The following is a 142,083-nucleotide window of genomic DNA, read 5'->3' as shown; positions in this document are numbered from 1 at the left end:
AGTTGATGTTCCTGTTTTGACTTCACTCACTTTCTCTCTAATATTTAACTCACATTTAGTTGAATAACAGTGAATGAAAGAAAGAAAAAACATCTGTATGACTTACAGTTTTTCCAGCAGCGTTTTGGTGAATTTAGACTCAGGATCAAGACACCGTTCACTCCCATCCTTCAGTGTGACACTATAACATGTAAAGAAAGCTTTGATTTAAAACCACTTTATAAACAATCCTTATTAATGACTGAGCTCTTATTAATAATGTGCTCCTGTCACTGTGGGTACTTACATGACTTCTCTCCTGTTGCAGTGTGGACGAGGCTCATCCACCTTGAGTTGAGCGATGAGAGCGATCCATACTGACTTACTGGTCTTCAAACACCGGCACCTTGGAATAACTGTAAAAGGTAGAAAGTTATATTTAATGTTAAACTGCTGCAGTTTCATATTTTACTTAAACATAAATATATTTAGATTGATTTGTTGTCATAATTCAACTCTTTTCAAGACGCACAAATACACCAATTTGTTTAATGATCCAATAAAACACACTTACCTAGTGAAGTGCAAAAGGCCATGCAGGCCAGGAGAACGATGCACTGGATGGCAACACTCTTCTTCATCTTAAAGCTTTTCAGTTTTTGAGGATCTACTGAAGGCTCAGTCTTCAGTTGGTTTATTCTTCTCAAATATGAAGGATCTCTGCTGCTGTGCGTCTCCTTCTCTTCTTGAGCTGCCTGAGTGTGCAGGACTGAGGTTCATCATCTCTGAACCTCCTTATATACACTCACAGGCACGTGGACCCCGTCCAAGAATGTCTTCCTAAGAAGTGGCTGCAAAAAATCATTTTTTATGTCTGTCCTCCCACAAAACCTGCTGTTGCAATTTTTCATTTAAACTATCTACGCTCACTTACTCATTAGCATTTCCTGTGCGACTGGTTTATGTTGAGACATGCCTGCCTTCAGGTGTCGTTTGTATCTGTTGAAAGTGACGTCACATTTCACTCATTTTGAACTGACTGCAATCACTCATATGTGAGTTTTGCTGATAAAGGATCTTTTGTATTGCTGATCTACTTCCAGAGAAGTGAAATGCAATGAAGCCTTTATATGATCCGTCTAATATGAACAATTTAGACAGCACAAACTCAGATATGATATGATATGCCTAATATTTTTACACTCTGCTGAAAGTTTACTTACACTTCTCTTTATGATAAAAGTGTTTGACCACTTTCCAGTAAATAAAATGATAAAAAGATAGAAAATTGGAAGTTCCTTTAAACACAGCTGAAAAAGTCATTTTGTATTCAGTGTTTGCAGATGTGCACGTGTATCATTGCACTTAATAAATGCAGTAAATCTGTCAATGAGTAAATCTGTAAAGGTGTGGGAATGCAAGAAAAATGTCTCCATCACTTCTAAAAATACTGAAATTCTCAGATTAATAATGTCACCAATCACAGCAGAAACCAAGGCAGACTTAGTCATTAAGGATGTTTCACACTCGCTTCTCCACTCCTTCAATGTGCTTCCACTGGACAGGTGTATTCAGGTATTTTGAAAGATACCTTGCCTGACTGGTGACTTGGAGTCAGCAGTAGCTACTTTGGAACTGCTGTCAGATATTGTGGTTCCAGTGAGACTGAAAACTGTAAGCTAGAGGTTTCAACTGTAATTACCTTCCCTACTGATAGACACCTGCCGCATTCCTCTTTAGTCTCCCAAGCGAGCCATAGAGGTAGTTTGTTGGAGTCTGTGCTTTGCAGTGATAAATGATTTTCCATTCACTGCTCTGTGAAATGCAGGGGTGTCAGGAAAGCCCCTGTGATTGTTTCATTTTCATTTTCATATTTAAGTCAATGTCAGACTTTGAAGTTTTAAAAACAATGAATGACTTACACTGAGATGAAGGTACACCAGACTAAAAAAGCTGCAGGTCATGCCAATGTGAATGCGAGTTGCCCCAAAAAACACAATCTTAACTGCAACAGCTCATGTAGGTTGCTAATAGAGATAGCAGTGTGTCCAGGTGGACAGGCTGAAAGATATTTCACTTCCACAAACATTTGGTGGGTTATGCTTCTTACTTCTCTTGACATCACTCATATCTGTAGCTCTGCATGAAGATATGTAGCCTATTTGGACGCCTCTGAAAAAATATGCTCCATATGAGAAACGACTACTTTTTTATTAAGAAAACACCAGACAATGTTTTGTGAATGATATGGGAAGTCAGCCACAGTGCTAACTAGCCCCTTTTTCTTATGATGAAATCAATGTGAATCATGCTCAATTCCAGCACTTGCAGACATCAGCAGCTACACTGGAAATAAGTCCTTATGTGTTTTTCTTATCTGTCTGTTGTATTGTGACCAGTGTTGGGCAAGTTACTTTGAAAAATTAATTAATTATAGTTACCAGTTACTTCTTCAAAAAAGTAACTGAGTTAGTAACTGAGTTACAAGATTCTAAAAGTAATTAATTACTTGGAAAGTAACTATTCAGTTACATTAAAAAAACGTTTAACCCTCTGGGGTCCAGGGTATAATTGGCCATTTTAGACTACTTTTGATGTTTCCTCTACATTTCACCTTTAAAAACAGTTTATTTGCCTTGTTTGGTATCATCCTTTTCAGCACAACCTCACGTGTCTGAATTTAAAGTTATGTTTTCATTTTGACATACTGTATTAACACAATTGATCTAAAATCAGACAAAAAACATAAAATCTGAGTAGAAAAAGTTATATTTTTTACTGTAAAAACCACAAACATCTTTAATGAATCATATTTCACAACTTTAAATGCAAATATTAATTGTCAATTTTAAAATCATATGCACAAGTTTTGCAAACAGCAAAGTTATTTGCAGCCATTTACCTTTTACCCTTTTTAAAAATAACCATTTCAAACTATTTACAGAACAATCAGCTGTTCTTCAATAAGATGCCACACAAATTATTTGTGCCACTCCAAATAAATCATTTCTGTCCACTATAAAGGAGAACATCACAGCCTGATACCTGCAGGTCTGACAGCAGCAGGTGTATCACTGCTGTTTCTACCTGGAGACAGCAGTCACCTCATTGTTCTGACACACAACACAAAACTATCCACAACACTACACACTAACTACACAAGACAACACATTAACTACACACTCCAAACACGCTAAACGTCACAAATCTCTCACATCTCAAAACTCGCTCTCTCTCTTTTTCTGCTGTCTTTCTCTCCCCCTCTCTCTCTCTCGCTCTCTCTCTTGTGGTCACTCCTAAAACTTCCCCCTCTTCCTAAATAACCAAACGTCATGTTGCCATATCATTTTTGATTGGTCGACATGGTGCATTTTTCCACCAATATGAAAGGGCAGTTTTTTGGGGTTTTTTTGGTCATAAGCAGAGAGTGCTTGCTAGCGCTGTCCTTAGACAGTAAACGTGATGAAACTATTCAGGAAAAAACACCGCATCTATATTGTTTATCATGACTCTGGTTTTACGTGGCCTATCAACACAATTTATAAACTGGTATATATCACCTTGTTGCTTTGTCATCTTGAAGTGGTCATGTGATTGGCTTACCTCGACTACTTTATTCTTCCTCAGTCAAAAAGCAGCACTCATGCGATTGTTTTGCCCCCAGAGCTCCAGGTGTTGTGCTAGACAGTGATCGTGATTGCCGTCCGCGGGAGCGCGCGCAGCTGCTTAAAGCTGGAGCGTCCAGATTACTTACAGCTACTTCCGTGCAACTGATATAAGATGCGGTAAGCTGAACACAGCTTCAACCCTCTGTTTGTTGAAAAATAGTAACGCGATTACATTTTCTTGTTAGTAACGGTAACGGCGTTGTAACGATAGAAATAGTAGTTAGTTAGATTACTCGTTACTGAAAAAGGTAACGCCGTTAGTAACGCCGTTACTTGTAACGCCGTTATTCCCATCACTGGTTGTGACAGACACTAGCATTACTGTGAATATCAGTTTGGCACATTTGGATGTGATATATGTGTGTTGTGTCATTCTTTCTTGAAGTGAACATTAGATTGATAATTATGCGCACATCTGTGATCTCTGGATAATTACGGGCATATTTTCATTAGTATATTCAGTTGTTTTAATTGTTGGTGACTGCTTGTGACACCTGTGACACATTTTTGATGTTCACTGAAGTTTCTAAGCTACAGTGAGCAAGGTGGCGATGTCTTCAGCTGGAAAATGAAGCCAATAAGGCAGTGACCCTGAATCCTCCCTTGGTTACTAGAGGTGGGTTTCAGTAATTGATTTTCTGATTAAAATGGATTTTAGCTTGAATAAAGCGATATCCATCCATCCTCATCCGCTTTATCCGAGATCGGGTCGCGGGGGCAGCAGCCTAAGCAGAGAAGCCCAGACCTCCCTCTCCCCAGCCACCTCCTCCAGCTCATCCGGGGGAACACCAAGGCGTTCCCAGGCCAGCCGAGAGATATAATCTCTCCAGCGTGTCCTGGGTCTGCCCCGGGGCCTCCTCCCGGTGGGACATGCCCGGAACACCTCACCCAGGAGGCGCCCAGGGGGCATCCTTGTCAGATGCCCGAACCACCTCAACTGGCTCCTTTCGATGTGGAGGAGCAGCGGCTCTACTCTGAGCCCCTCCCGGATGGCCGAACCTCTCACCCTATCTCTAAGGGAGAGGCCAGCCACCCTTCGGAGGAAGCTCATTTCTGCCGCTTGTATCCGCGATCTCGTTCTTTCGGTCACTACCCACAGCTCGGACTGGAACGGTTCGCAGCCGAGTGTGAAGCAGCGGGAATGAGGATCAGCACCTCCAAATCTGAGGCCATGGTTCTCAGCCGGAAAAGGGTGGAGTGCCCACTCCGGGTCGGGGATGAGTTCCTGCCCCAAGTGGAGGAGTTTAAGTATCTCGGGGTCTTGTTCGCGAGTGATGGGAGAAGGGAGCCGGAGATCGACAGACGGATTGGTGCTGCGGCTGCAGTGATGCGGACGCTGCACCGGTCCGTCGTGGTGAAGAGGGAGCTGAGTGTAAAAGCGAAGCTCTCAATTTACCGGTCGATCTACGTCCCGACCCTCACCTATGGCCACGAGCTGTGGGTAGTGACCGAAAGAACGAGATCGCGGATACAAGCGGCAGAAATGAGCTAAAGCGATATCGATTCATTAAATCCTGAATCGATTTTTAAATATAAATGTAATTGGCCAGAAACTCTGCAATCTCAGGTTAAACCTCACAAACTATTTCAAAACCCACCAAACGGCTAAAACAGTAAATGAGAGCAGATAAACGGATTCCACATAAAGACGTAAACACAAAGCGCGGACCTGATGCATCAGGATCTGTGAGATGTTGGCCTCTTTCACCCGACGGCACGTACACAGACATGCCGTCTGTGCTGAAAGCCGACACCTCACATATTCTGAAGCTGCAGGTTTTGTCTCTCTCCGACCAAAATTCCCTGAACCAGCAACAAAAGAAAATCAAAACTAGCTTCACGTTTGATGTACATTGCCATTAATTCCCTCTTACTTTTGCTACTTTGCTTCCACCATTATAAAAGCCACACTTCCTGCACAACTCTCTCTCTCTCTCTCTCTCTCAGTGCACTTGAAGAACAGTTTCCCATCTCAAATCTCTGTTTTCTGCATTATTTGTTTGCTTATTACGCAACAGTCTACCATTGTTTACAGTGCTGTCTGCTGCTGTTTTTTTTTCTAAATGACTTCCTACAAGAAAGTCTAATTTCTGCTGTTCAATACCGAAGAAATGTAAACTTTTTAAAATGATGCCTAATTGCAAAACCCTTACCTGTGTCTCTAATAAAACCTCTGTAACTTTGCTCTGCTTCTCTTCAGCAGCATCAGGTAATGTTCATATATTGATTCATGGTTTTCTTCCGTATTTGATCGACTGCAGAATATTTTTAAGGTAATCTGCTATAAAAAGACAGGCCAGCAAAATCTTCATGTTTTTCTGTGTTTTATCCTCAGTTATTTTGATACAAAGGCATCTGCTGTGATGTTTACACCTCCAATGAAGTCTCACAACTGTCAGTACTGATAAATGAAGAATGACAGTATTTCTGTGTGAGTCAAAATTGAATCAGAATGGAATCGGTTCTAGAAATCCCAGCCCAGTTGGTTATGCTGCAATAGGTCTTGGCTGCTGGGGGCTTTCCATGATGCACTGAGTGCTCCTTCATCACTTTTTTGTGTTTATACACCTCTCTGCATTTAATCACAAGTTATTATGAATCTGTGGCTCTCTTCCACAGCGTGTCTTTGTCCTGTCTTCCTCCTCTGAGCCTGGTTCTGTCAGAGGTTTCTTTCTGTTAAAAGGGAGTTTTTCCTTCCCACTCTCACCAAATACTTGTTGATAGGTGATTATCTGTTGGAGTTTTCTCTGTATTCTTGTCTTTACCTTACAATATAAAGCACTTTGTTGCCAATGGTGTTGTGATTTGGTGCTGGTAAATAAAATTGAATTGAATCAATCTGTCACTTGGCACTAACTAGCCTAAATATGCATCCTTCATTGTAACTCTGCAGTTGAGAAATGCAGCTTTTTGCCTGAGTAGCCTATATCAAAATACTCACATGTGACCACTGAGGATGGTGCTTTAAAGTATCCAAGTGGAGTTTCCAGTTAAAGTTTAGCATCTGTGCAGTGCAACATTTTCAGAACCAAATATCCAGATGTCGACATTTACTTCAGGAGATTTTCACAACAAAGTGGTCGTTTTTAATGCTTTTGGTGATGTCTTTACTGCACATGCGACTAACTAGAGTGTGGACCACTGGCTTTCTAGATTTCTATTTTCTGTCTATTGCTATCTAAAATATGTTTTGGGTGAAACATAATCTTAAATAAAATGTATCAACACATAACTGATTTGAGAGTTTGTATTTTAGATTTAAACCTTGACCGAGGGGCCCCCTGCAAAGCTCTCATTTACTCCCGGCAGAAACTCACGACAGGCTCACCTCCCTGTTCCAAAACCTCAGATAACTTTTTCACATCTGGAGTTTGGAAATGTGTTATTATTATTCCCATGCTGAACTACTTACAGGAAGCAGTGACATAAACACAAAGTCAAAAAAGCTAAAAAAATGAAAGAGTGATGTTTTATCTAGAGATGGCAAGATACCACTTTTTTATGTCCGATACCGATACCGATATCATAAATTTGGATATCTGCCGATACCGATATGAATCCGATATAGTTTGTTTTTTAATCAATAAAACTGTTTTGTTAATATCTTGCTGCTTTTTGTATAAGTTCATACTCAAGTTTAAAAAAAAACAAAAAAAAAAACACTAAAGCTATTCTGTTATACCTGTATGCAAAAAATACACTGCACCCAAAATATTTCATAGTTCAGCAACACTGATCAATCTAATAAACTTAAATCTGCTCCATCCTCCCTATTCTGGTATTTTAAAGAGTAAGCAACCTAACTAATAGGGTTCTAAAACTCCCAGCAAAAAAAAAAAAAAAATAGGGAACCACCCTCCACCTCATGATGCTTAATCGACGTAATCAACTTTAATTTGATGCAGTGTGAAAAAAAATGCACAGAAATAAATTATTTTTCAAGAATAATTAAATAGATTCAACATCTTTCTTCAACAGAACTGCAGACTGCACAGATGGTACCTTCCCAAAGGAAAAAGTACTATAGCTTACTAGGGTATATTAGACTTAACAGTTACTATATACAGTAATGGACTTCTATACATTTTACATCAGATTAAAACTTTGGGTGTAAGATTCAGATAACTATTTATTAAAAGCTAGACATTTTAAATGAGAATAAGAAAGAAAAGTATGTCTTTGTGCCCCCTTTTCCCTGTTCATGCCCTATCGGCCCCCCTGGCTAAACTTTGCTATATCCTCCCCTGCACAGTTATCAGTCGTCAGCTGCATAGAAAAGGATCCTGGTGTAGAAAGTAATATTAAATAAATTCTAACAACAGCTTATCAAGCTTAAACGTGCTGCTGTTGTTCAGCCGTTGGTTTCCTCTTTCTGGTGCGAAGTGGGCGATAAACAAACAAGAGAGACGGACTCGCGACAGAAAAGTCGATCAGCTGATCATTAAGCAGTTTCATGATTGAAGTAGCAGCAGGAGAGGGAGGGAGAGAGGCAGTCGCTCCATTTATCGGTTGTTAAGCTTAAGGCGGGAATGCTTTATAAACATTCAGAGATGAACTTACACACTTGCTTTACTTCTCAATGGGATAACTTCCTCGGAGATGCTAGCGAGGCTCCAAATACACACAGCCGCTCTATCACGTGAGCACACTGCTCTGATGTGCTACGGTTATGAGCCGAGTTATGCCATGTCGCAAGTTTTGTGAGGTGCTTTTTTGATATTTAATGGATCGGATTACATTTTTTATTTCTCTCCGATATCCGATCCAGTAATTTACGTCAGTATCGGAGCGATACCGATACGTAATATCAGATCGGTCCATCTCTAGTTTTATCCCCTTACTTCTTACAAGATTAAATGTTATGTCTTCAGAACCCGACATACCTTTTGATGCAGGATTCAGATTCAGTGATCTCGAGTTCACACAATTTTGATGAAGCTGTTTGAGTCTCACATGTGTATCATGTTCTTGCATCATGTTTAAGCTAAATTTTTAAAGCACATTGCAAAGTTATGATGGTAAACAGTTCACAGTGTTGACACTTAAGAGGGCTGAACACCGACGATCAAGCCTCATTTTTAGAGAGCAAAATGTTCAGTGTTCTTAAAGTCTCAGATTTGGTTGTATTCGATATGAAAGAGGAGATTTTGTCATAATGTGCAAGGTTAAGGACCCCGATACTGGACTCAAAGGCAAGAAAATGAAGGAAACAAAAAACAACCTTTATTTCTTCACTGAGTCAAATATATTCAGGTCATAAAAATAATCCAGAACAGACACACCAACGATGAAATGAAACAAAACACAAAGGGTGCACTCTAGGGAAGGAAAGAGGGCTGTGTCGTGTAAGTGGATCTCTCATATAAGCTGGTTTGAAAAGTTTTGGTTTAAAATCAGCGGGAGGAGCCACTCTTCATGGTAAATGAAAAAAGAATAAAAAACCCAAAATACTTAAACATGTATCCAGTCCAACAGCTGAACAATGTTCACTGTTTACTGTTTCCATGTCCATCCCTTTATGACCACAGTGTACACATCTTCTGATGGCTACTTCCTGCAGTATAATGCACCATATCTCACAACTCAAGCTAGTGTCCTTAACATGACAGTGAGCTGACTGTACACAAATGACCTCCAGAGTCACCAGATTTCAGTCCCATCGACCACTGTGGGATGTGGTGGACAAATTTGCACCGGATCTCGGCTGCTCCTTCTTCTCACTAAGTGATGTCTTGTTTCTTTTGTGTAACAGTTATAAACAAGCAAAGTGCATCATAGTGAGTTTGACACTGTGGCTGGTGATGTGGTTGTTTGGGGGCTGACGGTCGTCTTACGCTGACTTTTCTTCTGCTTCCTGTGAAGACAACAAATCAGAGATGTGAGACCTTGAAGCTCCAGTGATAGTGAACAGATTCATAACTCATAACACTCAAGCAGTGATTTCTCTCTTGCCTTCTTTACTTTCTAAATTATGAGAATGACGATCTTGAATTTTACTAGCAAAAAATACAATAAAGACTTGGAAGAAAACACAAAGACATTCATTTATTGTAGCTTGTTAATTGTTCATCCATCAGATTTGTCCTGTGACCCAGAAGCAGTTTTCATCCTGAGCTTTGAACTATTACTCTATAACCATCAGTATTTTTAATTAATGATGTGCAGAGCCTCGCACAATGCTTCAAATTGACTGTTGATGCTCCTGTTTTAACTTCACTGACTTCCTCTCTAATATTTAACTAACATTTATTTGAATAACAGTGAATGAAAGAAAGAAAAAACATCTGCATGACTTACAGTTTTTCCAGCAGCATTTTGGTGAATTTAGACTCAGGATCGAGACAATGTTCACGCCCATTCTTCAGTGTGACACTATAACATGTAAAGAAAGCTTTGATTTAAAACCACTTTATAAACAATCCTTATTAATGACTGAGCTCTTATTAATAATGTGCTCCTGTCACTGTGGGTACGTACATGACTTCTCTCTTATTGCAGTGTGGACGAGGCTCATCCAACTTGAGTTGAGTGATGAGAGTGATCCATACAGACTTACTGGTCTTCACACAGCGGCACTTTGGAATAACTGCAAAACATAGAAAGTGATAATTAATGTTCAATGGCTGTAGTTTCATATTTTACTTAAACATGAATATATATAAATTGATTTGATGGCACAATTCAGCTCCTTTCAAGCTGCACAAATACATCTAAATTTTCCATAATGTGATAAAACACACTTACCTACTGAAGTGCAAAGGGCCATGCAGGCCAGGAGAACGATGCACTGGATGGCAACACTTGTCTTCATCTTAAAGCTTTTCAATTAGTGAGTGGAGGATCTACTGAAGGCTCAGTCTTCAACTGATTTGTTCTTCTCAAAATTAAAGGATCTCTGCTGCTGTGCGTCTCCTTCGCCTGAGTGTGCAGGACTGTGAGGTTAATCATCTCTGAACCTCCTTATATACACTCACCGCTGGGTGGATTGTGGCCAAGGATTTCTTCCTAAGAAGTGGCTGCAAACAATCTGTTTCCTGTTCTCTCACAGGACTTTCAATTCCTGTTAGCAGCTCCTTATGCGTCACATTTGAGTTTACAAATATCCAGTTCCAAGGAAAGTTGTTGAAACTTAACCTTCAGCAAGACCATACAGCTGTGTTGCAGGGGACACTGAAGGCCTGAGGGACACGTAATCAAGATCTTCCTTTACCTGGGCTCTGGGACTGAATACCATCTGTACTTCACATGCAGAATTGGTCTACAAAAAGACCAAAAAGTGCATATTTGTTATGAAGCCTCCTTATGAAAGACAGAATAATTAACTGGCTGTATCCCTGGGCTTCATAAAGAGCCAACACTGCATGTTGGTACAAGTGGAGAAATCGCGTCTCCTCTCCCTGGAGGCATCTTCATTGGACAGCTGCTTCAGAGCATCTCAGGCCAGTGCAACCAGTTTTAAAGTAATGCACATAAACTTGTTCTCCTTATTCACTTATCTTGTACATAAAGTTCAGTCTCTCAGGCTTTTAGATTTGTATTGTTGATTGTCATTTATGCTTAGAAATATCTACTCATATATGCTTAGAGTTTTATAATCAATGTCATGTTGGTAGAGGTTTGATCCTTAGTAGCCTGTGGAGACTCTGTGTGCCCCCCAGAGCACTCTGGCATGCACACACAACTTAAGGTCAGGAGAGAGGTTATATCTGCTCTTACTGATATATGGTATAGCAAACACACGTACATCTGTTTAAGTCTAAACGCCTTTTGTTTAGATGAACTGCTGGACTTCCAGACCAGCAGGTTTAGGAAGTCATTTATGGGGTCACATTCTGACCCCCCCCCACACACACACACACACATACTCATACACAACGCACAGGCAAGGTACTCTTTGTTTGTATGTAGACGTCATATGTTAATGAACCTATGCATATTCATGTAACCACAATAAAAGGAGTGCTATGGGGAACAGTAGCGGTTTTAGATACGGGCGACACGGGCGGTTGCCCGGGGCGGCATCGTGGTGGGGGGCGGCATCACGGGCATCGGCAAAAAAAAAAAAATTGCTCGTACTCATGCTGCCCCGACATCATGCCAGCGCATATTGGGAATGGCATAGGCACCGATCGGTTTTCTATCGCCCATTTGCTGGGAGTAAGGGCGCCCTCCGTTTGCGAGGTGCGCCTGCTGCTTGCAGCACAGGGAGGAGAGGGCGGGCGGCGGGGGATTCTCTGGGTGGCTGGAGCAGCATCTAATAACCAACTTGCAAAATAAAACAAAATAAAAACAAACCAACAACACGAAAACACCAGACATTATGATACAGACTTATAATTTGCACCGATGTTTTTTCGAAATTCTATAGGCGAAAAGTGAGCGCGAGAGCTCTCGGTGCGCCTGCTCGCTGCTGAAGTCAAAGTAAACTTTATTGTCATCTCCGCTACATACAGTCCAGTATATACAGAGACGTGACGACGAGGCTCCAGTTACAGCAGTGCAAGTAAACAAACAATAAATATAAGAAGAGAAAGAAAATAAATATACACTTTAGGACCAGGGGTAAAGGGATCAATAACAATTTAAAATGTATATTTTATATTTTGTTGATTTAAAGTCTCACACACAAAGTTTAAAAAAAAGAGAAAAGAAGAGGAGGAGTGTAGCGACTTCCACAGTCGCTAGAGGCCGGGGACTGAGCCTGCCTATTTGCCTGATGCGCTGTCAACTGTACGCAATAATGCGAGAGGTGGAATTGCTTGCTTGTTTATTAAAGTGCTTGAAAAGTTTACAGAGCAATGTGATCGGCTCACGATTCAAACTCTTAAAACATCACAGCTCTAATGCAACAAGGGGAAACTCGTTGTGCTGCGGTCAACAAAAACTACAGCTACCCAGCCCTGCTCTGTCAAAATCAAACCAGTGAAAGACAGACTGACAACGCCCTCTTAATGTCCCACGTGACTCTCGTTACACATCACCATAGCCAAACAAATGAAAACCCAGTGATCATTAAAATTCAATACATTTAATTATGGCTCCTACAAGGAGAAATGAGCAAAAGATACAGGTAAGCAGATGTGTCATTGGATAATGGCAGGTCATGTATCCTAAAACATGAAGAATCAGAATACTTTCTTAATCCCTAAGGAAATTATGTGGGTTACAGTTCCTCCAAGAAGAAATGGTAAAAATAGTAACAGTAAGAGACTAAACTCCAAACAATATATACAATAATATAATATTAATTAGTCAGTGTCAATTGTTGATTTGTCCTGTTTCCATTATATGACGAATTATGATGTCTGTTTGGTAGCCGTTTGCATACTATGCATACTCTCTCTCTCTTCATATATAGGGTCATATACAGTTAAGCCCATAATAATTCATACCCCTGGCAAATTTTGACTTAAAGTTACTTTTGTTCAACAAGCAAGTTATTTTTTGAGCAGAAATGACACAGGTGTCTCCCCAAAGATACAAGAGGCATCATTGTGGAAAAAAATATTTCTCAGGTTTTATTTATATTTTAGCAAAAAGTATCATGTCCAGAATTATTCATACCCTTCTCAATAATCAATAGAAAAAAGCCTTTATTGGCTATTACAGCAATCAAACGCTTCCTATAATTGCAGACCAGCTTTTTGCATGTCTCCACAGGCATTTTTGCCCATTCATCTTTAGCAATGAGCTCCAAATCTTTCAGGTTGGAGGGTCTTCTTGCCATCACCCTGATCTTTAGCTCCCTCCACAGATTCTCAATTGGATTCAAGTCAGGACTCTGGCTAGGCCACTGCAAAACGTTAATGTTGTTGTCTGCTAACCATTTCTTCACCACGTTTGCTGTATGTTTTGGGTCATTGTCGTGCTAAAATGTCCACTGGTTCCCAAGGCCAAGTTTTTCTGCAGACTACCTGATGTTGAGAATCTTCATGTATTGCTCTTTTTTCATGGTGCTGTTTACTGTGATTAGGTTCCCTGGTCCATTGGCTAAAAAAACACCCCCAAAGCATTAGGTTCCCACCACCATGTTTGACAGTGGGGATGGTGTTCTTTGGGTTGAAGGCTTCTCCATTTTTATGCCAAATGAAGGCAACATCATTGTGACCAAATAATTAAATTTTTGTTTCATCTGACCATAACACTGAAGACCAGAAACCTTCTTCTTTGTCCAGATGAGCATTTGCAAAGGCCAAATGAGCTTTGGCATGCCTTAGAAGTGCCTGGAGAAGTGGCGTTTTCCTTGGTCTGCATCCGTGGAACCCAACAGTGTCCGTTGGACTGTCTGTCTTGAGACATTGCCACCAGCAGAGCCCAGATTCACCAGAATGGCCTTGGTGGTGATCCTTGGATTCTTTTTCACCTCTCTCACTATTCTCCTGGCCAGCACAGGTTTCACTTTTGGCTTCCGACAACGTCCTCTGAGAGTTTCCACAGTGCGGAACATCTTGTATTTTTTAATAATACTTTGCACTGTAGCCACTGGAACTTGAAAACATTTGGATATGGCCTTGTAGCCCATTCCTCACTTGTGAGCAGCCACAATGCACAGCTGCAGGTCCTCACTGAGTTCCTTTGTCTTAGCCATGAATGTCCACAGACCACCTGCAGAGAGCTGCTGTTTTTCACCTGTTGAGTTGATCAAAACAGCTATTTCCAATTAATCAGGGTAATTAGGATGCTTTAGAACAGCTTTGACTATTTGGAATGGTATGGAACTTTGGATTTTCCCAGAGACTGTGACAGTTTGTAAAGGGTATGAATAATTCTGGACATGATACTTTTTGCTCAAATGTAAATAAAAGCTGAGAAATATTTTTTTCCACAATGATGCATGTTGTACATCATCTTATTATCTTTTGTGAGATGCCTGTGTCATTTCCAGTCAAAAAATAACTTGCTAGTTGAGTAAAAGTAACTTTAAGTCAAAATTTGCCAGGGGTATGAATAATTATGGGCTTAACTGTATGTGTGTGTGTGTGCGTGTGTGTGTGTGTGGGGGGGGGGGGGGGGGGGGGGGGGGCGCGGCAGCGCCAGAGGGCGTGTTCGCCCGGGGCGCCAAACAGGCTAGGACCGCCACTGATGGGGAACCTGGCTGAGAGTCTGACGGAGGTGAAGTGGGTGGAACGACATTTGGCTCCAGGCAGGTCTCCCTCATGCATGAGTAACACAAAGACCTTTGCCTACTTGTGTCTTGCTCTTTGCTGTGTAGTAAATTGTCCTTAACGTTCCAGCGAATAGGTTTATGCTACAAACCTATCACAGGCTGCAAGTTGTAATGACGCGTATGTGCGAGTTCACTAAGGAAGATCTGTAATCAGTGATCTGCCTGCTTTCGTAGGTCACAGCTCCAGTACAACAATCTTCTTGAAAAACTTCTTCCAGCCAATCAGCCCCCGTTCTGCGTACTTTATATCTCAGTGTCCTTGTGTTATTCTGCCTTTCTGACTCTCATTCACTCAGCCCACTTCCTTCCCACATCTCACTTCACGCTGGTCACTAAGAGCTCCATCCAAGCCTCCTCCTTCACCACCACCTGTGTCTAGACCAGTGGTTCCCAAACTTTTTTTGCCAGGCCCCCCTTCTTTACAAGAAAAATGTTCGTGCCCCCCCCCCACAAACACATCCTCCAAACACACACACCCATATTTTGTTTACAAACTCCATTGCGGTTTATTTCACACCTCAAACATTTAGTAAACAATTAAGCAAATACAAGTAAACGGCAATAAATTACAGGTAGTAATAAAATATACTACTAACTCTTTTACGCTGCGTCCACACCTACACGGGTATTTTTGAAAACGCAGCTGTTTCTGTGCATTTGGGCCTTTCGTCAACACGTAAACGGTGTTGCGATTCACCGAAAACGGAGATTATTTAAAACTCCTTTTTTGCGTTTACGTGTGGACGAGGAATACAGAGTTCGTCACGCAACGTCAAAGGTATGTGCCTCTTTTCACGTCACGCTGTGCGCCACGTTATTGTTTACATGAGATGAATTGCAGATAGAGACAAAATACTGTTACTGTTAATCTGCCTATCTGCAGGTTTTACACGCTTACATATACACACGCAGTTACTGTCCCTCCATTTAGAAAGGCAGAGGTGTCACGGTGTAATTATTTTACGTGTAGTTGTTGTTTTTCCTGTGTAATAATATTCAACATTGCTATCAATACATTTTTCAAAAACTGCCTCTCTGTGCAAAATGGGTTTAAACACAAACAGCTGTGGGATACTGTTTGTCCGTGATTTGAACAGGGGGAACAAATTACGGCAGGATCAGCCTGATATTATTTGTATCCCACTGTAACTTTACTGCATAAAGAGCTAACATGTCCAAAATGTCAGGAGTAGTTAGTTATTACAAGAAGTGTTTGTGAACTAAAAATCAAGAATGTGGGATACTGTTTGTCCGTGATTTGAACAGCCCAGCGCTGCTCCCGACGCAGGGAAACTAATTTTGCAGGGGAGACCTACCTTGGCACTTGTGCAGGTGAAGCCAAAGGGAAGATATGCTTCAGCATATTTTCCTGTCTTTGGCTTGGAAGGAAGTTGGTTTGGAAACATATTTGGCGATGCTTCATCTCCTGCTTTGTGTTTATGTGGGAGCCCCGTCAAAAACCTGTCCACAGTGTCCAAGCGCTCTTTTTTTTTTTTTTCTTTTCATACCGCGCCCCCCCTGCAATGGCTCTGTGCCCCCCCTACGGGGCGGGCCCCACACTTTGGAAACCTCTGGTCCAGACTAATTCTCGTCAGTGCTGAGGTTCTGTTCTTGTATGATGGGTTGATATTTGGGACCTGAATTACCTGCTGGTGGGGGACTGTGGGATTCAAATAAAAGCTCTGGATATTTTGACCAATTTCCTAACACTACTGCTGGCTTGGAGCCAACAGTATTACTCTGGAGTTCATGTGAGTAATGATGAGTAACACCGGCAATTGGCTCAAAACCAGGTATAGTGACGGCACTGGCCTCTCTGTTATCTCGCAAGCAGAGTGAGCCATTTCCCTGCTGCAGACAGCCAGCACATTCCTCTCTGCAGTCACCCGGCTAACCATGCAGGTAGAGTCTTTATACAGTCAGTGTTTGGCAGAGGTAAGTAAACATTATTTAAACGATATAACATTTTAAAAAAAATTTGGCCCTAATACTCCTTTCTAGATGATAAACACAAAGTATTCAGTTAGAAAGGGAAAAAAGTACATTTATCTTGTGTGCATTTTTGTAAAACTCCTTTTAACTTTGTTTTCTGTTGTAACATTTCCAGGCCGTCTTGTAACTCATTGTTTGATTTGCATATGATGAAACACTTTCATCCCATATCTGCAGAACCGCACATTCCTCACTAAAAGGAAGTACAAATTTAAAACTAAAGTCTTAAAGATGACGTCAGCGTTTTCTGCCAACAAGATGAATGTTTTTTTTTCTTTCTAACTGAATAGTTTGTGTTTATTATCTAGGAAGGAGTATAAATGCTCTACCTGCATGGTAGAGTCTTTATACGAATTTTTTATACTAATTATACTAATAGTAATATTTAAACGAATAAACAAGAAAGTCTGTGAAATGGTTCCATTACTTCCAACAGTCAAAATTTATATATTGCATATTTACTGTCTTTTTAGTTGCAGTCCAGTTATGATAAAGTGGGACTTTATAAACTCTCATTTAGAGATTTATGCTGACAAGAGAAACTGAGTGTGGTGCAAAACAAGAAACTGACTTTAATGGAAAGATGAAAGAAAAAGTTACTGCAGAAGTGAAAAGAAATATAATAATAATAAAGATTAGAATGAGGAAGGAAATATGATATGAAATAACTTTGAATGCGGGATGGTTCTTAGTCCCAGACACGCTGGTCTAAGAATTTTAAAACTGCTGATTTACTGAGATTTTCCCACACAACCACATCCAGGGTTTACACAGAATGGTCAGAAAAAGAAAAAATTTCCAGTGTGCAGTAGTTCTGATGCCAGAAAATGGCCAGAGTGCTTCAAGCTGTTATGAAGGAAACTATAACTTGAAACCAAGAGTTGATCCACTAGAGAGGTGTACATAATAAAGTGGCAAGCGAGTGTCCTAAATAATGCTGGATTGATCTGTAACTTGTAAAAATGTGAGGTGACAATGCTGTTTATAAAACACTGGAAATAAAGTTTTTCTTTTTGAAGTGTAGCTATGTTTTTGCACATGCCTACATCAAATCTGCTCTTGATCTAGTCTCAGCAATGCTGTAAGCCATTCCACCTGTGTTAGAGACTGTACGACTGTTCCTCCACTGTGATCGACCCTGCCATCTCTCCTGCCTACCTACCTGTGGCCCCACATCTCAGTGTCCAGCTTTCACGGCATCCATCCCCTTGTCTTTGAAGAGGTGGAGTGGATCACCGGAATCTTCGTCCTCTGGGTTGATCATCCCAGCCGGCTAGCAACCCTGTGTTAGCTAGATTGGCTGTGGTTAATGCTAGGTCGCTGGCAAATAAGACCTTTATTTTGAATGACTTCTTCACCACTTGTGGCTTGGATTTTCTCCTGGTGACAGAAACTTGGCCAAACTTGGGTGAGTTGAGCCCACTTTCTGAACTTGTCCCTCCAGACTGTAACTATCTCAACTTGCCTCGGACTACCGGCCGGGGTGGAGGGATAGCCACTGTTTCAACTGTCGGCAGCTAACAGCTGATGCTTATGCTAGCTTTGAACTGCAGTTGTTTGAAATGCAGCTGTCCACTCCGGTGCTGTGTGTGCTGGTGTACCGGCCCCTAAAATCCAATAAGAATTCTATCCAAGACTTCTCTGAATTCTTGGCAGGAATTCTGCCAAGGTATGACAGTGTTTTAATTGTAGGGGATTTTAATATCCACATTTGCTGCTTAAATACACCGCTGACTAATGACTTCTTAAATCGTATAGACTCTTTTAATCTTGTTCAGTCAGTTAAAGGCCCAACACACGAATGTGGACATACTTTGGATCTTGTACTGTCTAGTGGCCTGACTCTCTGTGACACTGAAATCTGCAGCATTAATTTCTCTGACCACATACCTGTAATATTTGTCTCCCCTCTTTCATGTCAGCCTGTCCGACCTGATGTACCCAAATACCGATCTCGCATTACCTAAGATACAGCTGATCGTTTTGTTTGTTCCTATAAAAACTCTAATCATGCCTTACTTTCTAATGGGTCCTCTCAATTAACCACTGACAGCCTACGGTCTCTGTTTAATTCAACCTGCTTGGAAATACTTGATTCCATTGCTCCACTCACAACCAGGTCTCTAAAACCTAAAATCCAGCCATACAATCATACCATACCATCCAGGTATTGTATGATGTACTTAGAGAATCACTGTTAAATTATCAGAAGGCCGTACAAAGTATTTCTCTAAGATTGTGTCTAATAACTGTCACAAACCTCATATTTTATTTAGCATTATTAATTCAGTTCTTAATCCGCCTACTGCTGCTCCCCATGTAGCATCGAAAGCAACATGTGAAAACTTAATGAAATTCTTCATTAATAGGATTACATATATCAGGTCTCATATTATCCCTCCTATTGACCCATCTGTTCATACACCAGCTTCGGCTGCTTTTGACCATTTTGAGCCCGTGTCTTTTCATTACTTAGTGAAGTAGTCAACAACTTGAAACCCACAAGATGTACTCTGGATATTGTTCCATCTCGTTTATTGAAAGATGTTTTTGACACTATGGGTATGAGTTTGCTTTCTATTGTCAATAGCAGTCTTCAGTCTGGGTGTGTCCCTGCCGACTTCAAACATGCTGTGGTGGAACCTATTCTCAAAAAGCAAAGCCTGGATCCAGCAGTTGTATCTAACTACAGACCAATTTCTAAATTGCCTTTTCTTTCTAAAGTCCTGGAGAAAGTTGTCCCTCTGCAGCTCCAGACCTTTCTAAACAAAAATGGCATTCAGTCTGGTTTTAAAGCGTACCAACGCACTGAAACTACTCTTTTAAAAGTTTTTAATGACCTTTTAACTTTTACTGACTTTGGAGATTCTGCCATTTTATTACTATTACACCTCAGTGCTGCCTTTGATACCGTAGATCATAGGAATCTTATCTCACGGCTTGAACATTGTGCTGGAATCAAAGGGACTGCATTGGAATGGTTTAACTCTTACCTGTCAAACCGAAGTGTTTTGTTAGATTGGGGGATGCATCATTCTCAATAACCTCACTTTCTTGTGGGCAGTGTTGGGTAAGTTACTTTAAAAAAGTAATTAATTACTAATTACTAATTACTTAGTCAATATTGTATTTAAAATACTTATCTAATTACTGTGTCAGAAAAGTAACTTAATTACCAAATAAGTAATTTAACTAAATACTTCTTAAAATCCCTATAAAGCTTGAGTAGAAAAACAATAGAAATTAAACTCTTTAAATAATAAATACATTTTTTTTTTAAGACGGAGACTCTACAGTACGCAGCGGTAGCATGTCTTCCACAATGTAGCCTGCAGTCATTTTTTAAGCTCACCTTCAGACGCTTTCTGTGCTGCTGAAGTAAAATCAAGGTTTGCCTGCTTAGCAGGAGTTGGTGCGGTGTTATCCATGGATGATGAACAAGGATCACTCAGAAGTGTTCGTCTATGCTCTCGTGTCAGGCGCTTCAGTAGATTACTCGTGCTATTAACAGTAGCCGATAGTTTTTTCTCCCCAGGACATAGCTTACATATTACTGTCTGCTTGTTTCAGAAAAGTGAAGAGACGGGAATATGTCCATTTCATAAAACAGCCACTCGCTTCAGCCGAGTCCGACATCTTCCACTTTAGAATACGACTATGCAGCAAACTGGCGCGAAATGACGTGCAGCTGCACTACAGCGATGTTAAAGTGGTAAAGTTTACTTCTACGTTTAGAAGATAAATTATTGAAATTAAATAATGATATTCAGCGAGTTTAATTATTTTACAATGTAACGCAAGTACATTGTAAGTAACTGTAATTAAAATACCTAAAAATGAACAGTAATTAGTTGCTCTACTTTTTCGGTGGAAAAGTAATTTAATTACAGTAACGCGTTACTTAGTAAAGCATTACACCCAACACTGCTTGTGGGGTCCCCCAGGGATCCATTCTTGGTCCAGTTCTCTTTTCAATTTATATGCTCCCTATGGGTTAAATTTTTTAAAAAACCTGGCAGCTCATTCCATTGTTATGCAGACGACTCACAGATTTACCTGCCACTGAAACGTAAATTTGCGAATCCTCTGAAGGGTTTGCTAGATTGTTTGGAGGATGTTAAGGCATGGATGGCTTTAAACTTTATTAACTTAAATGAACAGAAGACAGAGGTGATTGTGTTTGGTCCCTGTGACCACTGTGACTTTGGCTCCTTAGAAATTTCTAAAAAAAAACCCTTTGCGAGGAACCTAGGAGTGATTTTTGACTCTAATCTAATGTTTGATAAACAGATTAATGCTGTAACCAAGTCCAGTTTCTTTCATCTTCAGGTGAAGCCATTTGTCTGTTTTAAAGACTTTGAGAGACCTATCCATGCCTTCGTTTCATCTCATCTCAACTATTGTAATAGTCTTTACTCTGGTGTTAGTCTGTCATCAGTTAGCCGTCTGCAGCTGGTCTAAATCGCTTCAGCACGGTCACTAACTGGCACATGGAAGCCAGACCAGATATCTGCCATACTGCATCATTACACTGGCTGGCAGCTAATTTTCAAATTAATTTTAAGATTTTATGATTTGTTTTAAAGGCGTTGCATGGGTTAGCAGCCTCATACCTTTCTGATCTTTTAAATTGGTACACTCCTGCAAGATCACTGAGGTCTGTGGACCAAATGCCCCTGCTGTCCCGAGACCAGGCCTTTGCTGTGACTGCTCCTAAATTGTGGAACAAACTGCCCCTTCACATCAGGACCTCCCCAACACTGGACACTGTCAAAACCCATCTGAAAACCCACTTTTATTCTTTGGCTTTTAAATCAGAATGAGTTTGTACTACTTTTATTTATCTTATTTCTTACTCAACTCTTCTAATTTTAAGATTCTTTTTCTTAACTTTTATCATGTTTTCCTATGTTTTTGTTTCTTTGGATTATCTTAATTGTACATCACCTTGGTCAACAGTTGTTGTTTTAAATGTGCTATATAAAGAAATTTGACTTGACTTATTTATGAGTCTTTTTCTGTCCTCTGTGTAGTCTGTCTGGTCTTCTGTGTTTTAGTTTTAGTTATGTCAGTGCTTTCGTCTCCCTTATCGGTCTCTTGTGTCTCTCTTGGTGTTCTGTGTTTCCCCAGGCTGTCTTGTGTTTCATGTCTACATGTTCCTGTTTTATTTTCAAAGTCTCGTGTTGCCATGTTCAGTGTGTTTAGTTTTACTTCTTCTGTGGCGTTCAGGTTAATTTGTGTGAGCTGTGGTTCCCCATATGTTTCCTCTTCCCTAATTGCCCTTCTGTGTAAGTCCTTTTGCCTTTAAGTCCTTTGTCTTCACCTGTTCAGTGTCAGGTCGTCTGTTTGTCTTGTGTCAAGTTGCTTCAAGTCTCAGGATTGTTTCATGATTCTGTTCAGGTCCATGTCCATGTTTCTTGTCATAGAAGTCGCATGCACCTGTTCAGATTCACGTTCACATTCTATGTCATAGTTTATCATGTTAAGTTTCAGTTTACCACAGTTTAGGTTTTAGTTTATGTTGAAAGATTTTATTATGTTTATGTTTAGAAGTACATTTTGTTTAAGGTTTTCTAGATGTGTTTGCTCTTTTTTACTAGAGAAGTTACGTTGTGCAAGCTTTGTGTGCATTCCAGAGCTCTCTGACTTTCACACACACATCCTGGGAGCATGAGAGAGGTTGTACCTTCTCTTACTGATTTATGGTATAGGAGGACACCTACTCTGTATCTGTTTTAGTCTAAGAACCTTTTAGATGGACCGCTAGACTCCTGGCACCAGCTTTGGGGAGTCTTCACGGGGTCATATCTCGACCACACACACACACACACACACACACACACAAGGTATACGTCATATGTTAATGAACCTATGCATATTCATGTAACCACAATAAAAGAGCAGTGTTACGGGAGAGCGGACGAGAGCAACTGGGGTCAAGCGAAGGAACGGCGCCTGTCCAGTTCTCTCCCGTGCACGTTAATTTGTAAAACCTGTCTGAGTGTCATTTATTCCAATCTGAGTTGAATTACAGGAAAACTCCTTACAGTTTAGTTTTTCCCCAGATCGCCTTGCCTTGTTTTCTGTTTTTGTTATTGGTCTTAGTAAACGGCTTGCTTTTTTGGGGGGCCTTTTTCAGCTTTATTTGATAGAGGCAGTAAAGAAAGGACAGGAAAGGGGGGGCAGAGAGAGAAGGAGGAAGATATGTGGCAAAGGGCCGCAGGTCAGACTCAAACCTGCTCTCAGTCGTATGGCACTGAGCTCAACCGGTGCCCAATGCCTTGCTTTTTGTTGTACTTTGTTTTTCTCTCCCGTGTCTGCTTTTGGATCCACACCTCAAACAAGCTGGCTGCTCCACTGTAACAGAATCAATCTCTTTCAAAGGGACAGCTTTTAATTATCCAAGAAGGGAAGTACTGAAGAAGACAGAAGATCTGTCAAAATGAAATTTCTCAGCATTCCTGTTTTAGCCCCGTTTAAACTGAAATAATGGCTAATATATGTTTGAGTTACAGTTACATCAGAAATAAAAGCAAAGCAATTTAATGACTTGGAACATTTTTTTTGACTTGATGCTTATAGTTTGAAGTGAAATCAGGTTTGATGGCAAACTTGGGCAATTTTTTTGATTCACCCTCTTTTTTTCAATGCTGACTGTGTGTAAAGTGGTGGTAAATTGGTGAATTATCCATCCATCCATCTATTTTCTTCCACTTATCCGGGGCGGGGTTGCAGGGGCAGCAGCCCAAGCAGAGAAGCCCAGACCTCCCTCTCCCCAGCCACCTCCTCCAGCTTGTCCAGGGGAACACCCAGGTGTTCCCAGGCCAGGTGAGAGATATAACCTCTCCAACGTGTCCTGGGTCTGCCCCAGGGCCTCCTCCTGGTGGGACATGCCCGGAACACCTCACCCAGGAGGGATCCTTGTTAGATGACCGAACCACCTCCTTTTGGTGTGAAGGAGCAGCTCTACTCTGAGCCCCTCCCGAGTTGGTGAGTTATAATAAAGTGAAAAGATGTAACTTCGTTTTTTAACAAACTCCAGATTTATTATTTATTTTGAGGGATTTCCCAGCATTAAAAATAAACATGGTACTTAAACATGCTGTATCCATTGTTTACAAATCCTTTAAAGAATAGATAAATTACAGATTAACCTATAACCACTGCTCATATTTATCACAGTTTAATATCACAGACAATAGTGAACATGTAGTGACATTTGCATGTGCACTGAATAAGAGCAAAAAACCCCCCAAAAACATACATTTTATAAAATATATTCTTATTAATCAAAAATTCAATCTGAAGATAGGCTCAAGGATGAGCTTTGCAACGTCCCTGATTGTCTCCAGAAAAAACTCAGTTCTGATTGAGAATTTGGGTAATAAATATTTTACATCTGATATTAAATCCATTTACATCTTGCTGTCCATTGTAGCCGTCACTGTCTACTTTGCATTCATATTTTGCTATGAGAACCCAATCTGTGCTCCTCCTTCTTCTTGATCCACACATGTTGTACCAGCACTAAACACGTAAACTGGATCATGATGATTCTGGCACTGTGGTTGATGCTGTGGTTCTTTGGGGGTTGACGACTGTTTTTTTCATCTGATTCCTGTGAAAACAACATATTAGAGAGATGAGACTGTGGGTTGGAAAAAGAATCATGACTTTTGAAACATTAAATCCAACACACTGAAATAACTTTTTTTTTTGCCTTGAATAAAAAAACATGATCTTGCTTTGAAACCCCCCCCAAAGAAATTCACTCCCTGCAGTGTGTTAATTGTTCATCGCTTATAGTTATCCTGTGATACAGAAGCAGTATTCACCCTGAGCATGTAACCACCAGAGATGGGCAGTAACGCGTTACTGTAATCTGATTGTTTTTTTCAAGTAACGAGTAATGTAAGGGATTACTATTGCAAAAACAGTAATTAGATTACCGTTACTTTCACGTAGGAACACTGCGTTACTGCGTTACTAAAACCGTGATTTTTTGCAAGAATGTCTCATGACAGTGACGTAAGCGGGTGTGACGTTCGTGACAACAGCTGTCTGCAGATCAACGATGGATAATATATGGAGTGTGGGAGAGAGTATGAGCATGCAGCGTTTAAAGCGTGGAAGTACTGACCTTACTTTGAGTTTGATTCCATAAAAATTGACAAAAACATTAGTGTCCACTGTTCACTCCGTGGGAAGAAAACTTCTTTTTAAACCCCTAAACTTCCAAGCAAGCACCGAGTGCGCTACGACGTAATGTGAAATTCACAGAGAAACTCGCGGATATTTTGTATGATGGAGTATGCAGAAAAAGTAGAATTGGGCTGAAAGATCTATCGCTTTATCACCTATTCAGGTTGTAAATCGTGTTTTTAAAAAGTAACTAAGTAACTAAGTAATTAATTACTTTTGAAAATGAGTAATCAGTAAAGTAATGGGATTACTTTTGGGGGGGAAGTAATCAGTAATTAGTTACTGATTACTTTTTTTCAAGTAACTTGACCAACACTGGTAACCACTGCTGTAAAACCATCAGTATTTTTAATTACTGATGTGCAGAGTAGGGCTGGGCCATATTATACCGTTCACGGTAATACCGGTATAATGTTTGGCAACGATAGGAAAATGAAATATCGCGATAGAATATGGGTCAAATGCGCATGCGCAGTGCCTTTGTTTTCATACGCACATGGCCGATTGTTGAGTGAAACGGATGAACCAGAATTAGTTTGTAAAAATGGTGCCACTTCAGTGATGTGGAACTGGTTTGTTGTTTGTCCGTCAGATACACAACAAAGCACAGTTTTTTGTAGAACATGCAAGTGGCCGTCGTTATTGCCGTATTTGTCGGACTAAGGTGCTCGTAAACCTGGGAGTAATCTGGGTCCTAAACTCCCTCCTTTTCAGGTCCCAAAGTCAAACAAACACTGCAGCATCACTAAGAGTTAAAAACGGTCTAAATTCTTTCATCTTTCATAAAATGATCAGCGTTGCTGCTTTACCAGGTGTAACTATGAAGTTTAAGATCCAGGCACCCATGAAAACAGAATTTATTACATTTAACGGAGTTAGAAGTTAGCAGGAAGCTAGCGGAAGTTAGCTCGCTAGTTTCGCTAGTTACCTAAGCATGATATAGCATATTCTGACTGAGAGATTTCTGAAAAAATTCAAACGTACAGCTCTGCTATCACTTCCAACACAAACGAGGACAGAAAGCTACACAGCAGTGACGTTTGTAAGGTTACTGAAGTTGGGCTAGCTGGTTTATAATGATGTGCTACGTGATCGCTAGCGACACAGCTATGTTAGCATAACAAACAGTGAAGCTGGAGGATGAACGCTAACACTTTTCCACTCAATAAAAGTTAACGAGAAGTTTCCTGATGGTTAGAGACAAGTGCAATCGCATAGCAGGATGCTGTAAACGGACCAAACTTCAGTCAGGAGAACAACTGAGATAATCCATCCACAATACGAGGTTAGTCATTAATATACTGCAACAATATGGGAATAGAGCAGCTGTGATAGAATACAGCATTAATGAATCAATTGTACAGAAGTGGAGGAAGCAAGAAGAATGAGTTGAATAAAGTTTGATTTATCTGACTGCTTTGTTTCGCTTAATGTGTCTTATAACCCCGTGCACCTTATGGTCCGAAAAATATGTATTTGACTTTTTTATTTGGCGCACTGCAGTATAATGTTGCAAAGCACCTCTTTTTAACTTCAGTGGATATTATACATGGTTATGCTCAGGATATGTCAGCCTATTTCTACTGGAAATGCCTTTTGGTTAAACCTTTAGCAAGGAATTTGCATTTGCACTGTTAAGTTTTTATATAGCTTTAATGCACATAAAAAACAGCTGCTTGTTTAAGTGAAAATAAATGGATGGTGTTTTTTTGCGCTAGTAAAGTTGTGGAGTTGTATTTTGTTTCGCATCAATTATATCGTCAGTTATATCATTATCGCAAATTTTCAAATATATATCGTGATAAATATTTTTGGCCATATCGCCCTGCTCTAGTGCAGAGTCTCACACTGATGCTCCAAAGTGAGTTGATGTTCCTGTTTGAAATTCACTGACTTCCTCTCTAACATTTAACTCACATTTAGTTGAATAACAGTGAATGAAATAAACAAAAACATCTGTATGACTTACAGTTTTTCCAGCAGCGTTTTGGTGAATTTAGACTCAGGATCGAGACACTGTTCACGCCCATCCTTCAGTGTGACACTATAACATGTAAAGAAAACTTTGACTTAAGACCACTTTATAAACAATGCTTATTAATGACTGAGCTCTCATGTCACTATGGGTACTTACATGACTTCTTTCTTATTGCAATGTGGACGAGGCTCATCCACCTTGAGTTGAGCGATGAGAGCCCCCCTTATGGACTTACTGATCTTCAAACACCGGCACCTTGGAATAACTGGAAAAGGTAGAAAGTTATAATTAATCTTACACTGCTGCAGTTTCATATTTTCCTTAAACATAAATACATTTAGATTGATTTGTTGTCAGAATTTAGCTCTTTTCAAGCCGCACAAAGTTTTCCATAATCCAATAAAACACACTTACCTAGTGAAGTGCAAAGGGCCATGCAGGCCAGGAGAACGATGCACTGGATGGCAACACTTGTCTTCATCTTAAAGCTTTTCAATTAGTGAGTGGAGGATCTACTGAAGGCTCAGTCTTCAACTGATTTTTTCTTCTCAGATATGAAGGATCTCTGCTGCTGTGCGTCTCCTTCTTGAGCTGCCTGAGTGTGCAGGACTGTGAGGTTCATCATCTCTGAACCTCCTTATATACACTCACAGCTGGGTGAGAATGTCTTCCCAAGTATTGGCTAAAAAAACCCCCCAAACATTTTTATGTCTGTCCTCCCACAGTGGAAATCCTGCTGTTACAATTCTTTGTCATTTAAACTTTCTACCTTCACTTATTCATAAGGATTTCCCGTGCAACTGGTTTATGTTGAGACATGCCTGCCTTCCTTGCGCCTTCAGCTGTCGTTTGTATCTGTTGAAAATAATGCCACATTTCACTCATTTTAGACTCACTCTAATCACTCATACGTAAGTCTTGCACATAAAAGATATTTTGTATTGCTGATCTACTTCCAGAGAAGTGAATGCAATAAACTCTTTATATAATCAGTCTAAGGAGGCTCTGAGGTGGCTAAAAGTCAGGACATTTTTAACAGTTTCATACCTGTGACTCATTAAACTGTTTTTTTTTTAATTCACCACTGTCAATAGGGAAACTAAAACTCACAAGAGTAACTGAGAATACAAGAAAAAAAGTCTCCGTCACTACTGAAAATAGTTCTCAGTTCAGTTTAATTCAATTTTATTTATACAGTGCGAAATCACAACAATAGTTGCCTCAAAGTGCTTTGTAAGGTAAAGACCCTATAATAATATAAAGAAAGCAGACAAAAACCCTGACAATCATATGACCCCCACACGAGCAAGCACTTTGGCGACTGTGGGAAGGGAAAACTCCCTTTTAACAGAAAGAAAAATACAGCAGAACAAGGCTTATGGAGGAGCGGCAATCTGCCTTGAATAGGTGGTGTGAGGGGAGGGAGACGGGACAAAAGACATGCCGTGGAAGAGAGCCAGAGATTAATACAGTGGAACCCCGACTTACGAAATTAATTCGTTCCCAAGGGTCTTTTGTAAGTCGAAAATTTTCGTAAGTCGAAGCACCCATCGCGCCTTTTGAGTGAACGATAGGCTACAGGCTAATTGCTAACTGCAACAACAATACGTCGTTCAAGCGGAACAGCGAAGCGCAAGTACGAAAGCCAAGGGGGTTGTCACATGATTCGGAAGGCATTGTGGGCATTGTAGGCATTCTGGGCTCAGCCAATCAGAGCCAGCGGATTTGGTTACGTGGGCATTTTGCCGTAACATGGGCAGAAATATTGCTGTTAAGTGCTTTCGAAACTTGAATTTTTCGTTAAATGGGGTATTCGTAAGTCGGGGTTCCACTGTAATAACTAATAACCGAATGCAAAGGTGTATAAGCACAGTGATTGAGAAAGATGACTGAAAAGAAAGACTCAATGCATCATGGGAATTCCCCAGCAGCCAAGACGTATTGCAGCATGAGTAAGAGAGGATTTGGGGTCACCTGTACAGCCCTAACTATACGCTTTATCAAAAGGGAAAGTTTTAAGCCTAATCCTAAAAGTAGAGACAATGTCTGCCTCCTGAATCCAAGACAACAATATGCTCTCTCTTTCTAGTCCCTGTCAGTACTCTGCAGCATTGTGGATTACTTAAAGGCTTTTCAGAGAGTTTTCAGGACATCCTTATACTAACGATTTACAGTAGTCCAGCCTAGAAGAAATAAATGCATGAACTGGTTTTTAAGCATCACTCTGAGACAGGATATTTCTAATTTTAGAGATACTGCACAAATGAAAGAAATTTGTTTAATATGCTTAATATGTGCACTGAAGAACATATCCTGGTCACTTTAATTGGACAGCTTCTTCAGAGCATTCCAAACTGTTTTAAACTAATCCACATAAACCAGTTCTGTTATTCAGCTGTAGTGCTGTTTCTGTCTAAAGTTCAGTCACTCATGGTGCATGTTTTAATGTTTAAGAGTAATTTCCATTCTAATTTTTTATTTAAATTTCTCGTTTGTTTGTTCACAATTTGGCCCACGCTGGAAGATACTACTACTACTACTATTAATAATAATAATAATAATAATAATAATAATGCACATCAGACCCGACCGCATGTTTGCAGTTTTCAGCACTCGTTAACACTTTTCTTTATTGCGGTTGCTGTTCACAGCAATACACACAGCTGCAGCCGCCCATACACCACCAACAACAGTTAGGAACCAGGTCAGTCTGTTTTAAGCCAGCGAGGAGTGATTGCAGATGACACTCAGGTGTGTCCGCGTCCCCCGCAGCTGCGCCGCAGACCCCGCCCCGCCACAATACTATGACTACTACGACTACTACTACTACTACTACTACTAATAATAATAATAATAATTGAGTGACTCAGGGAGTTCCAGAGGGTGAAGCTGAAACACTGAAAGCTTTGGAGGTTGGTGCGAGCGACAGAAAGCAGACCCATGGCTGAAGACCGTAGCACCTGACACCGTGTGTATGTAGGCAGCAGGTCGGAAAGGTACTGATGGATTTGTGAATGATATGAAGAATTTTTTTAATTATTTATAGAAGCTGAAGTGTTATCTTTCACAATAATGGCCCTTGACATTAGACCATGTGACTTCTGTACTCATGGAGCAATATGAAGAACTCTTGATATAATAATCATAACACAGTCAGTTAAAAAAAGAAGAATTATGTCAGAGTGGTTTATGGGATCTCATTCTTATCTTCACTTTTACATTTTATGGAATAGAAACTTATATCCTGCAATAAATATATAAACGGTTTTCTGCTTTTTTGTTAGTGTCATGGTATGCTGTGTGCAGGCAGGAGAAGAGGACCCAAACGCTGGACTCGGTGAATGGAAAGAGGCAGCTTTATTGCGCTGTGGCAGAAACTCCAAACATAACTCATAATAACATCCCTAAACTGAAAACACAAAGCTAATAACAAACACTTGGAACTTGAAGACAAGAGACTGGGAACATGGAGGCAAAACACACAGCTGGTTGAGGGTATGACGCGACTCTGAACACTGGAGGACACACACTATAAATTCACAGGCATGAACATGAGGGAACGAGGAACAGGTGGGAACACAGCCGGGAGAAATTAGACTTAACGAGACAGAGGAAGCGAAACTAGAAACACAGGAAATCCACAGACTGAACACAGATAACAGTGACATCAGGGGCAAAGGAATACACAAGCTAAGAAATACAGAACGGAAACCAAAACACCAGTAGTCATAAGCCAAGAACCAAAAGGAAAACAGACCACTAAACAATAATATAAAATCAAAACACTGGGCCACAGGCCCAGGACTGTAACAGTTAGGAATACCTCATGATTGGTAATACCTGGTAACAAAATAGAAAATGACATTAAGAAAACATTTCCTTTTTTGTAAAGAGTATCTACAAAGATAATTGTGTGATCCCTAAACAACAGTTCAGGCTGCTGGCGGTCTAATGGTGTGCACGCAGGATAACACACACTGTGTTATCCTGCTGGAAATAAACTCTATCAAAGTCGCAGCACTCTTGTTTCAGTAATGCCAGAAAAGTCCTGTTTAAACTGGAGAAGCTGCCAATATGTGTTTTTGATTTACAATCTTTAAATAAATGAATAAACAAAAGCAGCCTATACTAGACGCAGTTCAAACTTTTGAGGTCACATTTAAAGACAATGTTTCATTTTACTTGCAACAAAAAATTGAGAGTTTGTTTATGGTTTTGAGATGTAATCAGTTTTTAAAAGATGTAACTTACTCAACAACTTAGGCTATGTCCACACGTACCCGGGTATTTTTGAAAACGCAGATTTTTCTATGCGTTTGCACCTTTCGTCCACACGTAAACGGCGTTTTCGGCCACTGAAAACGGAGATTTCTAAAAACTCCGGCCAGGGTGGATATTTTCTAAAACTCCGTTTTTGCATTTACGTGTGGACGAGAAAAACGGAGAAAACGCAGTGTCAAAGGTGTGCGCCTTTTTTGACGTCACAGTGTGCGCCACGTTGTTGTTTCGGTGAAATGAATTTCTACAATACTGTTACTGTTAATTGTACTCTCTGCTGTGTTTAAATGCTTACATATACACACACAGTTACTGTCCCTTCATATACACGACTCGGTTCTGCTTCTATGCCCCATCTTTGTTTACTTTTTCCCACCGAGGCTTCTAGACTTCTGATTGGCCAACATTTCTACACGGTTAGGAATATAGCGCCACCTGCTGCTTTGGCATGTTCCTAGCAGCGTTTTCCTTCATTTCTGCCTTTACGTGTGGACGGGATTATTTTTTAAAACGAAAACGGAAAATCTCCGTTTTCAAAAATACCCGGGTACGTGTGGACATAGCCTTAGAGGTTTATTGAGTCGGCTTTGGAGTCACTGTTGTACATATCAGAATACAAAAAAACCCAAACAAAACTTGTAAAAATACACGTGAAGTTCACCTCTGATATAAATAATCATGGTTTTATTACATCAGTCTTACATCAGCACTTTACAAAAATAAATATATATGTGTATAAAATATATATACATATGCTTATTAATCAGAACTGAAGGATGAGTTGCATTTCTATTTTGTGATGAGAACTAGAGCTGTGCTGCTCCTTCTTCTTGATCCACGCTGATCTTGTACCAGCACTAAACATACAAAGTGGATCATGATGATTCTGGCACTGTGGTTGATGCTGTGGTTGTTTGGGGGCTGATGACTGTTTTTTTCATCTGATTCCTGTGAAAACAACATATTAGAGAGATGAGACTGTGGGTGAATGAAAAAACAAAATCTTGCTTTGAAAAAACCCCAAAGAAATTCACTCCCTGCAGTTTGTTAATTGTTCATCCCTCATAGTTATCCAGTGATGCAGAAACATTATTCACCCTGAGCATGTAACCACTGCTGTAAAACCGTATCTCTCATCTGATTCCTCTAAAGACAACATATCACAGAGATGAAACTTTGAAGTTCCAGTGGTAGTGAACAGATCAAGTCGTGCATTTTTACCCTCAGTTTTGAACTGCTGCTCTAAAACCATCAGTATGTTTGTAAGAGATAAAAATTCTTTCAGAGGTTCACTGTAGATTAAAACCTGTTGTTTGTTTGGATGGAGATTTACATTAAATATGTTTTATTCATGCAGGTGTAATTAATGATGTGCAGAGCCTCGCACTGATGCTCCAAAGTGACTGTTGATGTTCCTGTTTTGACTTTACTCACTTTCTCTCTAATATTTAACTCACATTTAGTTGAATAACAGTGAATGAAAGAAAGAAAAAACATCTGTATGACTTACAGTTTTTCCAGCAGCGTTTTGGTGAATTTAGACTCAGGATCGAGACACTGTTCACTCCCATTCTTCAGTGTGACACTATAACATGTAAATAAAGCTTTGATTTAAAACCACTTTATAAACAATCCTTATTAATGACTGAGCTCTTATTAATAATGTGCTCCTGTCACTGTGGGTACTTACATGACTTCTCTCCTGTTGCAGTGTGGACGAGGCTCATCCACCTTGAGTTGAGCGATGAGAGCGATCTTTACAGACTTACTGGTCTTCAAACACCGGCACCTTGGAATAACTGTAAAAGGTAGAAAGTTATCATTAATGTTAAACTGCTGCAGTTTCATATTTTACTTAAACATAAATATATTTAGATTGATTTGTTGTCAGAATTCAACTCTTTTCAAGCCGCACAAATACACCATTTTCTTTAATAATCCAATAAAACACACTTACCTAGTGAAGTGCAAAGGGCCATGCAGGCCAGGAGAACGATGCACTGGATGGCAACACTTGTCTTCATCTTAAAGCTTTTCAGTTTTTGAGGATCTACTAAAGGCTCAGTCTTCAACTGGTTTATTCTTCTCAAATATGAAGGATCTCTGCTGCTGTGCGTCTCCTTCTCTTCTTGAGCTGCCTGAGTGTGCAGGACTGAGGTTCATCATCTCTGAACCTCCTTATATACACTCACAGGCACGTGGACCCCGTCCAAGAATGTCTTCCTAAGAAGTGGCTGCAAAAAATCATTTTTTATGTCTGTCCTCCCACAAAACCTGCTGTTGCAATTTTTCATTTAAACTATCTACGCTCACTTACTCATTAGCATTTCCTGTGCGACTGGTTTATGTTGAGACATGCCTGCCTTCAGGTGTCGTTTGTATCTGTTGAAAGTGACGTCACATTTCACTCATTTTGAACTGACTCCAATCACTCATATGTGAGTTTTGCTGATAAAGGATCTTTTGTATTGCTGATCTACTTCCAGAGAAGTGAAATGCAATGAAGCCTTTATATGATCCGTCTAATATGAACAATTTAGACAGCACAAACTCAGATATGATATGATATGATATGATATGACATGATATGATATGCCTAATATTTTTACACTCTGCTGAAAGTTTACTTACACTGCTCTTTATGATAAAAGTGTTTGAACACTTTCCAGTAAATAAAATGATAAAAAGATAGAAAATTGGAAGTTCCTTTAAACACAGCTGAAAAAGTCATTTTGTATTCAGTGTTTGCAGATGTGCACGTGTATCATTGCACTTAATAAATGCAGTAAATCTGTCAATGAGTAAATCTGTAAAGGTGTGGGAATGCAAGAAAAATGTCTCCATCACTTCTAAAAATACTGAAATTCTCAGATTAATAATGTCACCAATCACAGCAGAAACCAAGGCAGACTTAGTCATTAAGGATGTTTCACACTCGCTTCTCCACTCCTTCAATGTGCTTCCACTGGACAGGTGTATTCAGGTATTTTGAAAGATACCTTGCCTGACTGGTGACTTGGAGTCAGCAGTAGCTACTTTGGAACTGCTGTCAGATATTGTGGTTCCAGTGAGACTGAAAACTGTAAGCTAGAGGTTTCAACTGTAATTACCTTCCCTACTGATAGACACCTGCCGCATTCCTCTTTAGTCTCCCAAGCGAGCCATAGAGGTAGTTTGTTGGAGTCTGTGCTTTGCAGTGATAAATGATTTTCCATTCACTGCTCTGTGAAATGCAGGGGTGTCAGGAAAGCCCCTGTGATTGTTTCATTTTCATTTTCATATTTAAGTCAATGTCAGACTTTGAATATGTCTGTGAAGGTTCTCAGTCATCCAGGTCATCGTAGTCAAAGGAATTTGCAAAGAAAAGCGTCTGGACTTCTTTGAGTTGCTTGAAGACGTTTCACCTCTCATCCGAGAAGCTTCTTCAGTTCTAAGGTCAAATGGCCGAGAGTCCCAGATTTAAACCCAGTGGAAGTATCCCCCCCAAGGAGGGACAAAGGACCCCCTGGTGATCCTCTAATCACATGCGCCAAGGTGTGAAAGCGGGTGTGGGACCTAATCAGCCAGGGTTTCGGGTGAGCTCATTGTGAAACCTGGCCCCACCCTATCATGTGATTTCCTGAGGTCAGATGGCCCAGGATGTGAGTGGGCGTTAAGGCGTCTGGGGAGGGAACTCAAAACTGGATTATAGATGGCAGACAGTTGGTGTCGTAAACCACCGCCTCTGTTCAAAGATGGTCGCTCACAGTGGACATAGATGGCCTCTTTCACTCCTCTTTCAAACCATCTGTCCTCTCTGTCCAATATGTGAACATTGGCATCCTCGAAAGAGTGACCTTTATCCTTATGATGCAGATGGACTGCTGAGTCTTGTCCTGTGGAGGTGGCTCTTCTATGTTGTGCCATGCGCTTGTGAAGTGGCTGTTTGGTCTCTCCAATGTAGAGGTCTGGGCATTCCTCACTGCACTGTACAGCATACACCACGTTGTTCAGTCTGTGTTTTGGAGTTTTGTCTTTCGGGTGAACCAGTTTGTGTCTGAGTGTGTTGCTGGGTCTGAAGTACACTGGGATGTCGTGCTTGGAGAAAACTCTCCTGAGTTTCTCTGATACACCGGCTACATAGGGGATGACAATGTTGTTGCGTCTGTCTTTCTTATCCTCTCTCGCTGGTGTCTGATCTTCTTTTCTGTGCCTCTTTGCTGACTTTATGAACGCCCAGTTAGGATAACCACATGTTTTCAGTGCTTCCTTTACATGTGTGTGTTCCTTCTTTTTCCCTTCAGGCTTGGAGGGAACAAGTTCTGCCCGGTGGTGTAGGGTCCTAATTACTCCAAGTTTGTGTTCCAGAGGGTGATGGGAGTCAAAGATGAGGTACTGGTCCGTGTGTGTGGGCTTCCGGTAAACTTCAATGTTGAGGTTGCCATTCTCTTCAATGTGCACAGCGCAGTCCAGGAAAGCCAAACAGTTATCCTTTGTGTCTTCCCTGGTGAACTTGATGTTTTTATCCACAGCGTTAATGTGCGCAGTGAAGGATTCCACTTCTTGTGTCTTGATTTTGACCCAGGTGTCGTCTACATATCTGTACCAGTGGCTGGGTGCTCTCCCTTTGAAAGAGCCAAGAGCCTTTCTTTCCACTTCCTCCATGTAAAGGTTGGCTACAATAGGTGACACAGGGGAGCCCATGGCACAGCCATGTTTTTGTCTGTAGAAACCCTCGTTGTATTTGAAGTATGTTGTGGTAAGGCAGAGGTCTAACAGTGTGCAAATCTGATCGGGTGTGAAGTTGGTCCTGTCTTCCAAGGAGCTGTCTTCTTGTAGTCGTTTTCTGACAGTCTCCACTGCCTCTGTGGTGGGTATGCAAGTGAAGAGAGAGACTACATCAAAGGACACCATGGTTTCATCTGGATCCAGGGTAAGTTTCTGGACCTTGTCGGTGAAGTCGGTGGAGTTCTTGATGTGGTGTGGGGTGTTCCCCACGAGAGGTGCCAGGATGGTAGCAAGGTGTTTCGCAATGTTATAAGTGGCTGAGTTTATGCTACTGACTATGGGTCTGAGTGGGACCCCTTCCTTGTGGATCTTAGGAAGTCCATAAATGCAGGGTATGGCATCCCCTGGATAAAGGCGGTGATATTTGAGGCGGTCAATGATTTTGTCCTTTTCAAGGTCTTGAAGGCAAGCTATAACTTGCTTTTTGTAGCTGCTTGTGGGGTCTCGTTTTAAAGCTTCGTAGGTGTTGTTGTCACTGAGGAGAGTAGTGATCTTTGTGTGGTAATCTGTTGTGTTTAGGACCACGGTGCACCTTCCCTTATCCGCTGGTAATATAGTGATGTTGTGGTCTTTGCTCAGGGAAACGACGGCCTTCTTTTCTTGTAGTGTGAGGTTAGACGGAGGGACTTTGGCACTGGAGAGGGTGGCTGAGACTTTCATCCTGATTTGCTCTATAATAATTTATTATATAATAAATTATTTATTAATAATTTAATAAATAAATTATTTATTAATAATTTATTAATCCGTATGGCGGTTTCTGTGGCTGTGATGAGGTCCACTATGGGCAACTGTTGCGGAGAAATGGCGAAATTATCGAAATTGAGTCCTTTGGAAGACTTTGAAGTTTTAAAAACAATGAATGACTTACACTGAGATGAAGGTACACCAGACTAAAAAAGCTGCAGGTCATGCCAATGTGAATGCGAGTTGCCCCCAAAAAACACAATGTTAACTGCAACAGCTCATGTAGGTTGCTAATACAGATAGCAGTGTGTCCAGGTGGACAGGCTGAAAGATATTTCACTTCCACATTTGGTGGGTTATGCTTCTTACTTCTCTTAACATCACTCATATCTGTAGCTCTGCATGAAGATATGTAGCCTATTTGGACGCCTCTGAAAAAATATGCTCCATATGAGAAACGACTACTTTTTTATTAAGAAAACACCAGACAATGTTGTGTGAATGATATGGGAAGTCAGCCAAAGTGCTAGCCCCTGGGCTAGGTGAGGGTTGTAGATCTTATCTTTTTCTTATAATGAAATCAGTGTGAGTCATGCTCAATTCCAGCACTTGCAGACATCAGCAGCTACACTGGAAGCAATAACAAGTCCATATGTGTTTTTCTTATCTGTCTGTTGTATTGTGACAGACACTAGCATTACTGTGAATATCAGTTTGGCACATTTGGATGTGATATATGCATGTTGTGTCATTCTTTCTTGAAGTGAACATTAGATTGATAATTATGTGCACATCTGTGATCTCTGGATAATTACGGGCATATTTTCATTAGTATATTCAGTTGTTTTAATTGTTGGTGACTGCTTGTGACACCTGTGACACATTTTTGATGTTCACTGAAGTTTCTAAGCTACAGTGAGCAAGGTGGCGATGTCTTCAGCTGGAAAATGAAGCCAATAAGGCAGTGACCCTGAATCCTCCCTTGGTTACTAGAGGTGGGTTTCAGTAATCGATTTTCTGATTAAAATGGATTTTAGCTTGAATAAAGCGATATCGATTCATTAAATCCTGAATCGATTTTTAAATATAAATGTAATTGGCCAGAAACTCTGCAATCTCAGGTTAAACCTCACAAACTATTTCAAAACCCACCAAACGGCTAAAACAGTAAATGAGAGCAGATAAACGGATTCCACATAAAGACGTAAACACAAAGCGCGGACCCGATGCATCAGGACCTGTGAGATGTTGGCCTCTTTCACCCGACGGCACGTACACAGACATGCCGTCTGTGCTGAAAGCCGACACCTCACATATTCTGAAGCTGCAGGTTTTGTCTCTCTCCGACCAAAATTCCCTGAACCAGCAACAAAAGAAAATCAAAACTAGCTTCACGTTTGATGAACATTGCCATTAATTCCCTCTTACTTTTGCTACTTTGCTTCCACCATTATAAAAGCCACACTTCCTGCACAACTCTCTCTCTCTCTCTCTCTCTCAGTGCACTTGAAGAACAGTTTCCCATCTCAAATCTCTGTTTTCTGCATTATTTGTTTGCTTATTACGCAACAGTCTACCATTGTTTACAGTGCTGTCTGCTGCTGTTTTTTTTTCTAAATGACTTCCTACAAGAAAGTCTAATTTCTGCTGTTCAATACCGAAGAAATGTAAACTTTTTAAAATGATGCCTAATTGCAAAACCCTTACCTGTGTCTCTAATAAAACCTCTGTAACTTTGCTCTGCTTCTCTTCAGCAGCATCAGGTAATGTTCATATATTGATTCATGGTTTTCTTCCGTATTTGATCGACTGCAGAATATTTTTAAGGTAATCTGCTATAAAAAGACAGGCCAGCAAAATCTCCTTCATGTTTTTCTGTGTTTTATCCTCAGTTATTTTGATACAAAGGCATCTGCTGTGATGTTTACACCTCCAATGAAGTCTCACAACTGTCAGTACTGATAAATGAAGAATGACAGTATTTCTGTGTGAGTCAAAATTGAATCAGAATGGAATCGGTTCTAGAAATCCCAGCCCAGTTGGTTATGCTGCAATAGGTCTTGGCTGCTGGGGGCTTTCCATGATGCACTGAGTGCTCCTTCATCACTTTTTTGTGTTTATACATCTCTCTGCATTTAATCACAAGTTATTATGAATCTGTGGCTCTCTTCCACAGCGTGTCTTTGTCCTGTCTTCCTCCTCTGAGCCTGGTTCTGTCAGAGGTTTCTTTCTGTTAAAAGGGAGTTTTTCCTTCCCACTCTCACCAAATACTTGTTGATAGGTGATTATCTGTTGGAGTTTTCTCTGTATTCTTGTCTTTACCTTACAATATAAAGCACTTTGTTGCCAATGGTGTTGTGATTTGGTGCTGGTAAATAAAATTAAATTGAATCAATCTGTCACTTGGCACTAACTAGCCTAAATATGCATCCTTCATTGTAACTCTGCAGTTGAGAAATGCAGCTTTTTGCCTGAGTAGCCTATATCAAATACTCACATGTGACCACTGAGGATGGTGCTTTAAAGTATCCAAGTGGAGCTTCCAGTTAAAGTTTAGCATCTGTGCAGTGCAACATTTTCAGAACCAAATATCCAGATGTCGACATTTACTTCAGGAGATTTTCACAACAAAGTGGTCGTTTTTAATGCTTTTGGTGATGTCTTTACTGCACATGTGACTAACTAGAGTGTGGACCACTGGCTTTCTAGATTTCTATTTTCTGTCTATTGCTATCTAAAATATGTTTTGGGTGAAACATAATCTTAAATAAAATGTATCAACACATAACTGATTTGAGAGTTTGTATTTTAGATTTAAACCTTGACCGAGGGGCCCCCTGTAAAGCTCTCATTTACTCCTGGCAGGCTCACCTCCCTGTTCCAAAACCTCAGATAACTTTTTCACATCTGGAGTTTGGAAATGTGTTATTATTATTCCCATGCTGAACTACTTACAGGAAGCAGTGACATAAACACAAAGTCAAAAAAGCTAAAAAAAAAAAAAAAAAAGAAAGAGTGATGTTTTATCCCCTTACTTCTTACAAGATTAAATGTTATGTCTTCAGAACCCGACATACCTTTTGATGCAGGATTCAGATTCAGTGATCTCGAGTTCACACAATTTTGATGAAGCTGTTTGAGTCTCACATGTGTATCATGTTCTTGCATCGTGTTTAAGCTAAATTTTTAAAGCACATTGCAAAGTTATGATGGTAAACAGTTCACAGTGTTGACACTTAAGAGGGCTGAACACCGACGATCAAGCCTCATTTTTAGAGAGCAAAATGTTCAGTGTTCTCAAAGTCTCAGATTTGGTTGTATTCGATATGAAAGAGGAGATTTTGTCATAATGTGCAAGGTTAAGGACCCCGATACTGGACTCAAAGGCAAGAAAATGAAGGAAACAAAAAACAACCTTTATTTCTTCACTGAGTCAAAAATATACAGGTCATAAAAATAATCCAGAACAGACACACCAACGATGAAATGAAACAAAACACAAAGGGTGCACTCTAGGGAAGGAAACAGAGGGGTGAACTATGAAGTGAGCTCAATGCTATGTTCAGATGTTAAACTCAGAGTTTTCTGTGTCGTGTAAGTGGATCTCTCATATAAGCTGGTTTGAAAAGTTTTGGTTTAAAATCAGCGGGAGGAGCCACTCTTCATGGTAAATGAAAAAAGAATAAAAAACCCAAAATACTTAAACATGTATCCAGTCCAACAGCTGAACAATGTTCACTGTTTACTGTTTCCATGTCCATCCCTTTATGACCACAGTGTACACATCTTCTGATGGCTACTTCCTGCAGTGTAATGCACCATATCTCACAACTCAAGCTAGCGTCCTTAACATGACAGTGAGCTGACTGTACGCAAATGACCTCCAGAGTCACCAGATTTCAGTCCCATCGACCACTGTGGGATGTGGTGGACAAATTTGCACCGGATCTCGGCTGCTCCTTCTTCTCACTAAGTGATGTCTTGTTTCTTTTGTGTAACAGTTATAAACAAGCAAAGTGCATCATAGTGAGTTTGACACTGTGGCTGGTGATGTGGTTGTTTGGGGGCTGACGGTCGTCTTACGCTGACTTTTCTTCTGCTTCCTGTGAAGACAACAAATCAGAGAAGTGAGACCTTGAAGCTCCAGTGATAGTGAACAGATTCATAACTCATAACACTCAAGCAGTGATTTCTCTCTTGCCTTCTTTACTTTCTAAATTATCTTGAATTTTAATCGCAAAAAATAAAGACTGATACTAAAGACTAAAGACTTGGAAGAAAACACAAAGACATTCATTCATTGTAGCTTGTTAATTGTTCATCCACCAGATTTGTCCTGTGACCCAGAAGCATTTTTCATCCTGAGCTTTGAACTATTACTCTATAACCATCAGTATTTTTAATTAATGATGTGCAGAGCCTCGCACTGATGCTCCAAAGTGACTGTTGATGTTCCTGTTTTAACTTCACTGACTTCCTCTCTAATATTTAACTCACATTTAGTTGAATAACAGTGAATGAAAGAAAAAAAACATCTGCATGACTTACAGTTTTTTCAGTAGTTCTTTGGTGAATTTAGACTCAGGATCGAGACACTGTTCACGCCCATCCTTCAGTGTGACACTATAACATGTAAAGAAAGCTTTGATTTAAAACCACTTTATAAACAATCCTTATGAATGACTGAGCTCTTATTAATAATGTGCTCCTGTCACTGTGGGTACGTACATGACTTCTCTCCTGTTGCAGTGTGGACGAGGCTCATCCACCTTAACTTCAGTGATGGGAACTCTTACAAACTTTCTGGTCTTCAAACACCGGCACCTTGGAATAACTGTAAAAGGTATGAAGTGATAATTAATATTAAACTGCTGCAGTTTCATATTATACTTCAACATAAAAATATTTAGAGTGATTTGTTATCATAATTCAGTTCCTCTCAAGATCCACAAATACACCAAAGTTTTCCATAATCTGATAAAACACACTTACATAGTGAAGTGCAAAGGGCCATGCAGGCCAGGAGAACGATGCACTGGATGGCAACACTTGTCTTCATCTTAAAGCTTTTCAATTAGTGAGTGGAGGATCTACTGAAGGCTCAGTCTTCAACTGATTTGTTCTTCTCAGATATGAAGGATCTCCGCTGCTGTGCGTCTCCTTCACTTCTTGAGCTGCCTGAGTGTGCAGGACTGTGAGGTTCATCATCTCTGAACCTCCTTATATACACTCACAGCTGGGTGGACTCTGGCCAAGGATTTCTTCCTAAGAAGTGGCCATAAAAAGTCTGTTTCCTGTCCGCTCACAGTACAAATCCAGTGGCTGTGTTGTACTTTCAATTCCTGTTAGCAGCTCCTTATGTGTCACACTTCAGTTTACAAATATTCAGTTCCAAGGAAAGTTGTTGAAACTTGACCTTCAGCGAGACCATACAGCTGTGTTGCAGGGGACACTGAAGGCTGGTGGGGCAGGTTGTCAAGATCTTCCTTTACCTGGGCTCTGGGACTGAATACCATCTGTACTTCACATGCAGAATTGGTCTACAAAAAGACCAAAAAGTGTATATTTCTAAAGTTCAGTCTCTCAGGCTGCAAGTTGTAATGACGCGTATGTGCGAGTTCACTAAGGAAGATTTGTAATCAGTGATCTGCCTGCTTTCGTAGGTGTTTGGTTTGCTAGTCTGTCCTTTACAACGCTTCCACGTTACCTGACTGCTGACATCACAGCTCTAATAAAATCATCTTCTTGAAAAACTTCTTCGAGCCAATCAGCCCCCGTTCTGCGTACTTTGAATCTCAGTGCCCTTGTGTTATTCTGCCTTTCTGACTCTCATTCACTCAGCCCACCTCCTTCCCCATCTCTCACCTCATGCTGGTCACTCAGAGCTCCATCTAAGCCTCCTCCTTCACCACCACCAGCGTCTAGACTAATTCCGGTCAGTGCTGAGGTTCTGTTCTTGTATGATGGGTTGATATTTGGGAACTAAATTACCTGCTGGTGGGGGACTGTGGGATTCAAATAAAAGCTCTGGATATTTTGACCAATTTCCTAACACTACTGCTGGCTTGGAGTCAACAGTACTACTCTGGAGTTCATGTGAGTAATGATGAGTAACACCGGCAATTGGCTCAAAACCAGCTATAGTGACAGCATAGACCTCTCTGTTATCTTGCAAGCAGAGTGAGCCATTTCCCTGCTGCAGACAGCCAGCACATTCCTCTGCAGTCACCTGGCTAACCATGCAGGTAGAGTCTTTATACTGTCAATGTTTGGCAGAGGTAAGTAAACATTATTCAAACAATATGAAGATTTTCTTTTTAATTTCCCCCAAATACTCTTTCCTAGATAACAAACACAAACTATTCAGTTAGAAGGGAAAAAAAAGTTCATTCATCTTGTCTGCAGAAAACGCTGACGTCATCTGTAAGGCTTTAGTTTAAAAATTTTACTTCCTTTTAGTGAGGAATGTGCGGTTCTGCAGATATGGGATGAAAGTGTTTCATCATATGCAAATCAAACAATGAGTTACAAGACGGCCTGGAAATGTTACAACAGAAAACAAAGTTAAAAGGAATTTTACAAAAATGCACACAAAATAGTCAAATGTGGAAAAGTGATTTCCAAAGTGTGGTAATCATCCGGTCTGTGTGCTTCTCTGGCTCGTTCTGGTTACCTCAGCATCAACACTGAGGAAGAGATGTTATTTCTTACATTTATGGTAAATGTAATTACGTAATTAAGTTTTGGAGATATTGTATCTTTTGTATTCTCAGAAAATCTCACAAGATAAATTGATTACTTGTCATTGTTTGACTTTCCTTTGAGGGACATTAGGTTAATAAATTAAAATAAAAAATGTTATATAAGTTTGTCGAAGTAATTTATGACACTCTAAATAAAGTCTAGCCTCAGGTCTTACATTTTCTTTTGTCAATAAATTGTATACAATCTACTAATGTAGCTGAAATATGCAGCTGACTGAATAAACCTATAAACAAGAAAATCTGTGAAATGGTTGCATTAGTTGCATAAAACAGTCATAATTTAGATATTTCAGGTTTATCATCTTTTTAGTTGCAGTCCAGTAATTATAAAGTGGGACTTCTTTATAAACTTGCATTTACAGATTTGTTCCCACACAACCACCTCTGTGGTTTACAGAGAAAGGTCAGAAAAAGAAGAAATTTCCAGTGTGCAGGAGGTCTGATGCCAGAAAATGACCAGAGTGCTTCAAGCTGATATGAAGGAAACAGGAACTCAAAAACCACAGTGGGTCCAACTCAGTACTAGAGAGGTATACCTAATAAAATGGCCAGTGAATGTCCTACTTAAAGCTGATACTGATCTGTAATGTGTACAGATGAGAGGCAACAATGATTTTTCATAAAACACATTCTTACATCCAATCTGCTTTCTTGATCTACTGTCTGCGATGCTGTAACACATCACCGCTCATGAATCAATCTCTTTCACAGCTTTTAATTATCCAAGAGAAGAGGTACTAAGGAAGACAGAAAATCAGTTGAAATAAAATTCTCTGCATTCCTGTCTTAGTAATAGCAATAAGGTCTCGTTTAAAACGGAGTAGCTGCTAATATGTGTTTAAGTTACCGTTAATCAGAGATAAAAGCAAAGCAGTTTAATGACTTTTTTTGAGTTGACGCTTATAGTTTGAAATGAAACCAGGTTTAATGCCAAACCTATTGATATTTAGAGCTACCCTCTCTTCTTGTTTCAGTGATGATGCTGTATAAAGTGGTGGTGAATTGGTGAGTTAGTAGTTATAATAAAGTGAAAAAATATAACATTTTATAAAACAAACTCAAAATGTATTATTTATTTTGAGGCATTTTCCAGCATTACAAATAATCATAAACGAGAGCTGTGCTGCTCCTTCTTCTTGATCCACACATGTTGTAACAGTGCTAAACATGCAAAGTGGATCGTGATGATTCTGGCACTGTGGCTGATGCTGTGGCTGTTTCGGAGTTGACGATCGTATTTTTCCTCCGATTCCTGCAAAGACAACATATCAGAGGGATGAGACGTTGAAGCTCCAGTGGTAGTGAACAGATCCAAGTCATACGTCTTCACCCTCAACTTTGAACCGCTGCTCTAAAACCATCGGTATGTTTGTAAGAAATAAAAATTCTCTCATGAGTTCACTGTAGCTTAAAACCTGCTTATTACTTGTATGGAGATTTACATTAAATGTGTTTCTTTCATGCAGTTTTAATTAATGATGTGCAGAGCCTCGCACTGATGCTCCAAAGTGACTGTTAATGCTCCTGTTTTAACTTCACTGACTTCCTCTCTAATATTTAACTCACATTATTTGAATAACAGTGAATGAAAGAAAGAAAAAACATCTGTATGACTTACAGTTTTTTCACTAGATATCTGGTGAATTTAGACTCAGGATCGAGGCACCGTTCATGCCCATCCTTCAGTGTGACACTATAACATGTAAAGAAAGCTTTGATTTAAAACCACTTTATAAACAATCCTTATTAATAACTGAGCTCTTATTAATAATGTGCTCCTGTCACTGTGGGTACGTACATGACTTCTCTCCTGTCGCAGTGTGGATGAGGCTCATCCACCTTGAGTTGAGTGATGAGAGCGATCCTTACAGACTTACTGGTCTTCACACACCGGCACCTTGGAGGACCTGGAAAACATAGAAAGTGATAATTAATGTTAAACTGCTGCTGTTTCATATTTTCCTTAAACATAAATATATTTAGATTGATTTGTTGTCATAACTTAGCTCCTTTCAAACTACACAAATATACCCCTAACCCCCCATAATCTGATAAAACACACTTACCTAGTGAAGTGCAAAGGGCCATGCAGGCCAGGAGAACGATGCACTGGATGGCAGCACTTGTCTTCATCTTAAAGCTTTTCAATTAGTGAGTGGAGGATCTACTGAAGGCTCAGTCTTCAACTGATTCGTTCTTCTCAGATATGAAGGATCTCTGCTGCTGTGCGTCTCCTTCTCTTCTTGAGCTGCTGAGTGTGCAGGACTGAGGTTCATCATCTCTGAACCTCCTTATATACACTCACAGCTGGGTGGACTCTGGCCAAGGATTTCTTCGCAAGAAGTGGCCATAAAAAATCTGTTTCCTGTCCGCTCACAGTACAAATCCAGCGGTTGCAAAAACTTAAAGTGTTGTACTTTCAATTCCTGTTAGCAGCTCCTTATGCATCACATTTGCGTTTACAAATATACAGCTGTGTTGCAGGGGACACTGAAGGCTGGTGGGGCAGGTAATCAAGATCTTCCTTTACCTCTGAGACTGAATACCATCTGTACTTCACATGCAGAATTGGTCAACAAAAAGACCAAACAGTGTATATTTCTTATGGATCCTCCTTATGAAAAACAGAATAAATAGATGGCTGTATCCCTGGGCTTCATAAAGAGCCAACACTGCATCCTGGTACAAGTGGAGAAATTGAAAGTTCACAAAAAATCAATGAGAATCAATTATATCTCAGTGCCCTTGTGTTATTCTGCCTTTCTGACTCTCATTCACTCAGCCCACCTCCTTCCCACATCTCACTTCACGCTGGTCACTCAGAGCTCCATCTAAGCCTCCTCCTTCACCACCACCTGTGTCTAGACTAATTCCGGTCAGTGCTGAGGTTCTGTTCTTGTATGATGGGTTGATATTTGGGAACTAAATTACCTGCTGGTGGGGGACTGTGGGATTCAAATAAAAGCTCTGGATATTTTGACCAATTTCCTAACACTACTGCTGGCTTGGAGTCAACAGTACTACTCTGGAGTTCATGTGAGTAATGATGAGTAACACCGGCAATTGGCTCAAAACCAGGTATAGTGACAGCATTGACCTCTGTGTTATCTCGCAAGCAGAGTGAGGCATATCCCTGCTGCAGACACCCAGCACATTCCTCTGCAGTCACCTGGCTAACCATGCAGGTAGAGTCTTTATACAACCACATCCTTTGCAGGCCGCCAGCTCAAAGCTGACCGGGACGTCCATGCAATTCTGAAGTACAATGTCAGACTCACAGGGTACAGAAACCTTGGCAATTTGTCTCGAAACAACTGTAATTTCGACATTTTCAACTTTAATCTCGAAATTTCAACTTTATTCTCAAAATGAGCAACAATACTTTTTTTTCTTAATGTGGCTCTAATGGTCCTTTTTCAGATAATAAACTCAAACTGTTCAGTTAGAAGTAAAAAAAAGTCAGCAGAAAATGCTGACACTGACTTTTAAGCGTTAGCTCAAAAATATTGCTTCCTTTTACTGAGGAACGGGTCGTTCTGCAGATATGTGGTGAAAGTGTTTCATCATATGCAAAGTAAACAATGAGCTCCAAGAGGGCCTGGAAATGTTACCACAGAAAACAAAGTTAAAGGGAATTTTACAAAAATGCACAAAAAATAGTCAAATGTGGCAAAGTGGTTTCAGATTTTCCAGCATTTGTTATTGTCTTTGTTGCTGGTGCATATTATTAAAACAGGACTTGCTGCTGTTGCTTGCAGGCCACAGTAAAGTAGGACGATGTGGGAGCAACTCTTTCTAAAGTAAAATACCTCACAACCAACATAAACTGACACGATCCACATAATGGGAACTAAGACTGTTATGGTGTTAGAATCAGGATACCTCTGTGTTGTGTAGCAGAGAAATCCAGTTTACTGGAAAAAGGCCTGGCTCATGCCACAGCGATTTGTGCCACACGATGGAGTCAGTGCAGATAATCTAGTGAACGCGACAGCAACAGTATAAAGGGAAATTCTGATTATGCATTTTCAGTTCATGGGCCACTTCAGACAACCTGTTTCCCTGCAGTGAGCGGCCGTCAGATGGAGACAGTGTCAAACCTGTGTGGCTCATCCGGTCTGTGTGCTTCTCTGACTCCTTCTGTTGTTGGTCTGTTGGTGAAGTTCTAACATACAGGGTTTTATCTCACCCAATTAAACATGAGTTAATGAGGAACACCGGCTTTGTTCTTTCCAGTCTACAAGAGACTTTGTCAGTTCACCATCATCACCAGTGTTTTACTCTTATTTGCTGCTTTTTTTATTGTTTCAAAGAGTCGGGTTTATCAGGGAGTTGGTGCTGGTGGTTATAAGAATCATTTTTCAGCACATATGCTTAACTTACTGATCTGTTTTTGACAGTATTCACAATCATGCTCCTGTGCAGTGCTCCAAAATCCCAGCTGTATGTTTCTTGGATGATGCTGTGCATCCGTCAAATGTTCACCAGGAATGGGAGAAGTGTAAAAAAAACACATGAAAGCTCAGGAAATACAGCATGAAAAGCACAGAAAGTGGCTGCAGTGGACACTTTTCATTGTTTTTAACATTCTGTTTCCCTTCTGCTCTTTTTATGTTAGAACTTCACCAACAGACCAACAACAGAACGAGCCAGAGAAGCACACAGACCGGATGATCACCACACTTTGGAAATCACTTTTCCACATTTGACTATTTTGTGTGTATTTGTGTAAAATTCCTTTTAACTTTGTTAAACTTTGTTAAAACCCCACTTTGCAGTTATTTATTTGTAAAAAATGTTTGGAATCATGTATGATTTTCGTTCCACTTCTCACGTGTACACCACTTTGTATTGGTCTTTCACGTGGAATTCCAATAAAATTGATTCATGTTTGTGGCTGTAATGTGACAAAAGTTGGGAAAGTTCAAGGGGGCCGAATACTTTTGCAAGCCACTGTAAATGCAGAACCGTCCATTCCTCAGTAAAAGGAAGTAAAAACCTTTGAACTAATGCCTAAAAGATAGTGTCAGCATTTTCTGCAGACAAGATGAATGCACTTTTGTTTCCTTCTAACTAAATAGTTTGTGTTTATTATGTAGTAAGGTATATTAGGGCCAAATTGAGACAAAAAAAATCTTCATATTGTTTAAATAATGTTTACTTACCTCTGCCAAACAGTGACAGTATAAAGACTCTACCTGCATGGTTAGCTGTGTGACTGCAGAGGAATGTGCTGGCTGTCTGCAGCAGGGAAATGGCTCACTCTGCTTGCGAGATAACACAGAGGTCAATGCTGTCACTATACCTGGTTTTGAGCCAGTTGCCGGTGTTACTCATCATTACTCACATGAACTCCAGAGTAGTACTGTTGACTCCAAGCCAGCACTAGTGTTAGGAAATTGGTCAAAATATCCAGAGCTTTTATTTGAATCCCACAGTCCCCCACCAGCAGGTAATTTAGTTCCCAAATATCAACCCATCATACAAGAACAGAACCTCAGCACTGACCGGAATTAGTCTAGATACAGGTGGTGGTGAAGGAGGAAGCTTAGATGGAGCCTTGAGTGACCAGCATGAGGTGAAAGATGGGGAAGGAGGTGGGCTGAGTTAATGAGAGTCAGAAAGGCAGAAAAACATAAGGGCACTGAGATTCAAAGTACGCAGAACGGTGGCTGATTAGTTCGGAGACGTTGATCAAGAAGATGATTGTACTGGAGCTGTGATGTCACTCCGAGGCAGATCCTGATACACCGATCCAGCACAACAGCCTGTTGAGCAGAATGTGATGATTAACAGTATCAAAAGCTGAGGTAAGGTCCAACATAAGCATCACAGAACATTTACCCTTGTCCCTCTGCATCAAATTATCCTTCGATACTCTCAGAAGAGCATCTCAGTTGAATGAGATCTAAGAAAACCCGACTGAAAGAGGTCAAGAATTCTGTGCTGACCCAGAGTACCAGGTTCAAGGTTCAAGGTTCTTTATTTGTCACATGCATAGTTATACAAGTATAACACACAGTGAAATGTATCCTGACACGATCCTCGACATAGCTAGATTGGCTCTGGTTAATGCTAGGTCGCTTGCAAATAAGACCTTTATTTTGAATGACTTCTTCACCACTTGTCGCTTGGATTTTCTTCTGGTCACAGAGACTTGACTAAACTTGGGTGAGTTGAGCCCACTTTCTGAACTTGTCCCTCCAAACTGTAACTATCTCAAATTGCCTCTGACTACCAGCCGGGGTGGAGGGATAGCCACTGTTTATAAAATCTTTTCAACTGTCGGCAGCTAACAGCTGATGCTTATGCTAGCTTTGAACTGCAGTTGTTTGAAACGCAGCTGTCCACTCCGGTGCTGTGTGTGCTGGTGTACCGTCCCCTAAAATTCAATAAGAATTTTATCCAAGACTTCTCTGAATTCTTGGCAGGAATTATGCCAAGTGTTTTAATTGTAGGGGATTTTAATATCCACATTTGCTGCTTAAATACACCGCTGACTAATGACTTAAATCTTTTAGGCTCTTTTAATCTTGTTCAGTCACATGAATGGACATACCTTGGATCTTGTACTGTCTAGTGGCCTGACTCTCTGTGACACTGAAATCTGCAGCATTAATTTCCCTGACCACATGCCTGTAATATTTGAGTTCCCTCTTTCATGTCAGCCTGTCAGACCTGATGTACCCAAATACCATCTCGCATGATTACCTCAAATGCAGGTGATCTTTTTGTTTGTTCTTATAAAAACTCTAATCATGCCTTACTTTCTAATAGGTCCTCTCACTCGACCACTGACAGCCTACTTTCTCTGTTTAATTCAACCTGCTTGGAAATACTTGATTCCATTGCTCCACTCACAACCAGGTCTCTAAAACCTAAAACCCAGCCTTGGTTGAATAATGATACCAGAGAACTCAAACAGGTGTGTAGAAAAGCTGAGTGAAAATGAAAAAAGGGCAGACCTCAGGTATCACTTGATGTACTGAGAGAATCTTTGTTAAATTATCAGAAGGCCATAAGAGCAGCAAAAACAAAGTATTTCTCTAAGACTGTGTCTAGTAACTGTCACAAACCTCATATTTTATTCAGAATTTTTAATTCAGTTCTTAATCAGCCGGTTGAGGCAGTGCCATGTGAGGGTGTGGGTTTGTGAGCTCTGCAATTGAACCCTTGTATTTGCAATATTACTCTTCAAAAAATACACTATATTACTTCACACATGAGAGCAGCAACATATTAGAAAACAACCATTCTGATCTATGGACAATATGCCCCAAAACAATTCAAGCCAACAACATGGAGGAGGACACAAGAGCCTCTCAAGCAACTGCTGGCCCAGCTAGCCTAGGATGCCCAGATGCCACGGAGACAACTGCGGGCGAGCAGCAGGTAATCCTGAAGGAGCTGCAATTAATGAAGCAAGAATTGCTGGAGAAAATAGATGAAAAGGCTGCAGAGACCCAAACAGAGCTGCGTAATGTCGTTGAGAGGCTCAATAAAAGACTGGATAAGGTTGAAAGCCACACATCTGAGTTGGAAAAGGGAGTCACTACTAATTCCGACTCTATTGCAGCTATAGAATCTGACATGTCCAGTGTGAAAGAAGAGCTTACCCTGCTAAAGGCACAATGCGAGGATTTGGAGGCTAGGACCAGTTAAACGCAACAAAATAAACGAAAATAAACAAAATAAACAAAGTAAACTTTCAATAAGCAAGCCATTCTTGCTAATGTCTATGGCCCCAATTGGGATAATGTAGCTTTCTTTACCAATCGTTTTTCTCCTTCTACCAGATCTTGAGTCACATGATTTAATACTGGCTGGAGACTTGAACTGCACCCTAGATCCAGCTTTAGATTATTCCAGCAAGTAAATCGGCTCAGTACATCAACATGTTTCTTAAGGCATATGGAATAGTAGACCCCTGGAGATTTAAATATCCATCATCGGCAACAGAGCTGGTCCGGAGGCTGGCCGCGTGGAAGACGGCGGTGACACAGTTCAGAAGGCCGCTCACGACGGTGATGATGCCAGCCCGCTGTTGATGACTGCCAGTAGCGTGGACGTCGCTTCCTCCTGGCAGAAGGAGTGGGAGCAGCAAGGGAAGCTGATGGTGATGTGGAGCAGTTCTGACGTGGCTGCTCCTCCTGAGGTGTGGAGATGCTGGGTGGAACAATTATTATTCCCAGTGCTTTGTAAAAAGCCTGTGCTGGCATGAGCTGGCTGGGTGGCGTAAAACAGTCACTTTTACTGACCACCGGAGCTTGCTTGGCGAGCGAAGGATGACGGCGGCGTGACCACCGCTTTCTCTGGGAAGAAGGAGGCGGCGACTGGCTGGGTGGCGTTTCGTCCGGCAGTTTGTGCCGCGAGTCCACTGGCAGACCAGGTAGCGAATCTTTAGGCAGGCCGGGTAGGTGAGCGGTTGCAGCTGGGGGGTGGAGATGCAGTGTACTAAGAAGAAAGTCCTGTATAAGCGGGTGGAGAGAATTCAGTAGCCAAGGAAGACCTGAAATCAATTGCTGTAGCCGGCTAGCTACAATGCAACGATACTCCTCCACAGGAAAACCCAGCCACTGGTTGCATAGCTGATCCACGCAGTGACCGAGATCCTCTCGGAGCTCTTCAGAAGGAGCGAGTGCTGCTGGGTCCCTTGTGTGGTCGCGTCATTCTGTCCAAATTCGGACGTGTGCAGGCAGGAGTTATACACAAAATGCAGACTCTCGGACACGAGGGATGAACTCAAAAAACGCAGCTTTATTGCAGGCAAAGGAAAAGGCATACAACACTAAACTGAGAAAGAATAAACTAAACTCACAGGGAAAAAAACACACACACACACAGAGAGAGAGAGAGAGAGAGAGAGAGAGAGAGAGAGAGAGAGAGAGAGAGAGAGAGAGAGAGAGAGAGAGAGAGAGAAACAGCCATGAGGGATGACCCAACACTGACACAGAGAAACACAGGGCTTAAATACACTGGGGAATAACGAGGGGAATGAGACACAGAAGAGGAGCACAGCTGGGAGAAATCAGACATGACGAGAAGTGAAACTCAATACATTCACGTTGGACACAGACCTTCAAAGTAAAACAGGAAACGTAACACTGAGATGCGGACTTGACCAGGGGATACAACTGACAGGGGAGACAGAGCAACTGCCAGCTTGGATTCGGGAGACAGACACTATGTCTACTTTTAAGATTAGGCTTAAAACTTTCCTTTTTGCTAAAGCATATAGTTAGGGATGGACCAGGTGACCCTGAATCCTCCCTTAGTTATGCTGCAATAGACGTAGGCTGCCGGGGATTCCCATGATGCATTGTGTTTTTCCTTTCCAGTCACCTTTCTCACTCAGTTTGTATTAATAGATCTCTCTGCATTGAATCATATCTGTTATTAATCTCTGTCTCTCTTCCACAGCATGTCTTTATCCTGTTTTCCTTCTCTCACCCCAACCGGTCGCAGCAGATGGCCCCGCCCCTCCCTGAGCCTGGTTCTGCCGGAGGTTTCGTCCTGTTAAAAGGGAGTTTTTCCTTCCCACTGTTGCTCATAGGGGGTCATATGATTGTTGGGTTTTTCTCTGTATCTACTGTACAATATAAAGCGCCTTGAGGCGACTGCTGTTGTGATTTGGCGCTACATAAATAAAATTGAATTGAATTGAATTGAATAGAAGCACAGAGACCAAACATAAGGGAGGCACAGAGAAAACTAAATACTGGGAACGATTACATAACAAAACAATAGGTCACACCCAGGACCATGACAAGATCTGTCAAAATAAAATTTCTCAGCACTCCTGTTTTAATCCCGTTTAAACTGAAGTAGCTGCTAATATATGTTTGAGTTACAGTTACATCAGAGATAAAAGCAAAGCAATTTAATGACTTGGAACATTTTTTTGAGTTGATCCTTATAGTTTGAAGTGAAATCAGGTTTGATGGCAAACTCTGGTAAATTTTTGGATTCACCCACTCTTTTATTCAATGCTGACTGTGTATAAAGTGCTGGTAAATTGGTGAGTTATAATAAAGAGAAAAGATACAACAGTTTTTTTTTAACAAACTCCATATTTATTGTTTGTTTTGAAGCATTTTCCATAATTAAAAATAAACATGGTACATAAACATGCTGTATCCACTAAAGTTCACTTCTGTAATTTTTAAAAAAAACCTTAAATATTAGATAAATTACAGATTAACCTATAACCACTGTTCATATTTATCACAGTTTAATATCACAGACAAAAGTAAACATTTAGTAACATCTGCATGTGCACTGAATAAGAGCACTGCTGTCTGACACAAAACCAAAAACATACGTTTTATAAAATATATTCTTATTAATCAGAAATTCAATCTGAAGACAGGCTGAAGGATGAGCTTTGCAACACCCGTCCCTGATTGTCTCCAGAAAAAACTCAGACTGACGGAGAATTTGGGTAATAAATATTTTACATCTCATATTAAATCCGTTTACATCTTGCTGTCAGTTGTAGCCGTCAGTGTCTACTTTGCATTTCTATTTTGTGGTGAGAACCAGAGCTGTGCTGCTCCTTCTTCTTGATCCACACATGTTGTACCAGCACTAAACATGCAAAGTGCTTGATGTTGATTCTGGCACTGCGGCTCATGCTGTGGTTGTTTGAGGGCTGATGGTCGTATCTCTCATCTGATTCCTCTAAAGACAACATATCACAGAGATGAAACTTTGAAGTTCCAGTGGTAGTGAACAGATCAAGTCATGCATTTTTACCCTCAGTTTTGAACTGCTGCTCTAAAACCATCAGTATGTTTGTAAGAAATAAAACTTCTTTCAGAGGTTCACTGTAGATTAAAACCTGTTGTTTGTTTGGATGGAGATTTACATTAAATATGTTTTATTCATGCAGGTGTAATTAATGATGTGCAGAGCCTCGCACTGATGCTCCAAAGTGACTGTTGATGCTCCTGTTTTAACTTCACTGACTTCCTCTCTAATATTTAACTCACATTATTTGAATAACAGTGAATGAAAGAAAAAAAAAACCATCTGTATGACTTACAGTTTTTTCAGTAGTTCTTTGGTGAATTTAGACTCAGGATCGAGACACTGTTCACGCCCATTCTTCAGTGTGACACTATAACATGTAAAGAAAGCTTTGATTTAAAACCACTTTATAAACAATCCTTATGAATGACTGAGCTCTTATTAATAATGTGCTCCTGTCACTGTGTACGTACATGACTTCTCTCCTGTTGCAGTGTGGACGAGGCTCATCCAACTTGAGTTGAGCGATGAGAGCGATCCTTACAGACTTACTGGTCTTCACACAGCGGCACCTTGGAATAACTGCAAAACATAGAAAGTGATAATTAATGTTCAATGTCTGTAGTTTCATATTTTACTTAACCCTAGAACACTATCGCTATAAATAGTAACACAATCACTAATGCCGGGTGATATTTACCCGATATAATATAACCAATAAAAAGTAATCAAATATATTAAAATATGACAACACATGACAAATTAGAGTGGTCTTCTTTTACTTTCAACTGTGCCATGTCTAACAAAATGAAAAAAAAAACCCTCCTAAAACAAAATAATGACTCTGGAAAGCTGGTCTTTGGTCCACCCATTCCTGGGAAATTTGAGACTTCCCTGGTGAAGGCACAGGCTCCTCGACACGCAAACAGCGGCAGGAGAGAGAAATCGTGTAAATGTATTTGCTCGGGTGTAAATCACCCAGCGATAGTGTTCTAGGGTTAAACATGAATATATATAATTTGATTTGTTGGCATAATTTAGATCCTTTCAAGCTGCACAAATACAATTAAATTTTCCATAATCTGATAAAACACACTTACCTAGTGAAGTGCAAAGGGCCATGCAGGCCAGGAGAACGATGCACTGGATGACAACACTTGTCTTCATCTTAAAGCTTTTCAATTAGTGAGTGGAGGATCTACTGAAGGCTCAGTCTTCAACTGATTCGTTCTTCTCAAAATTAAAGGATCTCTGCTGCTGTGCGTCTCCTTCGCCTGAGTGTGCAGGACTGTGAGGTTAATCATCTCTGAACCTCCTTATATACAGTAACAGGTACATGGACCCCGGCCAAGAATGTCTTCCTAAGAAGTGGCTGCACACAGTAGAAATCCAGCGGTTGCAAAACCTTTGCAATAAAGTTTGTCATTTCAATTCCTGTTAGCAGCTCCTTATGTGTCACATTTCAGTTTACAAATATCCAGTTCCAAGGAAAGTTGTTGAAAGTTGACCTTCAGCGAGACCATACAGCTGTGTTGCAGGGGACACTGAAGGCTGGTGGGGCAGGTTGTCAAAATCTTCCTTTACCTGGGCTCTGGGACTGAATACCATCTGTACTTCACATGCAGAATTGGTCTACAAAAAGACCAAACAGTGTACAAAATTTATGAAGCCTCCTTATGGAAGACAGAATAAATAAATGGCTGTATCCCTGGGCTTCATAAAAAGCCAACACTGCATCCTGGTACAAGTGGAGAAATTGAAAGTTCACAAAAAATCAATGAGAAACCAACAAAAATCAGCTGTCTCCAATAATGATGCTTCCCACTCGCGTCTCCTCACCCTGGAGGCATCTTCATTGGACAGCTGCTTCAGAGCATCTCAGGCCAATTTTAAAGAAATGCACATAAACTTGTTCTCCTTATTCACTTATCTTCTATATAAACTTCAGTCTCTCAGGCTGCAAGTTGTAATGACGCGTATGTGCAAGTTCACTAAGGAAGGTCTGTAATCAGTGATCTGCCTGCTTTCGTAGGTTCGGCTGCTAGTCTGTCTTTTACAACGCTTCCACTTTACCTGACTGCTGACATCACAGCTCCAGTACAACAATCTTCTTGACCAACGTCTCCAAACCAATCAGCCCCCGTTCTGCGTACTTTATATCTCAATGCACTTGTGTTATTCTGCCTTTCTGACTCTCATTCACTCAGCCCACCTCCTTCCCCATCTTTCACCTCATGCTGGTCACTCAGAGCTCCATCCAAGCCTCCTCCTTCACCACCACCAGCCTCTAGACTAATTCTGGTCAGTGCTGAGGTTCTGTTCTTGTATGATGGGTTGATATTTGGGAACTAAATTACCTGCTGGTGGGGGACTGTGGGATTCAAATAAAAGCTCTGGATATTTTGACCAATTTCCTAACACTACTGCTGGCTCGGAGCCAACAGTACTACTCTGGAGTTCATGTGAGTAATGATGAGTAACACCGGCAATTGGCTCAAAACCAGGTATAGTGACAGAATTGACCTCTGTGTTATCTCGCAAGCAGAGTGAGCCATTTCCCTGCTGCAGACAGCCAGCACATTCCTCTGCAGTCACCCGGCTAACCATGCAGGTAGAGTCTTTATACTGTCAATGGTTTGTAGAGAACAGCATTCAAACAATATGAAGATTTAAAAAAAAAAAAAATGACCCTAATACTCTTTCCTAGATAACAAACACAAACTATTTAGTTAGAAAAGATAAAAGTTCATTCATCTTGTTTGCAGAAAAGTTTTAGTTCAAAATTTTTACTTCCTTTTATTGAGGAATGGGCGGTTCTGCAGATATGGGATGAAAGTGTTTCATCATATGCAAATCAAACAATGAGTTACAAGAGGGCCTGGAAATGTTACAACAGAAAACAAAGTTAAAAGGAATTTTACAAAAATGCACACAAAATGTGGAAAAGTGATTTCCAAAGTGTGGTGATCATCCGGTCTGTGTGCTTCTCTGGCTCGTTGTGTTGTTGGTCTATTGGTGAAGTTCTAACATAAAAAGAGCAGAAGGGAAACAGAATGTTAAAAACAATGAAAAGTGTCCACTGCAGCCACTTTCTGTGCTTTTCATGCTGTATTTCCTGAGCTTTCATGTGTTTTTTTACACTTCTCCCATTCCTGGTGAACATTTGACGGATGCACAGCATCATCCAAGAAATGTACCGAGTCTTTATACATTCAGTGTTTGGCAGAGGTATGCAATTTTCTATTAGGTGATAAGGAGAAAGTGAAATTCAGGTGATTGTTCTTATGGATTAATGTGGTTATAGGATGACTCATTATTAATTTGGCTGAAAAGACAGAGATTTAGTTGTCTGAAAACAAAATGAAATGTCTTCACTTTTAAATGCCCGTTTGATTATGTAGAAATAAATCCTTATGACCTCTCATAGCTTTTAGGAGAAAGATAATTACGATGGAGTACTAGGGCCACATTGAGAAAAAATTATAAAAATATAATAAAAAAATATTGTTGATCATTATGAGAATAAAGTCAAAATGTGGAGATTCATGTTGTTGTTTCTACAAAATGCCTTGTGTAGATGAGTTAGTGAAACTAATTGATCAACCGTCTTGTGACACAACATATATCCCCTTCATTGCATGAGGGTGTAACCATCGATAGCCTTGCATCTGTCCATCACCAGACATTCATCTTGTACAAATCCACTCGTCTGAGTGCAGCTTTCTGCATCTTTTCAACATCCTTATACTGCCCTTTTCCTTATACTCACCACAACATGAGTATATGCTAAAAGAGAAATCACTTCCCTCCTTGTTATTGTTACGGGTCCGAAATTGAGGATGAGAGTAAAACAATGATGGTCCAGAAGAGGTCAATCAAACAATTGATTTTAATGAATGCACGCAGCGTGGAGAGGTGCAAACTGCAAAACAGTTGTACATCTCTCCCCAAAATACACTCTAGATTGCTTTTATAACATCAGGGTATTGTAACGCCCCTTCTTGCGTTTACAAGCACATAATTTGCATGTACAGAACATTCATGTATTTTAAGAATTAACTGCAACATAGAGGTTCCTCCTTGTGGCATACTCTTAAGAATATGGTGATGATCTAAGGCCTTTGAGGTCACCATGGGCTGGACATCCTTCCGTCACCTGTAACTAGGCAAACTCAAATGCAACAAGAAGCTGAATACATTCAGGCCTTTGCTCAGCTACTATTTTACTGTAACAATATACTCAGCATATGAGTTATGATATATATATATTTAACTCAATCATTTTAAAGTAGTTATACTGCACCTGTAATAAACATGTTAATATTTGATTATGATAACCCCTATAATATAAATTATAACATAACGCCAGCAACTTCAATAAATGCTTGGATGAAATGATAATTAATGCAATGATAAGATGATGGTTATATAAAATAATCCCTGTAATTCCACAATTCCCCCTTTTGACGTCTTCCAAAGACGTCACTACACCATTCCCAGGTCCACTACCTTCGCTCTGACCCTCTCTAGCCGCCCCCTGACTCAGCAAATCCGACAACAACCTCATGTCCTCTAGGTGGTCCAGCAATAAAACACCAGCCCCCACTTGAAAACACTTCATGCTTAGGTAATCTCCGCTCCTTTTCTGGGTCCCTCTCTAGTGGAAATCTTCTCCTGTAAGGGATAGAAAACAAACAACCTTTCTCTGCTACACCTTACTAACTTACTGTGTTCATCTCAGGTTCCTGTCATTATTCAAAGTTGGTTCCCAATATCATATCAGGCCAAATCACAAACCCTACTGCCACGTCTACTTTGTTAAGCTCTTCAGCTAGACTCTGTACCGGTTTGCCAATCTGTGTGTACATGTCTCTACACTTTTAATGTCTAAATGCACATCTGGATGTATGTGCACTTGTATGTCTATCTGCATCTATGAGTCAATGATTTGTCAGATATAAGGCGTTAATGTGAGAAATGTTTCCTGACTATTAACTCCTGATACTCAAGGAACTTTCCTGTTTGCGGAACTTCCTAGGTTTGGCCTTTTACACTTTTACTAAAGAAATTTTAACAGAGCCCAAAAAGATTTTTATTTTACTCCTGTGCTTGACAGGTTAAGCGAAGTTGTTTTTTGTTTTGTTTTGAAATTTTTCTCTTCTGAGTGTGTGTGTGTACATAAGTAAGAATATGATAATCAACATAAGATCCCTGGTTTGCAAATGATTTTCTGCCCCCGCTGCAGGGCAACATCATGTGGTAGTGAGTCTATGTTGGCTAGTTTAATGCAAATATGTAACAGTTGCTTCATTACATTGCCCACTCAGAGTTGCGCAGTTTCAAAGTATGTGGAGAATTCAATACACATTTCTTGGCTAATTATTTTCCCAATAAAAGTGAAATCATACATTGCATTTGATTTTACTTATGTATTATCCTGTTCTGGGCTCTATCCATTATATTAACTTTATTTAATCTCAATACTCTTTATGTGTGTGAGCAACGCTTTTAGTCTTATTAAACACAACCCAAGTAAAATGCACACCATCCCCATGTCAGCCTAAATCTCCGCTAAAAAGCACACTTCAAAGTTTTCTATCTGGATTTACGCCTCTTTTGGCCTCAAGCATATACATAACATGCCAAGGTTACTGTTAATGCCCGTTAGACAAGTTTCCATTATCTACAACATTTTGTTTCACCCGGCTCACCCTCACACATTTCCTGTTTACTTATTGCATATTTATCTTTAACACCTTTTACCTCAGTAGTTGCTAAGCAGAAACAAAGCAACCTGTGGTCCACTTTTACCCTGTAAAATAAACCCCTGTCATGATTGTGTCTGTAAGCATGTTTTGCATTCATTGATTACAGTCCCCGCCATTCCTGCAAGTTAGGAGCTGTAAAGTTGAAAGCTGCATCAAGTCCAGGCCTTTGGCCTGGCCTATATTTAAATCATGTGTGTTTGTAAGCGTGCATGCAATTCACCTGCTATGTTCTCATCTTCCCTCAACATGTATCACCTGGACACTCTCACCAGTGAAGCTTAAAACCCTCTTGGATAGAACATCAACTCTAAACAAGCACAATTATGCATTGTGTATAAAATTAACTCAACCTCATGCTAACCTACATAAGTACCTGTCTTAAGAGAGACCTCTGCACAGCTCAGACGCCAGTTGCAAGAGCTCTCTAACATTAGAATCATCAACTGTGACTTATATAGTGTTATTTCGGTACTTTATACTTCACACATTTTTGAACGTTGTTTATATGGGGAGTTCCTCTTTTTGTGTCTATATTTATTAATATGCCTTGTGCACTAAAGCTTCCTGTTTTTCAGTCTGGCTGAGCACTCGTTTGTGAGTATAAACTGGCCTCTACAAGCCTTCATTAGCAGATACACATTACAAATACTTCATATATACAGAGAAAAACCCAATAATCCACATTTCACTATTTTGTTCTTTGGTTCAGATTTGGATTCTGTATTGTTCTTTATTTCTTATTCTTTATATTTACATTGTTTTTTGCTAGTCTTGGTTTATTATTGTCTGTTTGGGAGCTGACATAGTCTCTATAAATAAACTTCTTTTGGTGGAGTAGCATCAGGAGAGAAGCTCCAGAGAGGCATCTTCCATGTTAAACACTAAAATATAACATAAGAGATCTTCTCAACGTGTTGTATATTTTAATATTTCCTTATTATTTTGTCATGAAATAAATCAACCAAATAACTTAAGCTGTGTGACAGCACCTTGCGTTTACGCCAGGCTGTGAACTGCCCTAAATCTACTTGCTACACCCCCTTTTCACCTAGTTTAATTTTTTCAATCCTAATTTAAACTATTCCTGACTTCCCTCAATGCACACTGTAAAGTGTAAAAGATACAATTAGCTTTCTCCTGGTAAAAGGTCCTACATTATTTTCTCTACCTTTGGAAACATCCTCTATCGAGTTAACCCATTTCATTTTTCAAACTTAGGCCTGATTTCTTCGCCCCCTTTAACGGGTAGCGCATATCCGGTCTGAACACTGTGTTTGGGCAATTTACGAATTGTTGCAGGATTTCTATGTTATGTAAAGTTCCTCTCATCCCTTTTATGCTTCCATTATAACCTGTGTCTAACAAGCTTTTGATCTTCTTTGTAATATAAACAACTCGGTGTATTTGTGCTCTGTTCTTCTCCTTTCTCTCGTCTGATCATCTCAAGTACGTCCTGTACCAAATTTGCTTCCTCTTTTCAAGTCCCACATTTAATTACAAGCTCTAATACATTTGCCCTATATTGCTGTCTCGACGTGTTTCCTGTCAACTTAACAGAGTTATTGTCAGAACTCAGAGCTGAGGTTCCCCTTTTCTAAATCTGTATGTTCTACAAGAGAGCAAGTCGGTAAACAAGTTTATCATCACAAAGGTTATTAGGTAAAGGTCACGTAGGCATTTGCTTAGTAACCCTAAAAGAGCACATTTCATGTAGCTAATCGCATATATTAACACCCCCCTTTTTGTGACACATCTCATGTGTTACAAACTCAAAATCCTTCACTCGAGCTTAGGGAATTAAAAGAAAAGTTTAGTCCTATCATATTATGTATAAATGCTCCGGAGCTTCAAACCTGTATTTAAGGAATGAAATCAAATTAATCATCATGTCAAATCCTTTCTTGGCTCCATCCACAGCCTGCATCCTTGAAACGTCCTATAAACAAAAGCCTGTGTGTTAACCAGAACATCACCTTTTATACTCAGTTTCTCCACTTCATCCAACCTGTAATATAAAAAAGTTAAAACAGAACAATTATCAGTCATATGTCCAACCTTAGTCCAGTCTTTTGTCAGTGTCCAGTCGGTCCAACCTATGGTCTGCCTCGTCCGTCCATTCACCTGTCCATTCCCACACATTCACTCACACGCATTACCATCAGGTATTGCTGACAGTGGAGACTATCTCGCAAATATTCAGTCTTCACTCTCAGCAACATCAACTCATTTATCTGTTTTACTTTGTTTTTAAGAAAATAGTTCTTTCTGCTTTTAGACTGGATTGGCTCGCGGCAATCCTTTTACTTTGTCAGCGCTGTTATCCACTCTTTTGCAGGCCTGCTTACAACAAAAATGAGAAAAAAAAGAGAGCTGAGTATTAGCTCATCAAAGTACAAAACAAAATCACCTGACAGGTTTTTCTTTATAAGTGCACTGTTACAAAACCCCTTAAACATGTCCATGTTTATTAACACTCCCTCTTTAAAAATAAAACAACAACCTCAAAAATCTTCAACAATCTTAAATTTCACCCATACAACACACCCAAAACGTAAAAAAGCTACACCGTTTTGTACACGAGATCCCCCTTTAAGCACTTTACCAAACTCACATTCAACCTTAACATATAAGCACATTCTCACAATATGTCAACACTAATTTATAAACCTCCTAATCAAATTTGCACCTCTGAACAATCTACCCCTCCTTTAAGGCCTCAATCACACACACACAGCAACCTCCTCTGTCCACATTCACACGAGCTCTCAAACTTTTGCATACTCAGCCATATCTCAACAATTTAACTTGGCAAAAGAAATACATGTTTAAACTTTATCACATTATTGAATTATTTTCATTTTCTTTCTATACTAATCACTTGTTTTGATCACTCAGTGCAAGAGCACTCCTGAGTCACTCTTATAGACACTTTTCTTTTGTTTTTCCATCTATTTTATGAACCATTCACACCATTCTCTCACTCATACAAGCAGCAAGCAGATCTTCATTGCATATGCTTATGTTCTTAGCCAGGTTTTTAATCAATATCTGTTCATTAAGCTTCAGGAGCTTGTCTTTATAAGGTTAATGCATTTTCTGTTTGTGTGTGTATGGGTATATGTTATTTTGCATCTATGACTTCACAGTCTCCCAGACTTCTTCCCAACTCTCCAGTTAAGCAGTCAGTTTTCTTTTTCCCCGAGTTACTAACCCACATTTTGATTTCCCACCTTAAATTACCGCCCTCCTGGTCTTCAGCCAGGAGGTGGGGCTTGCTTTTCAGGTTCCTGGACACATCATGCTGTGAACAATTCAACCAGAAACTTGCCTTAACTTATCCATAGATGTTAACCTCTAACTTTCTTCCGACTGCTGCTGTGGAGAGCCGGTCCAAGTCTGCTTTACTCCTGAAAATAACAAAACTAAGACATTTTCATTATTATCACCAGTGGTTAAATAACCCATTTCTCTGTCTCTGGTCAGAAACACCAATTATGCCAGGCATGTAAGCGTGTTCTTCCCTGCATTTTATGTTAATTGGGTGTAAACTGCTTCTTCATTAAATTAATTCATTGAGTTTCTCATTGCATTTCTATGTATTCATGTTAATGTACACTACGTGTAAGCTGTTTCTTCATTGCATCCTATATATTCATATTTAATTTATGCATTTCACCACTGAGCTTTAGATTCAAACTATCTCACTTCTGATTCATTTCAAAAATAATCTCACATGTAACAATTTGTATGTGTGTTTTCTATTCATTAAGGTAATAACAATTATTTCTTTCATTATTCTTACCTTTTCTAATGTTTACCTCTTTGTTATGCTATGGTAGACATCCCTAAACAATTCATGAGTTCAGGTTTCAATTTTCAATCCAATTATATCCTATATTCTCGCAGTCAAACTCGTCCAGCTTCATCTCTCACTGGTCCTCTCTGCACAATGTCCTGTTCGGGCTTCAAAGCTCCCGCAAACACAGTCTCAACTCAGCTGCTGTCTTCTTCTCTGTTTCTTTACAGTCTTTCTTTCAGATTAAGTCCCAGCATGGCAAAATATCACTCAATGTCCAGTGCTCTTCCACAATTCTTTATCCCACTGTTCAACTGCCCAGCCTGTATTTTCACAGTACATGTTGCATTACTCTTACATGCTGCTGCTGGTCGTCAGTCGTCATCAGTGTTAATGGATCAGTGGCACTGTCGTTTGCCTGCTGTATTCAAGTCCACGATGTTCTATCGGTCTTCATCAGGCGATTGACTGTCCTTTGAACTTCTTCTCCGCTTCAGGGACAAAGTGAGAGATCCAGCCGCACAATTTCGAGCCAAAAACTGGCTTATTCTCCCAATTCTTTTAATCTACTTTTCTGCTGCTGAACTCAAGGTTGCAAAGTTGAAAGACGCCCACCTGTATTGACACACTAAACCATATAATTAGTAATATATGCATTTTTCCTTAAAGGCTTCATTTGCTTCATCTTCTTAGAATTTAACTCTGTCCATTTCTCTGGGTGCTCCCCTGACATCATCAGTCACACACACACCTTCCTGTCACACACACAGCAGCACAGTATTTCCTATTTCTCTTTCCTGTTTCTACCGATTAATCAAACACTTGTTTTTTCATATTTACAGTCTACAAACCCTCTTTAGTTTTACTAAGTCTTGGTCTAAAAACAATACACCTTCATTTCCCTCACACACATTTAAACCGAGCTCTTTCACACATCCAAACAATTAACCAAGTGTATATGCTTATGTGTTTTGAACTGAGAGAAAAAGACACTCAACCTCTCATACCATCACTCATGCATTTCTTGAATTAAAATCACTTTCAAACTTTAGCACATCCTACTTTTCATCACACAAGAAATATATTTCACACTCCTTTATTCCATACACACCTTTTAAATGCTCTAACCTCTTTCAGACGCCATAAATCGTCTCACACGCACTGCCTTTCTCTCTCTCAGACTTCCCCTTTTCACTTACTCAGACAAATCACCCAGTCACTCAAATCAAATACTGACAGCATTCACACAATTAAAATCACTCGAAATACGCTTTCATACGAGTATTTTAAACATGCCTTTCATAATCAGAAAGAGCAAGTCAAAAGAAAAAAGAAAAAGAAAACTGAAACCTCTCATCGTCTCACACCCCGCTTCTCCACACACATCACCATTCTTTAGGTCAGTTTTGTAGCATCAGTCACACAATCATTACACAATACCCTGAATCCAACATGTGTATTTACACAAACTGTTATAAAATGTTGGTCAAAAAACACGGTGTGATTACAAAGAGTCAATAAAACATGAGTCCTATTACTCTCAACAAGTATTACGTCGTTCAAGGACGTGTAAAGCAAAACCCATACTCCAATTCTACATGTATCATAAAGTAGTCATCATAATTAACAACCGTAATGCCAACAAAGTAGAAATAAAAACAATTCTTCCCTTAAAACACCAATATAAGTCGTCCTTAACCCAGGCTCTGCAGTCAGTCATTAGCCACTCATTAGTAAACAGGAAATGTCACTCTAAATATGTCACAGGCATCTCATTTACATAAACACAGACACACTCTCAAAATAAACAGCCTGCTGCAGTGCCCGTGGCAGACAGAGCCTATATACAAACATAGAAATTATAACACAGAGACGTCTGATAAATTAAATAATATTTACAAGGCCTTAAATTGCACAACCTACATAATTTAGACAAAATTTAATTAACCCTCCAAGGGAGAAACTCCAAGTTTTTGATCATCAATGACAGTCTCAGTTCCAAACTGTATCTGCTCTAATCCCTAAATATCCTAAGTGAATTTAAAAGCGTCCAACGCCCAAGCTCCAAGCTTTGCTACCCAAAAAAGTGCATAAACCGTTCCAAACGGTGAAGTGGTCCAACCACTGGCTATTTAGGAGCGTCGTTGTTCTCCACACTTGCCAAGTGAACTATCCCTCCCAGAGGAAGATGTCGATCGTCACCGACAAATTGGAAGCGTCACCTTCCGACAATGCACTTACTGGAACATCCCACAGTTCCGTTCTACAGAAATTTACTTGTATTTTAAAGACATCCTATGAAACCACAAAACCGACTGTATTGATGTCCAAGCCCAGCTTTATATTCAATTATAACTGTATGACCATATACAGATTTCAAATGACCTATATCCTAAATTCAGTAGTCCAACTACTTTAAATTCTCTTTCCTTAGCAGTCCAGCTGCATTTCCTTTAATCAGTACTGTCACTTAACCTTACATTATCATTACTTCAACTTCAATTCTCATGAGATTTTCACCGAAATCAAAACAGACCTTTGCCAGTAATTTTCAGTGAGTAGACTTTCAATTTTGTCAGAGTCCAATTCAGCACTGTTTGGAAATAATTCAACAGGTAGTGCCTTACCTTTGAATAAGCCGGCTTATGTCCACTCACTTCGACCACTGACTCGTGTCTGCTCGTTCGAGCGCCTCGGACCCTCTCAGTCTCAACCTCCAACTCTCTCTACTCAACCCTCGGCCAATGCACCAAATGTTACGGGTCCGAAATTGAGGATGAGAGTAAAACAATGATGGTCCAGAAGAGGTCAATCAAACAATTGATTTTAATGAATGCACGCAGCGTGGAGAGGTGCAAACTGCAAAACAGTTGTACATCTCTCCCCAAAATACACTCTAGATTGCTTTTATAACATCAGGGTATTGTAACGCCCCTTCTTGCGTTTACAAGCACATAATTTGCATGTACAGAACATTCATGTATTTTAAGAATTAACTGCAACATAGAGGTTCCTCCTTGTGGCATACTCTTAAGAATATGGTGATGATCTAAGGCCTTTGAGGTCACCATGGGCTGGACATCCTTCCGTCACCTGTAACTAGGCAAACTCAAATGCAACAAGAAGCTGAATACATTCAGGCCTTTGCTCAGCTACTATTTTACTGTAACAATATACTCAGCATATGAGTTATGATATATATATATTTAACTCAATCATTTTAAAGTAGTTATACTGCACCTGTAATAAACATGTTAATATTTGATTATGATAACCCCTATAATATAAATTATAACATAACGCCAGCAACTTCAATAAATGCTTGGATGAAATGATAATTAATGCAATGATAAGATGATGGTTATATAAAATAATCCCTGTAATTCCACATTATTTAAACCAATTCTGAAGTACAATTTCAGACTCACAGGGTACAGAAACCTTGGCAATTTGTCTTGAAACAACTGTAATCTCCACACTTAAAACTTTAATCTCGAAATTTCAACTTTATTCTCAAAATGAGCGACAATATTTGTTTTTCTTAATGTGGCTCTAATGGTCCTTTGTAGATAATAAACTCAAACTGTTCAGTTAGAAGGAAAAAAAGTCAGCAGAAAATGCTGACACTGACTTTTAAGCGTTAGCTCAAAAATGATGCTTTCTTTTCCTGAGGAATGGGTCGTTCTGCAGATATGTGGTCAAAGTGTTTCATCATATGCAAAGTAAACAATGAGCTACAAGAGGGCCTGGAAATGTTACCACAGAAAACAAAGTTAAAGGGAATTTTACAAAAATGCACAAAAAATAGTCAAATGTGGCAAAGTGGTTTCAGATTTTCCAGCATTTGTTATTGTCTTTGTTGCTGGTGCATATTATTAAAACAGGACTTGCTGCTGTTGCTTGCAGGCCACAGTAAAGTAGGACGATGTGGGAGCAACTCTTTCTAAAGTAAAATACCTCACAACCAACATAAACTGACACGATCCACATAATGGGAACTAAGACTGTTATGGTGTTAGAATCAGGATACCTCTGTGGTGTGTAGCAGAGAAATCCAGTTTACTGGAAAAGGCCTGGCTCATGTCACAGCGATTTGTGCCACACGATGGAGTCAGTGCAGATAATCTAGTGAACGCGACAGCAACAGTATAAAGGGAAATTCTGATTATGCATTTTCAGCTCATGGGCCACTTCAGACAACCTGTTTCCCTGCAGTGAGCGGCCGTCAGATGGAGGCAGTGTCAAACCTGTGTGGCCCATCCAGTCTGTGTGCTTCTCTGACTCCTTCTGTTGTTGGTCTGTTGGTGAAGTTCTAACATACAGGGTTTTATCTCACCCAATTAAACATGAGTTAATGAGGAACACCGGCTTTGTTCTTTCCAGTCTACAAGAGACTTTGTCAGTTCACCATCATCACCAGTGTTTTACTCTTATTTGCTGCTTTTTTTATTGTTTCAAAGAGTCGGGTTTATCAGGGAGTTGGTGCTGGTGGTTATAAGAATCATTTTCCAGCACATATGCTTAACTTACTGGTCTGTTTTTGACAGTATTCACAATCATGCTCCTGTGCAGTGCTCCAAAATCCCAGCTGTATGTTTCTTGGATGATGCTGTGCATCCGTCAAATGTTCACCAGGAATGGGAGAAGTGTAAAAAAACACATGAAAGCTCAGGAAATACAGCATGAAAAGCACAGAAAGTGGCTGCAGTGGACACTTTTCATTGTTTTTAACATTCTGTTTCCCTTCTGCTCTTTTTATGTTAGAACTTCACCAACAGACCAACAACAGAACGAGCCAGAGAAGCACACAGACCGGATGATCACCACACTTTGGAAATCACTTTTCCACATTTGACTATTTTGTGTGCATTTTTGTAAAATTCCTTCTAACTTTGTTTTCTGTTGTAACATTTCCAGGCCGTCTTGTAACTCATTGTTTGATTTGCATATGATGAAACACTTTCATCCCATATCTGCAGAACCGCACATTCCTCACTAAAAGGAAGTACAAATTTAAAACTAAAGTCTTAAAGATGACGTCAGCGTTTTCTGCAGACAAGATGAATGAACTTTTTTTCTTTCTAACTAAATAGTTTGTGTTTGTTATCTAGGAAAGAGTATTAGGGCCAAATTAGGAAAAAACATCTTCACATTGTTTAAATAATGTTTACTTACCTCTGCCAAACATTGACAGTATAAAGACTCTACCTGCATCGTTAGCCGGGTGACTGCAGAGGAATGTTCTGGGTGTCTGCAGCAGGGATATGCCTCACTCTGCTTGCGAGGTTACACAGAGGCCAATGCTGTGACTATAGCTGGTTTTGAGCCAATTGCCGGTGTTACTCATCATTACTCACATGAACTCCAGAGTAGTGCTGTAGATGTCCAGAGCTTTTATTTGAATCCCTCAGTCGCCCGCCAGCAGGTAATTCAGGTCCCAAATATGAACCTACACAAGTAAATGAAGCTGTAGTTTTCTTTCTATTCTTTATTCTTCTACTGTCATGTGTTGGTAGTAAAGGCATCTTCATTACAGTGAAGTTTATCAGCTGTAAAGTTAAAGAAATAGTAGTATAGTATAACAGCATTAACACTATCTAATGATTCCAAATAATTTGTCTATTCTATCGGTTTTGAACTACCTCAGCACAAACAACATGTCAATAAGGAGACACCCATACGGTAAAAAAATATATTTTAAAATACATTTTGAAATATATTTCAAAATATACAAAAAATGGCCAAAAAATATATGTGCAAAAATACATTTTAAAATATATTTATATATTTTGAAATATATTTTAGCACATATATTTTTTGGCCAATTTTTGTATATTTTGAAATATATTTATAAAATATATTTCAAAATACAATTTAAACTTATTTAAAATCATTCAAAAATATATAAATTTAACCCTTCATATATTTCTAAGAAAACACATTCACATGTAACAGCTGAAAGAAATCTTTATTTGATGTTTAAAACATACATATAGCATATCAACCAAGCAAGGAATATTCATTTTATAATTTTATTCTCATTACATACTTAAACATTCTAAAAGAAACACAGACACACATATACATATATGTGTGTGTATATATATATATATATGTACACATATGTGTGTGTGTGTATGTGTATATGTGTGTGTGATTGTATGAACACAAGTCAACATACTTTAAATGTAATTTCTTTTCCTTTTCCAGCAGTCTCAGTTCCCCCAGCTTTCACTGCAATCCTCAAAGCCCTTCTGGACACATTGGGAAACCTCTTCCTTACTGCCACTGCAACAAACAAAAGTCACAGTTCTATTACTTTTATCAGAGTTAAAATAAAAATATGATTTATGTTAGCTGGCTTCATTTAGTAAACAGATATTTCTGTTTATATAGATACAGATATTAATACAGATATATTTTACGCATAATTTTACCCCTTTTTTTCCTAGATGGAAAGTCTATCCAGTTCACATTACAGTAATGCTAACACCCCTTTTGGTTGTCTCTCCTTACCCTCCAGCATTCATAAATCTGTTGACCTTCTTTGTCTGAGACCAACCACTACAATGCATCATCACCTATTTGTATTGGTAACTTACTTTACAACCTATTTTAATGGTTGCAAAGTAAGTTACTTGTGCTGTATGCAATTTTAGATAGACAGAAAGTCTTCACTTACTATATATGGCTGTCATAGTGTCCTTATGAAGGGCAGTTCTTCACTCTGCGACGATGTCCGTTTTGATCTGTCCTCCTATAAAAAGCATGAACATTTGAGCGTTTGACTAGTTTTAGATTTCCAAAAATCTGACATTTGTACAACTAAACATTTGAGCTACAATGATATGCTATTAAGAGATACTTTTATGGGTACTTTTTGGTAAAGAAACTGGTGACAGAGTTGTAGGCTTTTTAGAATACTATTAGCATTTGAACTGACTTTCAACGCTGTTTACCTTTTAAATTGCTGTGGATCAAAACCTCCAGTGGGAAGGCGGCCATTAGAAGAACACGCACCATTGAACCTGAAAACAACAAAAACAAACAAAAAACAGAACAATATATAAGAGTCAGGCAGAGTAATAAATCTCTTCCGAAGCAATATAGTTCATTTTGGGTGAAAAACAAAACATTCCCCTAAAATATATATACTGACATCAGCAATCAACATCATGATTGTAATTATTTCCTTTTTAGTACATCTACTGCTGTGTGCATGTGTCAAGCACTACGACTGTATCTATGCATATAAATTCACCATATATATCCTGTTTTGTTATAGTCAAAAAAGGCAAACAAACAAAGGCATTCAATCAGAGGTGAGAAATTAATTGGGAATATCAATTATAGGTGAACTATTCTTTACCTACCTACTAGCAATCATATTTGAATGTAAAATAAAATAAATAAATAAATAAATAAATAATAATAAAAATAACATGATGTAATTAAAATGCACAACTTACATTAAGGAAATCTGCATTTGTATCCACAGGCTAAAAGTAAAACAGTAAATGTGTTAGTAATAGTACAGGTATTTGTAAAAAAAAAAAAAAAAAAAAAGACGCAGTAACTGTTCTAGTGGGATGCTAAATGCAGAGATTTATATTTACAGTATAATACTGCATGTACAGGTAGCTGTATTGTGAACTGTAACTGAATATTAGAGAATCTCAGAGAAATTAAATGTATTTATTTTTTGAATTTATCAATCATAAAACCGTCTGTTTTGAAGGCCTGTTACGATAACAACTTTTTGTTGGTCGGTATATTGCCCCATAAACAATTGCGACAAGTTATGTCATTGTCATTTTAAGATTTTATGTCTTTGAATGTATAATCATAATATAACACCATAATAATGCAAGATCTACACACTTTCAATTGACAAACCAACATCTAATTCTAAAAATATTTAGATCATGGAAATTAGGTATCAAAATATTAGATACCATAAAAACTTGAATAAATAGTAAATTGTCTAGCAAATAGAAAACAATGTTATTTAATGTTATTGTGTTGTTATTATTATATTTTATTTTTGTAAATATAATGGCAGATAAATTGCATCATTAACAATTATTGAGGTCATGTACATGTATTGTGTGTTAAGTCGATATATCGATTATTGTGACAGGCCTACTGTTTTGGTATCATAACAAGCTTGTCAAACATGCATGACCACTAAGCAATGTCTAAGCAGTAGTATTAGTCTGAATGACAACAAACATAACTAGTGTTTTGGAAAATCTGTTATAAAACAGTTATTTCAATAATTATGATTAGCATGTGACACAGACACTGCATAAAAACTACAACAACAAATACTTACTTTAGGAGGATGGGGGAGGGCAGCATGAGGTTGAGACTTTGACATCTGTAAGAAACAAATTCATGTATTACAAACAAATCGCTTAAAAATACATTAATGTGGCAGATGCAGTGTATAAGTACAATCAGGGCTGTCACAACAATGGGGTGGGGCCAAGTGGCTGCAACCCTAGGTACAATGTGCAGGTATATATAATTACATATAATATATGTGAATAAAGCAAGAATCAGTTTAGGTTAGTCACTGTGCTGACTGATGCTTGCTAGGTTTATATGATTGCAAACTGCACAAAAACAACAACAGCAACAACATTAATGACAATGACAAACAAAATTACCTACATTTATGTAAATCTGACATCAGGAAGATCTGCATTCGATTTCATGGGCTGAAATAAATAGGCAGAAACATTACTGCTAAAAAAACCAAAAACTCTAAAAAGTCTAAAAATGACTTAAAAAGCAAGGAAATGTGGAACATTGTAATTAGCGAACATTAATAAAGCATAACTGTGCTTTGTTTCTAACCTTGGTAAGTAAGTGCTCTGTAGCCAGAAGGAGAGGTGGGATTTCTGTGAAAGCCAAATTAAATGTGAATAGGTTTTGATAGTTATTGTATATAACAAGTGTAAACAGTTTTATTTGTATTTTTTTCCCTTTCTGAGAAGGCAGAATAATAAGAAAAGGCAAAAGTACGTCACAATATAATTAATTAAGTTACATATTTTGATTACCAAATTATGGAAGCGTGGAGCTGCCACCCAGGCAAAAGAAAAATAGAGCTATATCACGTTATAACATGAAATGTTTATTGTTCTAACATTATGCTTTTCATGTTTGTATAATATAATATCACGTTATTACAATATACATAATTATCACGTTCGCACAATATTGTACGGACATGATAATTATGTACATTGTTCGTACAATGTTGTTCAAACATGTTGTTCAAACATGAAAAGTATATTGTACTAACATGATAGTATATTGTTAGAACGATAAACCTTTCACGTTATAACGTGATATACTTATATTTCTCTTTTGCCTGGGTGGCAGCTCTACGCTTCCGTGCCAAATAAGCGAGATTAAAGTAATATTATATGAGAAAAGGCACCTGCTAGCTTGATGATGGAGGCTTCATAGACCGGCCACCCGCCTTTTGGCTTCTTGTCGCCACTCCACCAAATAAAGGTCCGTTTCCTCCATGCCGGCTAATTATTCATCCTCATTAAAATCTCGTATATGTTCAGCTGGCAGAATTGAGAATTTTACATCTTCCAACCACCTAATTAACGCGAACATAATCGGCTTGTTTCTTCCCGTCTCCCGTATCCGGCCATTCCTCTCACTGTCGGAATTCGCGCCTCAGAGACGTTGTTATTTTTCAAAAAAAAAAAAAGGAACAAAGAAAGAAACAGCAACTACTAATAAACAGTGTTTGTGCACGTTCATTGCACATTTGTGGGAATGTTTAAATATTTAATTTTTATTAATTACTTTCCATTATGTCTTTATTTTTTAAACCACCACGGCAATGCGCATGCGCATACTCTCCTGCACGCAAAGGGCTTTGGAGTTGACGTAATGCCGCAATGCATTGTGGGAGCGCAGCACCATCTTGGCTGGTCACGAATCAAAAACAAGATTGCTACGAACCATTCTGAAACGTAGCTCAAAAGAAAATGACGGTATAGAGACAGATTGTGTCCAGATGCAAAGAGACGGTACTTGATTGTTGAAATGTGGACCCGTATGAAATACGGCCGTGGAGTAGAAACCCTGAAGACCAAACCGCTATTGACTTAGCATGATCTACTCTGGTACCTTGTTTGTGGAGTCAGCGCATACACGGCGCACCAATTTCGCAATTATAAATCTCTGGAGGCGCACATCCAATTCACCAAGGACTGGGTACAAGATTTGGCTATTTTTAAGCCTCCACGTACGCCGTCATTCAAGCAAAGGTAAGTCAGCTTGAGTACTGCGAGTAAAATGCGTTTGATTCCCCCCGAACATTCAGATTAGTGCAAGCATAAATTCATTCATGAGGGGAAATTACAGTGAGAACATGTAGAGGCTCTGTTAGAGGGATAACATAGTGAGTTCAGTGCATTGATGTGACGTTGTCCTGAAGGATTTAGTTATTCTTTATAGTTAAAGAAATTGCCCTAATTAATTCATATTTATTTTAAATAATCCTAATTACACATCTTGCTTCCTTGTTTGTGTCCTGTGTCACTAAAAATACATTCTGTTTTAGTTTTATACATTGATTAATGACCTGCAGAATCTCCTTATCATATTAGGTGTCCATAATTGTCACTTAAAGTTAAACATTATGTTTTCTCCCTCTTGAAAGTGATTACATCCTTGCATTACATACTTTAGGCTCATTTTTTGCTGCTAGGTTTCTAAAAGGAAACAGGCAGATTTAGAATATAACATGCAGCGTTCTATAGATGGATACATAAAAACACTTTATTTGTTACATTTATGATAAATGGATTTGAAAGTAGATAAAACACATTTGTGTCGGCCTTGGCTTATTAAAGTTCTTGTCTTTAAATGAACTTTGTCTGTGTGTGTTTCAGGTACTGCACTCTTAAAGACTGAATTGCAGCATTGCAGCCACAGGTCATTGTGAGCATCACAGGGAAGGTTGAAGCCGCCCACTGCACCTGTATGGCCGGAGTCGTGGAGATCTGCAGCCATGTCGCTGCTCTTCTGTTTAATGTAGAAGCAACAGTGTTGATCTGTGGCACAAGGACTTTTACAGATGAACCTGCATACTGGGTTTTGCCTGGTAATATGACCAAGATACAGCCAGAGGTTTGCCATAAGATAGACTTCTCCTCTTCAGCTGCCCAAAAAAAGGTTCTTGATCAAAACATAAACAGACCATTCGTTGTGACAGGTAAAAGAAGCCGTCCTCAGAAAAGAAAAGTTCCACCTGCTACTGTGGAGGAGTTGGATCAACTGATGGGACAATATTTTTCCAAGCATAGTTCTGTTCTGAATAACCCATAATGTTTTAATTTAGGGGGCCATGTAAATAATTTGCATTTACTGAATATGTACTTACTAAGTAGCACTGTTCAAAAGTTGAATAAAGAAACAAAGAAATGTTTGCCTATTTTTAACTAAAAGCACTTTGTAGAACATCAAATCAGTTACCATGTAGAATCAATGTCATGTATAGTTTACAAATGACAAAATGTTCACATAAAATCATGACAGCATTTAAATAATATCACCCACTACTACCATTCTGTACTTTACTGTCTCTTTTGAAAACTTATCACTACATAAACAGCACAAGACTTAAGAGTATTTAACAAGAGCATTTTTCCCTGGTTTTACTACCACACTGGGGCACATGTTCACCAAAACGCAGCAAACCTTTGCCATCTTATCCAGGAGGGTCACCTTGTTTACCTACACATGGAAGAAGTAATCTGATTGGTATGGTGGTATGTAGCATGTAGTTTGAAGCAGGGATTTCGTAGTGCCCCATGTGCAGGATTTGTTTCTTTCATTTCATAGGCTGGTTTGCTGCAATAATGCCAAATAATTAGCAACTCTATAAATAGAAGGTAGTTCTGCATGTTTGTTCTAAGTTTGTGCTATGATCTTAGAGCGCATTGAAAATAAAACTAACAGGCTATAAAGAATAATATGAACTTATTTAGAACTTACCTGAATGAAAATACTGGAGCACACCAACAGATATCTGTGGATGGTAGAGAACTGAATATCAGCTCGTCTCGCAGCTGCTATCCAGGCTAGACGCCTTCTTTTGGTAACATCCAACACATAAGCTCCCTCATGATGCTTCCAGGTGAGGAAACAATGAAAAGAGAACCTGTTTTCAAGCTTATTCCTTTGCCGGTAGTGCAATCTAACATTACAACCGACCACACAGCAAGCATTTGTTTGGCCTGCTAATATGGCACCTCAACCAAAAATCCTGGCTACGCCCCATCCCGTAAGATCACGCTCCAGAGTTCTATTAACGTACGGATCTAGAAAGAAGACGCTGCATTTTTAACTCTGAGGGAGATGGAGAATGAGCCTATTTCCAAAAAAAGTAGAGTGTGTTCCTTTAAGTACTATATTGTATATATTGTCAAAAACTAAAGTGTACATAGCAGTTGTTGTATCTTGTTTACTGTATCACTGACAGATAATTTCAAAGTCAATGAACGCTACATTACAGTGAAATATTGTGTAATGTGAAATACTGTAAGTAAATGAATAAACAACCTAATTCTTGCTAGACCTTTGACTCTGTTTTGTTTGAATCCAACTGTTTTTTGCAGATGTGCATAAAGCATGTTACTTTTAGTATTATTATCATTATAATCATTATTGCACTAAATACATTTTAAATAAAGGATACTTTGATATACATTCTACTGTAAGGTTGGAAATGTATTTTCTTCACCCTAAAATATGTTTTGAAATGTATTTTGGTTTGAAAGAAATATATTTTCAATTTCAAAAATATATTTTTGTGGAGCATCACAAATACAAAATATATTTACCATATATTTGAAATATATTTTGGCCAGGAAAAATGTATTTTTTTACCGTATGGGCATGATTTAGAAGAATTGAACATTAGCTCAGTTAAGCTGCTTTTTTTTTTTTTTTTTTTTTTTTTTTTTTTTACAGGAGGTAGTCTAGATGCAGGTGGTGGTGAAGATGGAGGATTGGATGGAGCTCTGAGTGACCAGCATGAGGTGAGAGATGGGAAGGAGGTGGGCTGAGTGAATGAGAGTCAGAAATGGTAAATGGTAAATGGCCTGTATTTATATAGCGCTTTACTAGTCCCTAAGGACCCCAAAGCGCTTTACATATCCAGTCATCCACCCATTCACACACACATTCACACACTGGTGATGGCAAGCTACATTGTAGCCACAGCCACCCTGGGGCGCACTGACAGAGGCGAAAGGCAGAAAAACATAAGGGCACTGAGATTCAAAGTACGCAGAACGGTGGCTGATTGGCAAGGAGACGTTGATCAAGAAGATGATTGTACTGGAGCTGTGATGTCACTCCGAGGCAGATCCTGATACACCGATCCAGCACGTCAGCCTTTTTAGCAGAATGTGAACAGTATCAAAAGCTGAGGTAAGGTCCAACATAAGCATCACACAACTGTTACCCATGTCCCTCTGCATCAAATTATCCTTTGATACTCTCAGAAGAGCATCTCAGTTGAATGAGATCTAAGAAAACCAGACTGAAAGAGGTCAAGAATGCTGTGCTGACCCAGAGTACCAGTTAACTGGTTGCGCACAGTCTTCGCTTAGACCTTAGCAGTAATCGGAAGCTTGGAGATTGGTCTATACCTGCCAATGAGAGAAAGATCCAAGTTTTTTCAAAAGCGGATGAAAAGCTGTCTAAGGTAACAGGCGGGAACCATCAACACAGATGCTGAGGAAGAGATGTTCTTTCTTACATTTATGGTACATGTAATTAGGTACTTAAGTTTTAAAGATATTATATCTTTGGCATTCTCAGAAAATCTCTCAAGATAAATCATGCTTGTGATTGTTTGACTTTTCTTTAAGGGACATTTGCTGTTAACTGAAATTTGGCACACATGCTCTGCTGAAGATGAATTGCTGTCACTTTGTTGACTCCGGAGTTGCATTTGTTTAACTACAACAGGTTCACTCAGAAAGGCCATCCATTCATTATCCTCCACTTAACGTTGTCAGGGTTGCAGGCGGGGTGGGTGGTTGGAGCCTATCCCAGAAATGCTTCACTGCAATTGAAATTGCACGATTTAAATGTGATCATATTTTGTTTTGCAAAGTGTGTAAGTGTATAAACTTAAAAAAAAACAAGAAAATCTGTGAAATGGTTGCATTAGTTGCATAAAACAGTCATCATTTATATATTTCAGGTTTATCATCTTTTTAGTTGCAGTCCAGTATTTATAAAGTGGGACTTCTTTATAAACTTTCATTTACAGATTTGTTCCCACACAACCACCTCTGTGGTTTACAGAGAAAGGTCAGAAAAAGTAGAAATTTCCAGTGTGCAGGAGGTCTGATGCCAGAAAATGACCAGAGTGCTTCAAGCTGATATGAAGGAAACAGGAACTCAAAAACAAGAGTGGGTCCAACTCAGTACTAGAGAGGTATACCTAATAAAATGGCCAGTGAATGTCCTACATAACGCTGATATTGATCTGTAATGTGTACAGATGTGAGGTGACAATGATTTTTATAAAACCCTGGAAAGAACCTTTTTCTTTTTTAAGCATATCTGTGTTTTTACACATTCTTACATCCAATCTGCTTTCTTGATCTACTGTCTGTGACGCTGTAACACATCACCGCTCATGAATCAATCTCTTGGCCAGCTTTTAATTATCCAAGAGAGGAAGTACTAAGGAAGACAGAAAATTGGTTAAAATAAAATTCTCTGCATTCCTGTCTCAGTAATAGCAATAAGGTCTCGTTTAATCCGGAGTAGCTGCTAATATGTGTTTAAGTTACCGTTAATCAGAGATAAAAGCAAAGCAGTTTAATGACTTTTTTTGAGTTGATGCTTATAGTTTGAAGTGAAACCGGGTTTAATAGCCAACCTATTGATATTTAGATTGAGCCTCTCTTTTTGTTTTGTTTGTTTTTGTTCTCTTTTTGCTGACTGTGTATAAAATGGTGGTAAATTGGTGAGTTATTATTTATAATAAAGTGAAAAAATATAATTTTTTTTAACAAACTCCAGATTTATTATTTATTTTGAGGAACTTTTCAGCATCAAAAACAAACATGGTACATAAACATGCTGTATCCACTGAAGTTCTATTCTTTAATTGTTTACAAACCCTTTAAATAATAGATAAATTACATAATAACCTATAACCACTGCTCATATTTATGACACACATCTGCTCACATCATGTCTGCATGTGCACTGAATAAGAGCACTGCTGTCTGACACAAAACTAATCAAAGAACATACTTTTTAAATAAAATATATGCTTATTAATCAGAAATTCAATCTGAAGACAGACTGAAGGACAAGATTTCCAACACCCGTCCCTGATTGTCTCCAGAAAAAAATGACTGAGAACTTGTATAATAAATATTTTACATCTCATATTAAATCCATTTACATCATGCTGTCAGTTGTAGCCGTCAGTGTCTACTTTGCATTTCTATTTTGTGGTGAGAACCAGAGCTGTGCTGCTCCTTCTTCTTGATCCACACATGTTGTACCAGCACTAAACATGCAAAGTGGATCATGGTGATTCTTGCACTATGGCTGGTGATGTGGTTGTTTGAGGGCTGACGGGAATATTTTTCATCTGATTCCTGCAAAGACAATGTATCACAGAGATGAGACCGTGAAGCTCCACTGGTAGTGAACAGATCAAGTCATGCATTTTTACCCTGAGCTTTAAACTGCTGCTCTACAACCATCAGTAAAACCATCAGTGTTGTGTTACCATACTGGAGCAACTGTAACCCACATAATTTCCTTAGGGATTAATAAAGTATGCTGATTCTGATTCTGATTTTTAATCACTGATGTTCCAAAGTGACTGTTGATGTTCCTGTTTTAACTTCACTGACTTCCTCTCTAATATTTAACTCACATTTAATTTGAATGACAGTGAATGAAAGAAAAAAAACATCTGCATTACTTACAGTTTTTCCAGCAGCATTTTGGTGAATTGTGACTCAGGATCGAGGCACCGTTCACTCCCATCCTTCAGTGTGACACTATAACATGTAAAGAAAGCTTTGATTTAAAACCACTTTATAAACAATCCTTATGAATGACTGAGCTCTTATTAATAATGTGCTCCTGTCACTGTGGGTACGTACATGACTTCTCTCTTGTTGCAGTGTGGACGAGGGTCATGAACCTTGAGTTGAGTGATGAGAGTGATCCTTACAGACTTACTGGTCTTCACACAGCGGCACCTTGGAATAACTGTAAAACATAGAAAGTGATCATTAATGTTAAATGTCTGCAGTTTCATATTTTACTTAAACATGAATATATTTAAATTGATTTGTTGTCACAATTTAGATCCTTTCAAGCTGCACAAATACACCAATTTTTCGATAATGTGATAAAACACACTTACCTACTGAAGTGCAAAGGGCCATGCAGGCCAGGAGAACGATGCACTGGATGGCAACACTTGTCTTCATCTTAAAGCTTTTCAATTAGTGAGTGGAGGATCTACTGAAGGCTCAGTCTTCAACTGATTTGTTCTTCTCAGATATGAAGGATCTCTGCTGCTGTGCGTCTCCTTCTCTTCTTGAGCTGCCTGAGTGTGCAGGACTGAGGTTCATCATCTCTGAACCTCCTTATATACACTCACAGGCACGTGGACCCCGTCCAAGAATGTCTTCCTAAGAAGTGGCTGCAATAAAAATGTGTTTTTTGATTTGCATTCTCCCACACTGGATATCCTGCTGTTGCAATCCTTTGGCATTTAAACTTTCTACGTTCACCTAATCATAAGGACTTTGTCTGTGACTTGTTCATGTTGAGACATGCCTTCCTTCAGGTGTCGCTTGTATTTGCTGAAAGTGACGTCAGATTTCACTTTTCATGTTTGAACTCACTCCAGTCACTAATGTGTGAGTCTTGAGAATAAATGAACTTTTGTGTTGCTGAGCTACTTCCAGAGAAGTGAAATCTCTTTACACGATCAGTCTAATATCAACAATTTAGACAGCAGAAGCGCTGATGCCTAATCTTTTACTTTTTCTGTTGCACTCTCCTTAACTCTGAGTGCAGTCAGTTGCCCATAGACATTGCCTGATGAGTGCTAATGACTAAATAGAGTGCACCTGTGTGTAATCTAATGTCAGTACAAATACAGCTGCTCTGTGACGGCCTCAGAGGTTGTCTAAGAGAATATTGGGAGCAACAACACCATGAAGTCCAAAGAACACACCAGACAGGTCAGGGATAAAGTTATTGAGAAATTTAAAGCAGGCTTAGGCTACAAAAAGATTTCCCAAGCCTTGAACATCCCACGGAGCACTGTTCAAGTGATCATTCAGAAATGGAAGGAGTATGGCACAACTGTAAACCTACCAAGACAAGGGCGTCCACCTAAACTCACAGGCCGAACAAGGAGAGCGCTGATCAGAAATGCAGCCAAGAGGCCCATGGTGACTCTGGACGAGCTGCAGAGATCTACAGCTCAGGTGGGGGAATCTGTCAATAGGACAACTATTAGTCGTGCACTGCACAAAGTTGGCCTTTATGGAAGAGTGGCAAGAAGAAAGCCATTGTTAACAGAAAACCATAAGAAGTCCCGTTTGCAGTTTGCCACAAGCCATGTGGGGGACACAGCAAACATGTGGAAGAAGGTGCTCTGGTCAGATGAGACCAAAATGCAACTTTTTGGCCAAAATGCAAAACGCTATGTGTGGCGGAAAACTACCACTGCACATCACTCTGAACACACCATCCCCACTGTCAAATATGGTGGTGGCAGCATCATGCTCTGGGTGTGCTTCTCTTCAGCAGGGACAGGGAAGCTGGTCAGAGTTGATGGGAAGATGGATGGAGCCAAATACAGGGCAAACTTGGAAGAAAACCTCTTGGAGTCTGCAAAAGACTTGAGACTGGGGCGGAGGTTCACCTTCCAGCAGGACAACGACCCTAAACATAAAGCCAGGGCAACAATGGAATGGTTTAAAACAAAACATATCCATGTGTTAGAATGGCCCAGTCAAAGTCCAGATCTAAATCCAATCGAGAATCTGTGGCAAGATCTGAAAACTGCTGCTCACAAACGCTGTCCATCTAATCTGACTGAGCTGGAGCTGTTTTGCAAAGAAGTATGGGCAAGAATTTCAGTCTCTAGATGTGCAAAGCTGGTAGAGACATACCCTAAAAGACTGGCAGCTGTAATTGCAGCAAGAGGTGGTTCTACAAAGTATTGACTCAGGGGGCTGAATAATTACGCACACCCCACTTTGCAGTTATTTATTTGTAAAAAATGTTTGGAATCATGTATGATTTTCGTTCCACTTCTCACGTGTACACCACTTTGTATTGGTCTTTCACGTGGAATTCCAATAAAATTGATTCATGTTTGTGGCTGTAATGTGACAAAATGTGGAAAAGTTTACTTTTGCAAGCCACTGTATCTTTGCATAAACACAGTAAATCTGCATTGTGTTTCTGTCCTTTTGAAATCAGCGTGTTGGTAAGCAGAGAAGTACACTTTCATCATTGTAAGGGTGTGATGCCTTATCTAAATACTATTTCTTTCTAAATATATTGACATAATATTGTCTAGGGGGTGAGGGGCCTCCAATCCAACGGTGGGCAATGAATTTTTCCAATAGGCCACATAAAAAACTGGGCCTTTCGTGAAGTCTGGCATTCTTCCTGGTCAGATTTAGACATCCATAGGTTGTAACACCTGCCAATTTATCCCATTGCAGGTCAAGCCTGAGCTAAGCATGGAGTTACCTTCAAGAACAAATCACTTCCTACTGTAGTCCCTATCACTGACTGGCACTACTGCCAGTTCCTTCATAGTCTTTTGTTATTCCACGTACAAAGACGAGTAACTGGGCTGTGATGCAGACATCCAGAGCAAAGGCAATCATCATTGTCTGATTTGTTTTCCAGCTGAATTTCCAGAATCTCTCAAATCCTGCTTTTGTCAGGGCACATTAGCACAGCAGAGTCTACCAAACACACTTTGATAACCTTTTTGCAGTTTTATGGAAAATCACAAAGTTGACTGCTCCATCCCTCCATCTTTATAGCTTATGGACTCTGCTCTAATGCAGATGCCTTTGCTGAATCGCATGGCCTCAGAATGACAGTCTGATCATTAATACATATTCGGTGACCCTCTTTAACACCTTAATTGTGGGATCCAAATAAACGTTCTGTTGAAAATACTGCTGGCTTTCACTTAGAATATACTTTTCACAGATATCTTGCATCACTGCTGGCTTGCAGTCAGCTCTACTCTGAACTGCTATTGTGGCTCAGGTAAAACTAAGGATTGGATCAACACCAAGTGTTGCAACTGTAACCTCTTTCTTACTTTCTTACTATTGAAAAGTGAGCTTTGTCATGACTGACACCCCAACTGCATTCATCTTTAGTAATCCAAGTAAACCATAAAGATTGTCTGTGATTTGCAATGATAAAAGATTTTCCCATAACCGGCATGCTTGAAGTGCAGAGGGTTATGACTAACCTAAAGACACATTATCTTTAACTCGTACTTTGCTGTGCTGTGTGTTTCCTCTGGTCACTTACCACTCTATCTCAGGCTGAAACAATAATAATGTTTTAGTTTGTGCTATTTTGATGAAGCATAATGTTACTGGGAATCATTCACAGTTACATCATTGATATAATTTATGATATTTTCAGATATTTTATAATTGAACAAACTTGTCCAGAAAGTCATTGTTTGGATGACAGTCAAGCCAAAAATATCATCCCTGTGACTGATCCAAACAAGCCCCAACCTTCAGAGTGGTGATCCCTTTTTGCATTGTTTATTTTTCTTTTTTTACTCTCTTTTTGTTAGTATCAAGCCTAAAATCCTTGTAGGCACATAAAGATGATTTCCAGGGACTATTTTCCCATATCAGCTTTTTCACGTGAGTCAGTCATATTGCACCATGCTTAATTACAGCACTTATACACAAAGGCAGCTACATTGGAAATAGTCCATCTCTGTCTGCCTGTGCTTGTTAACAAGTGCTTGTTTATCCAAGCCCATCAATCAAAAAAATGAATGTTTTTTCTTTCTTATGACCTGTAATCCTGTAATTTCTACAGGCTGAAATTTCCTAAGAATAATCATGAACGCGTATGTGCATGAAAGAGAGAGAGAGCATAAGACAAAGTGAAGCATGTTTGGGCTCTGAAGCATCATGTGATCAAGCTGTACGAAGTCACGTTCATTTTTATGCTGGAATGTAAGCTATTTGATTTGTTTGTTTGTTTTTTTGTTTTTTGTATTGTGTGTGTGTGTGTGTACAGTAAAAGAGAACACACTGCAGCAGTCATTTGTTGTCTTTGAGTGCCTACTAGTGTCGTTTAAACCTGCCTGCAATAAATATGTATGAGCAGACTGTGCATGATAAAACATAATAGTTGTCTTTTGACAGCTGTGGTTTCTCTGGATGCTCTGTACCACAGTGTTGGTAGTTTCAGGCTGCTCCATGATGCTGTGTTTAGTCGCAGTGTTTCTTCTTTGTTTTCACAGACTTCACACTTGTAATTCATCCACCAACTATACACTCTATTGAACAGTTACCAGTGAACTAAACTCAAAAATCCCCCCAGTTTATCTTCAAAATAAGTGGACGCAAACATCTGCAGACTTTCTAACAGTGTATGCATCATCACGCTGCCCTTTTGTGTAGATGCATCATGCGTCCATTAAAATGTAAAGTTTATTCTTGTTGTAATACGCTGACTCTGAAGGAAGCCCCTAAAAAGGAAGTGAAAGTTGAAACCTCTGGTAGATTCCAAGAAAGAGGAGGTGAGATTAGGACAGAAGGAATTTCATATGGGAAAAGCACATGTTTGATCAGTATCCACCTAATTGAGTGTAGCGTTAACAACACACACTTTACATTTCTGAAAACTCCAGCAGCTTAAGAAGTGAAGAATAAACTTATGATCATAACTGTCATTCATTCTCAACACTCACCATATGCTCACATTGGTTATTGCTATAGTTTTAGGACACTGACATAGTCTCTGTTATAGTGTGTACACTGTTCACTATTACAGACTGTTCAGAGCACTACACTCCACTACTGTAGATATAGTCATAGGCTCTGTAGCTCTGTTTACCACACACCGGTACATCTGTATATATTTAGCACATCTGTATAGTTGTTCATAGTACATCTGTATATCTGCCCGTCTATATAGCGATATAGAACATCTGTATGCTACACAGATCATCTGTATATCTGTACATATGTATACAACAGTACATCTGTACATTTGTCTGTTGTTTGTAACTACTCCACCATTTTTCTGCACTTAACTGTATATATCGGTATATCTGTACATCTGCCCATAGTACATCTGTATATTTGCTCTCTACCTAACTTATCTGTAAATATTCTGCTGTTATTGCACTTACTACTCTTGCACTTCTGACTAGATGCAAACTGCTTTTCATTACCCTGTATTTATACATGTGTAATAACAATAAAGTTGAATCCTAATCCTAATCGCAATAACGGGGGGGATCGTTCATATCTGTGGAGAGGAAATCAGTTTAGCATTTAATGGCTCTTTGACTTTCTAATTTCTACCGCTACCATGTTTACTCTGTTACATGGAATGTTAAAATGTTCATGGCGAGTTGGGAGACATGAAATCACCTATTTGTGTGACAAACAAAAAATCAAGATGTTTATGATTTGTGCAAATAACTGGATACATTCTGTTTATTATCACAAAAACAAGTTTTACAAGCCTATTATTCACAGTAGAGTTCATTGCACTGGTGGATTAAAGGCTGTAGCTTCATTGTTCTCATTGTGCATCAGCAGAGTGGGGTTTTTTTGTATCTGTCGTTAAATAACTACAAGTGAAAAAAAATGATTATATGTCATAATCAACATCATATTAAGATGGTCGCAACTATGATTTCGGCATCATTTCAAAATGAACAGAATTTTATGTGCATGGATAACAAGACAAACTGTGAAATGCCCGTAAAGGTTAACATATGTTATTGGGTGTGTTCCAGAAAATGAAAGTACAACATAAGAAAGGACAAAGAGTTTTTTGTCTCTGTAGGACATCTGTTGGTTTGTAGTGGTAATGTCAGTTTTTGAAGTTTTTATTTGGTAAGAATGTTTTTTTTTCCTGTTGTGTGAAATTACAAGAATTTAGGTTGAACACCTGCGCTGAAGCAGTGTCTTGGTCAGACCTTTGTTGTGGATCATTTCCACTTTCTCTGCCTCTGTCATGACCTCTGTTGTGTGCTGTGACATTAATAAAAACTTTACCAAAGATAAAGTGTAAAGTGTAGTTTTTTATACTGGTCAAATAAATAATCTTATGCTATACTGACAAAATATTAATGGCACATTTTTTAATTCAACACTCAAACGCTTCATGATTTTTGTTTCCACTGATGTGTGTTTGGATTAGAGTTGCATCATTTTTGTTCTCAACAAATCACCGAGAGTAAGTCAGTAAAGATTTTCAACTTAAATATTTCAAGCTCAGAAGTGTTCCCTTAATAGTTCTGATCAGTATCTATAAATACATCACCACCTTTACAGGAAATGTCCCAGTTAGAGTTGATCAGCTGTCAGTGATCACACTTTGGGTGTGTTCCTAAAACACCCTTTGTTGGTATGGTGAAGTGGAAATGCAAGCATTTCAAATAATCATAATTCAGAGGCGAGATCACGTTCACTTTTCACTGTGGAGCTGCTTTGAAAGACATTGAAAGCTTTTCTCCGGTTCAGGATTTGAAGCAAAATGGATGAATGTCAGCACCCAGTGTTCTTTGAAGCCGAGGAGCTAAAAGACAGTGAGAAGGAGAAGATCAGGAGATACTTTCAGAAAAAAAGAGATTCTGGGGGAGGTGACTGTGGGATGATAGAAAAAGTCGGAGATAAAACCTACTGGATCTGTTTTAAGGAAAAAGAAGGTAAGAAGCCCTGCTGGGTTCAAATGCATTACAAGTAGATTACAGCCCAAATTTACAGTTTAGATATGTGCATTCTCATAACAGCTGAACTTTGTTTTTGCTGACATACTTTAGATCAGGAGCATGTTTTGAGACGAAGAACACACACCATCAATTTTAATGGTCGAGATTTATATATAACAGTAAGTGAATCCAGTCCCAACCATGGATCTGCAAATCACCCACAGGTAAGTTTACACTTATTACTGCTTTTACTTTCTTATTGACAGGTGTTTGACAAACCCTAGTGATTAAAAATAAAACACACTGGTTTTCTTTCGCAATACTACATTCTCAGGGGGCTGCCAAGTGAGTAGGGTACTAACACTTTGCCACACATTCAGTTTGCTTATTTGTCAGGGGGCAAAAATTACCAAAATAACTGCAGAGAACTTCATGTATAAGTCCCGCTTACTGTTAATGCAACACTTGTAACATTTACACTGTATTTATTCTGTGTGTGTGTGTGTGTGTGTGTGTGTGTGTGTGTGTGTGTGTGTGTGTATGTGTACTCTTGTTTGGGAGGTAACAGAACTAAAGCATTGCTTTCCTTTGCAGTCAAAAATGTCATAAGTTTAAATTCATTTCTATAAGCAGATATTGTTTCACTCTGAGCTTCAGTAACCTTTTGGTGTCTGAATAATGGCAAAATCTGCAAAACAGACCATAGCAAAGCAAACAGAAAGTCAAAGTCCAGTGATAATCTGGCCAAACTAGTTTTGAACACCTGAGTTTTGAAATGTTCTACGGGTTATTCAGGCATGAAGCACTTTAATTAGATATGCATGTCTATGTGTTACTTAGGGTGAACGGTACTATTTCTATTTGTCTAAAATTATTTTTCTTTTGTAGACAGCAAAAGCAAAAGGTCTTGAGAAAAGTTTCTCCTTGAATATGTTCCTGCTGTATTACCTGAATGACAACAGCAAAGCATTCAAAGTTCTGGAAAAGCAGCTCTCTTCAGTCGGCTGCAAGGTGAAGTTAAATTTTGAGGAGGAGAAGGCTGTAGTTAAAGAGGACATGGAGAAGGGGCCAGGAGCATGCTCTGCAGAGAAAGTGGAGCAACAGCTGGCTTGGGTCTTCACCAGTCTCACCGACACCTACCTCTGCTATCATGTGGTCGAACCAAAACAGGTGAAAATGGTACTGCAGGACCCGTCCTTTAAGACAGATGATATCAAAGTGTACACAGAGAGTGGCTATGCTGTGGTTGTGGGAGAGGTTCAAGCTGTGAAGGAGAAGATTGCAAGAATGGAAAAAAGCCTACCCACCAAAAAGGAAGTGCCAATTGTGGAGAAATTGTTCAAGCTCGTAGAAGAAGAGTTCAATCGAGAAATGTGCGCTAACTATCCAGATGTTAAAGTCATCAGAGGTAGTGCCACAATCACTTTGGAGGGCTCTGACACAGAGGTGCAGTCAGGAGCTGCAAAACTGGATGAACTAATTAAGAACATAAAGGAAAAGAGAGTCAAGTTCCCCGCTGCTCTGCTAACCTTCATCAAAACCAGTGGAGCTATCTCCAAATACCAAGCTCGTTTCCAGCAGAGCCTCAGAAACCCTGTTTTCTTTGAGGTGGGTTCAGATCTGGTTCTGTCCAGTTTGTCCTCTGATGCTCTGAATGAGGCCGAGGCAGCAGTGATGAGAGAGCTTAAAGTGGCCACTGTGCAGCTGCAGGGAGCTGCAGCAGTACCTCCAGATTTAGACAGACTAAAGGAAATCCTGATTAAAGCCAAGAAAGAAGCAAACATTAGTGAGCTAAGGGTGGATGTGAGCTTCATGCCAGGAGCCAGTGGAACTGCAACCACCAAAGTACGACTGGTGGGCTACAGTGAAGATATTAACAAGGTCAATGAGGTCCTTCGTGACTTCCAGATAAATAAGGTTACGACTGAAGAAGAGGTGAAACTGCCACATCCTGAACTGGTTGACTGCTTTGATAAAGTATTAGGCCTGATCGGTATGAAGGAGACTAAGGTGACCTTGAAAGCCTCGCATGTTCCACATCCCTGTGTACTCGTGAAGGGTCCTCGTTCTCTGGTTCAAAAAGTTCAAACAGACTTAGCCACGAGTCTAGCGCAGCTGTCAACTGATACAGTGGTGTTAAATGAACCTGTGGTGCAGTGGTACTTCCAGGGAGATGGGAGACAAAACACAGAACTGGTGGAGAGATCCTGTCAGGTCCTCATCAGAGAGAAAAAACATCTTCAAAGTACTGGAACTACATCAAATTTGTACTAAAGACCACAATACAGCAACAGACAACATGAGACAAATATTAAACTTAATCTGCTCTTCTTCCTCTCAGCGCCCACGAGTGACCTTGCTGATATCACCATAACTCTGAAAGGCGGAGTGAAACTACAAGTGGTGTTTGGTGACATCACTAATGAGACTACAGATGCTGTGGTGAACACAACGGACTTCAGAGACTTTCGGACAGGTAAAGTACTGTTCAGGCAATTTAAAACTACATTTAGTTACCCTACATTTTTTATTAGTACACTTCCATCAAAGAGCTGTTAATCATGAGTAAACACAAGTTACTCATTGCTGAACACCATCCAAGCACCATTAGTTACACAGCACCCACTGTGTATTAAAGAGGATATTGTAGGAGCCCTGACTGGCCTTTACAGGCCATTAAAATCCTTATTATTAGACATTTTCCAACAATTGTATATAAATAATGGTTATTATTATTATTATTACTATTTATGTACAGATGGAGTATGCAAAGACATCTTAAGAAAGGCTGGGCCTCAGGTTGAGGCTGCACTGAAAAACGGTGAGAAGAATGATTCTGAGACATATTTCCAAATTTGTATTTACATCATAAATCATTTCTAACAAATCATATCATCTCATGTTGTCTTTATCGCATCCATGCAGGAAAAGTGAACAGTGGAGAGATTTTGGAAACACCGCCTGGCATGTTCCCTTGTAAAGCCATTTTACACATGTGTGGAGAAAGAGATACAGCCGTCATCGAGCAGCTGCTTCGTCGCATCATTCAACTTTGTGAGTCTTCTGGTTACAAGTCTTTGGCTGTTCCTGCCATCTGTGCTGGTGAGTAGTGTGGGAGTCATTAAAGATGCATAAAACATCAAAGTTATTTATGGAGTTTTGTTTGACTGGTTGTCCAGGATCTGGTGGATTGGACCCTGATTCTGTGGCACATGCCATCCTCCAAGGGGTTAAGACTGCTGCCTCGTCCCATCCTCTCCAGCGTCTCGCCAACATTCGCCTTGTACTCAACAAGCTCTCGGTGTTCCTGGCATTTAAAAAGAAAGCAATGCAGATGTTTCCCTTTGCTGTGATCAACTCAGGTAATGCAAAGTCAGCTTTTCTTTGATAATACCACTGTCCTTTTTTGATCAGAGACTTCTTGATTTCATTTAAAGCTTACTTACTGTTGTTTTATCCACTTTACAGTGTCAGCTCATGCTAATATCCAAGTAATGAACGACCCAAGGATCCCTCATATCAGCTCTACTGCCCAGCAGTCTGCTTTCTTGATTGTAGGCCTGTGCAGAAAAAATGTTGACAATGCCATTGCAAAGCTCGAGAGTGTGTATCAACCCCTGCAGTCAACACAAACCGAGCAGGAGGAGAAAAGTTATTTTTGGAACTGTTTTTTAATGTAGGCTTGTCTGGGTTGTTGGACAGGTAATCGGATTAAAAGACGACAACCAGCTGATGCAAATATTCCACAGATCTTCTTTTTCTCTCTCTTCAGGTTCTTTTAATATAAATTTAAATCTATAGTGTCTCTACGTGTAATTTTATGATCCTAGAACCATTTAATATAAGGATGTGTACTAATCTGGTGAGCTGCACTTTATTCTCCCCTCATAGGGAGGGAGTATGTAATCTGTCATGTTTGTTTGTCTGTCTGTTTGTTAGCAGTCTAGCATCCACAGTTTTTAGGATATCAATTTGAATTTTGTGTGATGGTAGATAATAATAACAACTCAAGACGATTTAATTTTGGTGAAAATCGGGCCAAGGTCACGCCAGATGTGAAAATCCATTTTTTCAAACTTCACAACAATCTACTAGGCCTTGAGGGAAATGAGTGCCTATGCACTACACTGCAATATATATATTTGTCATTGGGAACTTTCTTTGTTTGAGCTCTTCAAAACATTATGTTTTTAAAACAACACTATGCAACTTCACAATGACACAAAAATATTAATGTATATATACAATATATATAATAACGGTATTTTAATTAATATATTTAATATATTCATTAGTATGTCATTTATAAATACAGATATGTTTATCCATTTGTTACTGTTACACTATGTACCACACTATCACTGCTGTACATGGTATCACTGCTAGTAATAATCATAGTAACAATAATATATCTGTATTTATAAATGGCATACAAACGAAGAGTAATTCTATATAAATGATTAATTAAGTACCTTTACCTTACTAATAACGCTTAATAGTGTGATATTATTATAAAGTGCTACCTATTATTATGAGGGACAATTTCTCTTTTTGTGTTTTTGCCTTGTTTAAAATTTTTGTTCCAATTGATGAATTTGGACTCAGATCTGCTCATTTCTGAATGTTCATTGTTTAATTAGGTTGTCTTCATGCTAGTTCAGTTGGTGTTTGAGTTTTGAAACTTTTGCCATCCATTCATATTTACTGTTACATATGCTAGGCTCCAGTGTTAGAAAATAATAAAAAAATAAAAATAAAAATTTAAAAAGTGATTTGCTTTTCAGTGTTTATTGAAAGATAATTATGGATTACATGAAATACTGTCAAACTACTAAAATAAGGTCAAGGCTCTTTTTAAGCCCTTTATATGTCTCTTATGCCGGGGTAGATTAAAATGACCAAGGGCCTTTTTATGCTTGCTGTGTCAAGTGCTATTGTTTAGGAGAATCCTGCAATGGCTTCCTGAACCTTAACAGCGGGTATAACAGCCTAATGCCTGCATCTGTATGATGACATCACGGTGGTGAGGGAAGCAACCACTGTAGAGGGAATATCAGCACCTTAATCAACACTGTAAAAAAAGATTCCGTAGAAAAACAGAAAATGTCCTGGTAATTTTCTGCCAGTACATTTTCCTTTTTTTTACGGAAGTTTGACGGACTTTTCTGTAAATGATAAAACGGAAAATTCTGTAGATTTACAGTATACTCTCTGTACTATTTACGGACATTTCCTTCAGCTATAAAACGGAAAATTCCGTTTATTCACAGTATATTTTCTGTATCATTAACTGATATTTTCCGTTAATAGAAAAATTGAAATTTCTGTTTATATTACTATTTCCAACCATTTCTTTTCACTGTAACTCATTAAATATAGTTCTTTATATCCTTAAACGTACATTTCTATGCAATTACAACCTAGTACACCATATGCTCAAAAATTCATAAATTAAAACTTTTTAAATTAATTTGTGCTTCGTACACAACAACATTGGTACAATTAATGTTAAATATTCTTTTATTCTCCTTAACTCTCCTTAACACTATACTAAAATATAACAACAGCATCCATCTTGTCATAAAACGACTAAACAGCTGATACATGAACAAAATAACTCACAAGCTTTCAAATTTAAGCATTTTTATTTCCTTGAAATCAGGTTGCCCTCATGTAAATGTGTTTATTTACATTCATTCAAGTGGCTACCAAGTCTTTTCTTCAAACAGGACACCTGACAAACAAAAAATATAGTTAAGTCATATTTAACGATATGTTCACATTTATTAATATCCAGAGTACCTTTTAGTTAGAATCACTGCCTTGTGGTAGTTTTGACTCAGCCAAATGGTTAAGGTGTGGTTTACATCCATGTCTGTCCACTTATGGTACAGTATACACATGTAGTCCGTTATAGCCAAACACATTTGATTACTGAATTGCATTCACTTCATTAATGAAGTGAATGCAATTCATATTTGTGTGAACATTTGTCCGAGATTAACTCTTTGGGGTCTTTACCTTACAATATAACATACTTGACTGTTTAAGTCGTGCCACATGAATAAAACTGAACAGATCTAAAGAAGATGTTCCTGAACTTTGGGTTTATGCAAACAGGACGGATAGATAACCACAGAACTTTTCCACATATGATAACTAAAGCACAAAATAAATTAAGACAGATTACTGTCCCAAACTTGAAGATAAAAGTGCATTTACTGGACTTGTTTTGTCAGTGAGGAGCAAAGTACAACTAGAAGTGCTTGTTCTGATGAAAAGTTAAATTGTAAACAGCAGCGTAGTGAATAAGGATCTGTGTCCACGAATCCTCAGCAGTGACAACACTTAAACATCATAGTTCAAAATCCTTAATGCACACCTTTTTCTCTGTGTTCAAATGCCCTTAGCTGTTTAAGTAGAGGAAAAAGTCTGACATATTTCACGACCATTAAATGTTAGACAAGGCTCTGAAAATAAGGTTACGGTTACAAACAAAAACCTCTGCTTGTGTGCACATACCCTAAATCACAACACATAAGACAATAGTAAGACTAATTACTACAAAGTGACACCAGAGGCTGGAGAAGAGCAAGCATAAAGTGACACATTGTGTGTGCACAATTTCTCTTGTTACCACTCTTCATATACCAGTGTGACAAAGTCCTGAATGCAGCCTGCATGTTAGTCCATCAAGGTCCATCTGAGCTTTAAATAAAATACACTCAGCTTTTCCTTGGATTTTTAGAGTTGCTCAGTTCATACGGGAACTTCAGCAGTCGGGTTAACGTGTCGCTGTGTTGCTCCTCCATCTCAGCCATTGAGACTAGTCGTAATTTATTCTGAGGAAAAAAAGAGAAACAACAAGACATTTTTAAAAATTTTGTATTTTTATAATTTTTTTTACCTTGAACATAAACAACAGAAACAAAAAAAGGATTAGGGCTGTGCGATATGACGATATATATCAGATGACGATATAAAAATGTATCGTTTCATATTATACGCTATCATTTGTTTTGTGGTGTTGCAAAATAAACTGTTTACGGCAATATTTTTTTCATGGTTTTGATGGTCACTGTAGTGGCTATATTATTTCTTAAAGTTCTCTCCTTCTCTTATACTTACAATAACCACACTATGGACGGACAAGCGACTGTTTTTACACGTACTTTCGTTACCAACAGTGACGGTAAAACCATCGTGTGGGTCTGCCATCCGCTTGTTTATTTTCCACATAAACCTTTCACAATAAAGCTCAAGTTTCTGTTGAGACTTTTCAAAATGAACTGAAATGATATACATTATTCTCAAACATAAAATTTCAGAATATGCATCAAACAAATGACCTCAAATAAAAACATCAAGTAACTATAAATGGCGCTTACAGTCACCACGCAGATGAAGGCACAGAGAATACCAGCATGGCCAGCAAGGATGAGGCAGAACCAGCTAGCTCCAAGCAGATGGACCAGTCAAAAAAAATCGAGGACCTTATTGTTAAACGAGGGGCTACCTCTGTAGCATGGACATGGTTTGGTTATAAAAAATCTGACATGGACCAGAAAACTGTACTATGCAAATTATGCCACAAACTGGTCCCCACCACCACTCAAACACGACAAACCTCTTTAACCATCCACACAAGAATCACATGAAAGAGTTTCGAGAGAGTTTACGAATGAAAAGCAAAAAAGAGCCGTCAGGTGCTCAAAATAATCCTTAGACTCAAACGTTAGAACAGGCTTTTCCTTGCAGCACGCCGTGTAACAAATACTCAGAAAGAAAATGGCGGCCGTTTAAACTCATGTCTAAAAATGTATAGTTTCATGCATCAGTCAAAACACTCGACTCCAGGTACACGACGCCCAACTGAAAACACTTCACATAAGTCGAGTTGCCCGAGAATCACAGAATTTACAGAAAATGCACTATTTTGTGACATATATCGTTATCAGGAGAGATATGTCTTATATTGGGATGCGAGATTTTGGTCATATCACACAGCCCTACAAATGATTATAATTCACGTAGAGTTGCATACACATAACAACATTCTGTTGCAACAAAAGCAGTTTATAATTGAAGTAACATACAGTACATACCTTGAAAAACTAAATCAACCACAACATTAAACTCACCTTGTTTCTGTGGAAAAGGTGATCAGGGTTTTTCTTCATTTCCTGAGACCAGCTGCTCTGGATCATCACCAGCTTGCATCTTCATCTTCTTTTTCACTCAGGGAAGTCTTTCCTTTGCTTGGCCATTGCTCTGCACTGGAAAACCAAAGTGTGTGATCAAAGATGAAATAAGGGATATTTTTCCACTGCAGGATTTAGAGTGCTTCAAGTAGTAATAGCTGCTGATCCATTTCTCAAATAATCTCTAAGGATCTGAATTTTTAAGAAAGATACCAATATCTCTGCTTATATTTGGCTAAAAGCTTGATATAGACATAACAGTATGTCAGCATCCCCCACAAGGCATATAAAGCTCCTGCACACCAGCACTGCGCTTACAATATAATTCAATCAAGATATAGTTATTATTTATTAATTACTGAATTTTTTTAGTAATAATTATTAGTATTTAATCACATTAGCACAGTGGGGTGACAAAAATATTCCACATACCAGCATAATTTATGAAATGCTGCTCAGCATTTCATAAATTACATTTTCAACAAACGTTGGAGTAAAAACACAGTTACAGGGAAAATGTGTCTGTCTGCAAATATTAACTAAACATTTCTATGTGCTACAAAATAGACATAATTGTAAATGTAATGAGCTGAAACTATACTTTCAATAATATTACCACTACAGTTTGTTAACCACCAAAATAATCTATGCTGGTCAGTTAGCCAAAAGTCTTTACTTTAGCAGCCCAAATCAGAGGCTAACATTAGCATTTGCTAGCGTCAGCCAGGAAGGTCTGAGGCTTAAACTAGGGTTAGTGTAACTTTGCCTGAAACTCTTTAAAGTGTACAGTAGAGCCAACTGTAAAACACAGGTATTGATATAGCACTTATTAGAGTCCTAAAATAATTTCTTCCTCTCTATACATACCATGAAGTTCTCACTTTTCCCAGTTATCTACATCGCTGACTTTCGCTAATTAGCTAGTTAGCAGTCACAGCTGTGTAATACCCAGAGAGACACAGACAGCTAACTATAATATTTGTGAAAACTGGTTTAGCCACTGAAGGGCAAAACTGGTGGTATCACAGTAAAAATTATTTTTAACATTAACTAAATTGAAAAGCTTAAGTCATGTTAAACCTAAATAACGATTATTTAAAAAATGAGTCAGCAAAATATTCCTGACTTGTCTGGAGACATCCGAAACCAGTTAACAAATAAATTAACAATTCTTTCTAAATAAAAATGCGGAGTCTTTTGAAAAACATTATTTTAATAAAAGAAAACATGAGTTTTAATACTTACCACGGAAATTTGAAGGCAGTTTCTTCAACTCCAGAGTCCAAAATCGAGATGAAGCCTGAAAGAAGTCTAATGGCTGCTCTTGCTCTGACTTTTCCCTCCTTTTTGGGTTCTTTTTCCCACAATGCATTGTAGTAGTTGAGAAATACAGAAAAATACCTGTAAATGACTAATACGGAAAATTCCTTCACATTTATACAGTAGATTGTACTGTATTTTTACGGATTTTTTTTTACAGTGAACCTAATATAAATGTCAGTAGACTCACGCAGGTACAGAGAGAACATACAAACTCCAGCCAGGGGTTCAAACCAGGAACCTTCTCTGTGTGCTAACCACTATACATTTCATAAAAGCACATGTTTAACATTTTAGCAAAAGCTTTGATATTAGAAAAGGAAACTTCCATGACTCACCACCTCAGGACGCTGCAACACAAACTTAGCACTTCATGTAATCATTTCAAATTAAAACCTTTAGTGTTTGTGATATGGCTTCTGTGCCCCGCCTCTCTTCACCTCCTCCCTCGTTTCTTCCTTTTTCCGTGTGTGTGAGAGTAGGAGTGGCATAATACCCTCCTGTGGGACGCCTATAGGCGTGTTTCCTCAGTTGTTTACCAAGTGTCAGGCTGATATTCCTGTTTCTAAACTACTCATAACCACCTGAAATAAATTATCAAATGCTCCTTTCATTCATTCGTTGCCAGATCCCTTCAGGGGAACTTTGGGAACAAGTCTAGCTTACCAAACTAAACTCGTGGAAATGTCTGTGTTTACTTCCCTGCTCAAAGTCCTCTGCTGTTAAACTAAAGATTAAAAATTGTTGATTTTTAACTAAAGTAACCAACTGTAAAATAATTGCAAAAGTTGCTGTTTGAAATGATAAACATGTTGCTTTGTTTATGAATGCAGCTATTAAAAGTTATTCTCATGAATGTTTTTATACTTAAACAATCTCTCAAACAGATCTATTTAAAGTTACAGAACTAATAACTGGTTTACTATTAATTTTATATGTTTATTTACAGTATTTAACTTTAAGTTATTCTTTGCATTTTGGATAAATTAATATTTTTGAAATCATATTAAGATTGCAAATAATTGCAAATTTATTGTAATCTATATACACAGAAATTTACCTTTAAAAAATTGTTCACTCCAACAAGAACTTCATATATATAACATATATATTAAATCAATAAGCTCCACATTAGACAAACACAAATCATCACAATAGTCACTGCATTATAAAAAGAAAACGTCACACGTCAATATTAACATCATGTTTTGACGTTCAGTGTTTTCTGCATAATTTGAAAAAGAAAACACATGTACTTGCACAACAAGAAAAACTGTAAAATACCCTTTAAGGTTAACATTAGGTGTGTCTACTTGTAGATGAAAGGAGGAGGAACTTACAGAAACTGAAAGTAGATGATGAAAAAGGGTTTCAGTGTGCATTTTCACACAAAGCAGTGACACAAAAGGGTGTTAACTGTATCGAAATTTCTCCTTTTAGTTTAGAATATTAGGGAAAATGGATAAATACACATATCCACTGTTTTTTGAAGCCAAAGGTCTCTCTGACAATGATATTCAGGATATCTGGAGATACTTTCAGAGAGGACAAGACTCTGGGGGTGGTGAGTGTGGAATTCCTGGAGAGGTTGACGGCAACACCTATAAAATCTGTTTCAAGGACAAAGAAGGTATTTTTTTTATTTATGTAAACAAGACTATGTGTAAACAGTTTAAACTCATGCTAATACCTCTGTGACCGTGTCCATATTCACAGGCCTGCATATAATCATGTTGTATGATGTTCACCATCTTAAATGAATATTAGAAGAGCTAAAAAAGCTAAAGAACAATATGCTGCCTTAAGTTACTTGCGATCCTTGGTTTCTTTCATTCTTGCAGTTACATTTTTAAATGTAAGCTTTTGTCCGTGACATGTGGTGACTGAATTTGGCTGTTTTGACAGTTCAGGAACGGGTTTTGCTGAGAAAGTTTCATGCCATCTCTATTTCTGGTGGAAAACAGTATTTAACAGTGAGCCAAACAAGTTTACCTCCACAGACCCTCAATCAGTCGTCGACCAGTCAGTCTCAGGTGAGTTTTCTTTTTTCTTTTTCCTAAGGAAACGTTGCACTATGTACTGTCAGATAATCTGACCCGACCAGTTTGGGTGGATTCCTGAAAGGTGCAGGCATTCAAAAAAGGCACCCAAAGCAAAATCCAAACAGCAACCACATATTTTGTGGTTGCTGTTTGTGGCCCAGATTTGTGGCCCAGATTTTACCAGAACCAAAGCATTTTAGAAAGTGGAAGCCTTCTATGTTTAATGTTTATGTATTTTTTAAATGTAGAATTCTTATTGGTCTTCAAGCATAGCCTGATAAATGTGCTTTTTTTGTTCTTTTTCAGGCACCAACAAAAGTGATCACAAAACATCTTGAGAAGACCTTTAACATAGATATTTTCCTCCTGTATTATCTGAGAGATAAACCCAAGGCATTAAAAATTCTACAGAAGCAACTCTCTTATATCGGCTGCACGGTGGAGTTAAAATTTGAAGATGAAAATGTTGTAGTTAGAGGTGACAGTCAGAGTCAGCCAGGAGAATGCCCTGCAGAGAAAAAGGAGCAACAGCTTGATCAGATTTTCAGCCGTTTCAATGAGAACTACCTCTGCTATCATGTATTTGAGCCAAAACAGATCAAGATGCTGCTGCAAGACTCCTCCCTTAAGATAGATGATATCAAAGTGTACAATGAGAATGGCTATGCTGTGGTTGTGGGAGAGGTTCATGCTGTGAAGGAGAAGATTGCAGATCTGGAAAACATTCAATACACCAAAAAGGAGCTTCCAATTGTGGAGAAGCATTACAGGCTCATAGAAGAAGAGTTCAATCGAGAAATGTGCGCTAACTATCCAGATGTTAAAGTCGTCAGAGGTAGTGCCACAATCACTTTGGAGGGCTCTGACACAGAGGTGCAGTCAGGAGCTGCAAAACTGGATGAATTGATTAAGAACATAAAGGAAAATAGAGTCAAGTTCCCCACAGCTCTGCTAACCTTCATCAAAACCAGTGGAGCTATCTCCAAATACCAAGCTCGTTTCCAGCAGAGCCTCAGAAACCCTGTTTTCTTTGAGGTGGGTTCAGATCTGGTTCTGTCAAGTTTGTCCTCTGATGCTCTGAATGAGGCTGAGGCAGCAGTGATGAGAGAGTTTAAAGTGGCCACTGTACAGCTGCAGGGAGCTGCAGCAGTACCTCCAGATTTAGATAGAGTGAAGGAAATCCTGATGAAAGCCAAGAAAGAAGCAAACATTAGCGAGTTAAGAGTGGACGTGAGCTTCATGCCAGGAGTTACTGGAACTACAACGACCAAAGTACGACTGGTGGGCTACAGTGAAGATGTTAACAAGCTCAATGAGGTCCTTCATGGTTTCCAAAAGAATGAAGTTGATATTCAAGAAGTGCTAAACTTGCCACATCCTGAACTGGTTGACTGCTTTGATAAAGTGTTAGACCTGATTGGCATGAAGCAGACTAAGGTGACCTTGAAAGCCTCACATGTTCCACATCCCTGTGTGCTTGTAATGGGTCCTCGTTCTCTGGTTCAGAAAGTTCAGGCAGACTTAGCCAAAAGTCTAGCGCAGCTGTCAACTGATACAGTGGTGTTAAATGGACCGGCGGTGCAATTGTACTTCCAGGAAGAAGGCAGAAAAAACAAAGAGGTGTTGGAGAGATCCTGTCAGGTGATCATTAGGGAACAACAAGAAGTCTATTCTCAAAGTACTGCAAGTGTGTTAGATCTTTACCCAGAACCACTATACGTTAACGTCCTCAGCTCCAACCCAGACAGATTGGAAAGCAACACTGCTAGCAGTACACCAAATACAACAGCTGTTAACAAAACAAACCTGGAGATCAAGCTTAGCACTTTGGAAGATGAACAGGTTATACAAATATATTCTAAACAATTTCACAATTTCTATTCAAGGAGTATGTGTCCCACATGTTACTATTATTTCACATAATTTCTACAGGTGAATGTGGTGGTGGCCCCCATGGTATCCAAAAAGCTTACTTCCACGAAAGTTGGTAAATGTCTACTGAAAAAAGCAGGAAATCCATTGCAGAAGGTCTTTGATCTGATAGCTCGGAGGTGGACCCTTTCTGCTGGTAATGTTATGGTGGTTGATGCACCTCCAGCTCTGAGCTGCTCTAAGATCTTCTTCATTGAGTGTCTGCAATGGGATGGAGTTGATGGCCTCAGCATGCAGGTAAAGTGAAAACACAGTAAAGCAAGAAAACCACAATCATAAACCAGTAAATGGAAATGATAAATCTCTTTACCGCTGAGACCAATGCATGGAAAAGCTTTTCCTGTCTTCTCTTTTGCAGACCCTTGCTAATGGGCTAAAAAGGTGTTTGGAACTCTGTGTAAAGGAAGGCTGGTGTTCAGTTGCCTTTCCGATCATTGGGCCTGGGGTAATTCTGAAATATCCCCAAAAAGAAGCCATTCAAGTGCTGACTGACAGCATTCACCAGTTTGGATTATCTGGGTCTTGTGGATCTCTTCACAACATCAGTGTTGTCATTAAACCAGACTACCAAGACTCTGAGGAGGTGACAGAGTTTGATCTTCTATAGCTGTATACAGTAACCATTTTCTTGTTTGTTGGTTTTGTTTTTATTTTCTACCATCAATTACTTCAGTAGCAAGTCATAGCATTGGTATATTATATTGGATTACATCTTACATATTACTCCCTGCTGAGAGTGATATCCAATATCCAGATATGATATCCAGAGTGATAGTAATATGGATAGGAATGAAGATGTTGGGCAGTACTTCAATAGCTACTGGAGTAAAAATGATTGCAATTACAGTACATAACCCTGTTTCTGCCAAAGCTGTCTCTCTGTTAAAAGGGAGTATCTCCCCTCCACCATTGCCAAGGTCTGATTGTATGATCATCTGTTTATTGTGTTTTTCTTGTGAATATTGTAACATAAAGCACTACACACAATGCAGATAACATGCCATTTGACATTAGTTAGAACCAGAGAATCTCAGGACCTGCTACTAAAGTAATGGCAACTACTTAATTTCTTGTACTTCCCTGCATTTGTTCTTAGTTTTAAGTACTGTGCATTGTTTGTAGAATGTTGTATGATGTTGTTTAAACCAGACATTTATCTACAGTGCTACCAAGAGGTCTACAGACAGCTGAGCTTGAAGATGAAGCAGAGAGGCCAAGGTAAAACCAGAGCTGGTTGAACAATTTTCATTCAGACAAAAATTTACTTTTGAAATATTGTGTTTTAACCATCTATTTAAAGGTTCTGACAGTTCAGCAAATGACATGGAGGCTAATATCAGACACATATGAACCTTATTATCATGTTCTTCTTCTCAGTAACCTTCAAGTCCCTCAAAAGTGACCTAGCTGACGTCACCATCAAAGTAGGAGGTGTTGTTGAACTACAACTGGTCTTTGGTGACATTGTTAATGAGACTACAGATGCTGTGGTGAACTCAACAAACTTCACAAATTTTCAAGGTGAGAAACTTTGTGGCTGAACAACTATTGAGTTTCAATCATGTTTGTTGGGAAAATGCACTTTGGCCCTGTGATGATCATACAAGCTTGGGTTCTCTACCAGGACCTGAGCTTTAAGGGTCGTGCGCAGTATCTTTGCTATTCCTAGGACTTCGCTCTTCTGCACAGAGATCTCGGATGTTTGAGTCACTTACCTAGCTTGGGGGTCACTGCACCAACTGCTCCAATTACCACTGGGACCACTGTTACCTTCACCCTCCACATCTTCTCGAGTTGTTCTGTGAGCCTTTGGTACTTTTTCTGCTTCTCGTGTTCCTTCTTCTTCATGTTGCTGTCATTCGGTATCGCTACATCACTACAGTCATCTTCCTCTGCTTGTCCACCACTACTATGTCTGGCTGGTTGGCCATAACCAGTTTGCCCTTCTGTATCTGGAAGTCCCACAGGATCTTAGCTTGGTCATTCTCGAACCCCTTAGTAGGCGTTTCCCATTTTGACCTCAGGACTTTCAGGTCATACTCAGCACAGATGTTTCTGCTGGCCACTTGGTTATGGCGTTCCATTTATGCCCTGCCTAATAGCATCTTGCACCCTACTGTTATGTGCTCGATTGTCTCAGGGGCATCTTTTTACAGCCAGCCTTCTACTGGTAGGACTTCTGAATGTCAGCCACTTCCTCTATCTGCCGGTGGTACATAGCGTGCAGGGGCTTGTCCTTCCATGATGGCTCCTCCTCTTCCTCCTCTTTCTTGGGTTTCTGCTGCCTGAGGTATTCAGTGAGCACTTGGTTGGATGGTGCCATCTTCCTAATGTACTCATGGATGTTTCTTGTCTCATCCTGGACCATGGTTGTGACACTCACTTGTTCCTGACCTCTATCCTTCCGTTTAGTATACAGTCTCAGGGTCCTGGATTTGGGGTGAAACATTTCATGCATGGTGAGGAGCTTCCTTGTCTTGATGTCAGTGGCTTCCATCTCCTCCTATTATCCCAGCAGGGTAACTGATCACCGGCAGGGCATAGGTGTTGATAGCTGGAATCTTATTCTTGCCATTCAGCTGACTCCTTAGGACTAACTCTCTGCAGGTACTTAGCAATTGCAGCTTTCCTAGCAGCCTCATCGGCATTCCCATTTGCCTGTGGGAGTCCCAGGTACTTGTAGCTGTCCTCACTGTCTACAGTGTTGCATTCATGTTGTGCAATCCCCTCAGTTCTGACTACTTTCCCTCTCTTTGTTACCATCTGACTACACTTCTCCAGTCCAAATGACATTCAGTGACAATGTCGCTGCTGTATATCATCGTGGTGTGGATCAGTGAATCAATGTCCCATTCACTCTTGGCATACACCTTGATGTCATCCATGTAGAGGAGGTGGCTGACGATTGCTCCATTATGTCGTCCGAACAAGTCAAATACTTGGACACACCTTCTCATTTAATGTTTTTTCTTTATTTTCATGACTATTTACATTGATGGCTTTATGTAGTAAACAAAAAAGTGTGAAATAACTCAAAACATGTTTTGTATTTTAAATTCTTCAAAATAGCAACCCTTTGCTTTGATTGCTTCTTTGCACAGTCTTGGCATTCTCTCGATGAACTTATCGAGAGAATGCTTATCTTCTCCTTGGTCAGATTTCTGAACCACCTTAACTGCATTTGTGTCATTTTTGTCAAAAAATAAATAAAATAAAAACAAAGCAGATATAGGCTAAAACAACAGGCTGGAACAAAGTGTGATACTAATATTAGGAAGTACTTATAAAACATGAAAATAATGGATATAGTGAAGGAGGAGATGCAGAGGCTTGGTGTGGCAGAGGAGGATGCTAGGGACAGGGTGAGATGGAGACAGATGATCCAGTATGGTGACCCAGACAGGGAGCAGCACTAACAATGCAGAACTAGATTAGAACCCACAACTTTATATAATCAAATACTAAATATCAGTAAAAACAGTACTACAATAGAAACCTAAAATGCTAAATAAATAAATAATGAATACTGAAATAAATGCAGCAAGTGTGCTACCTCTGCATTGCTAACTGTTATGCATATCTGCAGTTCTCTACCAAAAACACAGGTCAATAAACCAGCCTAGTTTACCTGTTGAGCACAAAGTACAGTCCAAGCATCATTCCTTGTACCTTTCGGCAATTAACATATTAAAATGTTCCTCCTGCTACATTTTCATGTTGTTTAGACTCATCTTCGAGCAAAGCAATTTCCAAAAATAGCATATGCAAAAGTTATTGTTATTTATCTACAGGTGGCGTATGCCGAAAAATATTAACTATGGCTGGACCTCAGGTTGAGGCTGAACTCAGAAATGGTGAGAAGAATGGCTAAAGATACACATTTCATATTGCAATATATTTCTGGCACACAGTTTGCAGCATCTTAATCATGTTTTTTTTTTTTTTTTATGTCTGTGTAGCAAAAGTAAAGAAGGGAGACATTTTAAAAACCCCACCTGGAGGGTTCCCATGTAAAGCCATTTTACACGTGTGTGGAGAAAAAAATGTGAGTCTCATTGAGAAGCAGCTGTTTTACATCATTCAACTTTGTGAGTCTTCTGGATACAAGTCTGTGGCCCTACCTGCCATCTGTGCTGGTGAGTAGTAGGTGAGACATTAAGATGCATAGGTGAACAGATAACATGTAAGTTATTGACACAGTTTTATTTAAATGGCTGTCCAGGATCTGCTGGCTTGGACCCCAACCATGTGGCATATGCCATCCTCCAAGGAGTTAAGACTGCTGCATCTTTCCGTCCTCTCCAGTGTCTCACCAACATTCGCCTTGTTCTCAACAAGCTCAATGTGTTCCTGGCATTTAAAAAACGAGCGATGCAGATGTTTCCCTCTACTGTTATCAACACAGGTAACACAAAGTCATCGTTTCCTCTTCCTCATGAAACAGCTTTTTCATTTTTGAGCTGTTTGTCACTGATTATAAATCATCTGTTTTACAGTTGTTTCACATGCCCCCCCAGTTATGAACATACACCCAAGCATCCTTTCTACCAGCTCCAGAATTCAACATTACACCTTCATGATTGTCGGACTATGCAGAAAAAACGTTGACAATGCCATTGCAAATCTCAAAAGTCTGTATCAGGCTGAGTGCGCTACGGAAATCTTCAGGCAGGATGAACTTGCAGGCCTCACTCAAGACGATGTGACCCACCTAAAGCAGTTGATTGAGGTCCTGGGTGTGCATGTAGTAGAAGACCATTATAATCCAGGCTGCTGGACTGTGAGTGGACTGAAAGATGGAGTCCATCAGGTGATGGAAATGATCAGAAAATCTGCTACGTAAATATTTAGTTAATAAAAATGCTAAAAATCTTGCTGGATTTTTTGTTTTGTTTTGTTTTTGTGCATATCTGCAAAACAAAAGAGTTCTGTATTAAAATACAGATAGATATTAGTTTTTGGTCTAAAAACCCTGCCAAAACCCAAAACAAAACCACACCCATAAGTTTCTTTATACTGATTACAGTTTCTTGAATACCTCAATTAGCTTAGCATCAACAGAAATGTGTGAAATGCACTCTGCTCTGCTGAGCAAAGAAAAAATATATACCAGCAACAAAATTTATTTTGAAGTTTAAAGTTATTTGAAAATAAATGTGAAAATGTGATTACAGCAAATGTAAATGTCAAGTTTTTTTCAATTTTTGGGCATGTAGGCTAATCAAAGCAGAAATAAACATCTTTCCTGGGATATTAACACTCCAGCATCAATGTACTTTCTGTTTGTTTTGACACATTCACAGCTGCTAGTCACTGTTGAGAGCACTGATGCAATTTCTAGTCTCAGTGTGACATCTAGTGGATAGTCTGTTAATACAACAACATTACTGCAGTATTATTTCACACCTTATTAATTGCTTCAGTTCAGCCTGCTTTTTTCTTTTTATGTGGTTTTAAGTCTCAATACATGAATTGAAGTGTTCAAAACCTTACTTATGTGCGCTTTATAACTGATAGAATTACAGCTGTTAAATGTGTAAAAACATCAAGTGTAATACTTTATAAAAATGACAAAAATACTTATAAGTGCTAGTGTGGAAAAGTGGTCTGACGTTACTGTTACAGAAGCCCATTTTTTACAAGTTTTTAAAAGAGTCACGTGCACAGCTTCTATGTGTATAAAATGTTTCAGATGAAACATTTGCTTCGTAAATGGAACACAAACAAGAAGAATCTCTAAAGAGTTTATAAAGCTCGTATTGGAAAAGCAAATATGTCTGGCATAACAGTGCGTTCAGATCTTAATTCTGATTCTGAAAAACTTTAAAAACACATTTTTGAAATAAATTTAAAACCTGCATTTTGTACTTTCTTGGGTTATGTTAGTATAACATTAAAATGAGTTTGATCTGAAACGGATACGTGTGATGAGTCTCATCTGCATTTTTTCTGTTCTCTGTCAAGATGATCCCACACTGCTTCAGTAATGTTGAGGTCCGGGCCCTGGGGAGGCCAATCCATGACTCATAGTGTTTCATTGTGTTTTGTGTGCATTGGCAGTGGGTTAGCTGTTACTAATCAGACTCTTCCCATATGGTAGAGCATGCTGCATCAAATTCTGGCAAATTCTTTGTTTCATTCATAATTCCAACAAATTTGACAAGATCTCCAACACCACTAGATGTCTCCAATGTGTTTTACAGATGGCTGTAGACACTCACTGTTGAGCTTTTCTCCTGACCTCTATATATACTGACTACAGTTTTAACTTAAAAATTTCAATTTGGATTCATAATTGATCAGAATTCCCACCACGGTTTTCAATCCTGTCCTTTTGTAATTGGGAATACTCTCCTGGTTTCCCTAAAGGTGTGAGTCCTCTGAGAGATATTGTCCCACCATCACATTTGATAAATAATAAAAAAATAATAATTAATTAATTAAAAAAACATATATATTAAAAAAAAACTATATTCATGTTCAAATGAGGCTACATGGTACATATAACTTTAACCGCTTCACTACAAAGCACGTGAGAATGAGCACGTCAGCTCATTGGCCAGATGTGTCAAGGGGGCGGGCAACAAAAGTGAATACAGGAAGAAGGTGCTGTGTGACTAAAAGGAGAATTTACGTTCATTTCACACCTAGCTTGCTATTTTGTAACGATCTTTGTACATCAACAGCAACTCCATGGATTTAGAAGTGAGAAGTCTACACGGCTAGAGGAGTTTCATTTTTTAGTTCAAACTTGTAACAAACACCTGTTAGTTGGTTCGGATCACGTTCACACCATAAACGAACCGCTCTGGAGTTCAGTTGGAACCGTACCGAGACCGCCAGTCAGAGTAAGGCTACATAGGAATCGTTTTGGTCCACACCCGAGTACGATTACTGTTCACACCTGCACAAACGAACCGTACCAACGAGGGAAATCAACCCGAGTTCGATTTAAACGGATTAAACACAGCAGGTCTAATTGTGACAACAACTGGAGTAATACAACCATGCAAGCAGATGAAGGCAGAAGTTTAACATTATAACTGAGTAGTAATTTCACAGTGCTACCTCTACTGCAAAAAGGTACTTCAGTATGTTGTAAAATTTGGCAAAATTTGTTCATATTAATATTTGCGTTGTTCTGTTCAGGTTTATTGTTTGTCTTCACTGTTGTATCTTAACAGATCTTGTAGTTTCTGTTTTGTTTGTTTTTTAGGTATCACATACTGTTAAAATATTATGTGTAAGCTGATATAGTTTTCTTAGCTGTGGGGATCAGGACCAGTTAAGTTTAACTGTTTATTCTTGTGTGCTGTGTGCAACAGGGTTTAGTAGTTTCAAGATTGACATAGTTTTTAGAATTATATTAAGATGTAATAAGCCGAATTAACTACTCTATGACCTAGAAGCTCTGAACTAACCAAGCATTGTTTTTGTTCTTTTTTAAAATGGAAAACAAAGTGACTTGAGTCGAACGCCGGCCTGTCAGTGTTAGTTGTTTATCCACTTTATACGGTCTGCTGCCAACCCTGGTGAAACAGCAGCACAGGGTATTTGATCACATCAGCTCGGCTTTACTGAGCACTTCACTGCCTATTTTCCCTTATGATCAATATTTACAATGAAAATGGCACGTAATAAACTTAATTTCCTGTGTTCTCTTAAATTATATGTACATTTTTGTTAGTGATCTGGCTCGGCTACTGATGACTATTTAATGTGCAATTACTTTGAAAGCTAATAAACAATGGACTGATTAATAAGCATACTTCAAATTGCTTGTAAAACATTATATATAACTGTGACTGCTCATTGAAGAGCATATTTTTTATGTAAAACTTCTTCATGAACCAAAACGAAGTCCAGCTGCCTTCTTTCCAAGCACTCAAAGCTACTGTGACCTAAATCACTGAGAACTTTTACAGGCAAACTGATACAAGTACAGCATTTATTCATGACTACTTGGTACTATAAGTAAGACCTTGCCCCTTCAAAATCAGAGTTTCTATTGTCATGTCAGTGTTTGAAATGAAGCATTTAATATCTGTCTGGTAATTTCCTCAACAGTAGATTTCTCCACAAGCACATTTTACTCAGACACACATAGATGGACAGACAAGGTGAAACCAACACCAGCTACATTATTGCTTGTAACAAAGATACTTCTGAGCAAGCAAGTTCCCTTAATGGTATCTTACCGGCAGGACAAACAAGGAAATTTACCATATGAAACCGACAGTGACCTATTTTCATATCTAGGTGTGTCTGTGATTATGACATGCGAATGGAGCTTACAGGGACTTACAGGAAAGCGAAACAGAAAAGAATCACCTCAGAGATTAATGTTTTCTTAGGAATGTGGTCTATGGAGATGTAAGATATAGACTACTTACATAAAACATTCAGTATTGTAGGTAAAATGCTGTTATTTTTCTTTATAATCAGACCAAAGGGAGAGAAAACATCAAAACAAGAAGATGGCCTTCTGAGGGATTGGATTATGGAATTAGTGGAAAAGAAGGTAAGGAATCCCAGTGTGCTATAATTGTGTAAATGTGTAAAAACTGGGTGATAAGAGGCCAACAAACTAAATCTAGGTCTATGTTTATGTTGGACAAATGGAGAACATGAAACTAATGCTGAGAGGTCGTTTAAAAACAGAAAAGTATATGTCAGACATTAGCCATTTACTGTGTGAAGGATAAATATATTTTATGTATATGCCATTTCTCTAATTACCTCAATGAATAAGTACAATAAAGATAAAAGGAAGCTATTTCAGCTAATATATCATTTACTTACAATGATTCTCATGTTTTAACGATTCTCATTCAGGTGCTGTTCTGGCCAATAATCATTTTTGGGTTTCAGCAGGAATCCGTCCACTGGATTCATAACTGGCAAAAATCTGACTATGCTTTGTCACTTCATAATCTACACCATGCAATAATGAAAAATACAGCAGTAGTTACCAAGGTTTTACTATGACTACACTTGCATTTTTTTCTGCTAGTTCACTCACTGGATAAAAGCTAAATTTGAGAAACGTGTCTATCCTGCTGGGTTACCCTTTAAAAACTAGCCATTCGAAAATGCTGTGTATTTCAACATAAAGTGGGACATCTGATTACACTACAGTCCACTGCAATGCAAGCACCCCTCCCAATGTGGTCAGTGATTTGCTGATGGTAAATATGTCTGTTGTTGCATACTGTGAGCATTAGCAAACCTAAGCAAACAATTAACATTTAGCACTAAACACAGCAGCTGAAACTGGACTGTGCTGCCTACACATTACTAAAACAGCTCATTTCAGGGTTTGTGTATAAAACCAGTCACTGCCAGTACCACAGTCAGCAAAGTGCATTGCAGTTTCAGTCTAGCCTTAATTTGGACTTGTTTCCACTCTACAAAAGGGGAGGGTTGTTTGGTTTTGCACTTCCTTTATAAAGAGGAAATGCAAAACCAAACACACTTCCGTGTAAAGAGACTGATCAAACTAAACGTCAGACTAATTTTCTTCAAAATATTAAATCCGCAGATCAACCACCAGCCACCCATCAGTCACAGGTAACCAACAGTGTAAATTTAATTTAAATTTTGTAATGCATGTTGATATATTTAAAGTAATCTAGACACTTGCATGATAACAGCACAGTGACACTGACAAAAAGTCTTTGTTTCTCATATTTTGTTTCTCTGAGTTTTTGACAGATGTACAGTAATGTACATTGATTCTTTGTATATTACATTACTAAAATCAGGTACTTTTTTCCACCAGATTTTTACTAAAAACATCTTGAAGGGGAAGCAGTTCAAATTGGAAGAAGAGTTTTATTGAGTAATGTGCCAATTACTAGCCAATGTGCCATTACTAGCCAATGAGTAATGTGCACTCACTGGCTAGAGGCTCCAACTATGAGAGGGAAAAGGAACACAATGTTCTTGGAAAGCAGTGACGAGGAGGAGCAGCTAGGAGCTACTAAATATGAGGAACTGATTAAGCAAACGTTAGAAAAGAGAGTCAAGCTCCCAGCAGATTTAAGGACTTTTATCAAATCCAGCCATGCCATCTCCAAGTACCAGACTCTCTTTCAAAACTTTAGACATCCTGTTTTCATAGAAGTGGGATCAGATCTGGTTCTGTCCAGTTTGTCCTCTGCTGACCTGGATGAGGCTCTGGCAGCTGTGGTGAACGATCTGAGTGTGGAGATTGTGAAGCTGCAGGGAAGTGCAGCGGTACCTCCAGATCTTGACAGAATGAAAGAAGTCCTGATGGAAGCCAAGAACAAAGAAAACGCTCATGAGCTCAAAGTGGATATCAGCTTTGTCCCAGGATCTAATGGATCTGCCGCAACCAAAGTAAGACTGGTGGGCTACAGTGAAAATGTGAGGAAGCTCACTGATGTTCTTCATGACTTCCAGACAAATCAAGTCACAACTCAAGAAAAAATCACTCTCCCCCATCCTGAAATGGTTGACTGTTTTCATAAAATCTTAGACCTGACTGCCATGAAACAGACCAAGGTTCCTTTAAGAGCCTCATATGTTCCAAATCCACATGTGTCTGTATCTGGACCCCGATGCCAGGTTCAGGAGGCCAAACAGGCCCTAATGTCAGCTCTAACCAGTCTGACAATAGAAACTTTGGCTCTGGATGGAGCAGGGGCTCAGCGGTACTTCAAGACTGAGGGTAAAGTGAGTAAAGAGCTGGTAGAGAACTCCTGTTGTGTCATCATCCAAGAAAAGCGAACTGTAGTCACCCCAAATGTGAGCACAAAAGCATATGCCAGCAACACTGTTACTATCACACCCCAAACTTTGATTACTGGAAGGTCCAGGAGGACTCTGGCAACCACAACAATCCCATATGTTGATGTTAGCAGTTTGGTTCAACAGGTTAGATTATTTCTATTTTATTCTATTAACAGTTTGATAACAACACATGTCATAAAAAAGATGGTGTTTACTGCATGCATTTGTATTTGCAGGTTTACGGTGACTCCTACAAAAACAACTTGAGCATGAAACGGGAAAACCAAGGTATACCAACAGCTATTGAGTTAAGTAAACTAAGGTAGATGTAAAGCACAAAACAAATGGAAGCATAAAGGTTATTTAGATAAGTAAAAGTATAAATACTGTAATCTGCAGAAGCTCAACAGTCAAAATAAAGATGCAAAGTGCTATCAGCAAAACAAACTGACTAAAAGAGCCAGTGACCTAACAGCAGAACAAAGAGGCAGTCCAAGTTTGCTTGAGTATAGCTTTTTATTTAGAAATTATACACGAGACTAACAAAAAGGGACAAATACAAAGTTCAAAAACTGGCTAGGAGTTAAAAATGAGGGAGGTATACAAACAGGCCAGCATAAAACTCTTAAAATGCATAGATGTAATTGAAAAGGGGAACTATTCAAGGACAAGTTCATGAAGACTATTCAGTTATAGTTTCTCAGTAGATGTTTTTTACATATATATATATTTAAACACCAAATAATGCAGATGTTTCCTTCTGTTGTAACACAAGTAGTTTGTTGAATGTTAACATCAAGTTCCTATTTATCAGAATCTTGTTGATGTGTTTTTATAACCTATCAGTGCTTGACTTGTTTTAACGCAGACCTAAGTGTCCTCTGTACTACTCATCAGCGGTCCGTCTTCCTGTTCCTGGGCCTTGGTAAAAAGAGTGTCCATGATGCAATGAAGAAGGTAAAAGATTTGTACCAGGCTCACTGCTCCACAAAAAAAATCACAAAGGAGGAGTTGGCAGACTTCACCCAGGATGAAATAAAGGATCTGCAGAAGCTAGTGGAGACGCAGGGTTTGCATGTACAGCAGGACCAGAGTGGAGATGGAGGCTTGGTAGTCAGCGGGTTAAAAGATGGGGTCACCGAGCTGATACAGATGCTTCATGCTGCTGCTCGTCTACGGAGAGAAGTCAGAGTTAGGGAGGAGGATAATTTGTACCCTTGTGTGGCGTGGTGCATCCTGGGATTTGATGGTAGCTGGGAAAGGCTCCCCAAAACAGATAATTATAACCTAGAGCATGATATCAAGAAAGAGATAGTGGACACACACGGAAACATGTGGAGCGTGGATCTGCAGAAGATGGAAGCCAGAAGTCGGTTTGCTAGAAAAACCAAGCTAAAACGACTGGAGAATCGCCCAGGTGAGAAGAGTGGTCTGGAAAAGCTGTCGAGTCTTAATTAGCACATCTTAAATGTCAAAAGACTTACAAACATTATGTAGAGAGTGGTGATGAAATACTTTATTGGGATTTATGATCTGAGCTAGAGCTCCTTGACATATTTTTAATCATGATTTCCTTTTGTCTATGCATTTCTTTATTTTTAAAGTTCATGTTAATTTCCCTGATCACTATTTTAAAAAGTGTTCATGTGAGCAAAGCAAGCCCTTTGTTACTCCGTATGGTCAGTTTATGTAGTGTACAAAATATAAGCCTTCGTTTTTTACCTTTTCTGGAAGCCTTCTGTGAGATTGTCTGATTGCGCTGCACTCAGGATTTATGACAGTTACAGTATGGATTTTGTCTTGATTCGTTTGTCTTTGGAAACAATAATTTTAAAAACCTTTTTTATCTTCTTTGGTTAACTGGTCTAACTTTTTCCAGACTTTACTCTTCCTTTGTACTGGGACAATATGGCTAGTGGTGAAAATAGGAAAGCGGTTCCATTGGAGCCTTCCTCTTCAGAATACCTCAAAGTAAAGGCGGCCTTCACGCAAACAGTTCAGAAGACTATTTTGAAAGTGAGTGGTTTTTACCAGAAATCTAAGTTAACTGTGTTGAAAAGGAAACTTGAACAGCTGAACATTTTGTTCTTTTGTGATAGATTGAACGCTTGCAGAATGTCCATTTGCAGCAAAACTATGAAGTGCAAAAGAAGAAGCTTTCTGAAAAGAACAGACAGGACGGGGGAGCAGGTGAAAGGCTTCTATATCATGGGACGAGTCAGGACACCTGTGAGTCCATCATAAAAAATGGATTCGACAGGAGTTTTTCTGGGAAACATGGTAATTATCCTTTGATCCAATCAACTTTAATCAGTATGATCACCTGATTCTGTTTATAGAACACCAGTGCATAGAAAATATCCTATAATAATACTATAACATTTGATGTCACTGTTGCTTTATTTTGTTGATAATCTAATATATTCTTTATTTCCTAATACAGAAAATTACAGTGCTGTGCAAAGGTTTTGACCTACCCTTCATGTTTTTTATATTTTGCTTCCAAGCAGCCATTTTTTCTTGTAATATTTAGGGTGGCCTATACAATAGTTTTCCAGACCTTTTTGGACATTGGCTGCTTTTTCACAAATTTACAGTCCTTGTACCTGACCATTTTCAGAGGATTGTGTTGTGTTTTTTAAACCACCTAACAAGATCTTTGAATCTTTCAAACATAAAAAAGACGCCTAACCCGAGAAGTAATATACATGTCTGATAATTCCAAAACTTTAAATGTCTGTACTTTATTTTCTGTTTTCAGCAACTGTATATGGTCAGGGGACCTACTTTGCTGTCAGTGCCAGCTATTCAGCCAACCCCGGCTATTCAGTGCCAGCTGCTGATGGTTCTCAGAGAGTATTTGTGGCCCAAGTCCTCACTGGTGTCTACACTCAGGGTAACAGCAGCATGAAGGTGCCTCCGCCTCGCACCAATCAGCCCGATGACCGTTATGACAGTTTGGTGGACCAAATAGCAAACCCAAGCATGTTTATTATTTTCAATGATAACCAGGCTTATCCAGATTACCTCATTACCTTCTGTTAGTGCTTCATCATGGGGAACATTTCCTATACAACTAATACATTTTCAACACAGCATTACCATCAGTAATCTGCCCCATCTTATGTTAAAGAACTCATAGTACCTTATCACCTCTATAGTGCACTTTGCTCTCAGACTACTTTTGGTTCTTGGGATATTTAAAAGTAGTGTGGGTTAAGATTAAATTAGGCTTAAAACTTCAATTTTTGATAAAGCACATGTTTAGTGCCGATAACCCTCAATCCTCCTTTAGTTACGCTTTAGTTTTTCCTTCCCACTCTCGGTCAGCACTGTCAGTACTTGCTCATAGGGGGCTGTCTGATGTTTGGGTGTTTCTCTTTATATCTGTATTATTATTGTCTTTATTTTATGATGTGAAGTGTCGACTTTTGTGATTTGGTGTTATATATGAATAAAACTGAATATTATTGAACTGAATTGAATTGAATTAAATTGAATTGAACAGTGAGTGCAGACAGCAGCTTGCTCTGCTGTTTTGTGTTGAACAACATTTTGGCTCTCCTGATAAAAGGAATCTTCTTATTGTTATTCTTCTTATCTTCTTATACAACTCACTATTAACTGAAGAGCCAATGAAATAGTCACTCTCTTGAAAAACTGGATAAGTAATTAGTTGCTCAACCACACAATATTAAACAGCAAATAAATCCATCTTCAAAAGTCTCTGTGTTTAAATTCCTGTACTTAAATTTAAAGAAAACTGGCTGCTCATGACAGCACAAGTGTAACTTTGTGCTACTACTTCTGCCACAGCGCAGTCTGGATTTTCCCACCCCTTGTAGGCGGGGCTGCTGAAGCACCTTTGAATGGGAAGGACATATTTAAAGAGACACAGATCACTGTTGATGTCGAGACAGTTCAAAGTATAATTTATGTCAGGTCTCTGGTCTTTCTGTCAATTTACACCTAAAATATGAGCATTTCAACAAGGTTATTCAAACCATATGTTGAAAAACCATGTCATTATTTGTTCATGCATAATAAACTAAGCTTACTTCAATTGAACTCTAAAGTTTGGATTCTGAGCTTTAGATATTTGTAGATTACCACTTGAAACTACATGTGAGAATGTGGAAGAACACTGTGGAAGACCAAGACAAATCTGTAACTGATGACTTATAAGAGCACAAAAGTAACTTTAGTGTTTCACCCTAAAGTGAAAGATGTTTAATTTACTCAGCAGTGAATAATAAAGGATTTGGAGTTTGTTTAGTAGCTGTAGCTTTATGAAAATTTACAAGTGTTTTTAAAATGTATTAAATCAATAATGCTTTTTTTGCCCTGTGAATTTTAACATATACTGTTTAGTCTTAAAATAAACTCTTTGAGAATGAAAAATATAACATATTTATATAATTTGTTCAGCAATTTGATCTTCACAAACTGATGCCACTTCTCCATTGTTTAAAGAATCAATGTAATGTATGCTATTTTTCACTGCATGCCATCTGTCCATAAAGGGCCTCATCACATGAATCAGTCACTGCCACAAATCTCCTGAGCTTATTTACCTACTTCTTAGTAAAAGTCATATCTGTAGAATTCTCTTTGATGTTTTAAAGCTTGAGTTAATGACAGACCTCACATAATTACTGATAAAATGTCTTTCTCAAAACCATGTTAAGACATAAATATGATTTAGAGTTATACTCTGACAGCTGAAACACCTTGTAAAGTACCTGCAGAGCAGGTAGGTGAGCCGAGAAAAGCCCCTGAGAATTAAATGAGGACTTTTTGCATTGCTGGGTGTACGAGTGTAAGTATGAGGATGTGATACTTGAAAAGTGAAACTGAAACAAAAACGGGCACTCACAGAGTGGCACAACCAAGTTTTAGACGGGATTAAAGTTCTCATGTTAGTGTAGAATTGCAGATATAATGGATGAATATCCGTATCCACTGTTTTTTGAAGCCACTGACTTTACAGACAGAGAGAAGGAGAAAGTGAGGAGATACTTTCAGAAAAGGCGAGACTCCGGGGGTGGCGACTGCGGAAATGTAGAAAAACTCGGAGGAAGCATTTATAAAATCTGTTTCAAGGAAAAAGAAGGTAGGACAGTCGGTTATTTGTAAAATAATTTTTTTAGATTTGTGTTTAATTGCAGGCTGTTTCAGTGACTCTGTTTATGGTGGCTTTAGATCAAGAGAGAGTTTTGCAGAGGAAGTTTCACACCATCACTCTTCCGAGTGGAGAAGTGCGGCTGACCGTGAGCCGGACAAGTTCACCACAGACCTCTGACCAGCCATCAACAAGCCAATCACTGGTACAGTTCACTGCTCTTTCAAACATGACTTTTGGTTACAGTAAAAAAGTGAGTGTCAGAGCCGAATAATGTGGCGAAACCAGTTTTAGAGGAGTTAGCCTCCAGGGAAAGTTGGACTGCTGAGGACAATATTGACAAAAACAGATGATTTTACAATATTTAAAACACATTGTAAGTACTGCAAAGAATACATTCTAAATAGTAAAACTCTTTCTTTTAAAAACTACACGATGATTAAATTTGATGTCAGGGACAAATTTACAGAATGTGTTTGTTGTTTTAGAAGAATGTCAGTTTTGTATCACTTCCTCTTCTTACAACATTTGGGCAATGGACACACCAGCCACTTTAGTTATGGAAGTATATGTTTGCTCCACTTTTGCTGTGCCATCTTTGTTATTCATCGTTATTATTATGCCTCAGATGTTTTCAGTGGCTGACAGTTCTCAGGCTTCTTTAACTTATGAGTCTCGCTTTTGATACAAAGTTTAAAATACAAAGTGTAGTTTAGTGTTGTTTAAATAAGGAAGCCCTTCCCTGAAAAATACATCATGTGGATAGCACAGCATGCAGATACAGATACAAATACTTTATATACTATTTTGCATTAAAGCCTTTGTAGACAAGCAAGTAACCCATGTCATGTATGTCACTCCATACCATCAAAGATAATGCTTTTCAAAACATGGGTGACAACAAGCAAGATGGTGATACACTCATGGGACACTTTACTATTTGGTACACCTTGATAGTACCAAGTAAGACTTCAGTACTGTTTTAAATCTTTGCTGTTAGTTTTTGATTGTAAGGAGTTGTTATTTGAGTTACTTTTTCTTTCCTATCAGCTCGAAGCAGTCTGGCCACTAAACTAGCACACAGATAAAAAAAAAAAAACCCCCTCAACATCATGTTTTAAATGATTCACAAATTATTTCATTCTGCTTTCATTTACATTTTACACAATAGCCTAACTGTTTTAGAAACAGGGTTGTAGTGTATTTCTGTTATAAGACAGTGTCATTGTCAGACATAACAAAGAAAAACAAAAACATATTAACAGAAATGTTAATTCAATATGTTTTTATCTACATAGGACTGTATGAATCTGTACCACTGGCAACTGCTGTGAAATCCAGTTTGTTGTGAAACAAGTTTATTTAGGAAACAAATACTTATACATGTCTCTTTTCTCTTAAGAGGTGGTGATTAAAATGGTGTTTGGATGTTGGATGGATGTTGAGGTGCTAGGGCTGCGCGATATGACGTTAAATGAAAATCACGATTAATTTAACGCAATGACACACAAACTAGGTTTGTGCTGTAAATATGCTGAACCACTAAAGCTGAGATATTTTTGGTATTTTCTCATAGTTTTCTTCTTTTTTATTGATGTTGTGTTTACTAAAGTCAAGTATCTGTCCAAACAACGGATACGGTATTTTTATTTGGCATTGGGATTGGTGTTTCAAGTTTCCTCTATGATGGTTGTCATGGATGCCACAGACTGGACATAGCAGAGATAGTACATAATGGGTGAAGTATTAATAAGTGTAAAGAGAAAAGAAATAAAATACATGATATGGCAAAGATAACGTCAATTAGAGGTTTTGAATGAGGGTTATGATTTATTTTTGACTTACTGCCCAGGCCTATGTGGTACACTCCAATTGTTAATGATAAGTAGTCTATCTTATAGCATAAACTCACAGATTTCTTTGATTTCTTTCCTTCTTTTAGAGCTCAACAAACCCAAACATAAAGGGTCTTGAGAAGACTTTCAGGATAGATGTTTTCCTGCTGTATTTCCTGAGAGACAACTCTAAAGCATACAAATTTTTTGAAAAACAGCTGTCGTCAATCGGCTGCACAGTGGAGCTAAATTTCGATGAAGAGGAGGTTTTGGTTAGAGGGGAGGTTGACAAGGAGCCAGGAGGAGGTTTTGGTGGTGCTGCAGAGAAATGGGAGTGTCAAGTGGATTGGGTCTTCGTCCAGCTCACCGAGAGCTACAACTGTTTTCATGTGCTTGAGCCAAAACAAGTGAAAATGGTACTGCAGGACTCGGCCTTTAAGACAGATGATATCAAAGTTTACACAGAGAGTGGCTATGCAGTGGTTGTGGGAGAGGCTGATGCCATGAAGGAGAAGATTGCAATTCTGGAAAAAAGCCTACCCGCCAAAAAGGAAGTGCCAATTGTGGAGAAGAACTTCAAGCTCATAAAAGAAGAGTTCAATCGAGAAATGCGTGCTAATTGTCCAGAGGTTACAATCATCAGAGGTAGTGCCATGATCACTTTGGAGGGCCCTGACAAAGAGGTGCAGTCAGGAGCTGCAAAACTGGATGAACTGATTAAGAACGTAAAAGAGAAGAGAGTTAAGTTCCCTACAGCTCTGCTAACCTTCATGAAGACCAGTGATGCCATCCCAAAATACCAAACTCGCTTCCAGCAGAGACTCAGAAACCCTGTTTTCTTTGAGGTGGGTTCAGATCTGGTTCTGTCCAGTTTGTCCTCTGATGCTCTGAATGAAGCTGAGGCAGCAGTAATGAGAGACTTTAAAGTGACCACTGTACAGCTGCAGGGTGCAATAGATCTTAACAGGTTGAAAGAAATTCTGACGAAAGCCAAGAACGAGGCAAACAGTAGAGAGCTCAGAGTGGACGTCAGCTACATGCCAGGTGCCAGTGGAACCTCAACGACCAAAGTCCGACTGGTGGGCTACAGTGAAGACTTGGCCAAGCTCAATGAAGTTCTTCATGACTTCCAGATGAATCAAGTTTCAACTCAAGAAACCATCAATCTGCTTCATCATGACATTGTCAACTGTTTTGATAAAATCCTAGACTTGATTGGCGTGAAGCAGACCAAGGTGACCTTACAAGCCTCACATTTTCCAAATCCTTGTGTGTTTGTGTCTGGTCCTCGATGTCATGTTCAGGAGGCCAAGGAGGCCCTAACATCAACTCTAGACAGTCTGATAGTAGACACGTTGACTCTAGATGGACCAGGGGCTCAGCAGTACTTCCAGGAAGAGGGTAAAGTGACTAAAGAGCTGATAGAGGGTTCCTGTCACGTAATTATCCGAGAGAAGCAAACTGCAGCCACCCCAAATGTGCAAAGACCACGAAACACCAGCAGACTCGGCGATACATCTAGATCTCTCAGCTACAGCAGCAGCATGTACAGCACAGTTGGAAACTCTGCAATCAACAGAACAAACCTGAAGATCAAACTCAGCAGTTTAGAAAATGAACAGGTTTGATTATTTCCATTTAATTCTATCTTCCTATAACCCCAAATAAAATATCAGTAATCATTTTATTCAATATTAATTCTGCAGGCAAATGTTCTGGTGGTCCCCATGCTCAACAAGCAGCTGACTTCTACAAATATTGGCAAGAGTTTGTTGGCCAAAGCTGGGAATGTATTAAAGTTAAAGTTTGATTCAGTCTTAGCCAGTTGTGCCCTCACCCCTGGTGATGTTCAGCTGGTTGATGCACCTCCATCTCTGGGCTGCTCCAAGATTTTCTTCATTGAGTGCTTGCCTTGGGATGGAGTAAGAGGAAAGAGTGTTCAGGTAAAATTAAGGACTTTCATAATACTTATAGTGATGGAAAAGATCAAATTAATTTACCTTTAGAAGTACATGAATGAATTTCCTTTGGGATTGGTAAAGTTTTATGAAATTAAATAAAGTACAATTTCTGTATAAAGTTGAAAGTTTGGAATAACTTGATGTTATATGGCACAAACTCCAAGCAAGGATGTATAGAACGAAATCTAACTGTAACATAGTTTAAAAATATGTAACTTTTGATTTGCAGGCTCTTGGTAACGGTCTGAAGAGATGTCTGGAGCTTTGTGTACAGCTGAATTTGGGTTCAGTGGCCATTCCGATCATTGGGCCAGGTGTTATTTTAAAATACCCGCTGAGAGAAGCTATTCAAGTATTGACCGACATCATTCACCAGTTTGGATTATCTGCGTCCTCTGGCTCTCTTACAAACATCCACATTGTCATTAAACCTGGCTACCCTGATTCTGAGGCGGTCAGTGTCAATCAATATGTCCTGATCTGATATGTAACATGCATATCATACTATATCACTTTATTTATAAAGCACTTTTAAAAACAAAAACAGGGCTGTCCTGACCATGCATCAGTTATTTATCATGTTATTCTGTGTTTTTATCGACAGTGCTACCATGATGTCTACAAACAGCTCAGCTTAAATATGAACCAGGGAGGCCAAGGTACACTAGCACTACTCATACTGTCTTCATTATGTGAGATTAATGCATAGTGAGCAGATAAAAAGCATTCAGCCAGTGTTATATTTTACCATCTTCATCAGCACCCTCAGTATCAGAATACATTTCAGACAAAATCTAATATGTGGTGTTCTTCATCTCAGCAATCTTCAGGTCCCTCACCAGTGACCTAGATGACATTGTCATGATACTGGGAAGAGGGGTTAAACTACATGTCGTGTTTGGTGACATCACTAATGAGACTACAGATGCTGTGGTGAACACAACAGACTTCCAAAATTTTAACCTTGGTAGGTGAAACACAAAGGCAGGAAGGCGTAGTGAGCAGGATGCTCATGCTGTAACTGTAAAGTTATTTTTAACCACAATGGTAGCATAGCTCTCTATGGATGGCAAAGGCTGACAGCTATTTATGAATATTTGCTCAGAAATGGTGATGTATATTTGAATGTAATCTTTGTAGATTGAAGTTTTCATTTGGCATATACTTATGAACTGGCAAAAATGAGCACAAGTAGTCATGGTCCCACAATGTAAGTAATTACATTGACATTTACACAATAAATGTCAGTTACTTATACTTTACATTTAATGTGCATGTGGCTGCAAAACTAACTACTATTTTACATTTAGTATTTTATATCTCGTACCTATCATGGTTGTAGTTTCACATTTTTTGTGCAAGTGGAAATCAGGCAAATTCAGCAGCATTTCTTATAAATACTTGTGGATTGATTGGGAAATAGAAACAGATCATGTGGGTTGAGTCACTGTCAGAGGAATCAAAACTAAGAAATCAAATGGGTAGAATATCTGATATTACACTACTTGCATCAGTGTCTCAGAGTAGTTGAAATTGATTGAGATTTGTCCACAGCTATTTAATGGATTGCAATGAAACTGATGTAAAAATACATCTAAGGTTGTTACTAGGTCCAGATTTAATTATTCATTAATTTTTTATTCTTTTTCTTCTCCTTCTAAGATGGGGTATGCAAAGACATCTTAACTGTAGCTGGACCGCAAGTGGAAACTGAACTGAAAGCAGGTGAGAAAAAGAGAAGCAGTTATTTATTTTCTCATCTTACTTATCTGACTCTCACTCATGCTTCCTGTGTCACTTTCTGTGCAGCAAAAGTGGACCGAGGAGAAATTTATGTGACCCAGTCTGGAAACTTCCCCTGTAAAGCTATTTTTCATGTATGTGGACAAAGAGATGAAGCCCTTATTGAACAACTTGTGTGCGATATCATTTGCTATTGTGAATGGTATAAATACAGCTCTGTGGCAATTCCGGCCATTTGTGCTGGTAAGTATTTTGTTTGACATTCTAAGAATTTGTTGTGCTACACACACACACACACACACACACACACACACACACCTAAATGCAAGTGGTGTTTTTCCAGGTGCTGGCGAGTTGGACCCTGCTGTTGTGGCAGGAACTATTCTTCAAGGGATCAAGTCTTCTACATCATCAATGAACAGCCTCACCGACATCCGCCTGGTCTTGATTAAGATCGATGTCTTCTTGGCTTTTAAAGAGGAAGCGATGCAGATGTATTCCCCAGCTGTCATCAACAGAGGTGATAGAATTATTCACAAAGTGCCATCTTGTCTGGTTATTTAGTGTAGTGAATTTTAAAATAAAAGCAGATTAAAAATTATTTTACTGATTTGTTTGATCCACCTTCCAGTGTCATTTCAAGAACAACAACAGCAACAACAGTCTGCTCCTTCTGTGAGTGCATACCTCAGCAGTCTCCAAATCAGCTCTGCAAGTCAGCAGTCTGTCTTCACGTTCCTGGGTCTTTCCAAAACGGACATTGACGATGCCATGGGAAAGCTGAAGCATCAATATCAGACGCAGTGCTCCAGTAAAACCTTCTCAAAGGAGGAACTGGATTTCCTCAACCAGGATGATATGATGGAGCTGAAGGAGCTGGTGGAGTCTGAAGGTCTATTCATGCAAACTGATCAGTCTGGCACCCTAACAGTGAGCGGGCTAAAAGACGGGGTCACCTGGGTGATGCAGAAAATGAGTCAGTGTCAGTACATGACCCTCACTAGAGAGGTGAGAGTGAGGGAGGAGGAGGATGTTTACAACAAAGTGGTTTGGTGCATCCTGGCAAATAATGGTAACTGGGAAAGACTCCCCAAATCAGCTAATCACCAATTGGAAAAAAACGAATTAACAGAAGGAATAACAGATGCACAGGGACTTATATGGGAGGTTGATCTACAGGCAATGGTGGCCACACGACCACTGAGCAGACGGACGACAAAGCTGAAACGACTTGAGAATCTTCCAGGTGAGAAGATAGTTCTCAGAGATGTTACAAAAATGAGCCCGACTGATACTGGAGTTTGATGCTTGAGAGTAACATAAAGTTAAATAAACAAATGTTAAGGTTTTGAAAGAAATAATTATACTAAAAACCTATAAAAAATGTACTTGTAGTAAAAATAGTTGCAAAAGTCACTATGAACGACAGTAACACTAAACAGTTTTGAAACAGGAAATGTCGAAATATCAATATTAAAAATATCAAAGTGTCTCCTTATCTGCTGATTTCAAATTGCATTGCAAAGGAGTGTTAGATTGGTGTCAGAAGGGCACCAATATAACAAACAGTGTTAAGACTGATATGTGGCTGGATTGAACCAAATCCCAATTTTAAAACATCTAAGACAATGTGTAAAATTCAATGACAGCTTTATTGCTAAGCTCTTAAAAATACAAAGAAACAGAGGAGGAAAAAAACTTCTTAGAAAACACAAGGCAAAGAGGAAAAGAGCTGAGAGAGAATGCAATAAAGGGCAAGGGAAGATTGATGAGACAGAGGAAAGAACTGTACACAAAGCGCAAGAGACGAAAGACCACCAAAGTAAAACAGGAAGTAAGAGATGACAGACTCACAACATGAAAACTTGACAGAGAGACACAAGATAAACATAGAGACACAGCTGAAGGAACAGAATGGGAATAGAAAAGGGCATTAACAAACTTATCATCAGTTGAAGCAAGCAAGCACTAAAGTCATGGAAAACAGGAAATTCAGACGACTAAGGAGCTAAGCTAAGTCCTATGCCAAAACCAAAACACAGAATGAACCAAAAAAAAACTTTGGAACAGGAGGAAAAAACAAGAACAAACAAGAATACACAGTTAGAGAAAAACTTAAGTGTCCTACAAAAGCCAAAACCCTGTGTCCAAGCCTACACTTACACGTTATGTTTTTGTTTTTTTCATGCACCATCCTACACAAAAAAAAAAAAAAAAAATAAGTTGGTTCTGTGTCTTCTCTTGTGTATACTACATTTGTTGCGTCATTACCTGACTAAATAAAATATAACAAACATGTTGTCTTTTTCAGACTTTACTTTCCCTCTGTACTGGGACCCCATGGCTGCCAATGAGACTATGAAGGTGGTTTCACTGGAGACTTCCTCTGCAGAGTATCACACAGTGAAGGAGGCTTTCAAACGAACTGTCCCCAAAACTGTGATGAAGGTGGGTGGCTTTTCCTGCACAAGTACAAGTACATATATACACAAGTACATGCATACAAGCTGAAAAAGTATATTGTGGGGTTACAGTGCAAACTGCTGAGCATTACTGGCTGTAATGTGGTCTGCTTAACTGGTCAGCTATCATGATACATGTTAACATTCAGGGATTGTATTAAGTGCACCAGACTTTATATCAGCAGTGCATGTGGTCATTAATTACATATTTTGGTAACATAAAAGGTGTAACAAAAAGTTATTTCTTTTTTTTTTTATCTAAAAAATGTAAAAAATATTTTTCCATTGGAATTTCTTTTTACTATATGAAGAAAGAATGTCCTGTTACCCGGGGCAACTGCAGGATCATCACATACCTGCTCTCCTGCTAACCTCTGTAAATTTTGTATATTTTACTTTATTTAATTGTATATATATGTATACACACACACATATATGTATATATACATATTTGGTATACATATTGAGTAATGCGCATACATTCTTATATTTGTACATATATTTATTCTTATAATTCTCAGATTCCCATTCTTATATTTCTCTTTGTTCTTATGTTATTGTATTTTGCACACCTCTGTTGCTTATGAAGCTTGCACACAAGAATTTAACTCGCAGGGTCTGTACCAGTGTACCTGCACATAACAACAGTAAAAGTGATTTTATTTCATTTTATTTGATCCTTTTGTGTCCACATGTAAAACATGATTGAATTTAATTCATTAATTTAGTAAATGTATATATTAAAATCAAAATGAAAAAAGAGAAATACAGGAAATTAAAGAAAACAGAAATCAGTCACATTGTATCAACAAATTAATTGCCACATTAAAAAAAATAAATACATTTTATTTTATTTTATCTATCTATCTATCTATCTATCTATCTATCTATCTATGTTGGATATTTGCAGTTTCTGTCCACCATATCTCTGTGGTCCATTGAACCGATGTCAATATATTTGCTCAGAAATGCTATGAAAAATTCAAACTCCAAACCCTACCTGAGAAATATCATGTTTGTAAAGTGTTTTTAAGTTTTAAGTTTCTAAAGTTTTCAGTTTTGCAGTAAGAAAGTCATTAATTATTCACTGCTGTAATCTAAACTTCTCATACCTGAAACACATGCCTCAGTTTATGGTTACCACGATAAAGACATGAACTAAGCCATCAGGTGTACTTAATATCCACACTGCATTGTTTTTGGCATCTCTGTGATCATTTGGTTTCGGTCTCTCTTGTCAGATTGAACGTTTGCAGAACGTTCACCTGCGGCGCGCCTATGAAGCCCAGAAGAAGCACATTTCTGATAAGAACGCACACGAGGGAGGAGCAGCGGAGAAACTTCTGTACCACGGGACGACTCAGGAAAACTGCCACTCCATCATGACAACTGGATTCAACAGGAGTTTTGCTGGGCAAAACGGTGATAATTGTTGCTGAACAAGACAACATTTTTCTGTTGCTTCAAAACGAATCACTAGTGTTGACTTTGTCTTAGAAATTATTACCTCCTATACACCAGGGTTTTACATATACATGTAAGTCTTTACAGCTCTGATCACTCTAACATTGTGTCTATATTGGTCCACCGTTATGTGGTGACAGATTGATCATTTGCAGACTGCTCCAAGTATTTTATAGTCTTGAATGTGGTTGTATTTAACCATCATTTATAGACACAAACAGAACTCTTAGGATATTAAATGAAAGACTTACAATACTTACGTAATATATGTTGGAAGTCACCATGTGTTATCTATGATGACCTATTAGTAATTTCCTTTTTTTTTCTTCCTACATTCAGCAACTGTATACGGTCATGGGACCTACTTTGCTGTAAATGCCAGCTACTCAGCCCACCCCACCTACTCCAAGCCAGCTGCTGATGGTTCTCAGTTAATGTTCGTCGCCCGAGTCCTCACAGGCGTCTTCACTCAGGGCCAAGCTACCATGAAGGTGCTTCCACTCCGACACAGCCAGCAACCTCACAACCGCTTCGATAGCGCAGTGGACAAAATTGATAACCCTACCATGTATATTGTTTTCCATGACAACCAAGCATACCCCGACTACCTCATCACATTCAAAGGAGATTAAGGGAAAAGTATTTTCTGCTGTGAAAAAATGAAGGTTTCTGAAAAAATCCAAAAAGAACAATATTAAACTACATAAATCTGTATGTAGTAACTGGAAGTGTGTGGAAAAGTTACATTTGTAAAGGACCCAGAAACTTTATCATAGTTTACACTAAATATTTAAGAAAGTTTTGCACACAAAACACTGTTGGGTACCTATGTGGTAGGTTTCGCTTACAAGAAGATAATGCACTTTTCATACTACAAGCAATTATATTTAATGCAAGCACGAGTTTATTTCTTCAGTGTTAAAGGATATCTAGTTCTGAAAGCTGTAAGAATTATGCCAACAGAAGCTGCTTATATATGAAGTATATGGAATATGAAGAAATATGACATGTATGTACATACATACATACAGTACATACACACTAAAGGCATGTCACACAATTATGCAGTTTTTAATCTTTTATTTGATTGATATTTGTATCTTACATCTTCACAAGATTTACTGTATGCTTGTCTGGTCCTTTTTTAGTACAAAGAAAAATTAGAGGAGGTGGGTGATCAACATTCAAATAGAAACTGTATAATTTTAATTGAATTTTGGTAGCATTATGCAAACATCTTGATGCATGCTCAATCATCCAGGTAAGTTAATCCCAAAAAGTTGATTCTGTTCATTTGGATAGCTTCTTCAGTCTCAGCTGACTTCAGGTTTCCCCAACCCTTATAAACAGTGCATTTGCATAATGACTGAAACTAGCACCAATGAAGGAACAATGGGCTGGCAGGTCAGTTCCTTGTTAATTGCGATTAATTAATTCGAAAAAAATAACGCACTTAAACGCACTTTGCATTCCAATCAAACAGGAAATTTTGTCGATGCACAATTTCCTGGTATACCGATTACACTGATGCACACATCAGAGCTACAAAGATGGCGTGCTCAAAACCATAGGCTGCATCCTCCTGAGGACCCGGCCTTCGCGGTCTACGTGGGCTGGGTCCTTAGAAGGTCTGGTAGGCCGGAAGTAAACGGCTGTGAAATTGGACAGTCTGGCCTTCAGATTTGCGTCACTGCTGTCTCGGTGGAGTTTAATAAACTCAGCCGTCTGCTCCTTGCTATCTAAAATATAACAAGGCACTGGAGTAAATTCTTGACCATCTCACACTTCTTTTTATTCAGTTTTCTTCGTTTCAGCTGTGTGAAAACTAAGGAGGAACCCACCCGGGGGATTAATAAAGTTTTATTTAATCTAATCTAATCTAATAACTTTAATCTCAGCCAAACCGATTTACTCACAAACAAATAAAACACTGAAAAAGCTAAACAGTAACATTTTTAGGTAATCTAAGTGACTTATATATTACGTTTTACCTGAGTAGCGAAGACCGCGGTGATCTGAAAATGATGTGCCGTTCTCGCCGGCTCTAGTGACCCTCGAGCTCCCGGCTAGCTATCGAGCTGGTGGGTACCAGACGAGCAGATATTTGAAGATTACACAGCTACATTCTCGCCTGAAAATATATTAAAAGTTTATTTTGTGACCCAGAAAGCGTAATAAGAGTAATATTAAAACTAAGTAGCTGCTGCCATTATTGGAAACTGGAATGGCTGGGCCGCGCTATGAATTCTGGGATATGGTGGGCCACAAAGGATACACCAGACTCATCCTCCAAATCTGGGGAAAAGGAGGACGCATTTGTCTGCTGCATTTGGAGGAGTCTATGGTTTTGGACAGCCTTCGTCGCCTGGCTGTGACGTAATCGGCCTACAAATGCGTCCTCAGGAGGATGCAGCCCATGGTTTTGGACACCCCCAGAATCAGAGTAAAGCGCGTTGCTGGGACTGGTCGAAGGCAAATTTAATTTCAAAAGACTGGCAGGCGGAAGCCTTGATAAAAGTGTGGTTTTGTGCAAACTGTGCAAAAAGGAGTTGGCATACAAGCACTTTAACCTTATGTTACTATCTAAATGCAGATGTAATGTAATGTAAATTTTACACTGTTATTAACCTTTTTCACTTCAAAGTGTATATTTACTCCCCTTACCTCAGTCTGAAAGTGTATATTTATTCTTACTCTCCCTATTTATTGTTGTTCTTTTGCACTGAATGGAACTGGAGCCTCGTCGTCTCCAGTTCTCTATATACTGTACTGTATATAGCAGAGATGACAATAAAATTTACTTTGACTTTGACTCCGAAAACATGTTGCAGCAAGCACAGAAGCTGTCGGAGCTATTAGTGCTAGCAGTTCCAGTTCGAGTACCAACAAAAGGTGTCGTCAGCCCAAATGTGATGAAATGACTGGTTTCAGGACCAAAATTAGTAAGTCAACATCAAACAAACTCACAAATTCTCTTGCAAAATGGACTGTAGAACACTATCAGTGGTAGAAGATAGGGGGTTAGAAAATGTGCTACAGTTAGTGTCAGGTGATCCAACTTTCCAACTGCCGTGTCAAAAGACTATTTTAAGTAAATTCAACAGCTTTATGACACCGAAAAGCAAGCAAAATTAGATGCATTGGAGAAAGCCTTGCTAATATGGAGGAACTACACCAGGAGCACACAGAAAGTGTCACTCATACAGGATGTTTCCAAATGGTGGAATTCAATGCTGGATATAGTTTCTCATCTGCTAAAGAATCAAGAGGCTGTTTTTGCTGCTTTAGACAAACAAAAGCACAAGCTAGTCATTTTAACTCTATCAGAGCTGGTAAAACTCCAAAAGTTGGCGACTGTCCTTGAGCCATGCAGGTACCGTATTTTTTGGACCATAAGGTGTATTAAGTGAAACAAAACAGTCAGGTAAGTAAAACTTTACTCAACTCATTCTTCTTACTTCCTCCACTTCCGTACCATTGATTCACTAATGTTGAATTCTCTCGCAACTGCTCTATTCCCATGTTGTTGCAGTATATTAATGACTAACCTCGTATTGTGGATGGATGGAGTTGTCACTTCTTCACTGTTTATGGCATAGGTGTCAAACTCTGGCCCCCGGGCCAAATTTGGCCCGCAGCCTAATTACATTTGACCCGCAAGGCCATACCAAATTACTATTAGAGCTGGCCCGCCGGTCTTATACAGCACATGTACTGCTAATACTACAAATCCTAGAATGCTCTGTTGGTGTTTTGGCGCGTCAGTCATGACAGGACCCATTAACGCCCTCTCCTCTGTTGACCGTATCATAGCAACCGTGCGAATACTCCCGCGCTACCTCTCCCAAAATGGCGAAAAGAAAGAACGAAAACAGGAGCTTTCTGGACAGGTGGGAGACAGAATATCTGTTTACCTATGTAAAAGACAGACCTGTTTGTCTTGTATGTGGAGCTCATGTGGCTATAACCAAGGAGTAAAACATTAGACGACACTATGAAACGAAACACCAAGAGAAGTACAAGGACCTGGACATGACTCAAAGGCGCCGGAAAGCAGAAGAGATGAAAAGAAGTTTTGTTTCACAGACTATATTCAAAAAAGCCATATCACAAAGTGAGGCTGCTGTAAAGGCTGGTTTTGTTGTGTCAGCAGAGATCGCAAAATCAGCCTGGCCCTTCAGTGAGGGAGAGTTTGTGAAAAGGTGTATGATGAAAGTTTGCGACGTTGTGTGCCCAGAGAAAAAGCAAGAATTTTCAAATGTTAGCCCCAGCTTTCAGTCTTCATCCGTGGTGTGGACTCAACTCACTGTGTTACGGAAGAACTTTTAGGATTAAAATCAATGCATGGCACAACCACTGGGAAGGAAATATTTGAAGAGGTTTCCAAATGTCTAACTGAAATGAAGTTGCCATGGGAAAAACTTGTGGGGTTAACGACAGATGGTGCACCAGTGATGTGTGGTCAAAGGAGCGGACTGGTGGGCAGGGTACGGGAGAAGATGCGAGCGGAGAACTGTGCAGGTGAGCTGACTGTTTATCACTGCATCATACATCAAGAATCACGTTGTGGCAAAGCCCTAAAGGTGGAACATGTCATGACCGCAGTAACACGAGTAGTTAACTTTATAAGAGCCAAAGGTCTGAATCACCGCCAATTCAAATCTTTTCTTGAGGAGTGTGGTTCGGAATACGGAGACGTGCCGTATCACACGGAGGTGAGGTGGTTAAGCCGAGGAAAAGTACTGAACAGATGTTTCGAGCTACGTGAGGAAATATTTCAGTTTCTGGAAAGCAAAGGGCAAGACACAGCTGAGTTCACAGCTGAGTTCAGGGAGCAAGAGTTTCTGGGTGAGCTGGCCTTTATGTGTGATATCACGAGCCATCTCGATGCGCTGAACCTGCAGCTTCAGGGACGGGGGCGTATCATCACAGATATGTATGCTGCAGCGAGGGCTTTTAAAACGAAATTGTGCCTGTGGCAGAGTCAGATGCTACAAGGAAACCTGGGCCATTTTCCCTACTGCCAAACGATGAACATGCAAATCTCTACTGCTGTGTTCCCATTTGCACAGTTTGCTGAAAAACTCTGTGTACTCAGTACTGCGGTTTGCCGACTTTGATGCCCAGAAATGCCTTTTGCAGTTGACATGGCAAAAGCACCAACAAACCTCCAAATGAAGCTGATAGAACTCCAGTGTAGTTACACGCTGAAGTCAAAGTATGATGCTGTGGGCGCTTCACAATTTCCACATTTCATCCCTGACACAATGCCTGGGCTCCGCACCCACGCTGCTCAGATGCTCTCCATGTTCGGCAGCACTTACCTATGTGAGCAACTATTCTCCTCGATGAAGATGGCTAAAACATCTCACAGGAGAAGTCTGACCGATGAACACCTTCAATCGATCCTGAGGATTTCCTCAGCTCAGAGCCTGAGCCCAGACATTGAGGAACTAGCATCCAAGAAGAGATGCCAGGTATCTGGCTTGGACACATCAGAGTAGATCAGTGTGTAGCAAACTGAGCTATAATTAACATTTTCTTTGTGCAATTTTTCTTGCTACTCCCAAACATGGGCTTGAATGGTTTCACGTTTAATGATATTTTTATTAGTTAAGTGGTTTATTATTGTTATTTTATTTTTACATTTATTATTAGCCTGGGGAAAAAGTTTACCGCTAAAATTTAATTCAGAAGGCTGCAAATACAATTTTTATTTAAGAAATGAATTCCAGTGATATGTTATTTAATTGGAATTTTAATTTTGCATGTGTGCAATATTAAGTTATATATATATTTTTATATAAGTTATATATCATTCAGTATTAAGCTTTGCTTATTCCATATTCAGTTTTTCAGCAAAACTTATTTGGGTCTATAAGAAAAGGTTCCTTGTTATATATGGAGCAAGATTTTTTTCAATAAATATTAATGTTAGCCCGCGACTTTGTTCCAGTTTTGAATTTTGGCCCACTGTGTATTTGAGTTTGACACCACTGGTTTATGGACACGTGCACTGTGTGGGATTCACAGAGGAATCGCCACGGGAGCCACAGTGCTGGATTTGTACATAGTTGCTGTTTTGCCCACTCACTATAAATAAATCCACTGTCCCTCACTAAAGAGTCTCGTGTTTGGGCCCTACTTTCCTCAACTCCACGGTCTGCCATCGCAGACCGTGACAGAATAATCCCTCCAAACATGGACCCAGCAGACTCAGGAGTTGCCACGGAGGAGGGATCGCTCGCACAGCTATGTGGTTACTGCCAGGGCATAATCCGGGTTTTTTGATACTTTCCTGTCATCCACTACCTTCTATGTGAGCTTTCTGGACATTAAAAAAACAATTGTAACCGTGCTGAGGGCGAGCTCCAGCTTTGAGCTGTTTGGTTTGGGCAGTCTGGGCAAAGAGGACGCAGCTGCCTCCCTGGGAGCCATCGCTGCCTGTTTTTTTTTTTTTTTTCTTCTTCTTCATAGGCAGACAGTTTCCCCACCGCCGCTCGCTGCTCACTTGTTGGACCCTCCACTGCAAGGAAGAAGGCTCCCTCTCCATCGGCACCCTACTCCATCTCCTCTCACTCCTTCAATGTCTGCTGAGTCAGCAGACAAAGGACCGGCAGTGCTAGTCACCACATTGAGTAAACCGGACTCTGTCATTTTAATGAATCCAGTCACAAAAGAACAGGAGTGGACAGTTTCCTTTAACGCAGCCCCACCATCACGAAAGAGATGGCGCCGGCGTCATCTTCGTCAAACCAAATCTCACCTCACTCCTGTGGCTTCAGAAGAACCAGCTGACTCTGGGCTAGCCGCACAAGGAGCCACAGTGAGTGAAATAGACTCTGTTGTTGGCAAAGATGTTTTTGTTATGAAAATAGAGACAGCTTCATCTAAACCTAGGGCCCCAGTCAGTTAATAATAAAACTGGGCCCGCAATGGAGAATAAGCTTAAAAGGTCTTGTTACATCCTGTGAGGCTGTGGGAGTGTGTGGGCATGGTGTTGTCCTCTCCCTCTCCTCCTCCTTCTTTCTTGCCCCTCCCCTTGTCTCTGTCTGCCCCTGCCTTCTCCTTTAGGACTCATCTGCCCTCGTTTACCACCAATTACCCTCCAGAGGTGATATAAGCTGGAGGAGAGCAGTGTGGGTGTGGGAGAGGCTTCTGGTGGATTTCCTCTGTGCGGTGCAGTGTGTGATTCTGGTCTAGGTGTGGAAAGTAAGAGTGTGTGTGTGTGTGTGTGTGTGTGTGTGTGTGTGTGTGTGTGTGGGGCCAGCCCCACCGTGCGTACCCGTTGTGAGCGACTCAACTGAGCAGTGGTTTTTCTTAAGTGACGGCAGCCTCCTTTTCTTTGGATTGGCCTGCCTGGTTTATTGCTGTCTTTTTCTGTTGAATCCTTATAATTGTTTTCTTAAGTGACGGCGGCCACCATTTATTTGAGTTGGCCTGTTTGATTTATCGTCAAAGCAGCGTTGCTGCCTCTTTCTGTTGATACTGTTTATATGGTTATTGGTTTTTTGGTTATAATAAAGACTTCTGCCTGGCATCCTTTTCATTCCAATCCGGATCCAACTGTTACTATCCCCCACCCTCTTCGCCTGGCCTTCATGTGGGGACGTAACAGGTCTGCATTACCTGGAAGTGGATGTTGGCCGACAGCTAATTCTGGGTCATTTATTAGAGTAAGGAGTAGTGACGGCTGTTTTTCTGGTGCTGGGTGCGGAGCTTTAGTTTCTGAGCCAGTTAGCTCTGAGACAGTAAACTCTGAAGGTGCTGGTGTGGCTGCTAAATGGACAGTTTCTGAAACTGAAGCTGTTATTTCTGAGTCACTGGACTGTGCAAATATGAATCCTGAAACTGTTTTGGTGGCTGCTGATTTGTTTAAGGACCCAGTGTTTGAACATTATTCGGCCACAACAGGCAATCGGGAGGCTGAGATTCTCCCTAGGGCTTTCCCAGAGGCTGAGCTTGTGACTGTTGCCACCTCTGGACCCCTGGAACCTGTAGCCCACCCTGCTGTAGCCCAGCCTGCTGTAGCCCAGCCACTTCCATCCTCTGCTGGATGCTCAGAGGAGCTCAGTCTACCTATAGAGGACTGTTTACCTGGGCCGGAACAAACTGTCTGCCCTGCACAGCTCCAGCTTACAGCGTCACGAGCCGGCTGTGAGCCCTGTGCAGTCGCAACCAGCATTACCTCGGCAGGAGGTCTCAACACCTTCTGGTCCCACATCAGTCGCCGCTGGAGGGCCTGAGGGGCCGCTTCAGCCGTCATACGCTTCACCATCCGCATCTACTACACTACCATCATCTCCACCGCCTGCAGCTGCCATATCACCATCAGCTCGACCGTCTGTAGTTGCAGCGCTGCCGGAGGAGTCCGCTCTGCCCGCAGAGGAGGTCAGTGAGCCGGAGGGACCGGCGCTGCCCGCGGAGGAGGTCAGTGAGCCGGAGGACCCGTGCTGCCCAAGGAGGAGGTCAGCACGCCAGAGGGTCCCGTGCTGCCCGGGGAGGAGGTCAGTGAGCCAGAGGGACCTGCACGCCGACCACGTCCAGCACGCCCTCCACATCCAGCGCGGTCCGCACGTCACGCATTGTTTACTGTGCTACACCGTTGCCCCCGGAGCGGCTACGGTGCTACCCACCTGAGCTACAGCGCCGCCGCCACTGGACACGGGACAGGCCACCTGAGCTGCAGCGCCGCCGCCACTGGACCGCTCACTGTTGCTGCTGGACTTGTGGTGTGCCGCCTAAAGGATCTCGCCAACGTCGCCGCGGACGCCAGGAGCACGGACAGGTATTTGAACTATTAGACTGGGACTTTGTTGTTTGTCTGGAATGTTTCTGATTCGATTTTGAAAATGTACTTTAAAATACTTAAAATAACATTTTACTTTTAAGTCTGCTCAATTTTGGCCAGGAATACTATTTTTGTTTCTCTGTTTTGATTTGAAATGCAGTTTTACATGCTTCTTTTTTCTCCCCATAAATTAAAAGAGCTTGAGTTTACAATATTTATGCCCATGTTTATTATTTGATTCTGTCACTCACTGAAATCCTTTACAAAAACAAAAAAACAAAAAAAAAAACATCTTTGCGCTTTGTGGCAAATTTTCTTGTGCAATTAAATGCAATTAATCGAGACTAATTAATTACAAAGTAATCTAATTAGATTCATTTTTTTAATCGAGTCCCACCCTTAATAAAAACATATTCAATTAATAATCAAGTAACTGTTGAATATAGCAAACCGTCTGGCAGAGGAGTTACAATTTTAAACTGTGTTAAAAGGACAGTTAAACACATGAGTGATGAGATAATAGGTTCAATGGGATGATGATCTTTCTTGTCACACAGCTAAATGTGATTCGATGGGTTTCCGTTGGAGAAATTCTCCCCCCTAGTGGCAAAAAAGTGATTAAAATATAGCTTTAAAATTAAATCTTTATAAATCTGCTAATTTTAGAGCTAAGAATTATTCAGTTTGTCAAAGGGTCAATGTTCCCATTTATCATAAAAAAGTCAACCCTTGTTGTGTTTTTATCTACTACAAAATAAAAAAGGTTTGTAGAAAATCTTTTTTTTTAAATATAAGCCATCTAGCAACTAGCTATTCACTTGACTACTATCTGTGCAGCATTTGAAAAAGATATCAGCAATGCTGAAGCTATATAGCTTAGACGAACATGTTAAAAATACTAAAGCAAGAAGCAGAAGCCTTTGCAATAGGTGTGTGTGTGTGGGTTTTTTGTTTTTTTTAACCTTCTGCTACTATTTGGAGGTTATACAATTCTTAATCTGGAAAGATGTAATGGGATGAGGTTAAACTGAAACTTGTTTTGGTTTTATGTGGAAATATTTTATACAGAGTTTTTCATCATCACTTTGGCTCCATCAACCCAGGTCCTTCCATGCAAATGTGGATGTTCTCCAGGTTGAAGCTGAAGGGGTTTGTAAACTCCACAGTTGCTATCATCTCTTCACCCATTTTGCCTCTAACAGACACCTGAAGTACACACAGGAAATGTAAAAATCCACCACTAAAATCCAGCTTTGTATATGATAAACAGTTTCTGGAGAGGCCACCAAACAACTAACGAAAGCAAAGTAAACCGTCTGCCTGAGTGCAACCAGGTTTGTCTTTAATGTGATGTAAGATGCATTCAGCAACTTAAGAAAACACCAGCAAAGAGAAAAACACATCAGAAATAGAAAAAAAAAAAACTCTACAGACTAAAAATGAATAGATAAATAAATTGTGAAACAAAGTGTTTCTGGGGACACAATAACATGATGGATGTGGTCGCAAATTTTGAAGCCAACATAACCTTATTCCACCATAGATGTGGAGATCCAGCTTTTTTAGATCCAATTAAAATCACTGCACTCACAAAGATCCTCTGGAAAAGAGTAGAATTCTTGGAACAGAGTTTAATACACTGAATCATATGAACAGCAAGAAAATACATACAGAGTATAGCAAGACGATACATAGCAGAAAGCAAGCAAAAGCAAAACCCCAGGGTGTACAGCCTTAACCCTGGAGAACCCATGGGGTCGGATCTGACCCCATGGGTTCTCCAGGGTTAAACACAGACAGCAGAGCAACACAGAGACGGACAAAAAGAAGCAGAAGGAAAAAAGTGCTGGTGTGTCCTCCTGTCCCCTAATATAGGGACCAGTATCCCCTCCCCCTGCTGCTGGGTAACTTTTCCTTAACTTTTACTGATTATATGGTATTGTAATGATCCTTAAGGTGATTTTATTGTCATATGTTCAGTATCTCTGTTACAATGTTACTGCTTTTGTTGTGCTGCATGAAAGACATTAAGTGTGTGTGTGTGTGTGTGTGTGTGTGTGTGTGTGTGGTGTGGGGGGGGGGGGGGGGGTGTTCAGGAGAACGATCCCCTGCATTAACTGTCCTGTTACTGTACCACCTTAATAAACCACGGTGAAGTAAAATGCCTTGTGCTTAAGAGTCTAAGTGAATAATACAGTATATATGTCCAGTGCTGATAGCTATATACAGTGTATATAGTTATTTAGATATACATGTCATCCAAAAATCTACCACACGGACCAGCGGTGACAGGAACCACAACATGCCAAGGATTACAATGAGGCACACTTTAAAGAAGCAGAGGGTTCATCATTGTTGAGAGGAAAGAAAAGATGTGGGTAACGTGTGTTTTAACACATTAGCTGTTCCATCACAAAATTGTGAAACACTTTGTCAGAGTAAATTGTTAAATTTTGTTGTTGTTGTACTTAAATTTGTAAACCTTGCCTTAAACTGCAGGGTTAGATATTCTTCTGTTTCTCCCCTACACATCTGTTATGCTGGAGGAGGTAATTAGCTGTAAGTGTTTAACTGCACATTCCATGCGAGATTCTGGTTTCCTTATCTTGTGAAGGATGTCCACTCCCGGCCATTTAGGGGCTTGCATATGGTGAACCATTAAAGTTAAGCTGGATACGGGTGTCGGGAGATGACCTTTGGATAACTAGGAAATGTGGTTAAACAATGTAAGCATATATTGTGTGGCAGGAAGTCATGTACACACACACACACACACACACACACTCACACAGTGCTTTAACCTTTTGTGACCATATGGGTGTTACAATGGGTGGTGCTTAAAAACGTACTGCTCTCAAGCTGCTGACCATTGATGGGGTGGCTGTGGCTCAGGTGGTAGAGCAGATCAGCTACTGATTGGAAGGTTGGTGGTTCAACTCCTGGCTCCTCCAGTCTGCATGCCAAATATCCTTGGGCAAGATATTAACCCCAAATTGCCTTCCGATGCATTCATCGGAGTGTGACTGTGTGTGAATGCTTATTAGTTGCACTTGACTTTAGAAGTGCTTGTATAAGTGGGTGTGAATGTGGCATGTTGTATAGAGTGCTTTGAGTACTGCGGGAGAGTAGAAAAGCGCTATATAAGAATCAGTCCATTTACCATTAAAGTTAGAACTTTTTACCTCCCAAGGGAGTTCAGTTCAGTTCTCCTTTCAGCTGTCTACATACCCCCACATGCTGATAAAGCTATGGCTATGGACGAACTGCATAGCCATAGCCAGTTCACTGGGTGAATGGGTTTAAACACTCAAAGTTAAAACCTTCGAAAAAAAAAAAAAAGTCCATTATAGAATGAAACCACAGATCAAAACCTGTTTTCAGTCCCAAACATTTATTTGAGAAATAAACATACAGTATATTTGTTTTCCTATGAATTATGATGACAGATTTTAGAACTAATGAATTTAACTTTAAGCTTAATTGCTTAAATTAAGCAAATTAAATTAAATGAAGCTTAATTGCTTACATTAAGCAAATTAAATTAAATGAAGCTTAATTGCTTAAATTAAGCTTAATGCACCTTACATTCCGGTGCGCAGTATGGTAAAAAAAAAAAAAAAATACGGTAACTTCTACCTTCCTTTAGCATGTCCAGAAGTCCAACTTTTTGTGCGACGGGAACATTGTTTCGTCGACATTGTTGTGTTTGTTGGGGAGAAATCTTACAAACATACAGTACAGTACTTCAGAGTCACACTGCTAGTGATCTAGTGATTCTGTACTGTACAGGAGAGACAGGACGGAGGAGATCGACAATGGTCTACAGCCAATCAGGATGCAGAACACAATGCGCTTAAAAAAAAAAAAAAAAAAGCATGCAAAATTGCACACACAAAAAAATCTGCGAAACAGCGAGGCTGCAAAAGGTGAACCGCGTTATAGCGAGGGACCACTGTAATTGTGAAGATAAGTCACAACATACCCTTCGTAAATACTAACATAGAGAGACCCTTAAGAGCAATCATTCATGTATTTTTTTTATATCCTGTGGCTTTTTTTCACAGTTTGTTGACATGCTGTGTAGGTGTGCACTTGACTAGCTGATATTGACATAACGGGGGAAACATCTGGCTTTGACTATTGTTAACCTGTAGTTAGAATGCTGAACATTTGCCTGTTTAAATCATAAGAACTGTCACTATACAGAGATGTGCTTCTAAATGTGGACGATGTGTCTTCTGACTTTGTGATGCAGTTCTGCTTGTGTTGAGTGATGTAAACAACCAATCGATCTACACTCTTCAAACGTAAAAAATTGATCATTTGATATTTTTTTTTATGACAGCAATAGTGAGTGTTCCTACCTTCTGCTCTTTGTAACTTAACGTGATCTTTCCATTTTCGTATTGTGGACATGATTTTGGAGTCCACCTACGCAGTGGCAATTGACTGCAAAATAAAGCTACCAGAAATGTAAAACTCTACATCCGGTCTTAAAACAGGAAGTTAGCATTTTCTTGTGCACAGGGTCTATTAAATATTAAACTTATTTCAAAATTTTGTTCACTTGTTTCCACAACACAGTGGGGGTGGGGGTGGGGGGGTCACTTGGATCTTCATCTACCTCATTGACAGACCACAGTACATCAGGCTGAAGGACATCACGTCTGACACTGTGGTCAGCAGCGCAGGAGCACCACAGGGAACAGTACTGTCCCCTCTTCGCTTCACCCTGTACACCTCTGACTTCTGCTATAACTCTGAATCATGCCATATTCAAAAGTTTGTGGACGACACAGCCATTGTGGGGTGTATCTGGGATGACCAGGAAGAGGAGTACAGGAGTCTGGTGAGGAACTTCATTACATGGAGTCACACAAACCACCCACAACTCAACATCTCAAAGACCAAGGAATTGGTTGTGGACTTCAGGAGGTCCAGACCCGGTCCACTGCCAGTTCAGATAGAGGGAGAGGAGGTGGAGGTGGTCAACACGTACAAGTACCTCAGGCTGTGGGTGGACAACAGACTTGACTGGTCATGCAACACGCAGCACCTGTGTAAAAAAGGCCAAAGCAGACTGTACTTCCTCAGAGTACCGTGGTCCTTCAACATCTACAGGAAGCTCCTGAGGATGTTTTACCAGTCGGTGGTTGCCAGAGCACTATTCTATGCTGTGGTGTGCTGGGGGAGCAGCACAGCAATGAAGGACTCGTCCAGGATGGAAAAACTAATCAGGAAGGCTGGCTTTATGGTCGGCATGAAGCTGGACACTCTGGTGACAGTGGCAGAGAAGAGGACATTAAAGAAACTGCTGGACTTTATGGACAATGCTGGGCATCCTCTGCATATGGCCATAAACAACCAGAGGAGTCTGTTCAGCGACAGGTTGCTTCTCCCAAAGTCTAGGACCAACAGACTTAAAAACTCCTTTGTCCCACACGCCATCAAACTGTTTAACTCCTCACTGGAGGGGAAAGGGAGGGGAAACAGGAAGACAAAGGAGGGCGGGAACAACTGAGCTGTAGTGCCTTTTCACTCTGCAATATTTTTTATATTTGACTATGCAGCAATCACTGTGCAATAGTCACTGTGCAATAGACTACATCTCATCAATGACTGTATTTCACTGGTATTCCTATTTATCTTAATTTTCCTTTTATATATTCTGTATTGATGTATGTGTATATATGCTATATTTCTGCTCGTATTCGTACTCTCTCATTCTCCTTTATTTGGTATTCCAACTCTGTAACATTAAACCTCTGACGATGCTGTGCTACTGGAAACTGAATTTCCCAGAGGAACCCAACCGAGGGATTAATAAAGTTTTATCTTATCTAATCTCTAATCTAATGTTCATACTTATACTAGAAGTTAAAATAAAAGATTACAGTGTAAATGTAACAGCACTATTTATACTTGTAACTTTAAAATAAAAAGCTGACAGTTGCTATTAACAGTAATATATTACTTTGTAATCAATAATATTTTTATACATTTTACGCATTAAAAAACACTTACTCACAGCCATGTTTATTTCTCACCAACATCAACAGTAACAAAAATGCAATTTAGTTTTCGCTGTCAAAGTTGATTTTTCTTAATTTATCTATTTTAACTACATCCTATATTTTTTAAACTTTTTATTCCAATATATATTGCAATACGGGATTCAAGACGAAAACAAATTTTTTCATGCGACGTAACTGTGTTCAAATTTGAAGTCACGTGTTTCCATGTTTCTGCCTCCTGTGGAGGTAATGTTTCTCCGCCTATTATAGAGCACACCTTACAGTGGCTGCAGCCAGGTGTTCTTGGATTGCCCTGACACGGGGACAGATAGCGAATTGATCCCAACTGGAGGGTGGATGATGATGCTGCAGGTCACCAGCTGCCTGCTACTAAAATAAATATATAAACATATAATAATAACACTATTAAGAGGGGGTTTTGTGTTCCTGAACCTACAATGAATAAAGTCTCAGTTCCAGGTTTTGAAAAAAAAAACACACACAAACAAACACTAATTATATATAGATAAACAATAATAAATGTATAAACAAAGAATTAGGAAACAAGTAACATTACATGAAACTGAATATATTGTGGCAATTAAAAAAGATTTATTTTTACAACAAAGGTGAAAGAAAGATGAAGAGAATTCATTAAAAAACAAAAAACTAGTATGTGTTATTTAATGGAGACTAAAAAGATTTCTTTTGAAGTCTCAGTGTGTGGGAAGCTGGTAAACCCAGACCTGGATCAACCTTCTCCATGAGGCCAGAGCAAAATGACAGACGAACATCATTAGAGTTACTTACAGGCCAAGGTTTGGGTGAATATTTCACAGTTTCACCTCCATGTACATGTGATCCTGAAAAACAAGCTTCAATGACAACCAACCTCCCCTGACAACTCCCAGAGCAACTGCAATGACATTAAGTGTCAACAGCAGGTGGCCAGACAATGGCATTGCCCTGAACCTTAAAGAGAACAGCATTATATACAAACACCATGATGGATGGGGAGATGCACTCCAAATCACAAGCTGGGAAGTTCACCTGCAGTGTCACTGTGTGTGAATTGGAAAGCCTGCCTGAGTTTGAAATTTGCTACACATGCAGTTAAAATGGCATTGGAAGAGATTGAGAAAATAAGAAAAAGCTGAAGAAATACTGCCCATCTTAAAATTGTAAAATGCTTTCTAATGATGGAACAACACAAGACACAAGAGATTTACTATATGAAGGAACTGGTCTTTTATATGGATCATTAAATCATGCATTTCTCTTGTTATCATGTTGTCTTGTTAATTTGTTGGGTTAAGATTTGACATGTCAGGGGGAGATGACTTAATTATAACACAAGTGAACAGAATGTTGCAGAAGACTGCTAAGTGTTTCCTGTTTCTGACGAACTGGTGAATGACACACACGCCTAGACACGCTCACACACACACACACACACACACACACACACTTCAGCTGTCCCAACTTCAAGGCCCTCCTCACAGCTCTTCACATGACCCAACTGGAAAATTGCAAAACAAACGTAAATGTGTTCAGGATTTTGTGGGCTCACAGTCATCTGTCCTTGTGTGTAGTGACTCCACTGGTCCATTTCTGCATATCTCATATCTTATATCAGAG

The 142,083-nt window shown here is 39.3% G+C and overlaps 9 protein-coding genes, 2 long non-coding RNA genes and 1 pseudogene across 20 annotated transcripts in view; 5 read left to right on the top strand and 7 right to left on the bottom strand.

The window, feature by feature from the left end:
- LOC102083221 (permeability factor 2) overlaps positions 1 to 10,869 on the bottom strand; it is a 12,223-nt gene extending 1,354 nt beyond the window's left edge. Inside the window, exons 1-5 of one of the 4 annotated variants that reach the window (XR_003219372.1) lie at positions 1,902 to 1,964; positions 914 to 978; positions 554 to 830; positions 287 to 395; positions 107 to 181 (exon numbers count right to left, since the gene is read on the bottom strand). Coding sequence is in view for 3 of the 4 variants with exons in the window: in XM_013272805.3 (XP_013128259.1) it covers positions 9,420 to 9,501; positions 9,945 to 10,019; positions 10,125 to 10,233; positions 10,392 to 10,458 (333 nt within the window). In the remaining variant the exon portion in view is untranslated. Of the gene's footprint in view, positions 1 to 106; positions 182 to 286; positions 396 to 553; positions 831 to 913; positions 979 to 1,901; positions 1,965 to 8,880; positions 9,502 to 9,944; positions 10,020 to 10,124; positions 10,234 to 10,391 lie in introns of those variants that run through there. The other 3 variants (XM_005453137.4, XM_013272805.3, XM_019353329.2) reach the window with 3 other exon arrangements.
- Positions 10,870 to 23,850: 12,981 nt separating this feature from the next.
- LOC102083139 (growth-regulated alpha protein) lies at positions 23,851 to 29,021 on the bottom strand. 2 transcript variants are annotated; one of them, XM_025905913.1, is made up of 5 exons: positions 28,475 to 29,021; positions 27,401 to 27,841; positions 27,143 to 27,251; positions 26,978 to 27,052; positions 23,851 to 24,424 (listed from the first exon to the last, which is right to left on the bottom strand). In XM_025905913.1, the coding sequence occupies exons 2-5, from the start codon at positions 27,465 to 27,467 to the stop codon at positions 24,352 to 24,354; spliced, it is 324 nt and encodes a 107-aa protein (XP_025761698.1). In that variant the 5' UTR covers positions 27,468 to 27,841; positions 28,475 to 29,021; the 3' UTR covers positions 23,851 to 24,351. The 2 variants fall into 2 exon arrangements, with proteins under 2 accessions (XP_025761698.1, XP_025761699.1); XM_025905914.1 differs by lacking the exon at positions 28,475 to 29,021 and having other exon boundaries at positions 27,401 to 27,668; positions 27,756 to 28,217.
- A 2,834-nt stretch (positions 29,022 to 31,855) lies between these two features.
- On the bottom strand, positions 31,856 to 36,965 carry LOC109194295 (permeability factor 2-like). Its single transcript, XM_005453141.4, has 6 exons — positions 36,903 to 36,965; positions 33,582 to 33,646; positions 33,222 to 33,498; positions 32,955 to 33,063; positions 32,775 to 32,849; positions 31,856 to 32,212 (listed from the first exon to the last, which is right to left on the bottom strand). The coding sequence occupies exons 3-6, from the start codon at positions 33,286 to 33,288 to the stop codon at positions 32,140 to 32,142; spliced, it is 324 nt and encodes a 107-aa protein (XP_005453198.1). The 5' UTR covers positions 33,289 to 33,498; positions 33,582 to 33,646; positions 36,903 to 36,965; the 3' UTR covers positions 31,856 to 32,139.
- A 3,148-nt stretch (positions 36,966 to 40,113) lies between these two features.
- On the bottom strand, positions 40,114 to 55,950 carry LOC109194344 (permeability factor 2). 5 transcript variants are annotated; one of them, XM_025905912.1, is made up of 4 exons: positions 55,332 to 55,950; positions 54,705 to 54,813; positions 41,267 to 41,341; positions 40,114 to 40,821 (listed from the first exon to the last, which is right to left on the bottom strand). In XM_025905912.1, exons 1-4 carry the CDS (start codon positions 55,396 to 55,398, stop codon positions 40,740 to 40,742), a joined length of 333 nt encoding a protein of 110 aa, XP_025761697.1. In that variant the 5' UTR covers positions 55,399 to 55,950; the 3' UTR covers positions 40,114 to 40,739. The 5 variants fall into 5 exon arrangements, with proteins under 5 accessions (XP_025761697.1, XP_005453196.1, XP_013128258.1 ...); XM_005453139.4 differs by lacking the exons at positions 54,705 to 54,813; positions 55,332 to 55,950 and adding exons at positions 45,281 to 45,389; positions 45,549 to 45,782; XM_013272804.3 differs by lacking the exons at positions 54,705 to 54,813; positions 55,332 to 55,950 and adding exons at positions 41,447 to 41,552; positions 41,711 to 41,843.
- A 13,998-nt stretch (positions 55,951 to 69,948) lies between these two features.
- LOC109197678 (uncharacterized) lies at positions 69,949 to 73,687 on the bottom strand. The gene is made up of 8 exons (XR_002058785.2): positions 73,247 to 73,687; positions 72,658 to 72,701; positions 72,472 to 72,518; positions 72,131 to 72,175; positions 71,265 to 71,294; positions 70,755 to 70,823; positions 70,478 to 70,552; positions 69,949 to 70,083 (listed from the first exon to the last, which is right to left on the bottom strand). It is a non-coding gene; the product is annotated as an uncharacterized LOC109197678 (long non-coding RNA).
- A 5,192-nt stretch (positions 73,688 to 78,879) lies between these two features.
- On the bottom strand, positions 78,880 to 80,919 carry LOC102082882 (permeability factor 2). The gene is made up of 4 exons (XM_005453136.4): positions 80,252 to 80,919; positions 79,986 to 80,094; positions 79,806 to 79,880; positions 78,880 to 79,469 (listed from the first exon to the last, which is right to left on the bottom strand). The coding sequence occupies exons 1-4, from the start codon at positions 80,316 to 80,318 to the stop codon at positions 79,397 to 79,399; spliced, it is 324 nt and encodes a 107-aa protein (XP_005453193.2). The 5' UTR covers positions 80,319 to 80,919; the 3' UTR covers positions 78,880 to 79,396.
- Positions 80,920 to 87,497: 6,578 nt separating this feature from the next.
- Positions 87,498 to 90,155, top strand: LOC112846509 (uncharacterized). Its single transcript, XM_025906059.1, has 3 exons — positions 87,498 to 89,279; positions 89,562 to 89,624; positions 89,729 to 90,155. Exon 1 carries the CDS (start codon positions 87,734 to 87,736, stop codon positions 89,075 to 89,077), a length of 1,344 nt encoding a protein of 447 aa, XP_025761844.1. The 5' UTR covers positions 87,498 to 87,733; the 3' UTR covers positions 89,078 to 89,279; positions 89,562 to 89,624; positions 89,729 to 90,155.
- A 2,738-nt stretch (positions 90,156 to 92,893) lies between these two features.
- Positions 92,894 to 96,793, bottom strand: LOC102082822 (uncharacterized). The gene is made up of 4 exons (XR_002058788.2): positions 96,663 to 96,793; positions 96,250 to 96,358; positions 94,945 to 95,079; positions 92,894 to 93,645 (listed from the first exon to the last, which is right to left on the bottom strand). It is a non-coding gene; the product is annotated as an uncharacterized LOC102082822 (long non-coding RNA).
- An 898-nt stretch (positions 96,794 to 97,691) lies between these two features.
- On the top strand, positions 97,692 to 106,166 carry LOC102082727 (uncharacterized). The gene is made up of 11 exons (XM_013272772.3): positions 97,692 to 97,954; positions 98,230 to 98,357; positions 98,673 to 100,208; positions 100,299 to 100,535; positions 100,657 to 100,881; positions 101,462 to 101,516; positions 101,676 to 101,819; positions 104,090 to 104,152; positions 104,258 to 104,434; positions 104,521 to 104,703; positions 104,795 to 106,166. Exons 1-11 carry the CDS (start codon positions 97,783 to 97,785, stop codon positions 105,139 to 105,141), a joined length of 3,267 nt encoding a protein of 1,088 aa, XP_013128226.2. The 5' UTR covers positions 97,692 to 97,782; the 3' UTR covers positions 105,142 to 106,166.
- Positions 106,167 to 106,873: 707 nt separating this feature from the next.
- LOC100707456 (uncharacterized) lies at positions 106,874 to 114,758 on the top strand. Of its 2 annotated transcripts, none has more exons than XM_003447585.5 (9): positions 106,874 to 107,146; positions 108,744 to 108,819; positions 109,840 to 109,868; positions 110,080 to 111,197; positions 111,290 to 111,341; positions 111,922 to 112,470; positions 112,933 to 113,069; positions 113,153 to 113,333; positions 113,815 to 114,758. In XM_003447585.5, the coding sequence occupies exons 4-9, from the start codon at positions 110,187 to 110,189 to the stop codon at positions 114,096 to 114,098; spliced, it is 2,214 nt and encodes a 737-aa protein (XP_003447633.1). In that variant the 5' UTR covers positions 106,874 to 107,146; positions 108,744 to 108,819; positions 109,840 to 109,868; positions 110,080 to 110,186; the 3' UTR covers positions 114,099 to 114,758. The 2 variants fall into 2 exon arrangements, with proteins under 2 accessions (XP_003447633.1, XP_005453190.1); XM_005453133.4 differs by having other exon boundaries at positions 106,874 to 107,381.
- Positions 114,759 to 115,867: 1,109 nt separating this feature from the next.
- LOC102082086 (poly [ADP-ribose] polymerase 14) lies at positions 115,868 to 127,321 on the top strand. The gene is made up of 14 exons (XM_019353374.2): positions 115,868 to 116,166; positions 116,256 to 116,380; positions 118,118 to 119,632; positions 119,717 to 119,953; positions 120,201 to 120,425; positions 120,576 to 120,630; positions 120,792 to 120,938; positions 121,634 to 121,696; positions 121,781 to 121,957; positions 122,058 to 122,234; positions 122,346 to 122,960; positions 124,026 to 124,162; positions 125,418 to 125,598; positions 125,980 to 127,321. The coding sequence occupies exons 1-14, from the start codon at positions 115,995 to 115,997 to the stop codon at positions 126,270 to 126,272; spliced, it is 4,119 nt and encodes a 1,372-aa protein (XP_019208919.1). The 5' UTR covers positions 115,868 to 115,994; the 3' UTR covers positions 126,273 to 127,321.
- A 2,118-nt stretch (positions 127,322 to 129,439) lies between these two features.
- On the top strand, positions 129,440 to 131,279 carry LOC106098408 (general transcription factor II-I repeat domain-containing protein 2-like; annotated as a pseudogene).
- The last annotated feature ends 10,804 nt before the right edge of the window (positions 131,280 to 142,083 follow it).

This window comes from Oreochromis niloticus, linkage group LG3 (genome assembly GCF_001858045.2).
Source record: "Oreochromis niloticus isolate F11D_XX linkage group LG3, O_niloticus_UMD_NMBU, whole genome shotgun sequence".
NCBI classification, from domain to species: Eukaryota; Metazoa; Chordata; class Actinopteri; order Cichliformes; family Cichlidae; genus Oreochromis; species Oreochromis niloticus.
The sequence above is the reverse complement of the archived record's forward strand: the minus strand, read 5'-3'. Positions and strand labels throughout refer to the sequence as shown.

What these genes read in the sequence shown, in the direction of transcription:
- LOC102082086 (XM_019353374.2), top strand. Translation starts at nt 115,995, where the DNA reads ATGGATGAATATCCGTATCCACTGTTTTTTGAAGCCACTGACTTTACA. An exon ending in GCTACCCTGATTCTGAGGCG is followed by an intron (nt 120,426 to 120,575) that starts GTCAGTGTCAAT and finishes TTTTATCGACAG; the next exon opens with TGCTACCATGATGTCTACAA. An exon ending in AATTCCGGCCATTTGTGCTG is followed by an intron (nt 121,958 to 122,057) that starts GTAAGTATTTTG and finishes GTGTTTTTCCAG; the next exon opens with GTGCTGGCGAGTTGGACCCT.
- LOC100707456 (XM_003447585.5), top strand. Translation starts at nt 110,187, where the DNA reads ATGTGCACTCACTGGCTAGAGGCTCCAACTATGAGAGGGAAAAGGAAC. An exon ending in TTAGCAGTTTGGTTCAACAG is followed by an intron (nt 111,198 to 111,289) that starts GTTAGATTATTT and finishes TTGTATTTGCAG; the next exon opens with GTTTACGGTGACTCCTACAA. An exon ending in GAGTTTTTCTGGGAAACATG is followed by an intron (nt 113,334 to 113,814) that starts GTAATTATCCTT and finishes TTCTGTTTTCAG; the next exon opens with CAACTGTATATGGTCAGGGG.
- LOC102082882 (XM_005453136.4), bottom strand. Translation starts at nt 80,318, where the DNA reads ATGAAGACAAGTGTTGCCATCCAGTGCATCGTTCTCCTGGCCTGCATG. An exon ending in GGCCCTTTGCACTTCAGTAG is followed by an intron (nt 80,095 to 80,251) that starts GTAAGTGTGTTT and finishes TATGTTTTACAG; the next exon opens with TTATTCCAAGGTGCCGCTGT. An exon ending in TGCAACAAGAGAGAAGTCAT is followed by an intron (nt 79,881 to 79,985) that starts GTACGTACCCAC and finishes TACATGTTATAG; the next exon opens with TGTCACACTGAAGGATGGGA.
- LOC102082727 (XM_013272772.3), top strand. Translation starts at nt 97,783, where the DNA reads ATGGATAAATACACATATCCACTGTTTTTTGAAGCCAAAGGTCTCTCT. An exon ending in TTGATGGCCTCAGCATGCAG is followed by an intron (nt 100,536 to 100,656) that starts GTAAAGTGAAAA and finishes TCTCTTTTGCAG; the next exon opens with ACCCTTGCTAATGGGCTAAA. An exon ending in ACTACCAAGACTCTGAGGAG is followed by an intron (nt 100,882 to 101,461) that starts GTGACAGAGTTT and finishes ATTTATCTACAG; the next exon opens with TGCTACCAAGAGGTCTACAG.
- LOC109194344 (XM_019353313.2), bottom strand. Translation starts at nt 45,615, where the DNA reads ATGAAGACAAGTGCTGCCATCCAGTGCATCGTTCTCCTGGCCTGCATG. An exon ending in GGCCCTTTGCACTTCACTAG is followed by an intron (nt 45,390 to 45,548) that starts GTAAGTGTGTTT and finishes TATGTTTTCCAG; the next exon opens with GTCCTCCAAGGTGCCGGTGT. An exon ending in TGCGACAGGAGAGAAGTCAT is followed by an intron (nt 45,176 to 45,280) that starts GTACGTACCCAC and finishes TACATGTTATAG; the next exon opens with TGTCACACTGAAGGATGGGC.
- LOC112846509 (XM_025906059.1), top strand. Translation starts at nt 87,734, where the DNA reads ATGTTCCTGCTGTATTACCTGAATGACAACAGCAAAGCATTCAAAGTT.
- LOC109194295 (XM_005453141.4), bottom strand. Translation starts at nt 33,288, where the DNA reads ATGAAGACAAGTGTTGCCATCCAGTGCATCGTTCTCCTGGCCTGCATG. An exon ending in TGCAACAGGAGAGAAGTCAT is followed by an intron (nt 32,850 to 32,954) that starts GTAAGTACCCAC and finishes TACATGTTATAG; the next exon opens with TGTCACACTGAAGAATGGGA. An exon ending in AAAACGCTGCTGGAAAAACT is followed by an intron (nt 32,213 to 32,774) that starts GTAAGTCATACA and finishes TTGTTTTCACAG; the next exon opens with GAATCAGATGAAAAAAACAG.
- LOC102083139 (XM_025905913.1), bottom strand. Translation starts at nt 27,467, where the DNA reads ATGAAGACAAGTGTTGCCATCCAGTGCATCGTTCTCCTGGCCTGCATG. An exon ending in GGCCCTTTGCACTTCACTAG is followed by an intron (nt 27,252 to 27,400) that starts GTAAGTGTGTTT and finishes TACCTTTTCCAG; the next exon opens with TTATTCCAAGGTGCCGGTGT. An exon ending in AAAACGCTGCTGGAAAAACT is followed by an intron (nt 24,425 to 26,977) that starts GTAAGTCATACA and finishes TTGTTTTCACAG; the next exon opens with GAATCAGATGAAAAAAACAG.